The 121896-nt window shown below is 40.0% G+C and overlaps 1 protein-coding gene across 6 annotated transcripts; it reads right to left on the bottom strand.

Annotated features, from left to right (window-relative positions):
* Window positions 1–2583: 2583 nt before the first annotated feature.
* PNPT1 (polyribonucleotide nucleotidyltransferase 1) lies at window positions 2584–59074 on the bottom strand. Of its 6 annotated transcripts, none has more exons than XM_009442488.5 (28): window positions 58677–59074; window positions 52693–52753; window positions 51414–51488; window positions 49985–50090; window positions 48826–48875; window positions 45893–45956; window positions 45752–45799; window positions 44723–44836; window positions 37922–38108; window positions 37023–37074; window positions 36349–36406; window positions 32880–32976; window positions 32009–32111; window positions 26969–27039; window positions 25172–25208; window positions 21328–21394; window positions 21154–21243; window positions 19923–19976; window positions 14283–14389; window positions 13355–13426; window positions 13199–13262; window positions 12288–12371; window positions 11581–11664; window positions 10263–10369; window positions 10102–10157; window positions 7586–7664; window positions 4509–4556; window positions 2584–3349 (listed from the first exon to the last, which is right to left on the bottom strand). In XM_009442488.5, exons 1-28 carry the CDS (start codon window positions 58835–58837, stop codon window positions 3194–3196), a joined length of 2352 nt encoding a protein of 783 aa, XP_009440763.1. In that variant the 5' UTR covers window positions 58838–59074; the 3' UTR covers window positions 2584–3193. The 6 variants fall into 6 exon arrangements, with proteins under 6 accessions (XP_009440763.1, XP_016804048.1, XP_024210126.1 ...); XM_016948559.4 differs by having other exon boundaries at window positions 51414–51484; window positions 58677–58900; XM_024354358.3 differs by lacking the exon at window positions 11581–11664.
* Window positions 59075–121896: the final 62822 nt, after the last annotated feature.

Genomic DNA, 121896 nt, shown 5'->3' with positions numbered 1-121896 from the left:
CACCAAAGATGGCATTCAATTTGATCTGAGTCACTATAAATTAGTGTTTCCAGCATATAATATAGCCGTCATAGAAAAACTTCATTGGGGCCAGGCGCAGCGGCTCATGCTTGTAATCCCAGCACTTTGGGAGGCCGAGGTGGGCAGATCACAAGGTCAGGAGATGAGACCATCCTAGCTAACATGGTGAATCCCCGTCTCTACTAAAAAATACAAAAAAAAAATTAGCCGGGCATATTGGCAGGTGCCTGTAGTCCCAGCTACTCGGGAGGCTGAGTCAGGAGAATGGTGTGAACCCGGGAGGCGGAGCTTGCAGTGAGCTGAGAATGCACCACTGCACCCCAGCCTGGGCGACAGAGCAAGATGCCATCTCAAAAAAATAAGAAAAAAAAATAATAAAAATACAAAAATTAGCCGGGTGTAGGGCACCTGTAATCCCAGCTACTAGGGAGGCTGAGGAAGGAGAGTTGCTTGAACCTGGGAAGTGGAGGTTGCAGTGAGCAAGCATTGCGCCGCTGCACTCCAGCCTGGCAACAGAGTGAGATTCTGTCTCAAAAAAAAAAAAGAAAAGAAAAGAAAAGAAAGAAAGAAGGAAAGAAAAAGAAAAACTTCATTGGAAAGTAGGGAAAACTACCAACATTTAAATGAAGACAAAAATAAGAAAAGTTCAGACATAAAGTGTAGGCTCTTGGTTTAAGCAGAAATGGTGTTCTTTTGGTGGTTTGCAGTTAGTAAGCTATATTTGTACTTTGTGTCAGTTCAGGTTTCTGGAGTTTGTTTAAGAACTGGCTTCATTTTCCATATTATTAGGAGTTGGGAGTTCCTTTGAAAAAGAAAACAGAAAATTTAAGAAAAACACAAATTGCAATTTTGAAATTCTACCATTAAGGATGATATCTTAAAATAAGAATTATGTCTTAAACAGAAAGCAGAAGTGAGAATAAAAACTTTTGTTACTGTTATTAAATAATAGTCGATATCAAGTGTAGAAAGCAAATAAATTTAATCTTTCATTTTCAATTAATCTTTAATATTTCAGAAGTATATCAACATTGCCTAACATGCTATTTTACACACAATAGATATATAATCAATGTTTATTGACTTAAAAATCTTTGGTTTAGCCAGATAAATTTGTAATATTTTATGAACTAGTTAACCCTGAGTCATGAATTTACCTTTTTTTTTTTTTTTCTGGAGACGGAGTCTTGCTCTGTCGCCCAGGCTGGAGTGCAATGGCGCAGTCTCGGCTCACTGCAACCTCCATTTCCCAGGCTCAAGTGATTCTCCTGCCTTAGCCTCCCGAGTAGCTAGGATTACAGGCGCCTGCCACCATGCCCAGCTAATTTTTGTATTTTTAGTAGAGATGGGGTTTTACCGTGTTGGCCAGGCGGGTCTTGAATTCCTGACCTCATGTAATCCACCCGCCTCGGCCTCCCAAAGTGCTGGAATTACAGGCATGAGCTTCTGTGCCCACCATTTTTTTTCTGAGATGGAGTTTTACTCTTTTTGCCCAGGCTGGAGTGCAGTGGTGCGATCTCAGCTCACTGCCACCTCTGCCTCCCAGGTTCAAGAGATTCTCCTGCCTCAGCCTCCTGAGTAGCTGGGATTACAGGCGCCCGCCACCACGCCCAGCTAATTTTTGTATTTTTAGTAGAGATGGGGTTTCACCATGTTGGCCAGGCTGGTCTCCAACTCCTGACCTCAGGTGATCTACTCGCCTTGACCTCCCAAAGTGTTGGGATTACAGGTGAGAGCCACCATGCCTGGCCAGATATACCTACATTTTTATAAGATTTAAAATTTTTTTTAGAGATAAGAGTCCTGCTATGTTGCCCAGTCTGGAGTACAGTAGCTATTCACAGGTATGATTGTTGCACACTACAGTGTCGTACTTCTGGGCTCTAGTGACCTTCCCACCTCAGCCTTCCAAGTAGCTGGGACTACAGGCATGTACCACTGAGTCCAGTGTATTTTTATAAGATTTTAAAAAAGATTACACATTCTAAATTATGACGTCCACATACCATTTAGTTTTCTGTGGAATTATAAGGTGATATTTTAAATGATGGGAATGAACAACTTGACATGTGTATCAGTAACCTCTAAACATCTATTTCAAACATCTATTAACCGAAAGTCATGATCCTTCAGCTCTTATACTAAGAACTTCCATACATTAGAGCAATATACATATTCAAATTGACCTAGTTCAATTTGACAAGTAAATAATTTTTTTTTTTTTTGAGATGGAGTTTTGCTCTTGTTGCCTGAGCTGGAGTGCAATGGCGCAATCTCGGCTCACTACAACCTCCACCTCCTGGGTTGAAGTGATTCTTCTCCCTCAGCCTCCTGAGTAGCTAGGATTACAGGCATGCGCCACCACGCCCGGCTAATTTTTGCACTTTTAGTAGAGACGGGGTTTCACCGTGTTAGCCAGGATGGTCTCGATCTCCTGATCTCATGATCCGCCTGCCTTAGCCTCCCAAAGTGCTGGGATTACAGGCATGAGCCACCACGCTCAGCCAATAATCTTTCTGTTTAGGTAAATTTGAAAAATATACATCATTACTACCACATTCATCCTAGTTAGAATCTCATTTATATTTATTCCACTCTGTTTATGATTTGGTAACTAATTTGAAAGGCATTATATTATCAAAAGTGTATCAGATTAGCTCCCTCAACTCACTATATCTGTTAACAGTTCTGAAGAAATAGGCACTGGCTTTGAATATGGCCTGTTCCAGTTTGTGAACCGTTGTAGGCAAGTAAAGTTGTTGGGCACAGAGGTGACCTGTAGGATGACTGAAGGTAAACTGTCACTGCTGTATACAAAGAAGAAAAATAAGATGTAGGAAGAGATCTGTTATAATAACATATGACATATTCTATCTAAGCTTTTCATATATTTCAGAATTGTAAAAAGTATGTAATTTTTTCTAAGATGTATAAATGACTTACTTTTAATAATAAATATTTCTTGATTTATAATGTAAATACAATTAAACGAATATGGGTTACTCGAATTAAAAAAATGGCACATGTAAATGAGCATTTTGGTACAAATAATTAAAATGTTATTTATATTATATATAAATCTACACAATGGAAGATACTACTAAAATGTTGCTCTACAGCACATCACCCTAGACAAAATAGAATTCTAGAATTCTCTTTAAAAAAAAAAAAATCACTGAGAATTAGATGATGACTGTGAAATAGGTTCTCCCATTACAATACTACTTCTGTCATTCAAAGTTCTGACCACGGTTGTAGCTGGCGACTGAAGCACTTTTCGAGAAAGCCTCATTCTTCCATCGGCTGGGTCACGTCCAAAGTATTTCACCTGTGTTAAAGAAACAGATCTTCCTTTAAAGTTACAGCACATTGAGTGACATCTAAACTAATAGACATTTAAATTTACATGGTCCAAATAAGGCAATGATTGTTTTTACTTGTTCACTGAAAGCATTGTTCAGTGCTAAGTGGACGTATACACTTAACATATATAAGTAGTCATTATAAAAAAGAAAAGAGACGGGGCAGTTAGTTGTTCAACTATAATCTGCCGCTGAACTCATCTGTGCCTTTTTATTCTCACCAGGCCAAGTCCTTATACTGGGGGAACAGTCACAGGCATAGTGAATGATCCTAGACAAGGGCTTTGAGAGCCTAATTGTGTTATATACTATAGAGGATTATGCTTAGGTCACTTGGATTTTCACTACTGCTCAAAGGACCAACACATTAGTGTTTATTTGGCTTCACCTTGGAAAATGAAAGGGGCAAATGCAAAGGTTTAAAGTTCCTTCTGATGTGAAAACAACAACAACAACAACAACAACAACAAATAAACCAAAAAATCAACCTTATACAGAGATACTATATCTTAGCACTCATATTCCCCCTGAGGCTACTTGGACAATAAGACTACACATTGGGAATAAACCAGAAGCCTTAGTTACTCAGGTCATGGGTATTAGCGTAAGTGAAAGACAATGTGGTGGAGCCCGAAAAAACAGACTGGCAATGACTTCTTTCATCCACTCATAAAGGACTACAAAGAAAGGGCCAATTTTGTTATATGAATTCTAGGCCTGAATAACATGGCTCTTACCAAGCTCAAAAACTTTAAGTAGTGGAGAAACAAAGTCTCACCTCCTCAAAGATGACATTCAAAGACTTCAACAAGTTACCTTATCACAGTTCTTACGTCAGTGTCCAAATCATGGAGTCTGCATAGCTAACACTAACATGCTCATGTATTTTTTAAATGAACTAAGGGTGACTACCATTTTGGCCAAGCTGCAAGCTCCTTGAGGGAAAGAATTGTGTCTTAAATCCTTAATGAGTCTGTTCAAGCAATTCTAAGATTAAAAATGAAGTACTGCATACAAATAAAAAACTTCATAGATGGTGACTCTTCTTTCAACTTTTTGAAAAAAAACAATGGAAGCTTCAAGAACAATTTACAACTTCAAGGCTAAAAGGTGGAATACAAGTACCTGAATTTCTTGGCCAACTTCTAATCCTAGGGCAGTAGGATGTTTAATCTGGAAAAAAAAATGTTAATCTATTAGTTGTTGTGCATAATTATGTAGTGTCCATGGAAGTACACATTTTTTCCTCAAGCTTTATCAGTTTTTCTGATTAAAAAAATCAGTTAGTGGCTGGGCGCAGTGGCTCAAGCCTGTAATTCCAGCACTTTGGGAGGCAGAAGCGGGCAGATCAGGAGGTCAGGAGATTGAGACCATCTCTGGAGGTCAGGAGAGTGAACCCCCATCTCTGCTAAAAATGCAAAAAATTAGCCGGGCATGGTGGCGGGCGCCTGTAGTCCCAGCTACTCAGGAGGCTGAGGCAGGAGAATGGCGTGAACCCAGGAGGCGGAGCTTGCAGTGAGCCGAGACCACGCCATTGCACTCCAGCCTGGGTGACAGAGAGAGAATCCGTCTCAAAAAAAAAAAAAAAATCAGTTAGCCGGGCATGGTGGCTCACGGCTGTAATCCCAGAACTTTGGGAGGCTGGGGCAGGCAGATCACTTGAGCTCCGGAGTTCGAAACCAGTCTGACCAACATGGTGAAACCCTATCTCTACTAAAAATACAAAAACTAGCTGGGTGTCGTGGCACACGCCTGTAGTCCCAGCTACTCGGGAGGCTGAGGCAGGAGAATTGCCTGAATCTGGGAGGCAGAGGTTGCAGTAAGCTGAGATTGTGCCACTGCATTCCAGCCTGGGCGACAGAGTCAGACTCTGTCTCAGAAAAAAAAAAAATCAGTTAATTATAAAGATTTAAAATACAGATGTATTAAGAACATAAAAATTATCCAAAACAGGCTGGGTACAGTGGCTCACACCTGTAGTCCCAGAACTTTGGGAGGCCGAGGTGGAAGGACTGCTTAAACCAGACTGGGCAACGTGAAGAAACCCCATCTCTACAAAAAATCCAAAAAAATTAGCCGGGTGTAGCGGTTTGTGCCTGGGGACCCAGCTTCTCCAGAGGCTAAGGTGGGAGAATCACTTGAGCCTGGGAGGCTGAGGCTGCAGTGAGCTGTGATCATGCCACTATACTCCAGCCTGGGTGACAGAGCAAGACCCTGTCTCAAAACCCTCTCAAGTTGTAGATAACTACTGCTAACATTCCAATGAGTATCCCTTCAGATGTCTACTTAGTGTATGTGTACGGCATTTATAAAAATGGACCCTCTGTGCTTACTGTATATCTTAAGGACATCTTTTTTTTTTTTGAGATGGAGTCTCGCTCTGTCATCCGGGCTGGAGTACAGTAGCATGATATCCGCTCACTGCAACCTCTTCCTCCCAGGTTCAAGAGATTCTCCTGCCTCAGCCTCCAGAGTAGCTGGGATTACAGGTGCACGCCATCATGCCCAGCTAATTTTTTATATGTTTAGTAGACACAGGGGTTTGCCATGTTGGCCATGCTGGTCTCAAACTCCTGACCTAAAGTGATCCGTCCACCTTGGCCTCCCAAAGTGCTGGGCTTACAGGCGTGAGCCACTGTACCTGGCCCAAGGACATCTTTTCATATCAATAAATTAAGACTTACCGTTAAGTTTCAAACTATATAGTTTATTTAAACAATCACCTAAAGACAATAAATTGTTTTAAATTCCAGTGTTGCTAATGTTAATGACTGATGAATATAGGAGAAAGATATATGAGGGTTTAGTGTATTATTCTTTCAACTTCTTTGTACATTAAAAACTTTTCAAAATAATAAGGTGAAAAAAAATAAGTTGCAGTGTAGCACAGATCATGAATTCATCTACTCTAATTATCCTCTCCAAATAAAATCCTACAATGTCTAGGTCCATAGACATTTACCAGACACCCTCTAAAAAGTTTGTCCCAATTCACACCCCCATCAACAGTGTATGAAAATGTCCATCTTTTCTCTTATACACACTGAGAATTTTAAACTATCTGAAAGTTAAAACTGATATCTTAATTTCATTTGCATTTCAAAAATTGCTGTTGATATTAAATATCTTGGTTGGCTTTTTATAAAAATAATTTGTTCATGTTCTTTACTTATTTTTCTATTGATATTCATCATTCTTACGGATTTATAAAAGCCCTCTTTGTAAATTAAGCTTCTGCATAAAAGCATTTTTACTTTAGGTTGCTGATTATCTCTTAACCTTATTGAAATTTTTGCCATATAATTAAAAAATTATGGGGTCAAATTTTATAAGTTTATTTACTTTTTTGGCTTTGATATCATGTTGAGGAGTTCTCCACTACTAATCTTATTAAAACATCCAATTTTCTTCTAGTAAACCCTCCTGCCCCAACAAGATTATCTTTTCCTACCACCTTTTTTAAAAAGCACATTTAGCTCTTTGATCCAGACAGGATTTAGGTATAAAAATGAGTAGAAATCCTGTTTTAAGATAACCAGCTGTACCAATATAATTTATTAAATAATCTTTATTTACTGACTATAATACAACTTCTAGCGTATATTATAATCCCATGTATATTATTTCTAGTTTTTGTTTTCTTGTTGCATGGATTATCTATTTCTGGGCCGGTAATATACTATTTTATTGTCTATGGCTCTATAATATATTTTAATATATGGTAAAACAGACACTCTTTTTTTTTTTTGAGACAAAGTCTCACTCTGTCGCCAGACTGGAGTGCAGTGGCACAATCTTGGCTCACCGCATCCTCCGCCTCCCGGGTTCAAGCGATTCTCCTTCCTCAGCCTCCCGAGTAGCTGAGACTACATGCGCACGCCACCACGCCCAGCTAATTTTTGTATTTTTAGTACACACTGGGTTTCATCATGTTGGTCAGGATGGTCTCCATCTCTTGACCTTGTGATCCACCCGCCTCGGACTTCCAGAGTGCTGGGATTACAGGCACGAGCCACCCTGCCCAGTCAATTTTTCTTTATGCTAAACAATGTAAAACTTTTTGCCAGCAGCATCTCTGCCACTTGTTTTCTCTGTTTAGGCTAGTAGTAGGCAAAGTGTATAATTCTTACCAACCTAGGTAATTTCAATACAGTGTTTCAAGGCAGTTATAAAAATAATAACAATAACATCTGTCTTTTTACCTTTCGTTGATCAAGTTGTGTGTTATGAAGCAGTACCGCAGTCATATTTGGATATAATTTTACCATTACACCAGTATCTCTACAAAAAAATAAATAATAAGCCTGGTTAAAATAATAAGTATCTGTATATCCATTGACAAATAAAACATTGTTTTCATATGAGGAAAAAGTAAAAAACGAAAAGAAACAATTCTAGCACGTTTTTAGAACTATAAAAAGTATACTTTTCAACTGAAAATATACCCTATAAATAAATATGTGTGAATCAAAGAATGAAGAAAAGATAAAGAAAAAACATGCAATAGAAAAGCTTTTAGAGCCAGGTGCGGTGGCTCACACCTGTAATCCCAGCACTTTGGGAGGCCAAGGTGAGCAGATCACGAGGTCAAGAGATCAACTCCATCCTGGCCAACATGGTGAAACCCCATCTCTACTAAAAATATAAAAATTAGCTGGGCGTGGTGGCGCGCACCTGTAATCCCAGCTACTCAGGAGGGTGAGGCAGGAGAATTGTTTGAACCCGAAAGGCGGAGGTGGCAGTGAGCCGAGATCGTGCCACTACACTCCAACCTGGCAACAGAGTGAGCCTCCGTCTCAACAAAAAAAACTTTTAGAATATATCTTCTTCTGTATTTCTCTTAACAATTTCCAAAAACATTTTTTTTTGTTTGCCACCCAGGCTGGAGTGCAGTGGTGCCATCTGGGCTCACTGCAACCTCCGCCTCCCAGGTTCAAGTCATTCTCATGCCTCAGTCTCCCAATCAGCTGGGATTACAGGCATGTGCCACCATGACCAGCTAATTTTTGTATTTTTAGTAGAGACGGGGTTTCACGAAGTTGGCCAGGCTGGTCTCGATTTTCCAAAAATTTTCGAAATGACATTAAATATTTTAAAAATAGTATAGAATCTCATATGATTAACCTGTAAGGTAAGGATTTAAGGAAGGTGGTCAGGTAAAATGGGATACTTATTTCATTAAAAAACTAATCTTCCCTTTTTTCTCTAATCTATGAAAATAAGCCATCCCATTTCTTATTTTTCACCTGCAATATTAAACAAATTATCTCATTGCCTTTTATTTTATTTCAAATAGCTTTGAACATTTTTGCTACATTTGATAATTTCCTTTTTCTTAAAAGAGGGATTTTCTTATCCTAAAAAAACAAGCTCTTTTAGCTGGTCAAAAAAAATGCTTTGAGATTGAAATTGGCTTTTTTTTTTTTTGAGATGGAGTCTCGCTCTGTCGCCCAGGCTGGAGTGCAGTGGTGCGATCTCATCTCACTGCAACCTCTGCCTCCCGGGTTCAAGCGATTCTCCTGCCTCAGCCTCCTGAGTAGCTGGGATTACAGGCATGCACCACCATGCCTGGCTAACTTTTGTATTTTTAGTAGACATGGGGTTTCACCATGTTGGTCAGGCTGCTCTCGAACCCCCCACTTCGTGATCCACCTGCCTTGGCTTCCCAAAGTGCTGGGATTACAGGCGTGAGCCACCATGCCCAGCCGAAATTGGATTTAAAAATATGTGCCAATTAAGCATTCAGATATGTTTAAAATAAGCCATCAAAAGAAAAAAAAAGAAATAAAGAAATATTGCTAAGTCTATTTTGGGCCTATTTAATATTTACTGGGAAAATTAATTTGGGGTTTCACCAATTACTAGTAGAAAATTTGGTTAAAGTATTCAGTTGGCCGGGCGCGGTGGCTCAAGCCTGTAATCCCAGTACTTTGGGAGGCCGAGGGGGGCGGATCACAAGGTCAGGAGATCGAGACCATCCTGGCTAACAAGGTGAAACCCCGTCTCTACTAAAAATACAAAAAATAATTAGCTAGGCGTGGTGGCGGGCACCTGCAGTCCCAGCTACCGGGGAGGATGAGGCAGAATGGCGTGAACCCGGGAGGCGGAGCTTGCAGTGAGCCGAGATCGCACCACTGCACTCCAGCCTGGGTGACAGAGCGAGACTCCGTCCCAAAAAAAAAGAATTCAGTTAAGAGAACCTATCATAATTAGAACCACAGAACTGCTACTTTAATTTTATAAAATGATATAGAAAACAAAATATACTATACCTTAAAAAATAATGATTATATGGCAATTGGCATGTAATCTAAACACCTTATGATTTCAAAGTAAATGTAAAATTAAATTGGGATTATAATAGGAATCTGTTAAAAACCAAAACAGGGCTGGGCACGGTGGCTCATGCCTGTAATCCTGGCACTTTGGGAGGCTGAGGCAGGAGGATGGCTTGAGGCCAGGAGTTTAAGACCAAGCTGGGCAACATAGTGAGACCATGTCTTTACAAAAAAATTTAAAAATCAGCCACGTGTGGTGGTGTGTGCTTGTAGTCCTAAATACTCAGGAGGCTGAGGTGGGAGAACTGCCTGATCCCAGGAGTTCAAGGCAGCTGTGAGGTACAATGGCACCACTGCATCCCACTGTGGGTGGCAGGGTGAGACCCTGTCTCTAAAGAAATAAAGGAAAATGCTCAGCATAGTATATTACTTGATATTACCTGATTTCAGTTATTGTGGCGGTATACACTGCTCCAAATTCTAATTGCTGCTCCTGCTGTAAGTGCAAAATAAGCCATAAGATTCATAAAGAAAACATCAACAAAAAGTAGAAAAAACAAATATAGCTATATGATACGTAATTAATATGATCTATACTTACATCATCCTTGCAGATTTCAGTAATGAAGTCTCTTGCCTCATGCATAGCACTGGGTGTTGGTGCAAATACAGAAAACGTTTCTTCATCCACCTGACTAATAGTTACACCTTTTAAAAACAAAACGTAACATATTAAAGTTAACTTGGCTGGGCATAGTGAGTCACATCTGTAATCCCAGCACTCTGGGGGGCTGAGGTGGGAGGATCACTTGAGCTCAGGAGTTCAAGGCCAGCCTGGGCAACATAGGGAGAGCCTGTTACTACAAAAAATAAATTCAAAAATTAGCTGGACCTGGTAGCATGTGCCCACCTACTTGGGACTCACAGTCGGGAGGATCACTTGATCCCAGGGGTCAAGGCTGGAGTTAGCTGTGATTGTGTACTGCACTCCAGTCTGGGTGACAGAGCAAGGCCCCGTCTCAAAAAAAAAAAAAGTTAACTTGCTTATTCCAGTGGAAACTAGTCTTAAAAATAGATGTGAGAATAGGAGGGACCTATTAGTAGCTGGGTGGAGTTATGCTGTATTTAATCATTACTTTAGGAATGAAGGAATTCATTCATCAACAAATACACTCTGCATACTTGCTAGGTACCTGGCATTATACTAGGTAGGCCCTGGGGATACAATGGTGAGCCAATATGCTTGATTTCTTGAAATTCACCATCTAGTGAAATCAAATATATCTATACAAATTTTGGAGAGTCTGGTTCTGCTCTCTTAATTACGAGTAGAAACTATAATAGAACCCTTTCCTTACTTTTTTTCTTTCTCCCGCTTACTCTTACGAGGGGTGAATAAACGAATAAGGGACAAAATCACATCAGTTTCTCAATGTTAGCAAATGGCTAAGGTGACACTGCTTCTCACTCTCTTGCAGTAACCTCAAACCTTGAAGTACGAGGTAATTCAAACATTGCTTCAGGAAAAATAAATTAAAGCTTTTTTTTATATACTCTTTAAATAAAAGAGTTAAAATAAAACTAAGTGAAAGTAGCTGAATAAAAAGAAATAACTAAGTAATAATTCCTCTAAAGTTAAAAACTAAAAATTATTCTAGATGTTCAACTATAAAATGTTGCAAAAAAGTCCTGATGAATTCTTTGTAATCCTTCTTGAATATAGTTAAGAATGACCATTTGCTAATTTATTAATAGGCACACAGAAAACTCACAGTCAAGACACGTCATATCCTTTTCTCCTGGTCTTTCTCTCATTTCTCAAATAAATATATATTTAAAGCAACATACTAGAGATGAAATAGCAAACTTTTATGGTCTAGCATTTAATTAAAAAACCCCAAACTTCATACAACTCTTACCTGTTTCAGCCTGAAGTTTTTTTAAGTTATAGCCACCAGGTCCAACAAATTTTGCTCGTTTTGATAATGGAACCTGAACAGTTTCTGGAACGTAATACAGACAAATATATAAACAATTCAACTACGTACATGAACCTAAAACATGCCATGGTCACTTGAGATTTTTTTTTTTTGACCTAGACACATGTAAAAATATTTTACTATAAAACAGAAAAGTAGATGATTAAAATTACTGAAAACTGTTAAAGAATATTCCCTAAAATTTAAAGCATTTTAACTACAAAAATATTTAAAATATTTTCGTTTTGTGCACTGGGTAAAAACAATTTAAAAGCAGTAATATTCATTCATATATTAATGTTTATCTTACCATGATCACTAAAATTTTTTTTTTTTTTTTGAGATGGAGTCTCACTTTGTCCCCCAGGCTGGAGTGCAGTGGCGCGATCTCGGCTCACTGCAAGCTCCGCCTCCCGGGTTCACGCCATTCTCTTGCCTCAGCCTCCCGAGTAGCTGGGACTACAGGCGCCCGCCACCACGCCCGGCTAATTTTTTGTATTTTTTAGTAGAGACAGGGTTTCACCGTGTTAGCCAGGATGGTCTCGATCTCCTGACCTTGTGATCCGCTCACCTCGGCCTCCCAAAGTGCTGGGATTACAGGCGTGAGCCACCGCGCCCAGCCGATCACTAAAATTTTAATGTATTACCTACAACAGGTCCATTTTCTTTTCTAGATGCTCGAGGTTTTGAAATAGTTTTGTTCATGATCTGTAATATCTCCTTTTTTGCCACTAGAAGAGAAAAACACAAAAATTATAACTACATAAAACAAATATGATCTGAAATACTGCACTCTTAGTTTTCACGGTATACAATCTAAACCCTGCAGCTTAATAATTGAAGCTTTCCACATCCCTATTACCTTGAAAATTCACTCATATTCTCCTCTCCAAAAATCCCATCTTAAATAGAGTTGTTTAATTTGTAAAAATTGAAATTTCACTGGTAACCCACTTTGGCGTTTATTCATGTGTCCCAAAAACTTAGTTGTGCTTCTTCTTTTTTAAAAATAGATATGGGATCTCACTACGTTGCCCAGGCTGGTCTTGAACTCCTGAGGCTCAAGCAATCTTCCTGCTTTGGCCTCCCAAAGTGCTAGGATGAGCCACCATGCCATGCCTGGCTACTTAGTACTTCTTTTTTTTTTGAGACATTTTCCCTCTGTCACCCAGGCTGGCGCGCAATGGCGTGATCTCGGCTCACTGTAACCTCTGCCTCCTGGGCTCAAGCGATTCTCTTGTCTCAGCCTCCTGAGTAGCTGGGACTACAGGTATGCACCACCATGCCCGGCTAATTTTTGTACTTTTAGTAGAGACAGGGTTTCACCATGTTGGCCAGGCTGGTCTCGAACTCCTGACCTGAAGTGATCTGCCTGCCTCGGCCTCTCAAAGTGCTGGGATTACAGACATGAGCCACCACACCTGGCCAGTACTTCTTGATCTAAGTTATATGAAATTCCACTTTTTAAAGCAATATTTTATAATAAGCCTAATGAGAACTGTAGTTCCCATTAGCAAAGTGGAAAAGAATGAAGGGAGAATCAAGCACACTAGCTCACCTGAAGCTTGTTGAATAGCCTCCATTACAATTTTTATTGGTATTCCAGGTAATTTAATATCAGCCTAATATGGAAAAGTCAAACAATTATATAAATATTGACTCATGGCATTATTTAAATGTTACAAAAATGAAACAAAATGGGTTTTAAAAATACCTGTAATGCAGTTATTCCTTTATTAGTGCCAGCTATTTTGAAGTCCATGTCACCATTGTAATCTTCAATTCCCTTCAGGAATTTAAAAAGTTATGACATAGTTTTAAACAAAAACAAAAGTCAACATATTCACTGTAGAAACATTTCAAAAAACAGCTTTAGAAGTAAACCATATCCTAAGTCCAAACACAAAGCAATGTTTTCTACAGTAACTACCACTTCCAATTTGTGACTTTTTAAGCTACAATTATTTTCACCAGAAACATCATTTTATTTTTAGATCATTCCTTTCCCTCATAAATGCCTGAGAATGAATTTATGCTCATTCTAAAGTGAGTCATTATGAATACTTACACTGTGCAAGTATTACTGCAATACTTAAGGGTAAGTATTACTATTTTTTTAAAGTAATCATTTTATTTAATTTTATTTTACTTATTTTGAGACACAGTCTTGCTCTGTTGCCCAGGATGGAGTGCAGTGGCACGATCTTGGCTCACTGCAACCTCTGCCTCCCGGGTTCAAGCAATTCTGCCTCAGCCTGCCAAGTAGATGGGATTACAGGTGTGTGCCACCATGCCCAGGCTAATTTTTGTATTTTTAGTAGAGATGGAGTTTTGCCACATTAGCCAGACTGGTCTGGAACTCCTGACTTCCCAAAGTGCTGGGATTACAGGCATGAGTCACTGTGCCTGGCCTATTACTATTAATATAATATCTATTTTAAATTCATATCCTATAAGATACAAGGTGAACATGCAGAGGAGGAAGGGAAGAACAAGTACCTGTTCTTCAAATACTAGCATTCTTCTAAGCATACGCTACGTGCAAAGTACATATAGTCTTCACCATTATTTGTTTTTATCTTTTAATTTTTATTTATTTTTAGTCTTCATTATTAAATATTTGAAACCGAGAATATACTTGCCAAAATATCTGTCAGCAAACGATAATCTTCTATTTCACCCTTCTCAGGATCGGTTTTGGTGACCAATCCTATTGCTACGCCTGCAACAGCAGATGAAATTGGAACCCCTATAATTGGGAAAAAGAACAACTGTGGGTAATGTGTACATGAGCCTAAAACAAATATTTATCTATCAATTTTTTTTTTTTTTTGAGAGGGAGTCTCGGTCTGTTGCCCAGACTGCAGTGCAGTGGCATGATCTTGGCTCACTGCAGCCTCTGCCTCCTGGGTTCAAGCAGTCCTCCCACCTCTGCCTCCCCTATAGCTGGGATTATAGGCACCCGCCAACACGCCTAGCTAATTTGCTTGTATTTTTAGTGGAGATGGGGTTTCAACCATGTTGGCCCTGTTGGTCTTGAACTCCTGACCTCAGGTGATCTGCTAGCCTCAGCCTCCCAAAGCGCTGGGATTATAAGCGTGAGCCACCGCACCCAGCAGACATTTATTTTTAATGTAAGTGGATATTGTTGCCTAAATTGACAATCACCGAAGCTGAGTTGGAAGTCTTAAGAGGTCATCTGACTACTTCGTTTGTTTTTGAACATATAATAAAGTTCCCTAAAACAATGTAAACAAGTACTATATCCAGCAAAAACTTCCCTAACAATAGCAAACTTTATAACTTTTAAATTATCCGTTGTTTTGCTTTTTTGCTTCAGGTGTCTTATTTTCTTTTTGTTGGAAAGTAAGCATCTATTTGGTAAATTCTTCCAGCCTGAACTCCTCAGTTTACCTCCCCATGGCAGCTAACATTAGTGTATCCTCCTAGAAAATTTCTGTGCACAAGTACAAATATAAACATAATCTTTTGTTTTCTTTACTCGTGGCGGCAGACTGTATGCATTTACTGTTCTGCACCTTGCATTTTTCACTTAATAACATGTCTTGGATATTGACACATACCACCACACAAAGCTCTACTTTATTCCTTTGAATAGTTTTAGTACTCCCTGTATGTTTTACAAGTCACACACAGAAGTGCGATTGCTGAGTCAAAAGGTATGTGCATTTACGTTTGTTAGACTGTCAAACTGCCTTCTAAAGACATAGCATTTTAAACTTTTACCAGTGGTGTAAGAAGGTACATGCTACTCTATATTCTTATTAATTCTTGTCAAATCTTTTGATTTTTCTCAATTTAAAGTGTAAAAAATGGTTATTTTAAATCTGACTTGTTTTTTATGACTGAGGTTGAAAACTATTTCATGTTCATAAACCTATTTATATGTCTTATTTTGAGAACTCCCTGTTCACGGCCTTCAACACTTTTCTACTTGGTTGGCAGTCGTTTTATTACTGATTTTCTTTCAATATGGACAGAGCTTTATTAAAATGTAAAGATAAAATATTATGTTTAATAACATATAAATAAAATATTTTATTTCCTAGTTCGTTGACTTTGCTTATGGTCATTAGTTTTCTGTGTAGGATTTTTAGTTTATGTAATCATGGTTTCTGGGTTTTGCTTAGCAGAGCTTTTCTTCTCCAAGATTTTGATAAAACCTACCATCTTTCATTTGTTTAAAAATGTTTAAGTTTTGATCACTTGGAATTTACTTTGGTATAAAGGAGTGTGGATCTCATTTCATTTTCTCTAAGCAACCTCATCTATACTTATGATTTTAACCACCATCTATAATGTTGATGACTTAAAAATCTATCCCTCCTGTCCAGCTATCTGTGCCAAACCCTGGACCTGTATTATTAGTAAACTCCCTGTCAGACATCTCCAGCTAAATGTCCCCAAAGCACCTTAAATATATATTCAAAATTGAGCCAGGCCCAGTGGCTCATGCTTGTAATCCCAACGCTTTGGCAGGCCAAGATGGGAGGATCACTTGAACTCAGGAATTTGAGACCAGCCTGGGCAATAAATTGAGACCTCATCTCTATAAATAATAATAATGATGATGATGAAAGAAATACATATATGTTCAAAATTGAATCACTATCAAAAAATCCTTTTCCTCCTGCATTCTTTGGTTGAAAGCAACTAAGACACTCATGCCAGAATCAACATTTCTTTCCTCATTTCCTATATCCCATCAAGTCACAAAGATCTGTTTATTTTTTAGAAAGCTGTCCTTTACCCTAAATATTAAAATACCTATTGTTACTTTTTAGTCTGAGTCCATATCATTTCTTGCCCTGGCAACAATCTCCCTGTCTGGCTTCCCAGATTTTACTTTCTCTATTTGCTTCTTAGTCTCTCCCATCTCATTCCCCAGGGCTATTCATCACTTAAGCTGGGAAAAACTGTTTGGAAAAAACAAAAGCAGATTCAAATCATGCCACTGTTTTCCATAAAATCCTTCAAGTTCCCCACTGCCTACTTTCAGGAAATTTTTGTACATATTCTGTGGTCAAATAAATTTGGAAAAATATTACATGTCCTATTCCTAGAGAGTCAGTATTCGGATTAGCTTATTAAAGTCTATTTAATCCATATTAAATAAACCTGCTTAACCCTGCTGAAACTTAACTTTAGAACAGAATAAACTTTTTCATGGTATACAATAATCAATGTCCTGTGGAACACTATTCCATGGAATACTGAATTGGAAAAATGCTGGCTTTAAGTCCAAACTCCTTAGCGTAACAATAACCTTCAACATATGGTTCTACTTTATTACCTTAACACCTCTTTCGAGTAGATTCCTGAAACACACTACACTGTAACTTCTTAACTTTGCACATGCTGGTCCTTTCATGTGAAATACAGGCCCTGCTCCTAATATGCCCAGTCAACAATTACTCAGCCTTTAAAATCAGATGAAATGTAGCAGTCTCTCTCAGCCAATTATGCTCAGCCTAGTTCAACAATCACCCTTACACATATTTGTATTATTACCTCTTCAATCTATTAGTATCTTTTTGTTTTCAAACCTTTAAGCTTTTTGAAAAACTGGGTACAATTTGTATCCCTGGGGCATAGGACAGTGCCTGACTTAGGGCAGGGCAAGCCCTACTCTAGCAATTCAAATTCATGTTTGAATTGAACTGCATACCTTGTATCGGCCCACCCCACAGGACTTGACATTCATTCTTATCAAATTTAATTTTTTTGAGGTTTTTGGCTTTAACGCTTCAAATTTAATTTTTAAACTATTAAGCTCCATATTTTTTTATCCTGCTCAATTTTGTCAGTCATCCATTCCTTTTAATCAGTATTTTTATTGGCAGTATTTTTAGTGGCAGGCCAGTGTTCTCAGTCAAGTCAACACTGAAAGAGACAGGGCTGAAATAAGCATCCTCAAGTCTTCAACTTAAGATCCTTCTCTGACCTGTTGATCAGATTAAGCAGTCCCTTTGCTCATCCCTTAACCAGTATGAATGGTGCACCTATTATTTAGTCTAAATTTCTGCATCATTTACACAAGATATCATAAAGATATCATAAACCGTAAAGCTGAATTATAGATATATCACACCAACAGCAATACCCTCTACTGCAAATGCAGTAATTTCTTCAAAACAGAAAGTGAATTAACTATGGCATGACTTATTTTAGAGAAGTCCCTTCTGGCTTCTTTCTGTAGTCCCTTTCCTTTTTTTTTTTTGTTTTCTTGAGACAGAGTCACTCTGTTACCCAGGCTGGAGTGTAGTGGCACGATCTTGGCTCACTGCAGCCTCCGCCTCCTGGGTTCAAGTGATTCTCTTGACTCAGCCTCCCAAGTAGCTGGGATTACAGGCGTGGGCCACCACACCCGGCTAATTTTTGTATTTTTAGTAGAGACGGGGTTTCACTATGTTGGCCAGGCAGGCCTCAAACTCCTGACCTCAAGTGATCCACCCACCTCAGGCTCCCAAAGTGCTGCAATTACAGGAATGAGCCACTGTGCCTGGCCCCTTTCCTTTCTAAACTACTTATAAACCATTCTTTTTATAAGTTCTTAAGAGTCTTGTTGAGGGTCACGATCAAGTTCATTGGGTTATACTTTATAGAAAATACTTTTCTTCTCTTCCAATAATAAGAACGTTTTCTGTCCTTGGGATACTAGTCTCCACGATTTCTCAATGACTGCCATCATACTTCAGTAATCTAATCCTGAAGTTCTCATTATAGTCAAGGATGAGTTTTTGTCTAGACCAAAAGATCTGAATTCATTTAAAAATGGCAGGTAAAGACTCTCCTATGATGTCATCTTTTATTTTTCAGTTTACTTTTTTCAAGATTTGTTCAGTGTTTTCCAGTATGAGATTTGGAAGACTGAGAAACACAAGTGCCATGAAGTCTAAGACTGTTTTGTTCATCACCATGTCCTAACAACTTAGATCAGTGCTTGGCACATAGGTGCCACAAAGTAAAGATTTGTAGAGTGAAAGAATGAAGATGAAAATAGTAGCAGCAGTATTTTACCAGCTACCTTAAATATCAGATTATGTTTTCCTTTATTGAATAAATTACAAAAGTACCTTTTGCATTTTTTGCTTTGGCCTGTTTTTAGTTTTAATTTTTCTAGATAATATTATTATATATTCAAACCATGTTTTCATTTAATCCTTTGTTATTCACGGCCCTCTTTTCTATCTTTCATGCCAGTACTGTAAATGTGTTAAGTTATCAGAGAAATCCTTCTGTGGCCTCTTTAGTGTCTTTAGGTTCCTTCTCTCTTTCTTCTCGAATAGCAGCATTCATGACAGTTTGGCACGAATTGGTTTTAAGAATCTCCTAGCGGCCAGGCGTGGTGGCTCATGCCTGTAATCCCAGCACTTTGGGAGGGCAAGGTGGGTGGATCACGAGGTCAGGAGTTCGAGGTCAGCCTGGCCAATATGGTGAAACCCCGTCTCAACTAAAAATACAAAAATTAGCCAGGCGTGGTAGCACGCACCTGTAATTCCAGCTACTCAGGAGGCTGAGGCACAAGAATCACTTGAACCTGGGAGGCGGAGGTTGCAGTGAGCCGAGACTGCACCACTGCACTTCAGGCTGGACAACAGAGCGAGACTCTGTCTCAAAAAAAAAACAAAAAAAAAATCTCCTAGCATAATGCTTTCGTTTTTGGCGTTTCAGACCTGGGGATTATAATGAAACATTTGTAGTCCGCCTTCCTAAAATTGTGTGTACATGCCTGAGTGGCATTGTTCTCTTGGCTTGTATAAATAGACTGAAAGATTACAGTTGCTTTCTCTTATGATTCCTAATAGTACTTACTAATCAAAACTTCCTTGGTGATTGGAATCAATTCTGGAGCTCTCTACCTTTTGGAAGGAAATAAAGTTTACTGGGTCACCAATGCAAATAAAAATCTTTCAGTGTACTGCTTTTAGCTAAAAATAAGAATTCCAGCAGATATCTGGATATCTGAAGCTCTACTTTTCACCCATCTTGCCTCTGGCTTGATTTGGCCATCTGTAATCTGACTTTGAGTTTTACTAAAATCCAAATTTAAAGAAATCTTATATTTTATACTAACAGGTGTGTATAAAAGGTTAGCATTTTTTTTTAATCTTCTTTGTAGAGATGAGGTCTTGCTATGTTGCCCAGGCTGGTCTTGAACTCCCAGCCTCAAGTGAGCCTCCTGCCTTGGCCTCCCAAGGCTCATGCCTGGGATTACAGGCATGAGCAATATCAGCAGTTTTGAGACATAATTCTTTTACCTGAATCCATTAATGCTAAACTTCCGCCACATGCAGATGCCATAGAAGATGACCCTATAGAAAGAAAAATAACTGCTTTATATTAAACTGATTTTTTTAATGTAGAAAAGTGTTACTATTGGTTATTTCCTTATAAATATTCAATTACAATACAAATATTCAATAGTCTCTTCTTTTTAAAAGCAACTAAGGCAAGGTCTTTTAAGCTATAAACTATGGGGCTGCAAGGTCCAATATGGTAGACATTAGCCATAAGTGGTGACTTAAAGTTAAATCAATTAAAATAAATTTAATTCTTCAACTAGATAGGACAGATAAAGAGGATTTCTATCATCACAAAAAGTTTTATTTTACTATTATTTTTTGAGATGGAGTCTCAGCCTGCCACCACGCCCAGCTAATTTTTTGTATTTTTAGTACAGACAGAGTTTCACCATGTTAGACCCTTTGGACCTTGTGATCCACCCGCCTTGGCCTCCCAAAGTGCTGGGATTACAGGTGTGAGCCACCAAGCCCAGCCTATCACAAAAAGTTCTATTGCACAGTATTGCTACAGATATTCTAATAGACTTCCTAGGGCATATCTTTTGTCTTGCTTAACAGAAGTAGTTAAAGATATAGGGCTTTGGCTCTCTCACTCTCATAAGCCCATTAATTTAGTCACACCCAGTAGAGAACCACAAAGTCTTTAGTTTAAATTCTGAGTTTACCTTGGTATTTTTCCCTCAAAATCTGTGACTATCTGATTTACGTCTGTTACACCTTTAAGAACTCCATGACCTTTCTGCCTTTAATGACTGCACCGTACCTTGACCCATGGACAAATTTTTTATTTAAATGTGACCTCTTGGCCTAGACTCCCTCTGTGATGTACACTTATTATTCATGTGGATATGTGACGGGTATCCCCTGCCTAATGATCACTCTATTTTGGCCCTTCCTCTCTCTGTTAACCTTGTTCTGTGATTTGTTTGTAAAAATAAAGAAACAAGCCAAACTGGATCTACTATAACAGATAAAGAAAAACATTTGTTTTATATTGCTTTCAAAACAACTCATTAGCTAAGAACAGAGATTAAGACAAGTATTTGATTAACTCAATACATTTTTCTCTTGCAACAAACTTGGGTTCTGTAGCAATAAACAAAATGTAACATTACATTTGAAAACTTAATAATAGAATAGGGAATATGGTCTTTTCTACTATGAAAGAAGTATTTCAATACCATACCATTTGACTCTAGGACTTCAGATGTAACTCTTATGGTGAAAGGAAAATCTCTGGGAATAACAGGATACAAAGCTTTCTCAGCAAGAGCACCTAAATTAGAATAGAAAACAATAAGTAAAAAATGTATTAAGTCTCTGTAAGAATACCGTATTAAGTTTACAGACCTGTACTTACCATGCCCAAGTTCTCTTCTATTTAAACCAGTGACTTTGCCAATTTCATTAGTTGCATAAGGAGGAAACTTAAAAAAAAAAAAACACAAACACACATATACAATTGACATAGAAAGATGTCCAAGTTATATTACCAAAATAATAAAACAACTTATAGAACAGTAGAATCTCATTTTTGTTTTTTAAAAAAGTACATTCATAAATATACAGAAAACGTATGATATAAATTTAACATATATACCAAATGGTTAAAAGTAGCTATTTCAAGTGTGTAAATGGATTAGGATGTGGGAACTGGATGGGTATGGGGATTTACACCATAAATTTCCATTACATTTAAATTATTAACAATAACGTTATATTTTTGTAATAAGTAAAAATATGTACATATTTAAAAAGTACACATTGAAGAATCACAGATTTTTTTCCATAGCAAAGCCCACATTTATTTCACTAAATTGAAATTTAATTTACACTGATACTTTTTAGAGTTATCTCTCTCCACTAACTTTTTCAGATATGAAACAAAATACATGAATGGGAAAGTTGCATATTTTGAAGTATTTCTCAAGCAAAACACAATGACAAAAATGTATGGAGGAAACAGCTCTTTTCCATAAGGGTTTTATTTTAGCCAGTGGTTGCAAACTGTTTTATTTGGTGGATATGTTACCTTGAAGGAATATGAATTAGTTGTGATCATTTGACAATAGGAACACTTCCCATAAAAATCTGTAATTTCAGGCCAGGCGCAGTGGCTCATGCCTGTAATCCCAGCACTTTGGGAGGCCAAGGCAGGCAGCTCACTTGAGCTCAGGAGTTTGAAACTAGCCTGGCCAACATGGTGAGACCCTGTATCTACTAAAAATAGAAAAATCAGCAGGGCATGGTGGCGCATGCCTGTAATCCCAGCTACTCATGAGGCTGAGGCACAAGAATTGCTTGAACCCAGGAGGTGGAGGTTGCAGTAAGCCGAGACTGCACCACTGCACTTCAGCCTGTGGAACAGAGACCCTTTTTTTAAAAAAAAAAAGAAAGAAAAAAAAATTCCCCCAAATATCCGTAATTCCAGATTAACAAGAATTTTTCTTTTGTTTTTTCTTTTTTTTTAAGACAGAGTTCTGCTCTTGTTGCCCAGGCTGGCTTGCAATGGTGCAATCTCGGCTCACTGCAACCTCCGCTTCTGGGTTCAAGCGATTCTCCTGCCTCAGCCTCCCAAGTAGCTGGGATTACAGGCATGCACCACCATGCCCAGCTAATTTTGTACTTTTAGTAGGACAGAGTTTCACCATGTTGGTCAGGCTGGTCTTGAACTCCTGACCTCAGGTGATCTGCCCGCCTCGGCCTCCCAAAGTGCTGGGATTACAGGCATAAGCCACCGCTCTTAAATGCAGTGGATGGAGCAGGAATCTGATTAAACCTCTGGATCTAGCGGTCAATTTGCAGGAAATAGAGAGGGGGGAGGAACATGTTGAATTGCACCATGAGTGTGCAATCAGCAACACCCAGACTGTGGGAGACTATAAGTCAAATGGCTATGGGGCTTCAATAGATAGACTGCAAAAAAAAAAAAAAAAAAAAAAAAAAAAAAGAATGTAATGGAGGAGAAATGTATAGATTTAAAAAGACTTAAAGAAATATCAGGCCGGGCATAGTGGCTTATGTCTGTAATCCCAGCACTTTGGGAGGCTGAGGCAGGCAGACTGCTTGAGCCCAGGAGTTTGAGACCAGCCTGGACAACATGGCAAAACCCCATTTTGTAAAAAATCTAAAAATTAGCGGGGTGTGGTGGTGCCTGTAGTCCCAGCTACTTGGGGAACTGAGGCAGGAGGATCACTTAAGCCTGGGAGATGGAGGTTGCAGTGAGCCAAGATGGTGCCACTGCACTCCAGCCTGAGTGACAGAGTGAGACTCTGTCTCAAATAAACTAAAACAAAAAAGGAAATACCAAATGTTTTAAAGAAAAAAACAAAACTAAACTATAGTATCTAAAAATGGAGCCAGGAAATCCAAGATGATTACCGTAAAACTTAGGAGAGTAGTTACCTACTTTTAAGAGACGATGGGTATTGAGATTGGGATGAAAAACATGGAGGGGCTTTTGAGGTGGCTGGCAATGTTAAATTTCCTGACTTGGGTGGTGGTTACAAGGATATTTGCCTTATAAAAACGTATTAAGCTATCCTTTGTTTTATACAGTTTTCAGTACCTATGCTTTATTTTATAATAAAGAGATTTACAAAAATAAAATATGGCAATAATGGCCCATATCCTTCTCCAGCTCCCTCCCCAACCCCCTTACCCAATAATCAGCTAGACCTCCATTTTGCACAGCTGCCCTTTTAAGACTGCCATGTGCTCTCCAGCTCATGACAAAGAACCTGCTTTACTCAATTATAATTCCTTTCTGGCTTCTGTAGCACCAGGCTATATCCAGAACAGGATATTTATAAGGGATTCAAGACCTGTATGAATCTCGATGTTTATGGATATTCTGTAGCATATAATTTCTACAAAAAAATGTTCTCTATTGATTACAGCAGATTCTGCAAGAGTGAAATGCTGAGATTCTGGGCAGCCAACAAGGGTTACACAAAAACGAAATGACTTGCTACTTTACATAAGTCTCTCATGTTGTATTCTTTTTCTTTTTATTTTTTGAGACAGGGTCTCACTCTGTTGCCCAGGCTGAAGTGCGGCAGAGTGATAATATCTTGCTGCATTCTCAGCCTCCTGGGCTCAAGCAATCCTCCCATCTCAGCCTCCCGAGTAGCTGGGACTATAGGCACATGCCACCATGCTTGGCTCATTTTTAGATCTTCTTGTAGAGACAGGATCTCACTATGTTGCCCAAGCTGGTCTTGAATTTCTTGGCTCAGCAATCCTCCCTCCTCAGCCTCCCAAAGTGCTGGGATTACAGGTATGAGCTACCATGACCTGCTCTCCATGTACATTCTTCAAATAATAAAATTAAAAGTACTTTATATTAGGTCTGGTCCCTTAGGATTTGTTGTGAATAAAGTCAATCACAAACTCAATTATCTATAATCATCTCATATAAAGTAACTTAATACTAAACGTCTCATCTTTTACTACTAATCAATTGAGTATAAATATGAACATTTCAATGAGCGAACAGAAGGTGATTTGTGAGTTGAGGTATTTAAAAAACTCTACTTTTGTTTGACACACGTGTATACAGGCATGACTTTTTTTTTTTTTAACCTAAAACGATATTGTCTGCTATACTTTAACTTTTACGTATGACTTAGAACAGGAAGTTGTTGATCAGAAAAATACCACTTATCTCTCTAAAGTACTTATCTCTTATCTCTCTAAAGTAGTACTTTAGAGAGTGCTAAATACTCTCTAAAAATACTACTTACATCTCTCTCTACTTATCATTCTACACAAAGCTTGCCATGCCTTCTGTAAGCAATAAAATAGTAGCCCCAAATTGACCTTAATAGATATATGATAAAACTAGAAAAGTAAAATATTATTGGTAAAACCCAGGTAGTGGATATATGGATAGTCACTGTAAAGTTCTTTCAACTTTACTGTATCCTGGAAGTTTTTAAAAATAAAATGTTTCAGCCTGAGCAACATGGCAAAACCCCATCTCTAGAAAAAAATAGAAAAATTAGCCAATTGTGGTTGCACAAGCCTGTAATCCCAGCTACTTGGGAGGCTGAGGCGGGAGGATGTCTTGAGCCTGGGAGGGAGAGGTTGCAGTGAGCTGAGACTGCACCACTCCACTCCAGCCTGGACAACAGGGTGAGACCTCGTCTCACAAAAATTTATTAATTTATTAATAAAATTTTGAGGAAAAAAATTCACCTTACCTCGTAGTGCAGCATGAAATTTTTATCTTTTATCCCACTAAAAATAAAAGGCATAATATTAAAAACATCATAGAGAAAAAACATATTTATTTCAAAACACAACTAAAACAGATTTAAGGGGATTTTACAAAAGAACTAGGTGTTAATGAAAAATCAGACTGAAACTGAAAACCAAAGAATTAATTAGAAGGATGATTGTGAGATGATATTTTCTTCTGGGGCTTATGAATGAATTGTACAGATTTAGGAAACCAATTTTACTTTAAATATAAGTCCTTAAATATCCAGATTTGAATACTAAGACAAGACAATAGATGTATTTTTAAGCATTAATGACTACTGAGAGAATCCTAAATGCTATACCCACCTTAGTTAAATCTCAGAGCTACAATGCTTCTCCCAGTCAATATGTGAAATGAAGAAAAAGTCCTGGGATGGGGCAGAATCTGCATGATCATAAACTGTAGCTTTGGAAAAAGAAATCTAAAAACCAAACTCCTTCAGAGGACTAAAGGAATCACAGATTTGGTGAGCCAGAGAGGATTATAGCAGGTCACTGGCCCAGTTCATTTGATAAGAAATAGAAACCAAAGGCCAGTGTGGCTGAGTGATGATGTGTGCCCCTTTATTTACACAGGTTATAGACCTAAGACTAGAATATATGGAGGTACCCTGACCAAGCCCAGTGTTCTGCATTCCACCTTCACACACACAGCTGCAGTGTCGATTCTATCAGATACATGGAAAACAATTACAGCGGCTACTGGGAATTATCCTCATCAGTTGGGCATCAGGAAAAGGAGGGCCGAGCCTTGTGGTCTTCTGAGACCCTTAACCAGGAACAGGAAAAGTAGCCCTACTAGCCACTGAGGAAAATAAAGAACTGGCTATGAGAGTCAAGACTCTATGCAATAATGCTGGTGAGGACTGCAATAGAGATTTTTTTTTTTTTTTTTTTTTGAGACAGAGTCTCGCTCTGTCGTCCAGGCTGGAGCGCAGTGGTGTGATCTCACTGCAACCTCCACCTCCTGGGTTCACGCCATTCTCCTGCCTTAGCTTCCCGAGTAGCTGGGACTACAGGTGCCCACCATCACGCCCAGCTAATTTTTGCATTTTTAGTAGAGACGGAATTTCACCGTTTTAGCCAGGATAGTCTTGATCTCATGACTTCAGGATCCACCCACCTCGGCCTCCCAAGTGCTGGGATTACAGGCGTGAGCCACCACGCCCGGCCTGCAATAAAGATTCTTATCATCAGAATTGATTTGGCCTGCAATAAAGATTCTTATCATCGGAATTGATTAGCATGATTTTACTGTTGACTTTTTAGGGGCAGAGGAGGACAGCCAAGTATTTCTGAACACAAAATCACAATGTGGCTTGGGATTCGACAAGGTTTTTCATTAACAAGGTTTTTCATTAACAGCCTCCAGATTATTTTCAGCAATGGGAGCTTTCGTGTATTCATTTGCTCTCTTGTTTCTAACAGAAAAACCAATCCATTCAAGATTACCAAGGAAGCCTGTCCTAAGAAATCATTCTAGAGACAGAGAACAAACTAAATATACCCACATTAAAGAATTAAATGCTTTACTAATATTTGTTCCAAATCAGTGATTTAGAAGACAATCTAGCACACACACAAAATCCTTTGAAATCATGATGATGTAAACAGAAAAATGAAGTACAAAAACACAGGTTAAAAAAAGTAACAACAATTAATAATATACCACATAAGCTTTAATTATATAATAGAACATCATAAAACATAACAAACATCTTAAAAACATAACTTACTTTATAGCTGTTATAACTTGATCTGACTTAATACCAGATTCTAATGAATCAAATGTAACGGTACAAAGCACCTAAAAAAGAAAAAGAATTCCTCAGGCTTTAATATACTAACCACAAAGATGAAAACTAAAAATACTTGAAGAATCCAACTAACTCTTAAAAAAATGAGATAAGTACATCCTACACAAAGTTTGCCATGCTACTAACTGCAGTAAACACTTATTTATTCTATAAATATTCATACTATGTGTAAACCTCAATAATCCAAAGTTCTAACATCACATAGACTACGTATGTAAAGCACTGCTCTAGGAGTGCTGGGGAAGGAAGGCAGGAAGAGAAAGCAATATTTTTAAGAACTATGTAGGAGAGTACGCTGAGGAAGCCTTAATACAGGTTCAGCCAATACAACTGCCTGCTTAAAATTAAAAAAAAATCAGGCCAGGCGTGGTGGCCCACACCTGTAATCCCAGCACTTTGGGAGGCTGAGGCGGGCAGATCACAAGGTCAGGAATTCGAGATCAGCCTGGCTGATACGGTGAAACCTGTCTCTACTAAAAATACAAAAATTAGCTGGGCATGGTGGCGTGTGCCTGTAGTCCCAGCTGCTTGGGAGGCTGAGGCAGAAGAATAGCTTGAACCCAAGAGGCGAGGTTGCAGTGAGCCAAGATCACACCACTGCACTCCAGCCTGGGCAACAGAGCAAGACTCTGTCTCAGAAAAAGAAGAAAAGAAAAATAAATTAAGAAAATCAGTCTTCTTTGTAGAGACATAACATAATCCAGACACTCTACAATGTATCATTCACAACATCCAGAAAACAACCTACAATGAAACAGGAAACAGGGCCCATTCTCAAGAATAAAGACCAGGAATGGAGGCTGATTCTGAGTTGATTAAGATGGTGGATTAGCAGACAAAAGATTTTTTTTTTTTTTTTTTTTTTTTTTGAGACGGAATCTCACTCTGTCACCCAGGCTGGAGTACAGTGGCACGATCTCGGCTCACTGCAACCTCCATCTCCTGGGTTCAGACGATTCTCCTACCTCAGCCTCCTGAGTAAGTAGCTGGGACTACAGGTGCGTGCCACCACGCCCAGCTAATTTTTTGTATTTTTAGTAGAGATGGGGTTTCACTGTGTTAGCCAGGATGGTCTCGATCTCCTGACCTCGTGATCCATCCGCCTTGGCCTCCCAAAGTGCTGGGATTACAGGCGTGAGCCACCGTGCCCGGCGACAAAAGATTTTTAACAGCTATTATAACTATACTCAAAGGACATAAAAAAGAATAAGTGGAAATTCTAGAATTGAAAACTTTAATATCTCATAATGGAAAGGAGATGGCAAGAGTCAGTGAGCATGAAGATGAATGAACAGAAATTGCCCAATTTGCAGAAGAGAGGAAAGAGAACATAGTTGCAGTGACCTATGGGACAGTATCAAAAGGATAACATACGTGCAGTTGCAATTCTAGAAGAAGAGAGAGAATGAGGCATGAAAAAATATTTGAAGAAATAATCGATGAAAATTCTCAAGTTTGGTGAAAGACATCAATGTACAGATTTAGGCTCAGGACACTTTTAGCAGGATAAATTCAAAGGAAACACACCTTTCAATCATAATGCTGAAAACCAAAGATGAGGTGCAAATCTTGAAAGCACCCACATGAAAAAAATAATAGATAAGGAACAATGATTTGAACGGGTCCTTTTCATCAGAAAAACATGGAGAACAAAACCACTGAAACGGCTGGGTGCGGTGGCTCATGCCTGTAATCCCAGCACTTTAGGAGGCTGAGGCAGGTGAATCACGAGGTCAGGAGATCGAGACCATCCTGGCTAACATGGTGAAACCCCGTCTCTACTAAAAAATACAAAAAAAAAATTAGCCGGGCGTGGTGGCAGCCGCCTATAGTCCCAGCTACTTGGGAGGCTGAGGCAGGAGAATGGCAGGGGCATGAACCCAGGAGGCGGAGCTTGCCGTGAGCCGAGATCACACCACTGCACTCCAGCCTGGGCGACAGAAGGAGACTCCATCCCAAAAAAAGAAAACTCATAGGGTGATATTAAAGGAAGTCTTGTCAGAATGAAGGGAAATGATACTGGATCCATACTTGGATCTTCAGAAAGGAATAAAAAGCACCAGAAATGGTAAATATGTGGGCCAATATAAAAGCCTATCTTTTTCTTATTACTTCTTTAAAATACATGATTGTATGAAAGTTATAACACCGCCTTGTGGGGGTTTATGACACATGTAGATGTAACTGATAAGACAACTGCAATATAAAGGATAGAAGGGGCAGGAAATGCACCTAAATGGTTGCGAAGTTTCTTCATTTTATGTTAAGTGGTACAAAATTAATTCTAAAAAGACTGTGAGGGTCTTATGCCTGTAATACCAGCACCTTGGGAGGCAAAGGTAGGAGGACTGCGGGAGCCCGGGAATTCAAGACTAGCCTGGGCAATATGGCGAAACCCTGACTCTACAAAAATTTTTTACAATATATAAATAAAAAGTTGTGAGAAGTTATGGATGTATACTGTTATTTCTATAGTAATCACTGGAAAATAATTCAGAGGTACAGCTAAAAAATAAATAGGCAAATTAAAATAAAATTCTAAAAACTATTCAATTCATTCAAAAAGAAGGCTGAAAGTAAAAAATAGAGAAACAAAAAAAAGGGCAAAAGAAAACGAAATAATAAAATGACGGTAAATTCAATCACATCAATGATTAAATTTAACATGAATGGACTAAGTACTACAGTTACAAAGCCAGAGATTGTCACAATGGATAACAAAAGTATGCAGAACATCTTAATAAAGGCATTTTAAAAACTTGACTAAAGAGCATAAAAGAAAACCTGAATCAAAGGTGATACTGACTCTCTTCATTGTAGACTATAACTTAAATTGTAAAAGTATGATACTTCTCTCAGATTAATATAAAAATTTAGTATAATTATAATTATAAATCCTAGAAGGATACTTTGAGAACTTGATATAATACTAAAATTCAAATAAAGGAACAAATGTATCTAACTTTTTAGGATAATTTTGAGGGGATTAAACAAACAGGGAAGATGACTTGCTTCTCAGATATTAAAATATACCCCTAAATCATAATAATTAAAATAGTTTGACAGTGGCCCAGAAAATTCACGTAACAATGAAAAAGGATATAGTTTAACATGCACTTATAAACTTTGACTATCATATGGTGACATCACAAGTCATTGAGAAAAATAAAGTATTAGTAAATAATGTATAATTGGCTCACTATGGAGGTTTTCATTTCATACAACGTGTAGGAATAAATTCAAAGATCGACTAATGGTCTACATTCGACAGCTAAAACTAGAAAGCTAATAGAAAAAGTAGGTGAGTAACTTTGTGACTTTGAGGTACAGAAGAATTTATATCAGAACTAAGTTTTCAGGTTTACTCTAAACATAGCAGACTACCACAGGCAAAGTTAAAAGGCAATAAATAAAGAAGGAGACATATATATATAAAGTTTGTTACCAAAAGGAATTAATATTTAAAACACTTTAGAAATTACTACAAAATAGCAGGTAAAACACAGTAAACCATATTAAAAAAAGAAAAACTGGCCAAAGGATATGGACAGAAAATTCATAAAAGGGCAAACCTGAGGCAAGGCCACCACACTGCACAACTCTAGGGGACAACATCCATGTGAAAATAGTGCCCTGGAGGTGTGCAGTTCCCCAGGGCATGGTTTATGCAGTGACCATGTTGACTGGCTGTTATATAAATAATGCTGAGCCTCACTAGTAATCAGGAAAATAAAATTAAAGCAAAAAGTTACTACTTGGTGCCTATCAGATTGATAGAATTAAAGAAACAATTAATGTGGGAAAGGAGTATAAAGCATAATATGGTACACAGAACAATGAATACAGATGTAGGTAAATATTAATAAACGAAAAGAAGGAGAACCAGAAGGCTACCTGTTAAATACAAGAGTGGGTGCCTATGTAAAGAATAAAGAATAGAAAAAGAATAGAACTGTACAGGCTAAATGGAGAAAACAAATGAGGGCCTTGAACAGGTCAACAATCACAATATGCCATAAACTAGAGTCTGAGTTACTCAATTTTGTATACCCAATATTAAAAGAAAGATACAACAGAAATACCAGATAATTCTAGAAAATGCAAACTAATTTATAGTGACAAAAGCAGATCAGTAGTCTCCTGAGGAGGTTGGGGGCAGGAAGAAGGAATTACAAAAAGGCATGAGGAAACTCTTGGAGGTAACTGATATGTTCATTATCTTTTTCATTTTTAAATTTTTTAAGAGACAGGGTCTGGCTTGGTAGTCCAGGCTGGAGAGCAATGGCATGACCATAGATTATTGCAACCTCGAACTCCTGGCCTCAAGCAATCCTCCCTCCTGGGCCTCCCAAAGTGCTGGAATTACAAGAGTGAGCTACCATGCCTGGCCTGTTCATTATCTTGCTGGTTTCTCAGTTGCATACTTGTGAAAAGTTACCAAATCATACATTTTAAACAGCATAGTTTATTGAACAGCAATTATACCTCAAAAAAAACTGTTTAAATTACATAAAAAACACACCAAAGGCCAGGCATGGTGGCTCATGCCTGTATCCCAGAACACTGGGAGGCTGTGGTAGGAGGATTGCTTGAGGCCAAGAGTTTGAGACCAGCTTGGGCAACATAGTAAGACCTTGTCTCTACAAAAAAAAGTTTTTAATTAACCGGGCATAGTGGCACACGCCTGTAGTCCCAGCTACTCAGGAAGCCGAGGTGGGAGGATAGCCTGAGTCCAGGAGTTAGAGGTTTCAATGAGCTATGATTGTGCCACTGCACTGGAGCCTGAGTGACAAAGCAAGAACCTATCTCAAACAAAACAAACAAGAACCACCAGATATTAATTTAAATAAATAATATACACCATATGACAAAACCTACAGCATCTACTAATGTACTTCTATTAGATCTAATTAAACAATCTTAATTTAGCAAATAATTAGAGCTTTTTATATAAATTACCTGTGTTTGTCCTCTTTGAAATAATGCTGATCCATGAAGGGTTTTAAACATATCTACCTCACAACTTACATTCCTAAGTGAAGTCAAATCCCGACCATCGCACCTATAGTGATATAGGAAATAAGTACATTAAGTAACGCTGGAAACAGAAAAATCACATGTCTTTATCTCTCCCAGGAAGTTCTCAACCTCAGTTGTGTATCATAATCCCCTGTGGAACTTTAAAAAATAATAGATACTTGAGCACTATCCTGAATATCACTGAATCAGAATGTCTGAAGTTGAACCTATATTCCTGTGTTGTTAAAAAGCTCTACAGGTAGGCCGGGCGCGGTGGCTCATGCCTATAATTCCAGCACTTTTGGAGTCCGAGGCAGGCGGATCACGAGGTCAGGAGATCGAGACCATCCTGGCTAACACGGTGAAACCCCGTCTCTACTAAAAATACAAAAAATTAGCTGGGCATGGTGGTGGGCACCTGTAGTCCCAGCTACTTGGGAGGCTGAGGCAGGAGAATGACGTGAACCCGGAAGGCAGAGCTTGCAGTGAGCCGAGATTGCACTCCAGCCTGGGTGACAGAGCGAGACTCTGTCTCAAAACAAAAAAACAAAAAACAAACAAACAAAAAACTCTACAGGTAATCCTGAAGTGCAGTCAGGGCTGGCAGGCACTGCTTTATACACCAGGCCCAAGGCAGATGGTCACATATCATGTACTTTTTCTTCAACAGGTGTCCATTTATATAGCAAATATTATAATTCTTTACTGTTCACTCGAAAAAAAACAAACTTTCTTTGATCAAGTTTCCATTTTCAAGGCAACTTGCAGAGACAGTGCATACTTGAATTTCAACAAAAAAGGGTATGTTTACCTTTTGTATTCATTCAAAACAATACTTCTAAAAACTTCCTTTGCAACAACATTGAAGGATTCTATTATTTCATATGGATCGGCTTCTGGAAATTTTTCTATAGAAAAAAGACAAACCAAAACAAAGATTTTTACTTTTTTAGGAGATAGGATTTCTCTAAAGTTCATAGCATAATATCAACTAACTACGGGAATCAACCAAGGGAGATGACTCTGAACATTTAGTCCTCAGGCAAACAAAGTAGATAAATTAAATGTTCTCAACCAAATGTGACACATCAAGTACCAAGTACTACAACTGTGTTGTTATTGTGAACTTAGTTTGCTTTCTACCTAAATGACTGAATGACAGTGCTTTGAAATCAGTTCCCTTTTCTTTCTTTCTTTTCTTTTTTTTTTTTTTTTTTTTTTTGGAGACAAAGTCTCACTCTGTTGTCCAGGCTGGAGTGCAACGCGGCAATCTTGGCTCACTGCAACCTCTGTCTCCTGGGTTCAAGCAATTCTCCTGCCTTAGCATTCTGAGTAGCTGGGACTACAGGCGTGTACCACCATGCCTGGCTAATTTTTTTGTATTTTAGTGGAGACGGGGTTTTACCATGTGGCCCAGGCTGCTCTTGAACTCCTGAAGTCAGGCAATCTGTCTGCCTTGGCCTCGCAAAGTGCTAAGATTACAGGCGTGAGCCAATGCGCCCGGCCCATCAGTTCCCTTTTCTATTATGTTACCAGAAGAATCCAGTCAGCCTTTACGGAAAAGGTCTGACAGTCTTTTTTTTTTGAGACGGAGTTTTGCTCTTGTTGCCCAGGCTAGAGTGCAATGGCATGATCTCAGCTCACCGCAACCATCGCCTCCTGGGTTCAAGCAATTCTCCTGCCTCAGCCTCCCTAGTAGCTGGGATTATAGGCATGTGCCAACACACCTGGCTAATTTGTGTATCTTTAGTAGAGACGGGCTTTCTCCACGTTGGTCAGGCTGGGCTCGAACTCCTGACCTCAGGTGATCTGCCTGCCTTGGCCTCCCAAAGTGCTGGGATTACAGGCGTGAGCCACTGTGCCCGGCCTAACTGACAGTTTTAAGAGTAGACACCCTCACTCTTTTGCCTTTAATCTAAATCTGCAAATTGGGGAAAAATTTTAAAAATATATTAGAAATCCCTACAAACTGTTTTCTATCTAATATTTGTCAAATGCTTTCATGAGCCAGGCACTTTATTGGTTTTTTAATGCTTTTAACTTTCATAATAACTTATGAACTAAATTTTATGATTCCCATTCTACAGAAGAAAAAACTGAGGCTTAAAGGGGTGAAGTACTGTGTAAGAGATAACCACTGAGTTTAAAAAAAAACATAAATAAAAAATAAAGAGGTGGAGTAAACTGCCTGAGACCACACAGGTAGTAACTGATACAGCTGTGACCTGAATAAAGATCTGTCAGCCTCAAAGGCTTATGGTTTTATTTTATTTTATTTTTAGCTTAGGGTTTAGATGTTAAGCTATTCTACCCTATCAATTAATTTATGCCAAGTTTTAAGTACTATTCTCTCATGTGTATGGTTTATTAAACATAACTTCAAAGTAACCAAAACACAAGAAATGGTCACAGAAAGATATATTAGATTGTATCTTCCTCAGAAAAGAATAATTTTTAATATTAGACTTTAATATCTTTTCTGCTTTAACTGAGTTGTACTTGGAAAGGAAAACAATCAGTACCAAAATCTTTAAAATATCCTATCAACCCAGAGGGTCGTGAAGATATTCTACTATGTATAATACAAACAAAAAGTCACTATTCTTTTAAAATAAGACAATATTCGCTATAAAATTTCTTTCTTACCAAATAGGATGAAATGTAGTGAGAAAGGACTAAACTTATTCAATGACAGTTACAATTAATGGCCTTAATATCAATGCTAACAGCATTTTTTTTTTTTTTTGAGATGGAGTCTTGCTCTATTGCCCAGGCTGGAGTGCAGTGGCGATCTCAGCTCACTACAACCTCTGCCTAACAGGTTCAAGTGATTCTCATGCCTCAGCCTCCCGAGTAGCTGGGATTACAGGAGCCTGCCACCATGCCCGCCTAATTTTTGTATTTTTGGTACAGATGGGGTTTCACCATATTGGCCAGGCTGGTCTTGAACTCCTGACCTCAAGTGATCCACCCACTTTGGCTTCCCAAAGTGCTGGGATTACAGGCATGAGCCACCACGCCTGGCCAGTTTTTTATCTTAAAATAAATATTCATGTGAGAGTATATTTGTCTATTAGAAAAATTAACAAAAACTATGTCATACTTCATTTATATTCAGTTTGTGTGAGGTTGGTATTATTATTATTTTATTTATTTATTTTTTTTTTTTTTTGAGACAGAGTCTTGCTCCGTTGCCCAGGCTGGAGTGCAGTGGCGCGATCTCGACTCGCTGCAAGCTCCACCTCCTGGGTTCACGCCATTCTCCTGCCTCAGCCTCCTGGGTAGCTGGGACCACAGGTGCCCGCCACCACGCCCGGCTACCTTTTTGTATTTTTAGTAGAGACAGGGTTTCACCGTATTAGCCAGGATGGTCTCGATCTCTTGACCTTGTGATCTGCCTGCCTCGGCCGCCCAAAGTGCTGGGATTACAGGCGTGAGCCACCGCGCGCCTGGCCAGAGGTTGATATTATACAGTAAGATCCTTTGCTTAATAATTTCTGGAGAGCTAAATTACCTAAGTTCTGTATCTTATGATTCCACTAGGTATTAAGAATAGCATCAGTTAACATTTATTGAACACTTACTGTGTGGCAGGCACAGATGTAAATGATTCACTCATTTAATCCCCATAAACCAGGTATTATTAACACTGCAATTTCACAGATCAAGAACTCAAGAATTTTAAAGAATATATTTGGGTTTTCAAATGATAAGATACCAGGTTACATTTCTTGTATGGTAGGAGTTTGATTCAGAAAAGATCAGGAACATTCACATTCAACATTTACTAGGTACCTACTCTGCATCAAATGTAGTGCTAGCTACATTCACAGAAGTTAATTTAGCAGTAACCTTGTGAGCTATCATTATTACAAGTTTATTGAAAATAAAGCTGAGAAGCAATGAGAGTAACGTTTATTTGAGATCTTCAACTAAAGTTAAAAAAAAAAGTCTATTATTTCTTTTAACGCTTTTAAAATTAAAAAATACATAGTAATAGCGGTTCTGTGCAAAGGGGACTTTCTCTTTCTCCGAAACAGTTCGGGGAGGCTTTGGAGAAGAGGTGGCATTTGAACCTTGGGTTAGAAGAAGACCACCTGCTATGAGAGAGCATTCTAGGTCTAGGGAACAGCAGCTGTAAAGTTGAAAGTCCTTTGAATTCTTCTTTTCCTACAGATGTGATGCCTTTCCTCTTTGACCTTTAATCCCAAGAAGCAAGAGTCAGGCCATGCCTTATTAAAGCTGCCCTCAGCAAAAAAATAAAATAAAATAAAATTTACCTTTTAGTTGTTCCTCTGTATCTAATCTTATTTTGTTAACAGCTTCATCTCTGGAAACCTAAAAGAAAGTTGAGGTTCAGTTATTACATATACATGACAACATTTAATATTTGTTTTCTAATTATTATACAATGAACACATTGTGAATTACTCAGATTTCTTTAATATTCTTTAAAATATTGGAATTGGTTCTTGATTTATGACAAACACTACATGTTAATTCATTCAAATACATTTGTACACTCCCCTAAAACTTATATTAAAAAGAAAAGAACTTTGGGTGGCCAAGGTGGGCAGATCACTTGAGGCCAGGAGTTTGAGACCAGCCTGGCCAACATGGCCGTCTCTACTAAAAATACAAAAGATAGCTGGGTGTGGTGGCGTGCACCTGTAATCCCAGCTACTTGGGAGGCTGAGGCATGAGAATCGCTGGAAGGCGAAAGTTGCAGTGAGCTGAGATCATGCCACTGCACTCCAGCCTGGGCGACAGAGAGAGACTCTGTCTCAAAAACAAAACAAAACAAAAGAATGGAGAAACAATTAGGCTTTTGTTAGTTTTTCATTTAGAGATTTTTAATAAAAATAGGACTAGCATTCATAAAGAAAATTACATGAGTTATGACAAAAATGTACTCCTAGGGCAATTATAGAAGACAAAACTCAGGTATACCTACTTTGTCATGCTCGTAATCTGTAAAAACTGCATAGAGTCTCTCCATAGCAAGTCTATTTAAGCACAAAATAAATGTTAGCATAATAATATCTGGAAACATGAGGCAGTTTCTATTATAAACAAAACTGAAATATTTAATAATAATCAGCTAAAACTTTAATAAATACTTCAGAAAGAATTGAAAATTTATATTGCTATTTATCATTGATAATCTGTTTACTGTTTATGGTATAGAACACAAATTTCTTTCTCCCACCCTCCCAGGGGAAACTACATGTGGTATCCTGTTCTTTTCTTCTTAATTGTTCAATTAATTTCACCTTTCATATATTCTTTTTAACCTCTTCCTTTCTTCATTCTACCCATTTTGGCTCCATTATCACATGAAACTCTTTTGCTAGGAAGAGTTAATTTAATTTCCAACTCATGGCTGTGCAACTGACATTAAGGGAAAGTATTAACCTTTTCAATTTTTTCAAATAAAATAATTTTCCAGTGATTCATTTACATTTACTGAGTGTCTGCCTAACATTCTAAGCACTGGGCATGTAACAGTGATTACATCTGATTTCTTTTTGAGAATTCCAACAGTTTCCTTAGATATTCAAATATCTTACGTTTTATTCTCTTTTTCCTAGACGTGGAGAGATGTGGTGATTACCTGAATCTTGACCAATAAACACACTCTTTCATTTGAGATTCAAAGTTAGGTCTTACAAGAGTGATGTGGGCTTATCCTTTTTAAGGGAGTAAGCAGATATTTATGGGAATGACTCTTAAAACAGAAAAGTGCTATTTATGAAGTAATGCATGGGCAGTGCTTCCATGGGAAGTTTCTCTCCCACGAGGAAATTAAATCTGACGACAGTTTCATATTTTCATTTGCACAGATGTTCTTACTTATGAGTATGTTTCACAATCTCTGGCGAAGGGGTAAATAACTTCTGAGGTGTCCTCTTGGTAACACCAGTTTCTTTTACCAACTGCTGAATGCCCTGAATTATTTGTTGGGTATATTTCACTCCCACTTTGATAGCATGGCAAAAGTCCTGCTGTAAAATGTTCTCTGCAGAGGCTTCCAACATGACTATTTAAAGGAAAAAGAAAAAAAAAATGACTGCCATCGAAGCTCTTAGTAATATAACATTTTCAAATACCATGACATGACATAAATATTATGGATCAATTTTACTTCTTAGTGATAGATCCACCTTGATTTCTTTCCTTAGAATCAACATACTTCCAAAACGTAAGCAGGGGTAAATGAATAAAGACACCTTGATATCTGTATTTAGGTTTACATTCTCCTTAAGTTTAAGGAGGGATTTCCCATAAAAAATGAAACAGAAAAAAAAAAAAGAAATCATGCACATATTTTAAAAATAAGTTTTATTGAGCTATAAGTCACATAAAATAAAAATTAAATATTTTAAAGTATACAAGTGCATTTGTTTTTAATACTTTTTTTTTTTTTTTTGAGACGGAGTCTCACTCTGTTGACCACGCTGGAGTGCAGTGGCGCAATCTCGGCTCACTGCCAGCTCTGCCTCCCAGGTTCACACCATTGTCCTGCCTCAGCCTCCCGAGTAGCTGGGACTACAGGCGCCCGCCACCATGCCCAGCTAATTTTTTGTATTTTTAGTAGACACGGGGTTTCACTGTGTTAGCCAGGATGGTCTCAATCTCCTGACCTTGTGATCTGCCTGCCTCAGCCTCCCAAAGTGCTGGGATTAGACGTGAGCCACTGTGCCTGGCATCTTTTTATATTTTTAAAAGGCCATATGTATGTCCTTTTCTGTGAACTGTTTATATTCTTTGCCAAAGTGACTTTAGGTGATCTGCCTGCCTTGGCCTTCCAAAGTGCTGGGGATTACAGGCGTGAGCCACTACATCCAGCTAATTTTTGTAGTTTTAGTAGGGACGGGGTTTTGCCATGTTGCCCAGGCTGCTCTCGAACTCCTAACCTCAGGTGATTCACCCGCCTCAGCCTCCTACCTCCTAAAGTGCTGGGATTACAGGCGTGAGCCACCGCTCCTGGCAATACATATTTTAAATAAAATGTAAAAATATGTAACACAATAGGAATCTAATAAATATTTCCTGTTTAACAATTAATTCTCACATTGTCTAATTCTTGCACAGATGGGGAAATCTCTGCAGTGATCCTGTTTCAAGTAAGCCAACTAAAGGACTGAATAATAGAATTTTTTCTATTGCATTAGAAATAGCTAAAGGAAGTTTTCTAAACAGAAATGAAAAAATAAGAGAAGACATCGTGAACTGTTAGAAAGGAAGGAAAATCAGTATGCAAACTAAGAATAAATATAGAGGCTGGGTGTGGTGGCTCACACCTGTAATCCCAGCACTTTGGGAGGCTAAAGTGGGCAGATCACCTGAAGTCAGAGTTCAAGACCAGCCTGGGCAACATAGCGAGGTCCTGTCTCTATAAAAAATGAAAGAATTAGCCAGGCATAGTGGCGTGCACCTGTAGTCCCAGCTACTCAGGAGGCTGAGGCATGAGAATCACTTGAACCCAGGAGGTGGAGGTTGCAGTGAGCTGAGATCACGCCACTGCACTCTAGCCTGGGCGACAGAATGAGGCTCCATCTCAAAAAAATAAATAAATAAAGAGAGAAAAAGAGTAAATACAGAGCAATAAGCTTTTCTTTCCCTCTTGAGTTTTCTAAATTATGTTTGACAGTTGAAGCAAAAGCAAAAATTGTAACACTGCCTGATATGGTTCTAACTGTAGAAGAAAATGATAACAATTGCATTCCAAATGGGAGAGGGTAAAGAGAAATAAGGTTTCCATATTTTGCACCAGGCCTGAAGAAATTTCTTCTGATACCATGATACTGAGATGGCTATATTCTTTTTCTCATCTGTATTTCCAGGATATCCTCTCACTTTGACAGGATTAATGCGGATATTTTTAAAAATTCATTTAATGGGTGTAAATTATATCTCAATAAATTGCTTTTAAAAATAAAATATGTGGCCAGGTGTGATGGCTCATGCCTATTGTCCCAGTACTTTGGGAGGCCAAGGTGGGAGGATTATTTGAGGCCAGGAGTCTGGGACCAGGCTGAGCAACACAGCAAGGTCCTGTCCCTAAAAAGATAACAACTAGAAGATAAAAAACTCAGCTGTGGTGGTGTGCCTGTAATCCTAGCTATTCTAGAGGCTGAGGCAGGATGATCACTTGAGGCCAGCAGTTTCAGGCTAGGCTACAGTGAGCCATGATCACGCCACTATACTCATACTCTAGTCTGGACAACAGAGTTGAGGAGAGTTGAGAACCAGATTTAAAAAAAAAAAAATATGGCTGGGCATGGGGCTCATGCTTGTAATTCCAGTGCTATGGGAGGCCAGGACAGGAGGATTGCTTGAGGCCAGGAGATTAGCCTGGGCAATATAATGAGATGCTATATCTAATAAAAATAATGGTAAAATTTAAAAAATAGAATGTGACAAAGAAAAATGGATACCCCCCAAATAAACTTTGTTTTCACTCATTAAACTTTAATGCAATTCCTTTTAAAAAATACTTTCTAAGAAAATTTCTTTAGCCAGGTGTGGTGACATGTGCCTGGATTCCCAGCTACTCAGGAGGCTGAGGACATAGGATCGTTTGAACCCCACAGTTTGAGGCTGTAGTGATGTATAATCACACCATTACATTCCAGCTTGGCAACAGAGTAAGACTGTCTTAAAAAAAGAAAGAAAGAAAGAACACTCCTTACAGTTGAGTCTACACAGCTGTGCTGTCCAATATGTTAACTACTAGCCACATATGGCTACTTGCATTTAAATTATTTAAAATTAGACAAAATTAAAATTTTGGTTCCTCAGTTACTCTAGCCACATCTGAAGTGCTAAGTAGCCACATGATCAGATATAAAACATTCCCTTCACTGCAGAGTTCTACTGGACAACACTGCTATCGATGCTAAAAATTTAAACATAAAAGCTTGTCAAAATGATTGCTATAGGCCCAGCGTGGTGGCTCACGCTTGTAATCCCAGCACTTTGGGAAGCTGAGGCAGGTGGATCACCTGAGTTCAGGAGTTTGAGACCAGCCTGGCCAACATGTTGAAACCCCATCTCTACTAAAAATAAAAAATTAGCCAGGTGTGGTGGTGCACGCCTGTAGTCCCAGCTACTTGGGAGGCCGAGGCAAGAGAATCGCTTGAACCTGGAGATGGAGGTTGCAGTGAGCTGAGATTGCGCCACTGCACTCCAGCCTGGGCGACAGAGTAAGACTCCATCTCAAGCAAAAAAAAAAAAAAAAAAAGATTGCTATAAACTGTCAACCATTTTAGCAGTTGAAGATGAAGGAGTTTTGAGATTAGCTGAAGCTATAAATTCTAGACCCAAAATATCTTCTAAAAACATGTTACTGGTATACTTTTTCCTGACTGATATCTTCTCACACACAGAAATATTAGTGATATTAAATATACCAGTTGAAAACAAGCATCTAAATGGTACTGTTCAGAATGTTGGTGTTGAAGTAACCCAGCAGCTGACAGCATGGAGTAATTATTCTTGCCCTATAAGATTATACTCTAAAGATCTGGATGACTGCCCGGGAGTGGTGGCCCATGCCTGCAATCCCAGCACTTCGGGAGGCCGAGGCAGGTGGATCACCTGAGGTCAGGAGTTTGAGACCAGCCTGACCAACATGGTGAAACCCTGTCTCTACTAAAAACACAAAAATTAGCCAGGTGTGGTGGTGCACGCCTGTAATCCCAGCTACTCAGGAGGCTGAGTCAAGAGAATCACTTGAACCTGGGAGGCGGAAGTTGCACTGAGCCAAGATCATGCCACTGTACTCCAGCCTGGGCAACTGAGAGAGACCTGGTCTCAAAAAAAAAAAAAAAAAAAAAAAAAAAAAAAAAGATTTGGATGACTAAATGACTAAATATTTTAATAATGAAATAGTAGCAATTACTTTTTTGTATTTTTGTATCACAGAAGTTCCATGATGGTGGTATTTCACTTGGACCCGATGTTAACTTTAACAGGTAAACAAGGGGTTAAAATGCATATTTGATGCATCTTTATGAAAGCAGAGAGAGCTGGCTGAATAGCTGCATGGAAATAGTGATGCAAAAGTCATAAAATGGAGGCTGGTAATTCCTAAAAACCATCCCCTTACAGGTTGGTTCTGAATCACTCTCAGCCTCCCTCTACCCAAGACTACTCTCTGAAATTTATGCGCTCTAGAGTCTCATTCTTCCCTCCTGTGAGCAACAGGTGAGAAGAGCCAGCTGGAAGTTGGCCTGTGGGGTTTCTGTGGCATGCCACATGTGCAGCAAAGATTCCTTGGTTCTGCTGGGTGCGGTGGCTCACGCCTATAATCCCAGCACTTTTGGTGGCCGAAGCGGGCAGATCACTTGAGGCCAGGAATTCGAGACCAGCCTAGCCAACATGGCAAAACCCCGTCTCTACTAAAAATACAAAAATTAGCTGGGCATGGCGGTGCACGCCTATAATCCCAGCTACTTGGGAGACTGAGGCAGGAGAATCACTTGAACCTGGGAGGCGGAGGTTGCAGTGAGCTGAGATCGCACTGCTGCACTCCTCCACCCTGGGCAACAGAGCGAGACTATGTCTCAAAAAAAAAAAAAAAAAAAAGATTATTAGTTCATTCCTCTAATGTCTACTTAACAATTAGAAGGGTTCAAACTCTAAGGTAGATAGTGGCTATATGACCAATTAGCAGCAGGTTTATTTCTGTGTCTTTTTTGTTTGTTTGCTTGTTTGTTTTTTGAGACAGAGTCTCGCTCTGTTGCCCAGGCTCGAGTTCAGTGGTGTGATCTCGGCTCACTGCAAGCTCTGCCTCCCGGGTTCACGCCATTATCCTGCCTCAGCCTCCCAGTAGCTGGGACTACAGGCGCCCGCCACCACGCCCGGCTAATTTTTTTGTATTTTTAGTAGAGACAGGGTTTCACTGTGTTAGCCAGGATGGTCTCGATCTCCTGACCTCGTGATCTGCCTGCCTCGGCCTCCCAAAGTGCTGGGATTACAGGCATGAGCCACTACACCCGGCCATTTCTGTGTCTTAATGATAATAGCAGGTATTAACTGTATGCTTATTAGGTAACATGCTGGGCACTTTGCAAATCTTGACTCTTATCTTCATAACTACCCTGTAAAGTAATGAGACTAGTTTACTAACAGCGAATAAACGAACGCTGTAACTTTCAGCAAAAATTCCAATGCAGATGAACAGGAAACCAATACTTTGCTCAAGGCTCCGAGATGCTCAGACATGAGGTAGACATCATCTATTATTCATGGCTTCCCCATTCTTTGGAATATCCTCTCTACATTTTGATAGTTACTCACAGTACGAATCCCACCTTCTGCAGGCAGAATACAAAAATCATTTCCTTGCCTCACTTGCAGTCGAGGCTATAGTCATGTGCCACAGTTCTGCTCAATGAGATGTAAATAGAAACTACTGTGTGGGGATTTCTGGGAAAGGTGCTTAAAACGCAGGTTGACTTACTCAACTGCCACACACCTTTTTTGCTGTTCCCTTCTTTTTTCTTCCTCCTGCCTGTAAGTCAGATAAGTTGGCCAGAGCTCTTCATGCCAGTTCATAAGCATGAAGATGAGGCCACATCTTGAGGATAGCAGAGGAGAAAGCTAAAAGGAATCTAGATTTCTTAAGATGTCATGTAACCACTATCACTGTCCTAGATTTACCACCTCTAAATTTCTTTTACCTGAGAGAAAAATAAAGTTTCCATCTTGTTTAAGTCTTGTTTATTTGGTTCGACAACACAACCCCCAACTAATATGTGGGGATTTTTCTAACTTATAGAACCTAATTTTAACTTCATCACTGGCTAACAAACCAGAAGAAGAAGCTGGAAATGAGATGTTTCACATATTACTTGTACAAAAAAGCAGTAAAAGTTGAATAGTTTGTTTCATCAAAATGTTCCCACATCAGAAGACCCTATGTCAAAAAGTCACACACATCAAACATCACATAGTAGGATAAACCAACAATAAAAGCCCTTAAATAATCTGTCCAAGATCACATGATTATAGTGGCAGAGACAGGTTTCAAATCCAGGTCATTCTGACTGCTAAAGCCCATTTTCCTTCCACAGAACAAGGACCTGATTTTCGTTCATGCAAATATGACATTTCTGTCACAAGGAGTAAGTGAAAATGGCCCATGGTCAATGCATTTCTTCTATTTTATTACCAGTTTTCCACCTAGTAGAAATGGGTCACTTCTCAAGAGGATACCAAGCAGACTTAGAATGAAATAGCTAAATTATAATATTTAAACTAATAAAATGGTTACTACCAGACTTAGAACTTCTATTTTTAAACTAAGTTATTTAGACTAATAACTTATTAGTCTAAACATAATTATTGAAATTATTTTTAGACTAAAAATTAGTCATAATTTTAATAATTAAAATTTAGTCTAAAAATAATTACTGAAATGATCTTGGTAAATATTTTTGTATATTTTAAATAAAATTGAATAAAATCCTGTAATTTTAGGAATCATTTGATATGAAGCAAGAGCACAAAAATAGGACAGAGATAAAACATGACAAAAATTTTTATGGCTACCGACAAAACATACACACAGAGTTTAAATTCAGTTTAAGAAGTCAGAACTTGTAAGTAAAATCCAGAACAAATGTGGTATTTAAAACAACTTACCAATCTGACTTTTAGGTGCTCCAGCAACCACTAAATTTAAAGTACTAGAAGACATTTCTTTTCTTGTTGGGTTAACAACATATTCTCCATCAATTATTCCTATTCGTACTGCCCCTAAAATGTATTAGAATATTGGCAACTGTTTAATGGAAATTCCCAGTTTTCAAGACATTATTCCAGTCATGGCTTCAACCCCATCTTTGACTGTGACCACAGAATAAAATCCATGTTTCTACACGGTATTTAAGACCCACAGAACATCCTACCCCACCCTACCTTCTGTCCTCACTGGATCACTCTGAACTGCTGAAATATACCACTTCTTCCACACCTCTGGGATTATGCTCATGTTTGTCCCCTGGTCTAGCCAGTATTCTCTCTAACGCAAATACTTAACACTAGATCCTACTAAGGTTCAGCTTACACAAATGACTACTCTGAGGAGCCCTCCTTGACAACCTGACCACACAAAATCAAATCTGCTCTTCTCTATCATATTCTTAGCACTTTGACTATGTCTTTATAATAACACTGATTATAAGTAATTATCTGTCTCCTTTATGCAGAAATCAAGAACTGCATCTTTCATTGTTGTATTGCTAGGGCCTGCTCTGCCTAGGACACTTGATAATTATTTACTCAATGAGCCATTTTTATATTGCATGATTATGAACTTATAACAGCCGTAAGTTACATTAATTTCATCCTGAAGGAGCATATACTCTGATAATTTCCCAGTTAAAAAAAAAAAAAAAAAAAAAGAAGTCCTCTAACAGAAAGAGACAATTATGAAGTCAAAATATCTAGGGACATAAAATCTGTAATACCGTAACATATGCTATTAGAAACAGAACCCAAGACAAGGATGAAAATGTCTGAAAGACCTGAAAGGAGACTTAGAACATCATCTAGTTCAATTCATGAAGAGGTAATAAATCAGAGCCATATGCCATTGCTGTAACATGGTCACTACTACTTACTGAAAAAAAAAATACACATATGATTTCTTAATTTTAAATCCTAACTTACCAACAGGTCCATTCCAAGGAATATCTGATAATGAGAGGGCTACGGAAGCTTAAAAAAGGAGAAAAATCAGGGCCGAAATTAAAATTTCATTGCTTTAAAAAAATCAACACTGATAATTTTAATCTCTACTTTTATACTTACCGCCATTAATTGCTAGGACATCAGGCTCATTTACACCATCTACTGCTAACAGATTACACAGAACCTGGTAAAAGGGAAAAAATTTGATTTGGAAGGGTTATCATTTAGGTTAACATCCTGGCCTAAAATACAAGAGCACTATATGGCTAAAAGCAGGGGCTTTGTAGCCAAACGTCTTAATTTTGGCTGTCATTAAACGAAATGCTTGACATTGGATAAATTACTTAAATTAAACCTCAAAAGCTTCCTCATCTTTAAAAGGGAAAAACAGGCCAGGCGTGGTGGCTCACGCCTGTAATCTCAGCACTTTGGGAGGCTGAGGAGGGCGGATCAACTGAGGTCAAGAGTTTGAGACTAGTCTGATCAACATGGTGAAACTCTGTCGCTACTAAAAAGACAAAAATTAGACAGGTGTAGTGGCCGGTGCCTGTAGTCCCAGCTAATCAGGAGGGTGAGGCAGAAGAATCTCTTCAACCCAGGAGGCAGAGGTTGCAGTGAGCTGAGATCGCGCCATTGCACTCCAGCCTGGGTGCCAGAGTGAGAATCTGTCTCTAAATAAATAAATAAACGGGAAAAATAATGGCCTCTTCCCAAAGGGTTCCTATGAGAATTAGATAAATACTGTAGGTAAAGCACTTATCACAGTCCTCGCATGTTGCAAGTATTCAGTAAATGTTAGCTATTTCTATCATATAAAAATATTTTCTAGGCCAGGCATGGTGGCTCACGCCTGTAATCTCAACATTTTGGGAGGCTGAGGCAGGTGGATCACTTGAGGTCGGGAGTTCAAGACCAGCCTGGCCAACATGGCAAAATCCTGTCTCTACTAAAAATACAAAAATTAGCCGTGCGTGGTAGTGCACGCCTATAATCCCAGCTACTAGGGAGGCTGAGGCAGGAGAATCACTTGAACCCGGAGGCAGAGGTTTCAGTGAGCTGAGATCGCGCCATTGGTCTCCAGCCTGGGCAACAAGAGCGAAACTCCATTTCAAAAAAAAAAAAAAGGCTGGGAGCGGTGGCTCACGCCTGTAATCCCAGCATGTTGGGAGGCTGAGGCGGGCAGATCACGGGGTCAGGAGATCAAGACCATCCTGCCTAACACGGTGAAACCCCGTCTCTACTAAAAAAATACAAAAAATTAGCCAGGCATGTTGGCAGGCGCCTGTAGTCCCAGCTACTCAGGTGGCTGAGGCAGGAGAATGGTGTGAACCTGGGAGGCAGAGCTTGCAGTGAGCCAAGATCGCACCACTGTACTCCAGCCTGGTCGACAGAGCGAGATTCCATCTCAAAAAACAAACAAACAAACAAATAAAAAATTTCTGTTGGCCAGGTGCGGTGGCTCAGGCCTATACCAGCACTTTGAGAGGCTGAGGCAGGGGATCACTTGAGGTCAGGAGTTCAAGACCAGTCTGGCCAACATGGCAAAACCCCATCTCTATTAAAAACAGAAAAAAATTAGCCAGGTGTGGTGGCAGACACCTGTAATCCCAGCTACTCAGGAGGCTGAGGCAGGGAGAATGGTTTGAACCTGGGAGGCAGAGATTGCAGTGAGCCGAGATCGCGCCATTGCACTCCAGCCTGGGTGACAGAGGGAGACTCCGTCTCAAAAAAAAATAATTTCTGTTTATAAGCATAGATGAAAGAAACTTTATACTGCAATAACGTGCCCATGTCATGCACTTAAAAAAAAAAAGTTCTTTTTATAAGCATAGATTAAACAAACTTTATACTGCAATAATGTGCCTATGTCATGCACTTCAGAAAAAAACTTCAGTGACTGGGTGTGGTGGCTCATGTCTGTAATACCAGCAGTTTGGGAGGCTGAGGCAGGAGGATCGCTTGAGAGCAGGAGTTCGAGACCAGCCTGGCTTACATAGTGAAACCCCCTCTCTACAAAAAACAAAAAAACTTAGCTGGGTATGGTGGTTTGTGCCTGTAGTCCCAGCTACTTAGGAGGCTAAATTGGGAGGATCACTTGGGCTCAGGAGTTTGAGGCTGCAGTGAGCCATAATCATGCCAACTGTACTCCAGCCTGGGCAACAGAGGTCCTGACTCAAAACAAAACAAGACACAAAAAAAACTTCCTGAGGCTAAGGCTGTGATATTCTTGCAAAGGCATATTTGCAAGGTGTATTTATTTATTTCAAATGAATGAAATGGTTACTTAAGTATATGTGTCATTATCCTGAAAGAAAGTATTATTCAGGAAGTATTAAAATATAATAAAGTAGAGGTTCAGAGGATCCAGCAATAAAATTAGGTAATAAAAATTAGTTACGTTAGTTGTCCTATTCCCAGCCTGATCTGGTCTCCACTCACTGTAGTCACGCTGATCTTTTTAAACTCATTAATTTCTTTCCTGCCTCTGGGCTTTCAATGCTTCCCTGACACACCTTGGTTGGCTAACTCCTACTGAAATTCAGGTGTCAACTCAAACAGACACTGAATAAATGTTAGCTTTTTAAAAGCACTATCTTTTGGCCGGGCACAGTGGCTCATGCCTGTAATCCTAGCACTTTGGGAGGCCGAGGGGGGCAGATCACAAGGTCAGGAGTTCAAGACCAGCCTGACCAACATGGTGAAAACCGGTCTCTATTAAAAATACAAAAATTAGTCGGGCATGGTGGTGCGTGCCTGTAATCCCAGCTACTCAGGAGGCTGAGGCAGGAGAATCACTTGAACCTGGGAGGTTGAGGTTGCAGTGAGCTGAGATCGTGCCATTGCACTCCAGCCTGGGCGACAAAGTGAGACTCCGTCTCAAAAAAAAAAAAAAAAAAAAAGTACTATCTTTTTTCAAAAACTTAATGTAAAATATAACAGTATCATAAAAAATTCTTATGTTCTTTATAATGTTTACTCTAGGAAATATTACAGAGATTCATTAAGTAATTTTTGATTGATCTGGCAACTAAAAAACCTAAAGCAGAATCTACCTGTGTATCATAGAAGTAGCCAGCTGGAAAGAGCGGTCTAATTGAACGATCTGCCAAAAGAAAAAAAAAGACATTAAACCGTACTGACAGAGTTGCTTTACAGTTCAAAACGTTTGAACTAATATAGATAGCCATTCAATATGTTTTCAAGAAAAATCCCCTTGGACTGATTTACTAAGAGGGACACAGATAAATGTCAGTGCTTCCATTATTACATACCATGCCCTAACAACAAAAAACAAACACAGAAGAAGCACATTAACAATAAAGATTGGGGAGCAATTTTTCATTCTGGTTCCACAGGCAACAGTTACATATATAAGCAGAGCAAAGAGACTTAAGACCAATAGCAGACCAAAAGAAAATGCTTCCTTGCTACTTTGTGTCTGAAGACTGTATATAAATATACATAAAATAGCAATTTCTGGCCGAGCGCAGTGGTTCACGCCTGCAATCCCAGCACTTGGGAGGCTGAGGCGGGTGGATCACGAGGTCAGGAGTTCAAGACCAGCCTGACCAACATGGAGAAACCCCATCTTGACTAAAAATACAAAAATCAGCCAGGCATGGTGGTGGGCACCTGTAATCCCAATCACTTGAACCCGGGAGGTAGAGGTTGCAGTGAGCCGAGATCGTGCCACTGCACTCCAGCCTGGGTGACAGAGCAAGACTCTGTCTCAAAAAAAAGCAATTTCTGGGTAGAAGAGCTATAAATTACATATGATCCCACAATATGTAGGGATGTTAAAGATTTGAAAGATTATAGACATATTTCAGTAGCTGATGAACATAATGTTTAGGAATTACTATTCTGAACATGAAAAAATGTACTAGGAATAGATTCAACAAAGTAGAGGCATGGGCCAAAAAATTCATATGCTCAATAGAGATTTACTCATTTACTCAACAAATATTTATTGAATGCCTATTCTGTGCTAAGCAGTATAACAGGTACTAGGGATTCAACACTGAAGAAATAAAAGTTTTTTTCTTTCATAGTGCCCACATTTGAGTGAGGGAAGAGAAGGAGTGAATAATCTTAGGTGGTGTTAATGCTATGCAGGAAAACTTAAGACTTATTGTAGAACACAGATGCAAGAGAAGAGATGCTAACATAGGCATATCAGAGAAGATGAATGCCTCTATGTTAATATCTTACCGATTATTCGACTTGTAAGAATTTCTTTATCAGAAGTACCAATCTCTCTTCTCAGATAGTTTGTGGGAATTCTACCTGCTGCAGCAGCTTTTTGTCTGTAGTCAACCTGAAGCAGCAATAAAAAAAAGTTCATATAATTCTTTTTGCAGAAACAAACTATACTGTATGAATGCTAATTCTCCTGAGGTTGCTAACAACACAGTCTAGACACTGAGTAGAAAATGTTATTTACTTAGCATTTTGTATCTTTTGGGGAGAGGAAAGTTGATAGAAATGTTTCTGCAAAGTGATTTTAAAAAACGTTCAGGTGCAGTGGCTCACGCCTGTAATCCCAGCACTTTGGGAGGCCAAAGCAGGAGGACCACTTGAGGCCGGGGTTTTAGAACTGCCTGGGTAACATAGAAAGACCTTGTCTCTACCCCCAATAAAAAAAAAATTAGTTGGGCACAATGGCCTGCGCCCATAGTCCTAGCCACTCAGAAGGCTGAGGTGGGAGGATTGCTTAAGCCCAGGAGTTTGAGGCTGCAGTGAACTATGATCACACCACTGAACAACTCTAGCCTGGGCTAGACAGAGCAAGACCCTGTCTCTTAAAAAAAAAAAAGTCTTCTACTCAACAGTAAAAGTGGAAGAAGACTCACTATTTGCCACAGATGCTCATTCTGATCAAGTCAAACATTGCTTTTTTTTGGTATCAACTCTGTTAAATATAATTGTACCCCCCTTTTCATAATAGAAGGGAGCTATAAAATTCTAATGAGCTCATTACTAAATATACACAGTTGTCTCTTGGTATCCCTGGGGGATTGGTTCTAGGACCTCTTGCAGATATCAAAATCCATGGATGCTCAAATCCTTGATGTAAAACACCATAGTATTTGTTTATAACTTATGTATATCCTCTCATATACTTTAAATCATCTCCAGATTACATATAATCCTTAATACAATGTAAATTCTACATAAATAGTTTTTATACCGTATTGCGTAGGGAATGACAAGAAAAAAAGTCTGTACATATTCAGTACAGATGCAATTTTTCCCCCAATATTTTCGATCCATGGTTGGTTGAATCCATGGATGCAAAACCCAAAGACATGCAGGGCTGACTGTACTTGCAGAGTCATACTGAAGGGAAACTATGAGGGCAATGAATTCATTGCTTATTCAATGTCAAAGTACTCATGCACTTCCAATCTTCTTGTCAACTTACGCACCTGGACGTTCCAAATTCTAAAGTATGCTTAATCCTAGTATTTGTTTATGAAGCAGTTTATACTCTTTTAATGAATCAGTATCAAAAAATTAGGAAAAATTCTTTGTTGTGCAAGTTTGTATTTTCCACTCACTAGACACTGGACAAAAATATTATACATTCTACACTTTACTCAGACCATATTACAGTTCAGATAAATCAGCAAATACTTACCACCAAAGGCATAAACTGGGAAGGGGAAGGTTTTGTTTTACTGACCGCTGTGACCATTACTGCAGTGTCACCTGACTTAAACATAAAGAACAACGCTGGTAAGTTCCTTTGAAATCAGATATTAGCATCTAAGTAGCAACTGAATAAATCCTTACTCCAATTAAACTCAAGAAAAGATATCTAATTCTACGACATGATTATGAAATAAAAAATATTCACAAGTAGTCCAATCTTGATCTCTGAGCTTTTCAAAAGCTATGGAATCAAAATAAGGAAAGATTAACAGGTAATTTAGTCATATTCAATGAATTGAATAGTATTCTCTACTTCTTATGTGGCTATACATAAGGAAAAATTCCCCAATTATTACTATAGAAGAAAATACCAAAATCACTTTCTCTAGAAAAGCACAACAGAATTTATTAACGCATAAAACAGAAGCCCAAGTTGGGAAAGGATGTTAAAGGTCACTTAATACGGCTGGGCACAGTCGCTCACACTTGTAATTGCAGCACTTTGCGGGGGCAAGGCAGGTGGATCACGAGGTCAAGAGATTGAGACCAGGCCAGGCGCGGTGGCTCACGCCTGTAATCCCAGCACTTTGGGAGGCTGAGGCAGGCGGATCATGAGGTCAGGAGATCAACACCATCCTGGCTAACACGGTGAAACCTCGACTCTACTAAAAATACAAAAAATTAGCTGGGCGTGGTGGCAGGTGCCTGTGGTCCCAGCTACTAAGGAGGCTGAGGCAGGAGAATGGCGTGAACCCGGGAGGCGGAGGTTGCAGTGAACCGAGATCGCGCCGCTGCACTCCAGCCTGGGCAACAGAGTGAGACTCCATCTCAAAAAAAAAAAAAAAAAAAAAAGAGATCGAGACCATCCTGGCCAACATGGTGAAACCCCGTCTCTACTAAAAATACAAAAATTAGCTGGGTGTGGTGGTGCACGCCTGTAGTCCCAGCTACTCGGGAGGCTGAGGCAAAAGAATCGCTTGAACCCAGGAGGCAGAGGTTGCAGTGAGCCAAAATCGCACCACTGCACTCCGGCCTGGAGATGGAGCAAGAGTCCACCTCAAAAAAAAAAATAGGTCACTTAATACATGCAGCGCTCTGGACTCTGGTTGTCTGGAATGACTCTTGCAGTAGAAATTATCTTAGTAGTATATGATTTAATTTCCAGTACCAAAATTCTAAGTAGTTCCACGATATTGTAGTTACACATTTAGTATGAGTCTCTGTAACCATTTTTAAGATGAATTTTTAAAATCTGGACTTTTTACCTGTACTACAGCAGAGCCATCTGCAAATCTGGCCAGCTTTCCAGAAGATATTTCTAATTTCCTGTTTAAAAATAAAAATGCAATACAAGAAGACTTAGGTCATCTGTACAATTCCTGCTTAGTATAAAATAATAAAAGATTCTAAGGGAAGATTCTAACCCCCAACCCACCCACTCCACCAACAAAAAGGGGCAGAATCCATGATCATTATCAAAAGTAAAAGTGGAATTTAAGAGTGGCTTAAAGAAGAATACGGAAACCAAGGCACAGGATTGATCTGAACAGGAAAGTCTTTTGGAGGTTCAGAAGTTAACTGTTTCCCTAAATGTTAATTCCCATGTACCATCTATTTTTTTTTTTTTTTGAGGTGGGGGGTGGTCATTGTGCCTTGTATCTTCTTTTTCTTTTCTTTTTTTTTTTTGAGACAGGGTCTTGCTCTGTTGCCCAGGCTGGAATGCAGTGGCACAATTACAGCTCACTGCAACCTAGAACACCTAGGCTCAAGTGATCCTCCAACTCAGCTTCCTGAGTAGTTGGGACTACAGGTGCACGCCACTACACTTGGCTAATTTTAGTTTTTGTATGGATGAGATCTTACTATATTGTTTAGGCTGGTCTTGAACTCCTGGCCTCAAGCAATTCTCCTGCCTTGGCCTCCCAAAGTGCTGGGATTACAGGTATGAGCCACTGTGCCTGGCTCCATTTACCATCTTAGTACAGTCTCTTATCATCTCTCACCTTGTTGACTACAGTAATGTTTTAACATACAAACAGGATTGTTTCCCTACTTAAAAATCCTTTAGCCAGGCGTGGTGTCTCCCACCTGTAATCCCAGGACTTTGAAAGGCTGAGGCAGGCCTGATCACCCGAGGTCAGGAGTTCAAGACCAGCCTGGCCAACATGGTGAAATCCCATCTCTACAAAAAATATCAAAATTAGCTGGGCATGGTGGTGCGTGTCTATAATCCCAGCTACCAAGGAGGCCGAGGCAAGAGAACTGCTTGAACCCAGGAGGGGGAGGTTACAGTGAGCCGAGATTGTGCCAATGCACTCCAGCCTGGGTGACAGAGTGAGACTCTGTAACAAAAACAAAACAAAACAAAACAAAACAACAACAAAACAACAAAAAACTTTAGAATTTCTCCCAATGCTTTTAGGACAAAATATAAACTCCTAAATATTGCCTATAAGGACCTTCATGTTCAACAGAAGGGGAAAGAACAATCTTCAATTCAATGAGGAAAGAGTAGCCTTTTGAGGCAATAGTGGACAACTGGAGGCAAAAAAGAATGAATCTTCATAAATTAAGTCAAAATGGATCCTAGACCCAAACGTAAGAGCTAAAACAATAAAAGTTTTAGAAACAAAACACAGGAGTAAATCTTCAGAGACTTGGGCCACACAGTCTCAAATATGACATCAAAAGCATAAATGACAAAACAAAAAAATAGGTAAGCTGATTTCATCAAAATTTAAAACTTTAATTAAGAAAGTAAAAGAAACACCATAGATTAAGAGAAAAATATTTGCAAACCATGTATCTGATAAGGGACTTGTGTTAATATCTAGAATATTTAAAGAATGCTTACAATTCAACAATAAAGACAACTGAATTTTAAAACTTGGCAAAGGATTTGAATAGCCATGTCTCCAAAAAAGACATACAAATGGCCAGTAAGTACATAAAAATATGCTCAATATCATTAACTATCAGGGAAATCCAAATCCAAATCACAATGAATACCACTTGACAGCTGTTATGAATGTTCCTTGTAGCATTATTCATAATAGTTCCCAAATGGAAACAACCCAAATGTCCATCAACTGATGAATGGATAAGCTAAATGTGGTATAATCCATACAACTGATTATTATTCAGCAATAAAAAGGAACAAAGTACTAATACATGTCACAACATGGATAAACCCTGACAACATTATGTTAAGTGAAAGAAGACAGTCACCAAAGACTATGTTTCCATGTAAGAAATGTTCATAATAGGCAAATCCACAGCGATGGAAAGTAGATTAGTGGTTGCCTGGGGCTGGGGAGAAACGCTAAGTGACTACTACTAATGAATTTCTTTTTAGGGTGATAGAAGTGTTCTAAAATTGATGGTGGTAATGGCTGCAAAACTTTGAATATACTAATATCCATTGAACTGTACACTTTATTTATCTGTATTTACTTATTTTGAGATAGGGTCTTGCTCTGTTGCCCAGGCTGGAGTGCCGTGGTGCCATCTCAGCTCATCTCAGCCTTGACCTCCCAGGCTCAAGTGATCCTCCCATCTCAGCCTCCCGAGTAGCTCGAAATACAGGTGTGCACCACCACGCTGGGCTAATTTTTAAATTTTTTGTAGAGATGAGGTCTCACTATGTTACCCAGGCTGGTCTCAAACTCCTGGACTCAAGCAATCCTCCTGCCTTGGCCTCTCAAAGTGCTAGGATTACAAATATAAGCCACTGCTCCCAGACGAGTTGTACACTTTAAATGAACTGTATGGTATGTGAATTATATCTTAATAAAGGTGTCTTATATACATGAAACATGCAGCACTATTAGCCTTATTCCCTAGTTTCAGCAGAGAATGCAAAAAGAGATTACTGATGTCTTGAAACAGACCAGCAAAACTTGTCAAAGAGCTCAAGATTCATCAAAAGGTGTTTTGAGATGAAACCAAGTCAGTGACCCCTGAAGATACAGAGAAAGATGTTGTGTCACATGAACTCAGCTTCGGCAACATTCTATCATAGTCTGGTGCTGAAAATGCACAAACCAAACACAAGCATGTAGACAGGCCCAATGCCCTACCCCAAGTAAGATTATTCTGTCTTTCACATACCAAAGAGATGAAGGAACAACCCTTAATATTTTCACCTGTTAAATACCTTTGCCAGAAGCCTGAGTTAATGAAAAGCATATTTATCTATTCAGTTAGACTCATTTTGTTAAGTTTGAAAGTCAGAACAAAGTATGTACATTTAATATATGTTAATAAATACAATGATTTTGTAGTATCAAATTCTTGACTCTGAAATATTAGTTTTTTTTTTAAATCAGGGAATATTTGAGAAATTCTAGTTGGGTTTCTATTTATTCAACACAGATGTTATAATGATGAAAGCCTACAATAAAATGGGTCTCCTGTGACTAATGGGAATGAGGCACAGAGAGGAGGCTGATGCTGGATTAATATGTTGAGTAGATGGAAGGAACGAGATACTCAAAACCAGTCACACTGTGTAGTATCACAGACCTGCAACAACCTATAGCTGAAATCAGTATTAAGTAATGGTTTCATGAAGCAAATGTAAATTTGACATCTTGAAATTTTGTTTAACCCTGAGTAACATGCCACCAGTACTTCTCAAAACTTACCAGGAACTGGCATTCTGTCTACCAACGTAAATTCTGAATACCTAAGTGATCTCTGTGAAGGGGAGTGGAGGATCTTTAACTAGACAGAAGTGAGCCCAAAACACAGGGAAGAAAAACTGTGAAAGCTACAGTTCTACTCTACTAATGGGGCTACTGCCTTAGCATTTTGCCCACTGTGGTATATTCTGTTGAATATCCTCAGTGATTTAATACATAGTAGATGCTCAATAAAAGCTTGCTGAAATGAAAATTAAACACCTGCCTCCAAGGTTACTGTGAGCATTAAATATACTATCTGAAAAACACCTACAATAATTATATAATCTTCCAGAATGCAGTAAAGAATATATATGATAACAAATATAATGTGCCTGGTACATAGTAGTCACTCAATAAATGTTGCCAATGGCAAACAAGACAAAAATGAAAGAATTTATCCAGCAGGTATGATATTTTATGAGTCTAGTTATTTCAACACATGACACGAGTTTAAAAAGAACTACCTACAAAAGAGGAACAGGTTGATTAATAAATGAAAGAGTCAAAGTAGATTATTTATGGAAAATATGGAGGGCAGCAGCTGCATTTTGTTTTCAGTATCTAATGTCTATCTCACAGTACGTGTCTGTTGAATGAAATGTTCTGGGCATTTCTTTGAAGCATGTGTAGTCCTTGAAGAATGGAAGAGATGTCCTCTTCCCTCAAAAATCAGAATTAATGAATGCTGGGAGTGGAATAAGCCTTAGAGAAAACCTAGTCTAGGGGCGACCAAACTACAGCTCGTGGCCTATTTCTATATTACTCTTCAATTAAAAATGTTTATATATATATATATTTTTTTTTTGAGACAAGAGTTTCACTCTTGTCACCCAGGCTGGAGTGCAATGGCACGATCTCTGCCACTGCAACCTCTGCCTCCTGGATTCAACCGATTCTCCTGCCTCAGCCTCGCAGGTAAATGGAATTACAGGTGCTTGCCACCACGCCCAGCTAATTTTGTATTTTTAGTAAAGACGGGGTTTCACCATTGTAGCCAGGCTGGTCTCGAACTCCTGACCTCAGGAGATCCACCCACCTCAGCCTCCCAAAGTGCTCGGATTACAGGTGTTAGCCACTGTGCTCGGCCGTTTTTTAAAATATTTCTAAAGGGTTTGTAAACACATACACACAGTGTGTACCCCAAAAAGCCTAATATATATATTATCTGGTCCTTTATAGAAAAGTTTGCAGACCCTTGATGGAATCCACTCACCACACTTCGCACAAGGAAATGGTGAATTAACCTGTTCAATGTCAATTACTTATCAAAGTTAGAGTGCGAGACCTGGATTCAAAATGATTTTTTTGCTTTTTGTATGAACTGGGGTCCAAATTTTTTCAAAGTACACGTAAAAAATTTAGATATATGAAGTTTGCATTAGCAATTCCATTTATTCTAAGAACGATTAAAGCAAACTTTTTTTTTAAAAAAGGTCCCCTAAAAAAAAGTATGGGCTTTGTAAGCAAAAAACAGAAATTCAAAAACCACCTAGTCCCATAATACTAACTTTTTTATAGACTCTTAGAAAGTTATCTAACCTTTTTTGAGCCTCTGTAGTCTTAACTATAAAATGAGGGTAATAGTGCCTTTACGACAGGTTTAAAAAGATTGCGAGGATCATATAACTGGCGTTCAAAAAACTGACTTTTCCTTTTCCTCCTAACCCAGGGTCATAGTGGTGACACTTTAGGCAATCAATTAGATTGGATGACATGATATCTTGTACTCCTAACTTCAAGTCATCCTTCCGTCTTAGCCTCCCAAAGTGCTGGGATTACAGGTGTGAGCGCCTGACCTTTTGCCATCTCTTTGCACTCATCTTTGCTTTTGTTTCTCTCTGTGTGTCTCCTTGCCTCTCTCCCTGTCACTGTCTCTCTCTCTCCCCTGCCTCCCTCTTGGTCTCTTTTTTTTGCTGTCTCTTTCTGATGACCTTGTTCCCATCTCTGTGCGTGTGTGGCTCTCTCCCTGCCCATCTCTTACCATCTCTGCCTTCCTCTCCCAGGTCTTAAACGAATATTTCCACAATGTCTGTGAACTGGACCTGGTGTTCAACTTCTACAAGGTAGGCTCCTGGTGAAGAGGAGGCTGAAGGAGCCCGAGGAGTGGGACGTGGGGGACCCGTGGTGCACTAGCCACCCGAAGCCTCTGCTGAGGTCTGTGTCCCAGCTCGAGGGGCATCAGAGCCCCAGCTTCCAGGGTCCAGGCCAGCATCCCGGGGGGCCTCGTCTCACCCACGTCAACTAGTTATTCCTAGGTGGAATGTTTCCCACTTAAGAGCCCAGTGGTCCCGGAAAGTAAAGAGATCGGAAGTCAGGTGGACGGACAGAGTCGGATGGAGCAAAGAAGCCCGGCACACACCAACAGAGGGAACGACATAGCGCGGGAAGGAGGGTCCGAGGAGACACATTCCAAACCCGGAAAGGGAAATTTGGAATTTAGGTTTAGGGTAAGGAGAGATTAAATAGACCTGGGATACCGGGTTTCTACCCTGGGAGATGAATACGCTCAAGCTGGCTGGACAAGACACCTTATGACAATACAGTGAACGCACGTCACTCCTTACCTGTTGCCTAAGTCCACGGCCACAGCTCGAGACCCTGCGCTACTCCATAGTGCTCGCACTTGCAACTGGGTGAGTGCCCGATCCCGCCCTGGCAGAAGGAAAGGACCATCGCTCAGGGGCCGGAGCCGGAGGCACGAGCAGCAGTACCTGCAGGCCGCCATGACACCCGGCACGCGGTCAACGCAGGCTGTGCCCTGATTGGCTCACTCCGCAGACCGTGGGGCGGAGCTTGATGGAGTTTCGTTTCCGCCGTGCCCGAGGGACGCCGGGGTAACGGAAACCTTGGCCACCTTCTACGAAGACTAGAGAGGGTCAAACCTATCAGAATGCGATTATGTTGCAAACGATCTTTGTCTTTATGTGCCAACGAAAGGCAATTAGATAAATAAGGTTTTTGTGCGTGTACTATCGTAATTTAAAGGAGAAGTCCTAGAATAATGTAAATGTTTAATATGCAGAGTAAATTTATATTTACTTTTAATACTAGAAGTCATAGAACAACACATTATTATTATTTGGCTCTGTGAACTAAGAATTAGAATTTGGGTGGTGGGCCTTGGAAAGAGATCTCCTTCTCCCCTTCTCCACCCTGGTTTTTATTTTAAAAATTTCACATAGCAGATATGTTACTACAGCGATTTGTGTTAACCAATTTACAGTAAATTCATTTTTCATCGACTTGTAATTTTAGAAATCTTTATTGTCACTTCTGATTCATTTTCATTTCCATTGCTAATAATTAGCTATTTATATTTCTGTCCCTTTTGGTCGAACTCTTAAAGGCAAAATGCCAGCTACTGTTTGAAGTAAATATTTTGTAAAATGAAAAAAAAAAGTTTTTGGGATTTGAAAAATTTTTAGAGAGTGGATAAATTTCTTCCACCCCATTAATCCATTCTGTTAGAAATTCTTTATATTTTTCCTTGAATGAGCCAATGGGCATTTTCATATTATGATGTAAATTTTTTGTGTAAGGTGATAACCGCCTTACCCCAAAGAAAACCAAACAACAAAAACCCAACACTCATTCAAACACAGTTTTAAGAATTAAAAACGTTGGCTGGACGCGGTGGCTCACGCCTGTAATCCCAGCACTTTGGGAGGCCGAGGCGGGCGGATCACCTGAGTTCGAGACCAGCCTGACCAACACGGAGAAACCCCGTCTCTACTAAAAATACAAAATTAGCCGGGCATGGTGGCTTATGCCTGTAATCCCAGCTACTCGGGAGGCTGAGGCAGGGGAATCGCTTGAACCCGGGAGGCGGAGGTTGCAGTGAGCCGAGATCGCGTCATTGCAACAAGAGTGAAACTCGGTCTCAAAAAAAAAAAAAAAAAAAAAGTCCGGGCGCAGTGGCTCATGCCTGTAATCCCAGCACGCTGGGAGGCAGAGGCGGGTGGATCACGAGGTCAGGAGACCCAGGGCATCCTGGCCAACATGCTGAAACCGCGTCTCTACTAAAAATACAAAAATTAGCTCGGTGTGGTGGCGCGTGCCTGTAATCCCAGCTACTCCAGAGGCTGAGGCATGAGAATCGCTTGAATCCAGGAGGCGGAGGTTGCAGTGAGCCGAGATCGCGCCACTGCACTCCAGACCGAGACTCCATCTAAAAAAATAAAAAAATATAAAAGAATTAAAAATGTTGATCCGTGATGATTTAAAAAAGAAAAAAGAATGATGAGCTCTAAACAGACAAATGATTTGCTGGCAAAGCAGTTTTCTGACACGTTGCTTTCATGAGCTATTATTACTGATTTGGGATTTCCATTCCAATAGAGGGATTACCATTAACTTTGTTTACAGATTTTTAGTGTTAAAGCAGTTTTTGCGTCTCCTCCCTTTTACTTTACCTTGAGTTGCCACAGAGTTTTCAAGACCAATCAATCTATTGAAATCTCTGATGAAGATAAATGTCTCAGAAAACCTACTTGCCACAATTGAACATGACTTTTGATTTATAGAGTAAGAATACAAAATCATCTTTTTGGTAATATACTTAAGTACTGTGTAATCATTTTCATTTGGGCAGTATTGCCTAATAGTTTAGAGCATAGACTTGGAGTTAGTCCCAGCTGGTTCCAATCTTGTCTCTGTTAATTACCAGTTGTGTGACTCTAGCTCTCTGAGCCTCAGTTTCCCCATAAAAACAGATAGTAATATGAATCTAATAGGGTTTTTGTAAGGATTAAAAGTGTCAGATGATATAATAGTACCTAGCACATTGTCAACACTCAATAAATGGTAAATTTAGCTTTCATCCAGCCTTTTCGTTTTTTTCAAGACAGAGTTTTGCTCTTGTTGCCCAGGCTAGAGTGCAGTGGCGTGATCTCAGCTCACTGCAACCTCCGCCTCCGGGGTTCAAGTGATTCCCCTTCCTCAGCCCTCCCAAATAGCTGGGATTACAGGTGCCTGCCACCATGCCTGGCTAATTTTTTGGATTTTTAGTAGAGATGGGGTTTCATCATGTTGGCCAGGTTGGTCTTGAACTCCTGACCTCAGGCAATCCACCCGCCACGGCCTCCCAAAGTGCTGGGATTACAGGCATGAGCCACCGCGCCCAGGCTTATCCAGACTTTTCTTAATTCTTCCTCCAGTTTCCAGGTATTCTGAACATTTTTCTCTTCTTCAGAACTCCTTGAACTCCTTGAATCGGTCAGCTTTCATCCAGCCAGAAGTGATGGAAAGCAGCATTTACCTATTAAGAATCCTCCACCCCCATTTCCTCACACAAATCTGATATAATTCAAATAGTAGTAATTGGGTAGTAAACTCAAAAGCAAATGTAGGCACTAAAATCTTGTAGCAGAGCTTTGTTATGAAGATATAGATGATACAGAATACGTTTAAATGTTTATATTAAGCATTTTTAAATTAGCGTAGAAAGAAAAATATAAAAAGTTTAAATTCTTGTAGTTGTTACTACTGAAGCTATAATCCATGAGGTTCAGTCTGAGATGTTATTCTGGAAGTAGAGTTATGACAAGTGTAGTTCAACAGCCAAAATATAATTTAAAAGGGATTTATTTACCTATGACTGCTGAAGGACATGAAAAATGATCCAACTTAAATCCACCAGCAACTTCTCAGATCTCCTTTTCCCTTTTCTTCAAACTCTGATGAACCTGCATCAAAACAGTTAATACCACTGCATGTTCTGAATAAGCAACTACGTTAAGTAAAACACCATTGCATTAAATTATGCTTAACTACTTTTTTTTTTTTTTTGAGATGGAGTCTTGCTCTGTTGCCCAAGCTGGAGTGCAGTGGCACAATCTTGGCTCACTGCAACCTCCACCTCCTGGGTTCAAGCAATTCTCCTGCCTCAGCCTCCCAAGTAGCTGGGACTACAGACACGCGCCACCGCGCCCAGCTAATTTTTGTACTTTTAATAGAGACGGGGTTTCACCATGTTGGCCAGGCTGATCTCCAACTCCCAACCTCAGGTGATCTGCCTGCCTTGGCCTCACAAAATGCTGGGATTACAGGCGTGAGCCACAGAGCCCGGCCCTTTAACTATATTTTAATTTAGTTTGTAGTTTAGTTTAGACAGGGTATACATTTATATTGCTTTTATGACTAAAAGCTGTAACAATATGGAAGTTATATTTTGTTATATAGTAACATTATAATTAAAAGTATCAGCAGACCCTGAAGTGTTCAGGAAAAAATTCTTCTCTTGAAAGAATGTAGCCTACTCAACTTTAAGAAAGTCTGTGCTACACCACTACCAGAAGGATCTTCTTTCTCAATCACAAATAGAATTGTGTCTCCATCCTGATTAAATTTTTTCAGTGGCTTCCTAAATCTTTAAGGATAAAATTTAAACTGCTTTGTATAGACTATAAGCTTTTCCTTTCCTATTGGCCTCATCAACTTTTTCTTACTACCCTATTTCCTTCCCTTCCTCTTTTCACTTTATACTCCAAGTAAACTGAACTGCTTGTTCCCTTGCAATACTTCTCCTGTGTCTGTGGCTTTACAGGTATGATTCTCTGTGCTTGGCACACACTCCTCACATGCATCAATCAAACAAACTTAGTCTTCAGTACTATCCTCTTTACTTCCCTAGGCAGACTTATGCATACAATCTATGTCTGTCCTTCCACTTTATTAATGTATTTATGTAGTTATTAATTCATCTGTGCAAGTGAATGTGGGAATAGGTATTGCATAGTGGTTAAAAGTGCTGGCTCTGGCATCAGATTGCCTGGGTTTGAATCTTACCTCTTTCCCCTCCTAAACATGTGACTCTTGATAAGATACTTACCCTTTCTATGCCTCAGTTTCCTCTTTTGTAAATGGGAATGATAGTAAATACCTACCTCCCAGGGTTGTTATGCAGACTTAAGGCAGTCTTATTTTTATGAAACTAAGGATAGTCCCTGGCACATGGAAAGCATGATAAGGTGCTCTAATATTTATTGAATACTTACATTATGCCAGGGTCTGTGCTAGGCTTGAGACCATAGAGATGTCAAGAGAGCCATAGGGCATAATCCTTGCTTTATGGAGCTTGCATTCTAGCGAGAGACTGACAAAAACCCAATCAAACATATAAACAGATAAATTAGAATGTGGTTTATGGAGCTTGCATTCTAACGAGAGACTGACAAAAACACAATCAAACATAAACAGATAAATTGTAATGTGGTTAATACTAAGAAGGAAATAAACTAGGTAAAAAGAGAATAATGGGATGGAGAGAGAACAAACTTCAAAAACAGTGGCCAGGGAATGCATTCCTGAGGAGATATTTTAGCCAATCCGAAGGACGAGAAGAAGACACCTTCTGAAACACGGGGGCCAGGTGGGAGCAGTGACTTGTAGCAGGAGGGGTGCCCTGAGTCAGGAGAGAATTTGGCTTCTCTGAGGATGTGGAAAAGCCAGTGTCACTAGACAGTAGTAAGCAGGAGAGTAGTAAGCAGGTGGGTACGAAGTAGAAGAGGAAGGCAGAGCATAGCACGGGGTTTGGGAAAACAGCGGAAAGTTTAAACAGGGAAGTAGCAGGATCTAGTGTACATTTTAAGTTGGTCCCCTCTGGCTGCCAGGTCTAGAATGGATCAGAGGAGGACAAGAGAGAAATGTTGTGATTTGGACTAATGTGGTGGCATGGACTGATGTGGTGGCAGGGGTGACAAGAAGAAAGGATGGGCAGATTGTAATATATTTTAGAGGTGGAATTGATCAGACTTGCTGATGAATTGGATACAGAGAGAGAAGAATTAAGACCATTAATAGGCTCAGATGGGTCAGAAATGCAATGTCTGAGACACCAGAGCATAGCTGTCAGCAGATATTTGGATCTGAGTGCAGGACGCAGAGGAGAGGACTAGGCTAATGTAAATATAAAAGTAATCACTGTGGGAGTAGAGATTAGAGAGAGAGTGAGTAGAGAGAAAAGAGAAGAGGGCCTGGTCTGAACCCTGAGGAGGGAGAGGCTGCATGGCTATGAAGTTGGAGCCAGTGTTGTGTTGACGCAGGAGGAGCGTGAGAATGTATTATGCTAGTATTTTCCATTTGCTCCCATCCATCCGTTCTCTAACTTCCTTGGCTTTGCTCTGTGCCCCAGGGAACTGATCATTATGGATTGCAACACCCCAACTCCCTGGCCCTCTGGCTATTGGTTGGATCAGCCAATGGGAAGTACCAGCAGGAGATACAAGAGGAGAGATACACTAAAAATTAGGAAGCCATAATTCATTATGGCAAGGCAGTGGCTGTATTTCTCTGCCACTGTGGCTCCTACTGGGCAGGCCCTCCTTGCCCACTTCCAGCTCTCACTCCAATTCTACTGCTTCTCCTCCTTGCTGCTCCGGCATTAACACTTCCCCATGGGTGCTAATGCCTCAGTGCTGCAGCACTCTTCTTAGTCCTGGAATCTGCCTGCCACTCTGTAACTAATACTTTCCTAAAATTCTCTTCAGAATTTACATGAGTATGCAATCTGTTTCCTGCTTCCCTTGCCACCTCAGAGACACCTCGGAGACGCCTCTCCATACTCTCTCCTAGCAGGAAGTCATTGTTAGTTGTCACTAGCAGCTTGTTAGCCTGGAGGTGGGAAGTCAGGGGCTTGTGCTGTCTGTTGTTCTGATTAACCCTCAGTATCAGGCAGGCACTATGTCTCAGGGTCTTGGGTGCTGGTGGCGTTCTCTGTGTTCATACCCCCATCCCAGATGTCATTCTGAGCCCAGCATTCCCTCTGTCCCTTCCCCAGGGGTAGAGAGTCTTGTTTTGTTTCTTCCCTGAGCTGCAATCAGTTTGCACAGCTTTTTCTTTTTTTCCCCTCCGCTCCCCTCCCGTCCCCTCCCCCTCCCCTCCCCCTCCCCTCCCCCTCCCCTCAGCCTTCCCCCTCCTATCCCCTCCCCCTCCCCTCCCCTCTCTCCCCTCCCCTTCCCTCACCTTTCTCCTTTCTTTTCCCTCTTCTCTGCCACCCTCCCACCTTCCCTTTCTTCCTTCTTTTTCTCTCTCTTTTGGGGGAGGGGGGTCTCACTATGTTGCCCAGGCTGGATTCAAATTCCTGGGCTCAAGGGGTGCTCCCACCTCAGCCTCTGGTGTAGCTGGTACTACAGGCATGCTCCAGTGTGCCTGGCTGCTTTTCACAATGTCTTAGGCTAATGGTGTTTGTTGCCTTCCCACAGCACCTAAGGCTTCTATTCCTTTGGAGAGACGGGGAAGAAGCATCCAGTGAGGGTTCTGCCTTTCTCACAGTGACTGTGTCCCCCTTCCCCAGGCCTACACCATGAGGGACACTCTCGGGATTCTTGCTCTTACCTGAGTCTTTTTTGTAAGGCCCAGTGAGGTCCATGGAGACAAGCTTTTGAGTGATTGCAAATTCCTCTTGTGTCTATGGTCCCCAGGGGTTCTATATTCTCTGGGCAGCTGTCTTAGTCAGCTTGAGCCAGAAGGCCATAGACTGTTTGGCTTAAACAACAGAAATGTATTTCTTTCTTTCTCTTTTTGAGACAGAGTCTTGCTCTGTTGCCCAGGCTGGAGTGCAGTGGAGTGATCTCGGCTCACTGCAACCTCTGCCTCCCGGGTTCAAGTGGTTCTCCTGCCTCAGCCTCTTGAGTAAGCTGGGATTACAGGTGCACGCCACCACGCTGGGCTAATTTTTGTATTTTAGTAGAGATGGGGTTTTACCATGTTGGTCAGGGTGGTCTCGAACTCTTGACCTTGTGATCCGCACGCCTCGGACTTCCAAAGTGCTGGGATTACAGGCGTGAGCCACCGCGCCTGGCCCAGAAATGTATTTCTTATACTTCTGGAGGCTGGGAAGTCTAAGATCAAGGGGCTGGCCAATCCAGTTCCTGATAGGGGTCCTCTTCTGGCTTATAGTTAGTCACTTTCTCTGTGTCCTTACAAGGAAAGAGAGAGTAGGGTTATAGGGGAGAGAGAGAGGCAGAGAGGGAGGGGGAAAGAGAGAGCAGGGAAGAAGGAGAGAGAGGGAAGGAGGGAGGAAGGAAGGAAGGGGAAGGAAGGGAGAGAGAGAAAACGTGAGCAAGTTCCCCGGTCTCTTCTTATAAGGGTATTAATCCCTGTATGAAGATACCCTCACACCTTCATCTAAACCTAATTACCTCCCAAAGGCTCCATCTCCAAACATTATCATATTGGGGATTAGGGCTTCAAAATATGAATTGTGGAGAGACACAATTCAGTGCACAGTAATAACCCATACTCAGGTTTTAGCAATTAAAGTATTTGGTTGAATTATTCTTCTTGCCAGTGTTTGGTGGTGACTGCTCCAGGTGGCAAGAGCTCATGCCCCAGCTCTCTTTGCAGGTGCCCGTCTTTCCTAAGATTTCCGGTTAGTAGGTTGTTCTGTCTCTTCAGCTCTCTGATGCGCTCAAGAAGAGTTGTGAATTTTCCGATGGTCTGGCTTTGTTGTTGTTACTGTTGTGATTGTTTTTGTTGCTCTAAGAGTGGGGTGCTCTTTCCAGATTTCTACAGCTTAAGCAGAAGCCACAGGCCTCTCAAAGCTTAAGCAGAAGCACAGGCCTCTCTCTCCTCTCTACTACTCAGGGAGGTGAAGAAAGAGTCTAATTTGTTCATTCCCAAGTTTTTGGTTTTTTTTTCTTCCTCCTGCTTCCATAATTCTTATGCCTCTTCCAGGATTGGGACATAGGATAATAGAATAGAGGAAGGAATGAAATAATTCAATTTCTGGAGCCGATGGAATTCTTCTTTGACCAACACTGGATGTTTTTCATTTCTACCATTACTACAGACATCTAAAATCTGGCCATGATATGGGTTATAGGTATGGGTTACATGGGTGACCTCTGCTAGGACTGCCAAACTAACGCCGTTTCCCAGTGTGAGCACTCTCTGGGTCATCTTTTGTGACTCTCCCAGCCTCTGCTCCTGGTAGTCTACTGTACTTGTACAGCTTTTTTTTTTGAGATGGAGTTTTGCTCTTGTTGCCCAGGCTGGAGTGCAGTGGTGCGATCTTGGCTCACAGTAACCTCTGCCTCCTGGGTTCAAGTGATTCTCCTGCCTCAGCCTCCCCAGTAGCTGGGATTACAGGTGCATGCCACCACTCCTGGCTAATTTTGTATTTTTAGTAGAGATGGGGTTTCTCCATGTTGGTCAGGCTGGTCTTGGAACTCCTGACCTTAGGTGATCCACCCACCTTGGCCTCCCAAAGTGCTGGGATTACAGGCAGGAGCCACTGCGCCTGGCCCTATTGCACAGCTTCTTACTGCTGAGATCCTCTTGTCTTGGCTCTTAGCTCTCTTAGGTGAAGTACCTTCAAAATGGATTTCTTGGGTTCTTTTGGACCACAAACTCATACATCCTTGTCCCCCAGATAGGTAAAATTATAGCTTGTTTGAACTATTGATCTCTATTCTTGCTCTGCCATTTCTGGTGGCTTCAGGTAGCCTCTGTCTTCCAAATTCTCTGTGGGAAGCAGGCACTAGTGTCCATATTCTTAAATGTTCCTGGTATGGCCACTTTGCAATAGCAGGATAGACCCTCACCCAACATTCTAATTCGATGTCAAGACTGATGATGTCATACACACACATCAAAAGGGTGTGAAAAGGTGTATTCTTTTTTTTTTTTGAGACGGAGTCTGGCTCTGTCACCCAGGCTGGAGTGTAGTGGCATTATCTCAGCTCACTGCAACCTCTGCCTCTTGGGTTCAAGCAATTCTTCTGCCTCAGCCTCCCGAGTAGCTGGGACTACAGGCGCATGCCACCACGCCTGGCTAATTCTTTGTATTTTATTAGAGACGGGGTTTCACCATGTAGCCCAGGATGGTCTTGAACTCCTGAGCTCAAGCAATCTGCCTGCCTTGGCCTCCCAAAGTGTTAGGATTACAGGCGTGAGCCACTGCGCCCGGCCAGGTGTATTTCTTTCATAATGAGGCTTTTTGGGGAGAGCAGGACAGGCTTCACAAGCTGGTCTAAAGGTGACTTGAGAGAGTAGGAAAAGGAGATTGGCTTGGAGTTTTTCTTCTCGTAATTGGGTGGGGTGGGGTGACGGTCCCTGCGTATGGGTAGGCAGAGGCTTCTGTGGTTAGAATCTCCCATGAGTGCCAAAGGAGGGAGCACCTGAGCTTTCTTATCAGCTTGCCCAGATGTGGGCCACAAGGGGAAGAGAAAGTGGTGAGCGTTAAAAATGATCAGGAATCAAACATCAAAAAATGGATTTAAACTCTATTAAGGCTTAGTCTAGCTCTAGGGGGCATATGGCAAGACTTCCTGATAACTCTCTTCCTGGGCCTGGGCTTGGCTTCTAACTCATGATAGCACAGGACTATTGTACAGCTTAATAAATGTCTAGTTGGAGAGGGAGATGCCAATCTTTTCCTCATTCTCTACTGTGGTTCTCTTGGGCTCCCATTGCTTAGTTTGGAGGGTAAGATAGGGAAGAGGGACTCTGACTTCCTCCACAGAGAGGGGAGAAAAATGTCACATCATTTCTAACTAGGCTGGCAACTCTCTACCTCAATGCCTCTCATCAATCTGTGTTCCAAATTTCTACTATTCTGCTTTTTGGCTGGAATGAGTGATAGGAGTTAATAATTATGGACTAATTCTGCTATCTTAGATTTTATAGAGTGTTGGGGCAATTATTACTCATTGTTTTCAGTTTTAGAGCCTTAACTCAAATTCTGAAACCACGGGAAAAGCGCTCATTCAACATCCGGTTATACACAGAGGAGGAGGAAAATTTCTTTCATTGGGATGGCAGAGAGTGTAAGGCTGAGAACGGATGCAGGTGAATTAGTTTCCTTCCCTCTCTCCCTCCCTTCTTTCCTTTCTTTCTTCCTTCCTTCCTTTCTTTTTTTTTTGACAGAGTGTCATTCTGTTGCGCAGGCTGGAGTGCAGTGACACGATCTCGGCTCACTGCAACCTCCACCTCCTGGATTCAAGCTAGTCTCCTGCCTCAGTCTCTCTAGTAGTTGGGATTACAGGTGTGTGCCACCACACCCAGCTAATTTTTTTTTTTTTTTTTTTGTATTTTTAGTAAAGATGGGGTTTCACCATGTTGGCCAGGCTGTTCTCGAACTCCCGACCTTAGGTGATGCACCTGCCTCTCAAAGTAGTGGGATTACAGGCATGAGCCACTGTGCCCAGCCAGATGCAGGTGAATTAGAAGATTTGCTTAAGGGAGGATGGGAAAAATTTATTTGGCTTCAGTCTCTAGTGAATTTTGAGGCAAGGGGAGCAGCTGAGAGTAAGGGGGGAAAGAAGGTATGTGAAGTTAAGGGAGGAAGTGATTTTGGGGGATGCAAGAGTAAGTCTATTCAAGAAACACAGTGGGATTGCTGGACAGTGGTGCCTTGCTACATGGCCTTTGAAGTTTGTGATCATGAATTTCAAGAGAAACCAGTCTGTTCAGTTGGGTGACTTTTTTTTCTAGCAAATTGTACCTGTTTGGTGCAGGCATGGAAAAAGCAAATGGTAGGATTCATCTGGGGTTGGGGTTTTCTAGGTGCTATGAACTAATTGTGTCCCTCCACCCTTCAAATTCATATGCTGAAGCTCAGCCAGCACGGTGGCTCACGCCTGTAATCCCAGCACTTTGGGAGGCTGAGGCAGGAGGATCACTTGAGGCCAGGAGTTTGAGACCAGCCTGGCCAACATGGCGAAACCCTGTCTCTATTAAAAATACAAAAAAGTTAGCTGGCTGAGGTGGCGTATGCCTGTAATCCCAGCTACACAGGAGGCTGAGGCCAGGAGGTGGAGTTTGCAGTGAGCCAAGATTGAGTGACTGTACTCCAGCCTGGGTGACAGAGCGAAACTTTGTCTAAAAAAAAAAAAAAACAAAAAAAAAAATTTGTATGTTGAAGCTCTAACCCCCAATGTTGCTGCGTTTGGAGTAAGGCAGTAATTAAGTTTAATGAAATCTTGAGGGAGGAGCTCTGATAGGATTAGTTTCCTTATAAGAGACACCGGAGAGCTTTCGGGCTTTCCCTCTCTCCTCATCACGTGAGGACTGTGAAAAGGCAGCCATCTACAAGCCAGGAAGAGAGCCTCTTCCAAGGACAGACTCTGCCAGACCTTGATCTGGGACTGCTAGTTTCCAGAACTGTGAGAAAATACATTTCTGTTGTTTAAGTCACCCAGTTTATGGTATTTTGTTATGGCAGCCCAAGCTGACTATTACACTAGGCAAGGATGACTGAGGGAGAGAGGGGCAAAGGAGTTGTGGATGTTTGCAGAAGAGTGATTATAAGGAGGGGACCCCGTCTGAGAAGTGAGGAGCCCCTCCGCCCGGCAGCCGCCCCGTCTGGGAAGTGAGGAGCGTCTCCGCCTGGCAGCCACCCCGTCCGGGAGGGAGGTAGGGGGGGTCAGCCCCCCGCCTGGCCAGCCACCCCGTCCGGGAGGTGAGGGGCGCCTCTGCCCGGCCGCCCCTACTGGGAAGTGAGGAGCTCCTCTGCCCGGCCAGCACCCCGTCTGGGTGGTGTACCCAACAGCTCATTGAGAACGGGCCATGAAGACAATGGCGGTTTTGTAGAATAGAAAAGGGGGAAAGGTGGGGAAAAGACTGAGAAATCGGATGGTTGCCGTGTCTGTGTAGAAAGAGGTAGACATGGGAGACTTTTCATTTTGTTCTGTACTCAGAAAAATTCTTCTGCCTTGGGATCCTGTTGATCTATGGCCTTACCCCCAACCCTGTGCTCTCTGAAACATGTGCTGTGTCCACTCAGGGTTAAATGGATTAAGGGCGGTGCAAGATGTGCTTTGTTAAACAGATGCTTGAAGGCAGCAGGCTCGTTAAGAGTCATCACCACTCCCTAATCTCAAGTACCCAGGGACACAAACACTGCGGAAGGCCGCAGGGTCCTCTGCCTAGGAAAACCAGAGACCTTTGTTCACTTGTTTATCTGCTGACCTTCCCTCCACTATTGTCCTATGACCCTGCCAAATCCCCCTCTGCGAGAAACACCCAAGAATGATCAATAAAAATAATAATAATAATAAATAAATAAAATAAAATAAAAATAAAAAATAAAAAAATAAAAAATAAAAAATAAAAAATAAGGAGGGGACCATGAAATCTAGGCTAGACAAGGCGCTGTGGACATGAAGCCAAGAGAAAGTTGATGAATAGTGAGAAATGGTGGGACCAATGGATCAAATGTTGAATTATAGCAATGAGGATAAAAAGGTGGTGGTTGTTTGCAAGGTTCATTCGTGTTATAGTATATATCACTACATTCTTCCTTTTTGTGGCTGAATAATATTTCATTGGATGGATATACTATGTTTTCTTTATCCACTTATCAGTTGATGGACATTTGGTTTGTTTGCAGAAATGTGAATTACTGGATTTTTTTTTTTCCCAGTTAATTTTTACTGGGATTCTGACATTTGCAGTTAAAAAAGTTTCACATACTGGTGAGTGTGAATGTCATAACAATGTCAATTGCACAGAGTTTTTATAGGGATTATATATGTAATGGACACTGCTGCACTATCCAGAATACAGACTGTGTACTTGGGAAAATCAAGGAAGAGTACATTCACACATTTAGTTATCCAATTGGTCCAGAGCCCCAGAACTGCTCAGTTTGTTTGTCCCTAGGGAAGATACAGAAAATGTATCTGCTACTGCTCTTTTCATTGTCTGTGAAAAGTAAGCATTTATCTAAAAATTATGCTTTCTTACTTAATTTTTGTGTTTTACTTTTTAATATATATTTTTTAAGAAACAAACACACCTATTCCTCATTGTCATGGGTTCAGTAAGAAAGCTGTTGACTAGATAGCACTGCTGGCCCACAGTTTCTGCTCTGAGGAAAGCAGTAACAGAGGTTAGAACATTTCCCTCCTTTGGAATGGTCACCCAGCTCTGCTGGTGCAGGTAGCAGATATCTCTTCTGTATCTTCCCTAAGAACGAACAAACTGCACAGTTCTGGGGTTCTGGGCCAATTGGATAACTAAAAACTCCCACTTTAAGGCAGAAGGTAGCAGCAGGTTAGATATGCCTGGATGATATTTGCTGCTGCAGTTTTTTTGTTTTTAATTGACAATAAGGGATAGTAAAAACCTTTTTCAGCCTGTTTTTGTCTCTTGGTATACTGAACTTTTCCTTCATTCCAACACAAGACAATCAGAAAGGGTCTGCCTCCAAAAAGGATCACCCCTAATTTTTTTCAGATCTTAAAACAGCAAGGTTCAATGTCTAGACCCTCAGTGTCATGAGTGTTGCTCTGTGTCATGCCACCGCCAATGACCATTTTGGTTATTTGCTACTTCTACCACCACCCATCATTGTCATTATTCCTAGGGAATAGATTTTTCTTGTGCTGACCACACTCCTGATGCTTTCGTACATGCAACTCAGTCACAAACTGCTACAGAGAAAGTTTTACTGGTTTGTGATAAACAGAATCAATTCACAAGTAGTCTTTGGTGTTTACTTGTGTGTTCTTAGATTTTAACTAAATGCAGTGCCCCCCTCCACAGCCCATACCACTGGATTGTTGTCTAACTTTTCACATTGGTTAATTGTTCTTAGGATAGTGGGGTCATTGTTCCTTCTCACAAAACAAAACAGTTTCTTTAAAATCAGGATGAATGAGCAGTAATTGAGCATAAAAGCCTGACCTTGCCAACAGTGCATTGCATGCTGAGTCAAATTAGTTTAGACCATTACAGTTTATATTAATTGTGTTTGTCATTTGTAATTAATGTGAATTAAAATTTGGGGAATTTTAGAATTGTTTTGGTCAATTATGCTAGTGGGAATTTCAGAACATATTAACGTGTTCTCTTGCTCCTTAAAATTGTTCTGTGTTTCTGTGTTTTGTTAACAGAATAATTATGTCTTTGACCTGATTTTGGAATAGGCTATCTTTTGTTTTTTATTTTTTATTTTTTTTGAGACGGAGTCTCGCTGTCGCCCAGGCTGGAGTGCAGTGGCTTGATCTCGGCTCACTGCAGGCTCCGCCCCGCTGGGTTCACGCCATTCTCCTGCCTCAGCCTCCCGAGTAGCTGGCACTACAGGCGCCCGCCACCTCGCCCAGCTAATTTTTTGTATTTTTAGTAGAGACGGGGTTTCACCATGTTAGCCAGGATGGTTTCAATCTCCTGACCTCGTGATCTGCCCGCCTCGGCCTCCCAAATTGCTGGGATTACAGGCGTGAGCCACCGCGCCCAGCTGGAATAGGCTATCTTTAATGTTAGCTCCGGGATAATGTGGAAACCATTCTTCACCCAATTTTCTCTGGTTTCCTTTGACAGTTGGCGTAAGTCTGATCGGGAGAGAAGCGATCCATACATTTGAATTTTGGCTCATTGTGTAAGATGATAACACTGAGCCAAATTTAGAATGTCTTAGAGTAACTTGAGACTTTCTACTGAAATATGCTTACTGTGTCTTGGATATGAAACAGGTGGCTCAGCAGACAAGCATGAGCTGTTGTAATAAATGGACTATTATATGCGAAGAACCTTTACATTATCATCGTTAACCCTCATTAAAATCACAAGCTTTTAGCTTCTCACAGCTTGTTTTCTTTTAAAGAGATGATGTTCAAGGTCATGCTGTAGTCTTTGAAATGTTTACATTTAAAATAAAACCTCGAGGGCCGGGCCGGGTGGCTCACGCCTGTAATCCCCTCACTTTGGGAGGCTGAGACGGGTGGATCACGAGGTCAGGAGTTCAAGACAAGCCTGGCCAAGATGGTGAAACCCCCGCCTCCACTAAAAATACAAAGATTAGCTGGGCCTGGTGGCAGGTGCCTGTAATCCCAGCTACTTGGGAGGCTGAGGCAGGAGAATCGCTTGAACCTGTGGGGCGTAGGTTGCAGTGACCCCAATGCACTCCAGCTGGGTAACAGAGTGAGCCTCCATCTCAATAAATAAATAAATAAATAAAGCCTCTGCTTATTCTTGTGAATCAATCTTATGAGAGAGATGGATTTGAAGTTGAGCAGTAATATCAACTTTAATTTTTTTTTTTTTTTTTTTTTTTTTTTGAGATGGAGTCTCCCTCTGTTGCTCAGGCTGGAGTGCAGTGGTGCAATCTTCACTCACTACAACCTCCACCTCCAGGGTTCAAGCAATTCCCCTGCCTCAGCCTCTCCGGGTAGCTGGGACTGCAGGCACGCGCCACCCTCCCAGCTAATTTTTTTTTGTATTTTTAGTAGAGATGAAGTTTCACCATGTTGGCCAGGCTGGTCTCCAACTCTTGACGTCAGGTGATCTGCACGCCTCAGCCTCCCAAAGTGCTGAGATTACAGATGTGAGCCACCGTGCCTGGTCAACTTTAATATTTTATTGTCCTTTTCAGTCTCTCATATAGCTTTCAAAAATTATTGAGTTCACAGAAATCCACTCACATTTGCAGTTTCTCTTTCTTTTAGCAATCCTTATCTCTTTTTTTCCTGGTTCTCATACGCATCATTCTCAATATCACTAACCATGCATGGAGCCTATATCATTACGTGAGAAAGCACAGCAATTTCTTTAGTAAATGTGTTCACATTTCATCCCTTTCAGTACAGACTCTGATGGACTCTAAGCAAAGAAATGCCAGGGTGAAAAGGGTGTACGAGATTTCTCTTAGGCTTCTGCCTGGTTCTCATTAGGCCATGTTTAATTTGGTTTTGGCTCTAGCTACATAGCCCAGTTTAATTTACCTCCCCTGCCCCAATATTTTCTTGTGGAAAATTTCAGTTTTAGTTTTTAACTTTTGTAAAATTTCGTTGCTTTTGTTGAAAGATAAACTTAGGCACATTAAAATTTGGAAGAATTTATTTGTGCAGGCAGAGATTCATGAATTGGGAAGCACCAGACCTTAAGCAGTCCAGGACTCCATCAAGGAGGTTTGATGGGAAAACTTTTATAAGGTGTTTGTGGAAGCAAGTCAAAGAAAATATTTGATTGGTTAAAGTGGAAAGTTCCTAGTTAGAGGTTAGTTGGTGGTTTCCGATGGATTAAGCTTAAGTTTCATTTTACTGTTGACAATGAGTTAGGTTTTGGTTTACTAGTAGGGGACCCAAGGTGCCGGAGTTGTTTCAGCCTAATGACCTCCTAATTAAATTTTTTTAATACTCTGAATGTTAAGAAAGTATACTTCACTCAAGACTTGAGCTCTAGCCGGGTGTGGTGGCTCATGCCTGTAATCCCAGCACTTTGGGAGGCCGAGGAGGGTGGATCGCCTGAGGTCAGGAGTTTTAGACCAGCCTAACCAACAAGGTGAAACCCTGTCTCTACTAAAAATACAAAAATTAGCCAGGTGTGGTGGCCGGCGCCTGTAATCCCAGCTACTGGGGAGGCTGAGACAGGAGAATTGCTTGAACCTGGGAGGCAGATGTTGCCGTGAGGCGAGATCACACCACTGCACTCCAGCCTGGGTGACAGCGCGAGACTCCGTCTCAAAAAAAAAAAAAAAAAAAAAGACTTGAGGTCTATACACACTGAAATTGTTATCCCTTTTGATGAAGAGGTAAATTTGGAAATGATGCTTAAAATTTTGGGGCTTGGTTTCAATAATGATTTATTGAATATGTTGAATGTAGGCAGTATGTTGTTTTCACATTTATCATTTAAAAATTAATTTTAACTTTAATTTTAAGTTCTGGGGTACATGTGCAGGATGTGCAGGTTTGTTACACAGGTGAACGTGTGCCATGGTGGCTTGCTGTGCCTATCAATCCATCACCTAGTTATTAAGCCCAGCATGCATTAGCTATTTTTCCTAATGCTCTCCCTTCCCCCACCCCACACCCTGACAGGCCCCAGTGTGTGTTGTTTCCCTCCTTTGTCCATGTGTTCTCATTGTTCAGCTCTCACTTATAAGTGAGAACATGCAGTGTTTGGTTTTCTGTTCCTGCGTTAGTTTGCTGAAGATAATGGCTTCCAGCTCCATCCATGTCCCTGCAAAGGACATGATCTTGTTCCTTTTTGTAACTGCATTGTATTCCATGGTGTATATGTACCACATTTTCTTTATCTAGTCGATTATTGATGGGCATTTGGGTTGATTCCGTGTCTCAAGATCTAGAACCAGAAATACCATTTGACTCAGCAATACCATTGCTGGGTATATACCCAAAGGAATATAAATCATTCTATTACAAAGATACATGCACATGTATGTTCATTGCAGCACTATTCACATTTATCATTTTATTTAATTGTAGAGCATGGCCATGCAGACTTGGCCTAATATAAATTCATGAGCAATGTGCAACTGGGAATTCAAGTGATATATAAGACATTGTTTTCTTTCTTTCTCTTTCTTCCTTTCTTTCTTTCTCTCTTTCTTTTTTCTTTTTTTTTTTTTTGCAGAGTTTTGTTCTTGTTGCCCAGGCTGGAGTGCAGTGGTGTGGTCTCGGCTCACTGCAACCGCTATTTCTCAGGTTCAAGCGATTCTCCTGCCTCAGCCTCCCAAGTAGCTGGGATTACAGATGCCCACCACCACACCCGGCTAATTTTTTTGCATTTTTGGTAGAGAGGGGGTTTCACCATGTTGACCAGGCTGGTCTAAAACTCCTGACATCAGGTGATCCACCCGCCTCGGCCTCCCGAAGTGCTGGGATTATAGGTGTGAGCCGCCGCGCCTGGCGAGACTCTGTTTTCTCTTGAGAAATTTGCAAGGAGACATATGAGTATAATGAGACTATATTTTGAGATATAAACTTATTCCTCTCTCCTAATATTTTATGCTATCCTACCATTGTCCCCAACCTAGGAAGTAACTAGGGTACTTTAAGTGCCCCTAGGAGAGATTGTTAAAAAGAATAAAGAAAATAATAAATACTTTTTGAGTTTCAAAATACATACAGACCATATTTTGAAAGAAATGCTTTGTGAGAAAAGGGGCATAAAGTTCTGCATGCCATAAAAAGTAGATTAAGAAGAATATGGAATGATGTGAGGAGCATTTTTCCAGTATTTTGAAAAGACAGCCTAGAGAGAAGATAAATGCAGGTTGGAGAGGGGTGGTCATAGGGACTTAAAACTTGAGGATCTGTAATAGAGGAGACTTGAGCTGAATGAGTTTTCAGTCCCCCAAAGAGCCATATTCACTTGTGCCTCAGTGATTTTGCTCATGCTGCTTCTACGTTTGTATGCGGCTCAGCTGATGTTTCTGTTGGGAGGCCTGCTTTAGCCTACCCGAGTCTACCGAGTTTCTGTAATAAGTAAAGGGTTAACTCAGTAGGCCTGGGTTCCTCAAATTCTGCACATTCCAAAGGTCTTCAGGAAGGGTCCTTGAATGGTTCCTGGGAGGTAACCTCTGAGCCCTTAAAATATCCTTTCTGATAAGACTGTCTTTGTGTACCTGAGACTTTGGTTTACGTGGATAGTTTATGCTAACAATGTGATTTATGATAAATGCCTGTTTTTGTGTGACTGAGGCCCTGGGCCACACTCTATCAGTTTGACCTCTGGATGGAGGCTGGAGATAGAGTAAGTAGAGTTGGTCATGCAGGTATCCCACACCTATGTGACTGACCCCAATAAAAACCTCTGAACAAAGGCTTTGTGGGGTTCCCTGGTTGGCAACACTTTGTGCTTGTTATCACGAATTGTTTAACTGGGGGAATTAAGTGCTGTCTGTGAGATTCCTCTGAGAGATGACAACTGGAAGCTTGTTCTTGGTTTCTCATGGACTCTGCCCTATATACCTTTTTTTTTGCTGATTTAAGTCTGCATTCTTTTGCTGTAGTAAACCATAATTGTGAGTGTAATAGCTTTTCTGAATCCTGTGAGTCCTTTCAGTGAATCATCAAACCTGAAGGTGATCTTGACACTTTTTGATAATTTTTTTCTGTAACAATTATCACACTGTTCATTCATTCATTCATTCATCCATCCATCCATCCATTTAACCAATGAACTGTTGAAGCCTGCCATGTCCCAGGGATTGTGTTAAGCCTAGAGGTATAGGAGTAAACATAATAGGCACAATCCTTACCATCAGCGAGTTTATAGTCTGGTGGTGAAGGAGAGAAGTAAACAGATAAATACAATTCAGCGTAGTAGCAGCTATGATGGGCATAGTGCAGGGTGCCATAGGGAGCAGAGAGATAAGAGGCCAGCACAAACTAGTGAGGAGGGTGTCAGTTCAAGCTTCCTAGAGTAGGTGAAGAGCTGCTTGCTAAGTAGGCAAGTGATAAAGGGGTAGAAAAGAGTGATTAAAGCAGAGGCAACACATATATAAAAACCAGGAAGTGAGAAAAGTGAAGTGATTTTATTGTATCTGGAAAGGAATTTTTGTGGTTGTTGTTGTTTTGAGACGGAATCTTGCTCTATCACCCAGGCTGGAGTGCAGTGGCGCGATCTCACTGCCACCTCAGCCTCCTGGGTTTGAGTGATTCTTGTGCCTCAGCCTCCAGAGTAGCTGGGATTACAGGCACCTGCCACCACGCCTGGCTAATTTTTGTATTTTTAGTAGAGATGGGGTTTCACCATGTTGGCCAGGCTGGTCTCAAACTCCTGACCTCAGGTAATCCACCTGCCTCATCTTCCCAAAGTGCTGGGATTACAGGCGTGAGCCATGGCGCGTGGCCTGGAAAGGAATGTTTGAGGGAAAAAGTGGCAAGAGATGAGGCTGGAGAAATATGTAGTGGCCAGAGTCAAGTAAGACATGGTATGCTTCTCTTAAACGGATGTGAAGAAGTCTGGATTTGGGAGAAAAAAGGTGAGTTCAGGTTTGGTCATGTTGATGTTGTTTAATGGTTTCTTCTTCCCTTCATCTGTAAGTTCCATAAGGTCAGGCAATACTATTTATTAAATATAACTTATTCTGTTGTAAGCCAATAGTATCATTCCTAAGATGCTTATCACTACGAAAAGTATATTATCAAAACCATTATTTCTGGAGATTAAGGAAATTAGGAGTTAGAGAATTTTTAGAGGGGCAGTATCAAAGTTATTTTTGCTGCAGGGATTTCAATAATAAAGGAATTTTGAATATAAATATATTTAGTTATTAGATGCTAAAAATAATAAATTATATTAAAACTGACAAAATAAACTTCTTCACTTTCATTACATTCCACTCCCTCCACTTATTCTTTTCTTTAATCTTTGGCCTTAACCTGGCAATTTTACTTGCAGCATACCTCGTAAACACCAAAGGTAAACGTAAGAGCAAACGCATTGCCCAGGTGAATAAATACCTTAGAGTAGCCACTCATTCCAGCAAAGTGGCTTTGTGTCCTATGCTTTTATACATGTAGTCAGCATCAGTTCTCTATCATGATCAAATTATTAAAGTATTGATCACATTATGGCCTAGGGAAATTATGAAAATTAGCACTATTGGAGAAATGGTTGCTATCCATTCCCCCATGATATGAAATGGCATCTTTGTAATACACTCAATTCCTATATATATTTTGTTTGTTTGTTTGTTTTGTTTTGTTTTGTTTTTTGACAGTCTTGTTCTGTCACTCAGGCTGGAGTGCAACGGCATGATCTCAGCTCACTGCAACTTCTGCCTCCCAGGTTGAAGCGATTCTCCTGCCTCAGCCTCCTGAGTAGCTGGGACTACAGGTGTGTGCCACCACACCTGGCTAATTTTTTTGTATTTTTAGTAGAGACAGGGTTTCACCATGTCAGTCACTTTGGTCTCGAACTCCTGACCTCAAATGATCTGCCTGCCTCGACCTCCCACAGTGCTGGGATTTCAGGTGTGAACCACCGTGCCTGGCCCAGGAAGCTATATTTAAAATAAAACAAAACAAAAAAACTCTTCAGGAGATTCTGATATTTAGCCAGCTTTGTGTATGATGACTATAGATGATGTAAAGATATGTACTATAAGTCAGAATTACTTTCTAGCAAATCAGTCCTGAAAGTGAGATGGCATGAACACAACATTTCAGTTTAACCAACATTTATTGAATGTATGAGACACTGGGCTAGGAGATGGAGCTATAAAGATTAGTAAGTCATGGACTTTGCCCTTAACTCTGTTAATGAAAGAAACAAACACACAGCCAGGTAGCTTCAGAAGAAACCATGGCGGCCCGGCATGGTGGCCCATTCCTATAATCCCAGCACTTTGGGAGGCGGAGGTGGGCAGATTACTTGAGGTCAGGAGTTTGAGAGCAGCCTGGCCAACATGGTGAAACCCCATCTCTATTAAAAATACAAAAATTAGCTGGGCGTGGGGGTGGGTGCCTATAATCCCAGCTACTTGGAGGCTGAGGCAGGAGACTCGCTTGAGCCCAGGAGGCAGAGTTTTTAGTGAGCCAAGATCACGCCATTGCACTCCAGCCTGGGCGACAGGGCTAGACTGTCTCAAAACAAACAAACAAACAAACATGGCAAGGTGCTATGATAGAAGCCCTGTGCACAGACTTCTGCTTGCTGAAGAATTCCAGGAAAGCTTCCTGAGAAAGATGAATTTTGAACTCAACCAGAATGACATCACCAGGTACAGAAGTGGAGCTGAGGATGCCAGAGACCACTCCTGGCCCGACTCATTGTATCCTGTGTGACTAGCATTCCTGGGGTAATGCAGTGGGGGTAGTTCTGGAAGAGGGGTCTTGAAGGGAAGATCAGCCCAGGCAGAACAGAGGTGGAGAACTGTAAAACAGCAGAGTGTGTTTAGGGAACTGGAATCAGTTTGCTATTACTGTATTGTAAACTGTAGATGGAAAGTGGTAAGATGCAAAACTAGAGGATGGGTGATTCTGTGCTGTGGATCCGGGACTGCACTCTGTAGGCAGTGGAGAACTATAGGTGGGTTTAAGTAGGAGAGAGATGTAAAGGTCTGAATTTCCAAGATGTCTCCTGTGGTAGTGTGGAGGGTGAACTTGAGGGGGTAAGATCAGAAGACAAGAAAGAGACTAGTTGCTGTAGTTCCGTGAGTGATGAGGATGCCAAGAACTAGGGCATTGCAAGAAGGCAGAATGGGTGTGAATGTTAGAGATGTTCAGGGCATCCAGAATTTGGTTTATGATTACAGTAAAGGCTGAGGGGAAGGGGGGACTCCAGGATGACTCCCAGGTTTCTGAGAGATTTAGAGTGTGAGAGAAGATGATGTCATTTTTTTTTTCTTTTTTTTTAGACAGTTTTGCTCTTGTTGCCCAGGCTGGAGTGCAGTGGCATGATTTCGGCTCACTGCCAGCTCCGCCTCCCGGGTTCAAGCGATTCTCCTGCCTCAGCCTCCCAAGTAGCTGGGATTACAGGCACCTGCCACCATGCCTGGCTAATTTTTGTATTTTTAGTAGAGACAGGATTTCATCATGTTGGCCAGGCTGGTCTCAAACTTCTGACCTCAGGTGATCCACCTGCCTTGGCCTCCCAAAGTGCTGGGATTACAGGCGTGAGCCACCGCACCCGGCCATGATGTCAGTTTTTGGTCATGCCAAGTCTGAGGTACTTGTTAACCACCTTGTTCTGTAATACAAGGTTGAAAGTAATAAATGACACAGAGGAAACAGAAATAGAACTCAGAGGAATAAAATAAAAAAAGACTCAGAAGAGGATAAATAATTTCTGGTTTGCAGAATTAGGAAAGATAGAATCATAGAGAAGGATTGGTCTAGGCCTTGAAGGATTGGTAAGATTTGGATATGGGGATATGATGGGAGGGAATTGTCCAAGTGAAGGCACAGTCACCCTCAGGATATTGTTTGGGAACAACTGAGACTTCCTGTTTGTGTGACTATAGAGAAAGCTAAAGCCAGATGAGGAGGATGTGGCTACCATGGTAAGTCGGAGCCAAGTCCTGAAAGGCACTGGGGTTCTGTCTCTAATGAGCATTGGGCTTCGCATTGGGCTTCGCATTGGGCTTCGCATTAGGCAATACTTTGAATGGGACTATGCTTTAGGAAAAATAATCTCAGGTATTATATAAGATACATTAGAAGTAGAAAAATTAAAGGCAGAGAGGAGTCAGGACACTACACCAGGATGCCAGAAACAGGAATGGAGAGGAGGGACCAGTGACTAAGAAGAGCGGGAAATTATTGCATTTGAGAGTGTGGCTCAGGTCAAAGGTTAAAGATGGTTGGATTACAAGGGATTGAGAAGATGGTACTGCCTCTATAGAAATAAAGGCATCTAATAGAAAAACAGGTTTGTACTGAACCCCTAGATCTGGCTCTGAACATTTAGGTACGTGCTGTACTAATTTGAATCCAGAGAGATCCATGTAGTGGGTCAAGACACTTTACAAAGTGCAAAAGTTAGCTTTACGAAATGTCAAGTAAATGGAAACAAGGCCAGTTATTTCTTTTTCTTTCTTTCTTTTCTTTTCTTTCTTTTTTTTTTTTTGAGATGGAGTTTTGCTCTTGTTGCCCAGGCTGGCGTGCAATGGCACGATCTTGGTTCACTGCAACCTCCGCCTTCCAAGTTCAAGTGATTCTCCTGCTTCAGTCTCCTGAGTAGCTGCGATTACAGGTGCCCGCCACCACACTGGCTACCTTTTTGTATTTTAGTAGAGACAGAGTTTCGCTATGTTGGCCAGGCTGGTCTCGAACTCCTGACCTCAGGTGATCCACCCTCTTTGGCCTCCCAAAGTGCTGGAATTACAGGCATGAGCCACCGTGCCCAGCCACAAGACCAGTGATTTCTACAAAAGTCTTACGTGTTTTCAAACGAGACCAGCATAATATTTACAACTTGAGGTAATCTCAAGAGTTCACTAGAATTCTATATTAATAAATTAATATATTGTTAAAGTGCTTTGGATTCTATAATGTAAGTAAAGATACTTTCTGCCATCGTAAATAATTGATTGAGGCAAGCAAGAATCATCAATGGATGCTTAAACTGGTAGGTGAAAATTTGAAGAGTAACAGATATTTACACGATCTAAAATTTAGCTTTCTTCCATTTTTCTTCATATTTGTTTTTAATGCACAAACCATTCGCCAGCTTCAAAGAGTTAAAAGAAAATAATGGAATCTCATTTATTGTTCAGCATACTGGCAGCCTTTGGACACTAGGAGAATTCATTTCCCACTAGAGGGCGCTCAGGTGTTGCTTAATTCACCTCTTCAGGTTTTTGGGACCTCCTTTGTAACTCAAACTGTAAAATGGAATTTTAAGTTTTATATTTGTGGGTGAACTTAACTAACATTTTAGGATTAATGTAGCAACAACATTTTAAAGCTTTGGGGTTCATATTAAAAATAATTACCCAAATGACAGCAATCAAAACTCCCTCCAAAAATAAAAAATAAAAAATAAACTTCCACCATCCCCCAAATCAATTGTTTTTGTTTTCCAGCAAACATTTCTGGTCCTGGTTCATCGCAGGTTTGAGAGGCACGGTTTCTTCTCCATTATTTACCTACTCTAGAACCACTTTATAGAAGGTGGAGGTGGGGTGGGTTGGCCAGGGTGAGATAAACTCTCAGTTTCAGAATGTGGTGCAAGGCGCTGACACTCTTGTGAGTCCTGCCTTACATTAGACTATGCTAATGGTTCTCAAAGTGGCAGTCCCCCCACCAAGCAACGTCAGCATCACCTGGGAACTTGTTAGAATGCAAATTCTTGGGCCCCACCCCAGACCTATTGAATTGGAACTTCTGAGGGTGGACCTATTGGTCTGTATTTGAACAATTTCTCTGAGTGATTCTGATGAATGCTACCGTTTGAGACCCACTAAGCTAGATACTTGGTTTTTACAGGGCAAACTGCTTTTGGGCAATCAGAGCTCAGGTTTTATCGGTTGGTGCCCTCTCTAAGAATCAGGAACAGACTCCCTCCAGGCTAGGTCTCAGACCCTTAGGCAAATGGCAGTCAGGGTCAAGGTGGTTTTCTACCTGCTTCAAGTTTCTAAAGAGAACTTGTCTTTCACCAGTCTCAGCAGGCATGATGGCAAGTGCTTGTAATCCCAGCTACTTGGGAGGCTGAGGCAGGAGAATCGCTTGAACCTGTTGGGGTAGGGGGTGGAGGTTGCAGTGAGCCGAGATTGCGCCATTGCACCCTAGCCTGGGATTTTCTTTTAATCCCAGCTCTCCCACCTAATAGGACTGACTGTGAGCAAGTTACTTAACCTCTCTTTAAATTTCACTTTCTTTCTCATTTGTAAAATATGGGTGATAATAATCATCTAACAGAGTTAGTGTGAGAGAAAGGAATACAATCAGAAGGTAAATTGTGGAAATAAGGCACCATTATCTGTATATTACTGTTCCAGGAAATGCTGTAGTTATAGGGTAGTTCTAGCCACATGATAGGGCTAGATACACATTAGTTCCCTTTCTTGCAAAGCTTTGTACCTTTTGAGTATTCAGGACCCTTTTAAATTGTCAAAGTGGGCTGGGACTGGTGGCTTATGCCTGTAATCCCAGGACTTTGGGAGGTCAAGGTGGGAGCATTGCTTGGGCCCCGGTTTTCAAGGCTGCAGTGAGCTATGATTGTTGCCACTGTGCTCCAGCCTAAGCAAAAAATAAATAAATAAATAAATAAATAAATAAATAAATAAATAAATAAATAAAATGAAATAATAAAAATAAAATAAAATAAAAATAAAAAATAAAAAATAATCACAGTGAATTATGTTCTTGTACTGTTTACTTCCAGCTTCACACTCCAGCTCCTGGATATCTGGAGTGGCTGGGAGAGGGTTCTATTTTCCCTCCTTTTCTCACACAGGGGTCTTTTGAGCCAGATTTTTTATTCTTTTCCCCTCCAGATCACAAAGCTTATACTTTTATTGCAGAAAATTTGCAATATTCAATAAAGCATAAACAAGGAAATGAACATCACCAGTCCTTCCCCAGAAGAAAGCATCATTAATGTTTTGGAGTATTTCCTGCTAGACTTTTCCCCCTCTGCTTATATAAAATTGCTATCATAACTCACGTTCAATTTTCCTTCCTGCCTCAGGGCTTCTTTAGATGCGATTCTCTTGGCCGGGCACGGCTTTCTCTGGCTTTGGTTGCTCCTTCTTTCCCTACCCTTTCCTCCCATCCCAGCCCACCCTGATGCTTCAGATAAGGTGAGGTCTCCCTGCTAGACGCTTTCAAAGCGTGCTGTGCTCACTCTGGACAGCGTTCCTCATGGTCTGCAATTATACATTTACCTATGTGATGGTGTGAGTTGTCTCTGTCCGTGGCTGAACTGCAAGCTCTGGGAGAGTAGGAGCTGTGTCTGATTTACTCACAACCGGATGCCAAGTGCCAGCACAATGCTGGACACATAGTGTGCCCGCAACAAATCATTTTTGAATGAGTGAATAAGTAAATGAAGAATTTTGTAAGCATTTTTTCCGCACTGGACATGATTTTATTTTATTATTTATTTTGGGCGTGATTTTAACTGGTCGATGTCCGGGGATAGATGAGGTGTTCTGTCAGGATTTCAGATAACTCCATGGATGTCTGAAGCAGCCTGTTATGGCGGAAGGATTCCTGTTCTGGGGCTAAAGAAAACCGGGTCCTGCTTTTTGCTTTGCCAGTTCCTCTGATCTCGAGCAAGTCACTGAGCCTCATTTTCCTTAGTTACTCTGCTTCTCTCCCAAAGAATCTCACACATTAAATAAAAAAGTGCATGACAAAGCCCTTCTCAACTGCAAAGGTCCATAAAAATATGTAGAGAAGGTTGTTCAAAAGATATTTTGCTTTATGGATAAATGGAGCCACTTGCTAATTAAATTTGCACTGAGGCACTAACTTTGAAACTTAAAATTTATTGTTTCCAAGACAATCTCCCGTTTCAAAGCTTAATAATTAGAAATAATTGTGAGTCTAAATGTCTTTACTAGCCAAAATACATCAACTACTACTTTATTTCTTAAGGGTAGACATTGTAGAGTTTGTTTCAATTTTGTAAAGATTGCAATAAATAATTATGATATGTTGTGACAATAGAAACTTAGATTTATGTTTCTTTCAAATTTCATTGTGCTGAGGTAGTCAAGATATTTTTTTGACAGACTAGCCAATGAATGTAAATTACATAGATTATTTTAAGAACAAACCTTAGTTTTAAATTTTTTCTTTTTTTAATAAAATAAGCTTTTTACTGATGTATAGTGTACATACAAAAGAGTGCTTAAATCATCAGCATTTTGAGGGATGTTCACAAATGAAATAGGCCTAATGTAATCAACAGTAAGATAAAAAAATAGAACATGCCCAGTATTTAGAAGCCCCTCCCCCTATGCCTTTCCAGATATCACCCCAGGAAGAAAACCTTTATTCTGACTTCTGTCGTCAGAGACTCGTTTTTCTGGTTTTAAAACCTTTACAAATGAAGCCATACACTGTGTTGTAACCGTTTATGCTTGGCTTCTTTTACTCAAAGTTATTCATCCATTTTGTTGCCTGTAACAGTAGTGTGTTATTCTTTTTTTTTTTTTTTTTTTACACTGCAGGAATATGTTTATTTTTGAGATCTATTGCACATCATGATGAATATAATTAATAATAGAACATTGTACATTTCAAAATTGCTAACAGTGTACATTGCAAATGATCTCACCCCAAGAAATGTTAAATATGTGGGGTGATGTATATGTTAGCTGGGTTGACTCAATTATTTCACATTGTATTCAAAGACCATAATAGCACTTGGTATCACATTACATATATAGAATTATAAATGGTCAACTTTTAAATTTTTCTTATTTATATTTATTTATTTATTAATAAAGGCCGGATCTTGCTATGTTACCCAGGCTTGTCTTGAACTCCTGGGATCAAGTGATCCTCCAGTCTTGGCCTCCCAAAATGTTGGGATTACAAGCCTGGGCCACTGAACCCACCCAAACCCTAGTTTTTGAATATACTCTATACCTTATTCAACAAGAAAGGAATATGGTAAAATTTGGAATTTCCAAAATGGAGCTAGTATCTTTGTGATATGATTAATAGTCATATTTAAAGGTTGGATGAAAGAAAGTTTTCCACCAAGGTCTTGGATGCCAAGAATTAGAATAAGTAACCCCTATAACTAAGTTTTATTGATTGATTCTGTAGTTTTCCATTGTATCTTAAATAATTTCCTTTCTGTTTTAGGTTATATGATGGTGCTTGAAATGTATATACATTGAGGACATAAAACATCTTGGAGAACAGATAAGAATTGAAAGTATGGTAGAAAGAAAGACCAGTCTCTTACTATCTGTGAAAATTTGTGAGTTCATGGATAAAATGAGGCAGTGTTTGCTGATTTTATTTTTTAATAACTCCAACACACTCTACTGAAAAAGAAACATTTTTCTTTTCTTTCTTTGTAACATCAATTAGTAAACACATAGCATTTTAGAAGAGGAAAATACTTTAAAAGTTCATTGTCCTTGTTTCATAGATAATATCTAACATTTACAAAGAAATTTACAATTGCTTCCAGATAACATGATTTCATAGAATCCTGAGAACTCTATTATTACCCTCAATTTAAAATGAGGAAATGGAGACTCAGAGGACTTAAATGACTTATCTAAGGTCACAGAGATAAACGTAATAATGATGGATAATATTAATTGAGCACTTACTCGGTGCCAAGCCTTCCTCATGCATGATCACATTTAATCCGCAGAATAGTCTTATTACCTCTTACATAATATGTGACAAGCTAGCATTATAAATCTGTGCTAAGAAACTGGCATAACTGACTTTTTTTCCTGGGTACTATTCTGTAGACACAACCTAAATATTAAATAAAATCAATATGATTTTATGTATTTAGGATAGTATCACATTGTGTATGTATGACGTTGATTGGTTAAGTAAATAGTATTATAGTATTCTCATTTTACAGATGAGATATTATGGACATGGAGAATTAAAGACTCCCATAGTAGTACTGTGCTAGCTGACACTGATGAGCAGAGGCAAGAATCCAGTTCTTTTCACCACACTAGCTTCCTTTTCTCTGAGATGTGTCTCAGAATGTGGAGTGGGCAATTGGTGACTTGGATCCAAAGCTAAGGACAAAGAGGCACCAAGAATCTCATATTCTGAGTATTGCAGGCCAAGTACCTCCTCCAGGTTTAGTAAGAGTCAGGCAAACTGACTGGGCATTCCCCTAATCATCGTCTGAGACTCAACCACTTCTTATGCCCAATCCATCTACACTTTTGACTAGACAGGGAAGACAGGCATTTGATGAGAGTGTCAAGTCTTTGGTGAAAAGTACAGTGGCTCCTGCTTTGAAGCCAAAGACTGGGTGCCCTGAGGACCATCTACAGAGAGTGGGATTAAATGAGAAGAATGACATCTTATTTCTTAGCTCACACCAGCTGATCTGACCTCAGTGCCTGTGAGAGTAAGGGAATGGAGAATTGAGATAATGAAGCAGAGAGAAGTGAGGCAGTGGAGCAGGTTGCACCCATCTGGTGCTATGACAGTGCTGTATGGGTATTCCAGGGGTCAAGAAGCCACCATGGAAGTAGCTGGACTTGATTTGACCTGCCAGTACTCTACTCAAAAGGAGTTGGGGGGAATGCCAGGGGAAGCAACTGAGGGGGTAGTAGAGGAGCTGGGTGGAGGGTGCTCCCACAGCAGGAAACTCTGCCCTGGGGAGACTCCTGCAAGTCCCCAATGTAGCCCATGGAAGAGCCAGTGTTGGGACACCCACCACACAGAGACTAATCGACAGCACCAGCCAAGAGAAGACCACAGCTGCAGCACTGAATGAGACACTGTTCCTTTCTGTTCCTTTCTGTCTCTGCATCTACTACAAGCCACCACCCCCAAAGCCCACAACTCAAGAGGGAATGAAGGTGGAGACTGTACTCCTTTTCCATTTCAGGTCCTGGCCACGAATGCCTGAGCTATCTACAGGAAGGGAGGATTGGACTTCTTCATTTCAAAGCTGTGAGAGAGCTGCGCAGAATGTTGTTAAGCGGTGAGAAAGGGAGGTTCAGTGGAGCATGGTTAAGGTAGTAATTGGGGGAAAAAAGGATACTTTATACTTGTACTCTACTGAATTCAGGTTGTGTAGAATAGACATTACATATGCCTCTCTCTCTGTATATAAATATAATAACCAATATTAATGTATAGCTTTGCATCCTTTTCAAATATGCAGAAAGTCTTATGGGATGATATTATCAGGAACCAAGTAGCATTTTAAAAATTATTGCATATCCAAGTGATGAAATTAAGGAAACATGGGCCAAAAAAAAAAAAAAAAAAGGTAACCTCCTCTTTTCTTCTGAGTTTTCTTTTTGTCCCAGCAGATGTGTTGGCATCTGACCTGCTGGGATGCTAAGACATCCTGACTGATAGACCAATAGATTCAATCAAACAGTCAGTATTCAATTAGTACCTTCCATGGCAAATACCATAGGAATGAAAGAGTATATAAAAAATGGTCCTGGCCAGGTACAGTGGCGCACACCTGTAATCCTAACACTTAGGGAGGCTGAGGCAGCTGGATCACTTGAGTCTAGGAATTCGAGACCAGCCTGGACAACAGGGTAAAACCCTGTCTGTACAAAATATACAAAAAATTAGCTGGGCTTGGTGGTATATACCTGTAGTCTTGGCTACTCAGGAGGCTGAGGTGGGAGGATCGCTTGAACCCAAGAGGTCGAGGCTGCAGTGAGCCATGATCATGCCACTGCACTCCAGCCTGGATGATGGAGTATGATCCTATCTCTCTCACACACACACACACACACACACACACACACACACACAAAGTTCCCTGCTTTCAAGGTGGTGACACTCTAGATAAATGTACACTCATTAAAGATAGGGCAGCATATGACAAGTGCCACGTGAATCAAAGTGACAGTAAAGGTAATGTATGACTTTAGATTACCTAGAGACCCTCTTGCACTGGTTGCCTGACTGGAAAAGGTGAGGCTCTAATGGTGCCATGAAGGATGGGTGAGAATAAGAGTGCAAGGCTAAAGGGCTGCTACATGAGCAAATGAGCAGAGACCAGCGTAGCTGGGAAGTCACATTTGGGGACACTGAGTCCCCCTCAAAGAAATTCTGTAACAGCATCCTTTGCAAGTCCTGGAAAACCCAACTAAAACTGGCTTGTATTAGGGCATTTATTAGTTCATATAACTAAAGAGAACTAGAGGTAGAGTGTGCAGGAGTGTGTTAATTTGGGTTGTAGCTCTGTTTCTATGTGAGCCTCACTGCCCTCTCTACCTTCAGCCTGGTATTCTTGGTTGTTAGATGGCTCCCTGGGTGTATTGGTTATCTATTGCTGCATAACAAAAAACCCTCAAATTTAGCAGATTAAGCAGTAAACTTTTTTTTTTTTTGAGACAGAGTTTCACTCTGTCAACCAGGCTGGAGAGCAATGGTGACATCTTAGCTCACTGCAACCTCTGCTTTGTGGTTTCAAGTGATTCTCATGTCTCAGCCTCTCGAGTAGCTGGGATTACAGGCACGCACCACCACGTCCAGCTAATTTTTGTATTTTTAGTAGAGATGGGGTTTTACCATGTTGGCCAGACTGGTCTTGAACTCCTGACCTCAGGTAATCCACCCACCTCGGGCTCCCAGAGTGCTAGGATTACAGGCGTGAGCCACTGTGCCCGGCCAAGCAGTAAACTTTATTTTTATTTATTTATTTATTTATTTATTTATTTATTTATTTATTTTTGAGACAGAGTCTCAGTCTGTCGCCCAGGTTGGAGTGCAGTGGCACCATCTCGGCTCACTACAACCTCCATCTCCTGGGTTCAAGCCATTCTCCTGCTTCAGCCTCCTGAGTAGCTAAGATTACAGGCACCCACCACCACACCCAGCTAATTTTTGTATTTTAGTACAGACAGGGTTTCACCATGTCGATCAGGCTGGTCTCGAACTCCTGACCTCAAATGATCTTCCTGCCTTGGCCTCCCAAGGTGCTGGGATTACAGGCATGAGCCACCGCACCCGGCCAGTAAACTTTTTTTGTTGTTGTTACAGTGTCTCACTCTCTCACCCAGGCTGGAGTGCAGTGGTGTGAACAGGTTCACTGCAGCCTCTAACTCCTGGGCTCAAGTGATCATCCTGCCTCGGCCTCCCAAAGTGCTGGGATTAAGGGTGTGAGCCACCACACCTGGCCACAATAAGCATTATCAGGCCTGGCACAGTGGCTCACACCTGTAATCGCAGCACTTTGGGAGGCTGAGGTGGGTGGATCACTTGAGGTCAGGAGTTCAAGACCAGCCTGGGCAACATGGCAAAACCTCATCTCTACAAAAAAATGCAAAAATTAGCCAGGTGTGGTGCCACGTGCCTGAGGTCCCAGTTACTCAGGAGACAAAGGTGGGAGGATCACCTGAGCCCAGGAGGTTGAGGTTGCAGTGAGCAGAGATTCTGCCACTGCACTCCAGTCTGGGTGACAGAGTGGCAGAGTGAGACCCTGTCTAAAACAACAACAACAACAACAACAACCAAATAAAACATTTATTCTCTGGAATAAATGTCAGGAACCTAGGTGCAGCTTAGTAGGTGGCTCTGTCTCAGGGTTTCTCGTGAGGCTGCAATCAAGATATCAGTCAGGCTGACCATCTGAAACTTTATGGGGGCTGGAGGATCAGCTTCCAAGCTAACTCATCCTGTTGTAATGGAGACTTCAGTTCCTTGTTATATGGGCCTCTCTATACAGTCTCTCATGACATGGTAGCTAGCCTCTCTCAGAGCAAATGATGAGGGAGAGGGGTGTGTATTATAACACAATCTCAGAAGTGATATACCATCACTTCTTCCCTACTCTATTGATTATGCAGACCAGTCTTGCCAACCCTGATATATTGTGAGGCGGGATTATTCAAAGCTGCAAATATCAGGAGGCTGGAATCATTGGGGCCATCTTGGAGGCTGGCTACTACATCTGTCCTATAGGATTCCTTATTTATATCCAGAATAAAGTTGCTTCTTTTTAGCCATTGAACAAAAGTTCTCAGATTTTCTCTGATTGTGCCATCTTTAAACACAGGGGCTGGGAGAATAACAGCTACTATGTGGCTTAGGTCTAGGTTACTGAGCCAATGTCTGTTTCAAGGGGAATAGGATGATGATGACTGGCTTAGACAAATTAGGATACACCTAGAGCTAGAGTCGCGGTTGCTGCATGGTTCAAACAGCTTGGTTGATTTGTAGAAAGGAGTGGTTAATATGTTGGGAGGCAACTACAAAGTCCTCAGCATCCATCTATGTGAACATCGTCATGCTTCTCAGGATCCATCTATATTATTCTCCTCCTTACCCAAAGACTCACATGGTCATGTGTGTTACAACCCTTCTCTAATGAGTCAATCCAAAGTCTAATTCAAGTTCCAAGTCCAGGCTCTCTGGGTGTTGTTCTTTCTTCTTCATCAGGTCTGGATACAACTCTTCACAGTCTAATGATTTCAAGAGTCCACTTCTTTCTTTTTTTTTTTTTTGAGATGGAGTCTCACTCTGTCACCCAGGCTGGAGTGCAGTGGTGCTATCTTGGCTCACTGCAACCTCCACCTCCTGGGTTCAAGCGATTCTTCTGCCTCAGCCTCCTGAGTAGCTGGGACTACAGGTGCGCAGCACCATGCTCGGCTAATTTTTGTATTTTTAGTAGAGATGGGGTTTCACCAAATTGATCAGCCTGGTCTCGAACTCCTGACCTTGTGATTCGCCCTCCTCGGCCTCCCAAAGTGCTGGGATTACAAGCATGAGCCACTGCGCCCGGCCTCCACTTCTAACATAACTAATATGGAATTGTGAATAAAGAACTGGATAACTTCAATAAAACACTCATTAGGAAGAGTGGATGGACGACAATACACAGTTTCCCTGGTCCACAGCACATATTACATCCTGCTGGAAACGAATTTTAAGTTCTCCCTACCCTGGTTGTAAGAGAGAGTCTGGGTAGCAAGAGTAAAGTAGGGTCCCCATCATTAATTGGTGCCAGATTGTGGAGGGCCTTTTGGAATGGTAGCCTGTAGGCAATGGAGGAAGAAAGAAGATCATTCAAGGTTTTTGCATAGAGTAGTGACGTGATTTTGGTTAACTTAATTTTGGAGGCATTATCCAGTATAAATTAATAAATCCCCTTGAAATAATGCCCTGGGGACACAGAAATGTTAACTGATTCCACAGTAAAAGCCCATGTATAATCTAGGTTTGTCTCTTTCCAAATAGAAATTATAAGTTGTTTCCAGGAACCTACGTGGAACAAGCAGGGTGGTTCACATTGTGTCACTTCCTTGGTATTAATTCCAAACTAGAATGAAAAAGCTTTAAGCCTCTTTTGAAAAGATTTGTAATAGAAGTAGACTTGGTAGGTGGAGAGCGACTGGGACTAAGTTTAAATAGAAAAAATGAGAAAAAAATTACTAGAGAAAGCACTTTTGGATAGCTATAATCCTTCACTTACTTATGCATAGTGAAGGAAATAAGAAAAAATTGTTTAAATTATTTTACTATTGTAAGTCCTGCATAAGTTAGCTAGCTACAAGGTTGTATGGGCTGCAAAACACTTGTACTTTAAACAGGATCGAGTTGTGGGATAGGTAAAGCTGTGAGCCATTGCACTACCTGCTATTGTGAGGGGCTTTTCTTAGTTTAGGATATGAGGAATAAAGCCTATGAGATTTCTTCTCAGATGGCCTGGAAGAAATCCAAAATGGAAAATGGTAGAAAAACAGAGTATTCCTATTTGAAATTTCAGATATTATGATTTAATTTGCATTTGACTTATTTCTGAAAAACATGATAGAAACACCCCCATAATAAAGTTATGTTATTCCTCTAGTCTACAGACTTGAGTATGGGTGAGTGAAATGTATAAAAGAAAACATTTTTTGAGGTAGGAATAGATTCATCATTGAGTTCCTCTGCCAAATTCAGAATTAGATAGTGGAAAAATTCTATTTATTTTGAGTTTGTTAATCTGCCAGCAAACTGTTGGGAAAAATAAAGACAAGCCAGATGAGGACTTGGGTTATGGAATGAACCATAGATGACATATGAGTGAACTTTTTAAGAGAATATAGTTGTTCCTACTTTTATTTCCTGTTTGTAGTTTAGAGTGTTTAATAACTTTGATTTGCAGTGTGCATTTCTACTGTACTAAACTATAGAAGCAAAATGGATAACACAGCATATTGCTGTGTTGAAATTAACCTTAAGGGTCAGGAAATTGAAAATATCACGTTTCCATAGTAACACTAATTTAGTCAGATCACACATGTTGTTTATGAGCCATTAGTTTACTCTTATGATATTCTGGATGGGAACACAATATTTACTCTGGAATGTGATTAAGTTCATGTTACAATGCAAAGCAATTTCATATTTTCTTTATGTCCATTTTAAATCCTTTATTATGGTTGGTTTGATATCTGATTCCTTGTGCTATTTGCAAAATGCAAAAATGTAACAGTTTTTTAAAAAGTTTCTGAAGATAATTAAATAGGAAATCATGAATATATCATATTTATATAACAACTATGGAAAAATTGTAAGAAAGAGGAACTGGATTTTGAAAGTTTGCGTCAGAATTTTTGGGTAATTGTTAGATAATTTATTTGGTCTTCCAACTGGGTGGCTCTGACTTGATCTGATTTTAGTTTTCATGGTTATCAAATTCCATATGATATCTAGTAGGGATTTTCCCCATCTTTTGAATTCCAAATTCATGAATACTGCTATAGCTCTGTCTTTGGCTGACATTTCAGGCCCACTTTTCCATAAAGAAGCCTCTCGCCCCACAACTTCATAGGAACTATTACCAAGATAATGACCTATAGAAAAGGGCAAATCTGCCTTCCAAGTGGGCCCTTTCTCAGTGCACACACCAAGCACATTCCTATGCCTGCCTGTACACGAGTCTTGTGTGTGATTCAAATCTGCTTCTTAGTAAAATGACAAAATGCTGCATGTCATATCTTTGAGGCTATTCATGATTATCACATCGATTTTCAGCTGTGCATTTCTGGGATAAGTCTCACTTGATCATAGTATATAATTCTTTCTATATGTTGCTGGATTTGGTTTGCTAGTATTTTGTTGATGATTTTTATTTCCATTTCCATAATCAATATTGGTCTGTAGTTTTCTTTTCCTTTTTTTTTTTTTTTTTTTTTTTGAGATGAAGTGTCACTCTATCCCCCAGGCTGGAGTGCAGTGGCATGATCTTGGCTCACTGCAACCTCCGCATCCTGGGTTGAAGCAATTCTCCTGCCTCAGCCTCCTCGGTAGCTTGGATTAGAGGCACTTGTCACCACACCCAGGTAATTTTTGTATTTTTAGTAGAGATGGGGTTTCACCACGTTGGCCAGGCTGGTTTCGAACTCTTGACCTCAAATGATCTGACTGCCTTGGTCTCCCAAAGTGCTAGGATTACAGCCGTGAGCCACTGCGCCTTGCAAGGTCTATAGTTTTCTTGTAACATTCATGAACATTAGAGTGTACTGTATTACCCAAACTCTCATTCAGTTCACTTAAGAAAAACAAAAGCAGGCTGGGCGCGGTGGCTCACGCCTGTAATCCCAGCACTTTGGGAGGCCGAGGTGGGCGGATCACGAGGTCAGGAGATCGAGACCATCCTGGCTAACACGGTGAAACCCCATCTCTACTAAAAATACAAAAAATTAGCCGGGCGTGGTGGCAGGCGCCTGTAGTCCCAGCTACTCAAAAGGCTGAGGCAGGAGAATGGCGTGAACCCGGGAGGCGGAGCCTGCAGTGAGCCGAGATCGCGCCGCTGCACTCCAACCTGGGCGACAGCGAGACTCCGTCTCAAAAAAAAGAAAAAAAAAAAGAAAAAAGCAATGAAGAAAATGACAATCATGCCTTTTGGTATTGTAAATATGAATACAATTTATTTGGTTGATTGGACAGTTTCTTTCTTTCTTTCTTTCTTTCTTTCTTTCTTTCTCTCTCTCTCTCTCTCTCTCTCTCTCTCTCTCTCTCTTTCTTCTTTCTTTCTTTCTGACACGGTCTTGCTCTGTCACCCAGGTGGGAGTGTAGTGGCATGATCACGGCTTGTTGCAGCCTCCACCTGTTGGGCTCAAGTGATCCTCCCGCCTCATTTTTTGATTTTTTGTAGAGACAAGGTCTCACTGTGTTGCCCAGGCTGGTCTTGAACTCCTAGGCTCAAGCGATCGTCCTGCTTTGGCCTCCCAAAGTGTTGGGATTATGGGTGTGAACCACTGCTCCTGGCCTGGACAGTTCACTTGCTTGCCAGTCTCAGTGCTAAGTAATATGGAGAGATTAAATTCAATACAAGACATTATTTATTGAATGCCTAATATGCTAGGCTTGTGCTTGGTACTGGGGGTATTGATGAGTACTGAAAGGTAGTAGTTACATAGTGGATAAGAGTAGTTGGATTTGGGTCCTACCTTTACTACTTCCTAACTGATGGACCACAGACAAATTACTTAAACCTCAGTTTCCTCATCTGTGAAATGTGGCTACTAATAGCATGTAATATAGGATTGCTGTGAAGTTTAAATTAAGAATACGGGTAAACAGTGCCTGATACTTAGCTATCACTAGATACAGTTTAGCTTTATTATTTTTTGTTTTTCTTGTACCAGAACTTACATACATCATTTCATTTAATTCTCATAACAGCCCTGCTGAGGAGCTTAGTATTAGCTCCATTTTCATAGCTGAGAAACCTTTGCTTCTAGAGGCTAACCAACTTACCTGAGATCACAGATATGGCTACTGGTAGAAGCATAACTCACATCCAGAATATTCTTGACTGCCAAGCTAGTGTTAAAAAACATATAGTCTTTCCCTGGCTTAAAGGAGCACTCACCTAGATTTTCCAGGTAGCCCTGTCCAATTATTAGTTTAGATTCTTTAAGTTTCCAGGGAAGATGTTTTGGTGCCATATTCCAGTGACTTGTTCCCCTAAAGTCAGTTAAAAAAAAAAAAGTCTAATACCAATGTCATCTATTGTATTAGAACTCTATTTCTTTTCTTTCTTTTTTTTTTTTTTTTTTTGAGATGGAGTTTCACTCTTGTTGCCCAGGCTGGAGTGCAATGGTGCGATCTCAGCTCACCGCAACCACCGCCTCCCAGGTTCAAGCAATTATCCTGCCTCAGCATCCCAAGTAGCTGGGATTACAGGCATGCACCACCACGCCCGGCTAATTTTGTATTTTTAGTAGAGACAGGATTTCCCCATGTTGGTCAGGCTGGTCTCGAACTCCCAACCTCAGGTGATCCACCCACCTCGGCCTCCCAAAGTGCTGGGATTACAGGCGTGAGCCACCACACCTGGCCTAGAGCTCTATTTCTTCCTTAGTATACAGAAGAAATGTGTCTATGTGGCAACCTAAAGTGAAGGTATTCTGGTAGTTTCTCTGACATTTACCTAGAGAATTCATTGTTAAATGCGGGAAAAGCACATACTATATAGAAAGCTTGGTTTTTCTGGATTTCTCTTCAAGGTTAGAAAGCTCAATTAAGGATCTTTTATTATCTTTCTAGACCCTCTCTCTGCCCTTGATTTTGATCCGTGTTTGACCAAGGATTTTTTTCCAGGGTCTCTGACTACCTGTTCATGGGTTTGGTTCCCACCTTGCTATACTTTCTAAGTGCTCCGTTTTCACATCACTTGAAGGGCCTCAGAGGTCCCCTCAAAATAAAGCCTTATAAGCAATATATACTTAGAACTGAAGTTTCTAGGAAAGATGGGTGAATACCTAAAAATGAGAAAACTTTCTGAAAGGAAAAAAATCTTTATTGTAAAGGAAAAAAAATTCCAGTGCATACCAAATATGACACAAAGCTGATACCCACCCAGTGGCCAGATATGTTTTCCTGAGGGATTTCCTTGTGTTTATTCCTCTAGCATTTTTTCATTCCTGACTTTTGGGGTGGCCCTTCTGTGAAGAGTTTCCTCATCCCAGCTGTTATGATGTTTAATCTAGAGTTGCCAACTTCTGATCCGGCGGTTCCAAGACACAGGGTGAGGAAAACAAAGCTTTCCAGTATTTCTGAATCTGATCCCCCACCCACATTGGAATTACTGCTTTAATCTCTGGTCAATCCTGAATTGTTTTGAACCCTAGCTTTATCTCTCCTCTCCCCCGGAATAGCGGAAGAATTACTAATGGTAAAGATCTATGCCCATGTCCAGGGTTCTAATTACTTATGCTCCGCACAAACCTCAATTTATGTCTCTTTTCATTTTCTTTCCCTCCCCTCCCTTCCACCCATGTAAACTATGGTGTCTTTGGGTCTGTGTGTGTGAAATAATTTACTTTCAAGAGCTTTTTATTTTTTTAAGATAAAAATTAGATTATAGTTTTTTAAGCTAACTGGGGTTATTTTTTCTTAGGAAAAACAGGGTAATCTTTAAACAGGCTAACCATCTGGTTTTGATCCTAATGTTAGTCCATGAGATGGCTTGACACTTTAAATAAGCAAAGTCATGGCTTTTCGTTTAGAAATATGCAAGGATGGCTACTCCTGGCTCCATCCTGCCCTTGGCCTGATTGTTTAATGTTAAGGTGGAATGATCCTGACTGGTCCTGTGTTTTATGCCTGACCTGCTGCAGCACTAGTCAGATAAGGAATTAGGGAAAAGCAGAATTATTACTCAAAGGCAGAAAACAAGGCACAGATTTATATGAAGAAACAGCTCCTTTTCCCAAATATGGAGAAACACAAAACTTACAGTACGATAACATGTTGCTTTTTTCTGGTACATTCAACTAGTACTGTGAATGAAGCTACCTCTGGCAATGAAAAGTATTTAGGAAATCAAATGGTAAAGTAGGAAAATGGTGTTTTTTAGTTCTCTTACTGTCCCCAAGTTTCTGGTATAACATGACTATTCCCACATGGCTTTGTTTAAGGACACCCCCCTCAAAGCCCCCACAAATTTGCCCCTAGACCATACCCCTTGCTCTGGATCTTTTCCTCACCCTACTGTCCTTGGTAAGGATGGATAGCCACTGACCTGAAACAGTCTATTTATTTATTTATTTATTTTTGAGGCAGAGTATCGCTCTGTCACCCAGGCTGGAGTGCAGTGGCGCAATCTCTGTTCATTGCAAACTCTGCCTCCTGGGTTTGAGCGAGTCTGCTGCCTCAGCCTCCTGAGTAGCTGGGATTACAGGCACCTGCCACCACGCCCAGCTAATTTTTGTATTTTCAATAGAGATGGGGTTTCACCATGTTGGCCAGGCTGGTCTTGAACTCCTGACCTCAGCGGATCAGCTCACCTTGGCCTCCCAAAGTGCTAGGATTACAGGTGTGAGCCACCGTGCCCGGCCACTGACCTGAAATAGTTGAGTGTCCCCTTCCCTTATGTATCTGCTCCTAGCTAGGCATAGCCAGCTAGCTTGCTGGAAAGATAAATAGCAGGAATATACCACTTTGCACTTTAATAACAGGAATATTTTAGAATTAATTTCTGATCCCCAAAGAAATTCTGTAAATATAACAAATTAGTGGAAATTTTAGGTGATGTCAGGCTAATTGAACCTGCCTGTCTGGGAGCAGGCAGGTTTTCTAGTGTCCCATAGTATATTATATATAAGGTTAGAGCTGCCTTTGAATGTTCACTTCTTTTCTCTTGAGAAAAATCCCTATTCCTTCTATTGAAAGGTCTTAATGAAAGCTTCAAAGAAACATGCAGGTTTCTAATGAAAGAAGGGTGGGTCCTTATTAGAAAGATGTTTTAACCAAAAAATACAAAATGTTTAAATGGTGTTCCAAATACTTCATAGCAGTCTAGATAAGAAAAACCCAGATTCCTGTATTGTTTCTGCAGTATTACTCTAGCTCTTTTATATGATTGACAACTAATTCTCTTGTTTATGTTTCCCTTCTTTTTGCCTTGTCCTTATTATTTATATGTTTGTTTTGATATATGAAAGAGCATTCCTTCCAAACAGAAAGTCAGAAAGTTGAAGTTTTCCTACTATAAAACAGGTTAGTTGTTTGTTTTTGTTGTTTTTCTTAAGAATTAGGGTAGAAATCTACCTTTGGCAGAATGGAAAATATTTAGGAGGGTTGAGTCACATTTATACTATTATTGTATTGACATTCTATTTTGACTTATCTTTCAAATAACAAACATTGTGGAAACCTTTTATGAACTTGTGTTGAGTGAATTTGAATATCTGACTTAGAGACTGGACATGACTTCTTTGGAATGTTTGTGTTTATGAAGATATACTTTGTCTGCCTAAATTTGTTTACCTCAATTTGTATAAAAATGAATTTCTGAGAATTTAGGAAAATAATTCCTTTCTATTTAAACATTAACATGTGTTTCTTTAATTGTACATTAATATAAAGCATAATTATTTTGCTTAGTATTAAGAAGCTACATTGATTAAATATTAAACTATTTTTGGTTTGTTTACTCATTTTCAGTTGTCAAAATAAGTATAATTGGAAACAGCTGCCTTCATATTATTTTTGACAATTCTTCACAATTGAATCTAAAATGGGTAACTAAGAAAATGGGCCTTTTCTAATTACAATTTTTCCTAAAATATACATTCAGATTGCTCTTCTGTAAATGAGAAGCAGACAGATATTTTCTGTGGCTTCCTCATTTTTATGAATTGATTAGCCTCATTTGGCTATTTTACACATATTAGCAGATTTCACTATTCTCTGGCATGATTAAAATGTGGTAGAAGACTAGTGAAGTGTTTCTTTATCCTTTTAGTCTTGTCTTCAAGCTGCACTTAAACTTCTTTTCATTATCAAAACAACTTAATAATGTGATTTGATATTAGCAAGAGATTTGAAATTTTTCCATATCCTAATAGTATCTTAATAACTTCTGTGATTAAATAAGTACGTTTATTTTAGCCGTTCTTAGGATTAATTTATCTAATGCAAAGTGAGCTCTTGATTAATTTAGAAATTAGGAAGCTAGAAATATTTTTTAAAATACCAGTTTAATATAAAATGCTATACTATTAGGCAATTTTTTCTTCTAAATTTATCCCTACAACACTTCTAACTTTTAAAATGAATTTAAAAAGAAATACTGTGTTCCTCTCCCCAACCCCCCACACCAGAAAGTCTGGCCAAGACCAAAATAAATATAATCCAAGGTACCTCACTTGCATTTGAAAGCATGGGAAATGCTTGTTTTACTGCTCATGCTAGGATTCCATTCCTACGCATGCATTACATAACTCACAAAGAAGGAATTGGGCTCCAAAGGACTTTGATTTTTTTTTTTCACTTTGATTCTTTTTTATTTATTTATTTATTTATTTATTTATTATTATACTTTAAGTTTTAGGGTACATGTGCACATTGTGCAGGTTAGTTACATACGTATACATGTGCCATGCTGGTGTGCTGCACCCACTAACTCGTCATCTAGCATTAGGTATATCTCCCAATGCTATCCCTCCCCCTCCCCCCACCCCACAACAGTCCCCAGAGTGTGATGTTCCCCTTCCTGTGTCCATGTGATCTCATTGTTCAATTCCCACCTATGAGTGAGAATATGCAGTGTTTGGTTTTTTGTTCTTGCGATAGTTTACTGAGAATGATGGTTTCCAATTTCATCCATGTCTCTACAAAGGACATGAACTCATCATTTTTTATGGCTGCATAGTATTCCATGGTGTATATGTGCCACATTTTCTTAATCCAGTCTATCATTGTTGGACATTTGGGTTGGTTCCAAGTCTTTGCTATTGTGAATAATGCCGCAATAAACATACGTGTGCATGTGTCTTTATAGCAGCATGATTTATAGTCCTTTGGGTATATACCCAGTAATGGGATGGCTGGGTCAAATGGTATTTCTAGTTCTAGATCCCTGAGGAATCGCCACACTGTCTTCCACAATGGTTGAACTAGTTTACGTCCCACCAACAGTGTAACAGTGTTCCTATTTCTCCACATCCTCTCCAGCACCTGTTGTTTCCTGACTTTTTAATGATTGCCATTCTAACTGCTGTGAGATGGTATCTCATTGTGGTTTTGATTTGCATTACTCTGATGGCCAGTGATGGTGAGCATTTTTTCATGTGTTTTTTGGCTGCATAAATATCTTCTTTTGAGAAGTGTCTGTTCATGTCCTTCACCCACTCTTTGATGGGGTTGTTTGTTTTTTTCTTGCAAATTTGTTTGAGTTCATTGTAGATTCTGGATATTAGCCCTTTGTCAGATGAGTAGGTTGCGAAAATGTTCTCCCATTTTGTAGGTTGCCTGTTCACTCTGATGGTAGTTTCTTTTGCTGTGCAGAAGCTCTTTAGTTTAATTAGATCCCATTTGTCAATTTTGGCTTTTGTTGCCATTGCTTTTGGTGTTTTAGACATGAAGTCCTTGTCCATGCCTATGTCCTGAATGGTAATGCCTAGGTTTTCTCCTAGGGTTTTTATGGTTTTAGGTCTAATGTTTAAGTCTTTAATCCATCTTGAATTGATTTTTGTATAAGGTGTAAGGAAGGGATCCAGTTTCAGCTTTCTACATATGGCTAGCCAGTTTTCCCAGCACCATTTATTAAATAGGGAATCCTTTCCCCATTGCTTGTTTTTCTCAGGTTTGTCAAAGATCAGATAGTTGTAGATATGTGGCGTTATTTCTGAGGGCTCTGTTCTGTTCCATTGATCTATATCTCTGTTTTGGTACCAGTACCATGCTGTTTTGGTTACTGTAGCCTTGTAGTATAGTTTGAAGTCAGGTAGTGTGATGCCTTCAGCTTTGTTCTTTTGGCTTAGGATTGACTTGGCGATGCGGGCTCTTTTTTGGTTCCATATGAACTTTAAAGTAGTTTTTTCCAATTCTGTGAAGAAAGTCATTGGTAGCTTGATGGGGATGGCATTGAATCTGTAAATTACCTTGGGCAGTATGGCCATTTTCACGAAATTGATTCTTCCTACCCATGAGCATGGAATGTTCTTCCATTTGTTTGTATCCTCTTTTATTTCCTTGAGCAGTGGTTTGTAGTTCTCCTTGAAGAGGTCCTTCACATCCCTTGTAAGTTGGATTCCTAGGTATTTCATTCTCTTTGAAGCAATTGTGAATGGGAGTTCACTCATGATTTGGCTCTCTGTTTCTCCGTTGTTGGTGTATAGGAATGCTTGTGATTTTTGCACATTGATTTTGTATCCTGAGACTTTGCTGAAGTTGCTTATCAGCTTAAGGAGATTTTGGGCTGAGACAATGGGGTTTTCTAGATATACAATCATGTCATCTGCAAACAGGGACAATTTGACTTCCTCTTTTCCTAATTGAATACCCTTTATTTCCTTCTCCTGCCTAATTGCCCTGGCCAGAACTTCCAACATTCTGTTGAATAGGAGTGGTGAGAGAGGGCATCCCTGTCTTGTGCCAGTTTTCAAAGGGAATGCTTCCAGTTTTTGCCCATTCAGTATGGTATTGTCTGTGGGTTTGTCATAGATAGCTCTTATTATTTTGAAATATGTCCCATCAATACCTAATTTATTGAGAGTTTTTAGCATGAAAGGTTGTTGAATTTTGTCAAAGGCGTTTTCTGCATCTATTGAGATAATCATGTGGTTTTTGTCTTTGGTTCTGTTTAAATGCTGGATTACATTTATTGATTTGCGTATGTTGAACCAGCCTTGCATCCCAGGGATGAAGCCCACTTGATCATGGTGGATAAGCTTTTTGATGTGCTGCTGGATTCGGTTTGCCAGTATTTTATTGAGGATTTTTGCATCAATGTTCATCAAGGATATTGGTCTAAAATTCTCTTTTTTTGTTGTGTCTCTGCCCGGCTTTGGTATCAGAATGATGCTGGCCTCATAAAATGAGTTAGGGAGGATTCCCTCTTTTTCTATTGATTGGAATAGTTTCAGAAGGAATGGTACCAGTTCCTCCTTGTACCTCTGGTAGAATTCGGCTGTGAATCCATCTGGTCCTGGACTCTTTTTGGTTGGTAAGCTATTGATTATTGCCACAATTTCAGACCCTGTTATTGGTCTATTCAGAGATTCAACTTCTTCCTGGTTTAGTCTTGGGAGAGTGTATGTGTCAAGGAATTTATCCATTTCTCCTAGATTTTCTAGTTTATTTGCGTAGAAGTGTTTGTAGTATTCTCTGATGGTAGTTTGTATTTCTGTGGGATCAGTGGTGATATCCCCTTTATCATTTTTTATTGTGTCTATTTGAATCTTCTCTCTTTTTTTCTTTATTAGTCTTGCTAGCGGTCTATCAATTTTGTTGATCCTTTCAAAAAACCAGCTCCTGGATTCATTAATTTTTTGAAGGGTTTTTCGTGTCTCTATTTCCTTCAGTTCTGCTCTGATTTTAGTTATTTCTTGCCTTCTGCTAGCTTTTGAATGTGTTTGCTCTTGCTTTTCTAGTTCTTTTAATTGTGATGTTAGGGTGTCAATTTTGGATCTTTCCTGCTTTCTCTTGTGGGCATTTAGTGCTATAAATTTCCCTCTACACACTGCTTTGAATGCGTCCCAGAGATTCTGGTATGTTGTGTCTTTGTTCTCATTGGTTTCAAAGAACATCTTTATTTCTGCCTTCATTTCGTTATGTACCCAGTAGTCATTCAGGAGCAGGTTGTTCAGTTTCCATGTAGTTGTGCGGTTTTGAGTGAGATTCTTAATCCTGAGTTCTAGTTTGATTGCACCGTGGTCTGAGAAATAGTTTGTTATAATTTCTGTTCTTTTACATTTGCTGAGGAGTGCTTTACTTCCAACTATGTGGTCAATTTTGGAATAGGTGTGGTGTGGTGCTGAAAAAAATGTATATTCTGTTGATTTGGGGTGGAGAGTTCTGTAGATGTCTATTAGGTCTGCTTGGTACAGAGCTGAGTTCAATTCCTGGGTATCCTTGTTAACTTTCTGTCTCATTGATCTGTCTAATGTTGACAGTGGGGTGTTAAAGTCTCCCATTATTAATGTGTGGGAGTCTAAGTCTCTTTGTAGGTCACTCAGGACTTGCTTTATGAATCTGGGTGCTCCTGTATTGGGTGCATATATATTTAGGATAGTTAGCTCTTCTTTTTGAATTGATCCCTTTACCATTATGTAATGGCCTTCTTTGTCTCTTTTGATCTTTGTTGGTTTAAAGTCTGTTTTATCAGAGACTAGGATTGCAACCCCTGCCTTTTTTTGTTTTCCATTTGCTTGGTAGATGTTCCTCCATCCTTTTATTTTGAGCCTATGTGTGTCTCTGCACGTGAGATGGGTTTCCTGAATACAGCACACTGATGGGTCTTGACTCTTTATCCAATTTGCCAGTCTGTGTCTTTTAATTGGAGCATTTAGTCCATTTACATTTAAAGTTAATATTGTTATGTGTGAATTTGATCCTGTCATTATGATGTTAGCTGGTTATTTTGCTGGTTAGTTGATGCAGTTTCTTCCTAGTCTTGATGGTCTTTACATTTTGGCATGATTTTGCAGTGGCTGGTACCGGTTGATCCTTTCCATGTTTAGTGCTTCCTTCAGGAGCTCTTTTAGGGCAGGCCTGGTGGTGACAAAATCTCTCAGCATTTGCTTGTCTGTAAAGTATTTTATTTCTCCTTCACTTATGAAGCTTAGTTTGGCTGGATATGAAATTCTGTGTTGAAAATTCTTTTCTTTAAGAATGTTGAATATTGGCCCCCACTCTCTTCTGGCCTATAGAATTTCTGCCAAGAGATCCGCTGTTAGTCTGATGGGCTTCCCTTTGAGGGTAACCCGACCTTTCTCTCTGGCTGCCCTTAACATGTTTTCCTTCATTTCAACTTTGGTGAATCTGACAATTATGTGTCTTGGAGTTGCTCTTCTCAAGGAGTATCTTTGTGGCATTCTCTGTATTTCCTGAATCTGAACGTTGGCCTGCCTTGCTAGATTGGGGAAATTCTCCTGGATAATATCCTGCAGAGTGTTTTCCAACTTGGTTCCATTCTCCCCATCACTTTCAGGTACACCAATCAGACGTAGATTTCGTCTTTTCACATAGTCCCATATTTCTTGGAGGCTTTGCTCGTTTCTTTTTATTCTTTTTTCTCTAAACTTTCCTTCTTGCTTCATTTCATTCATTTCATCTTCCACTGCTGATACCCTTTCTTCCAGTTGATCACATCGGCTTCTGAGGCTTCTGCATTCTTCACGTAGTTCTTGAGCCTTGGTTTTCAGCTCCATGAGCTCCTTTAAGCACTTCTCTGTATTGGTTATTCTAGTTATACATTCTTCTAAATTTTTTTCAAAGTTTTCAACTTCTTTGCCTTTGGTTTGAATGTCCTCCCTTAGCTCAGAGTAATTTGATTGTCTGAAGCCTTCTTCTCTCAGCTGGTCAAAGTCATTCTCCATCCAGCTTTGTTCCGTTGCTGGTGAGGAGCTGTGTTCCTTTGGAGGAGGAGAGGCACTCTGATTTTTAGAGTTTCCAGTTTTTCTGTTCTGTTTTTTCCCCATCTTTGTGGTTTTATCTACTTTTTGTCTTTGATGATGGTGATGTACAGATGGGTTTTTGGTGTGGATGTCCTTTCTCTTTGTTAGTTTTCCTTCTAACAGACAGGACCCTCAGCTGCAGGTCTGTTGGAGTACCCTGCAGTGTGAGGTGTCAGTGTGCCCCTGCTGGAGGGTGCCTCCCAGTTAGGCTGCTTGGGGGTCAGGGGTCAGGGACCCACTTGAGGAGGCAGTCTGCCTGTTCTCAGATCTCCAGCTGCGTGCTGGGGAACCACTGCTCTCTTCAAAGCTGTCAGACAGGGACATTTAAATCTGCAGAGGTTACTCCTGTCTTTTTGTTTGTCTGTGCCCTGCCCCCAGAGGTGGAGCCTACGGAGGCAGGCAGGCCTCCTTGAGCTGTGGTGGGCTCCACCCAGTTCGAGCTTCCAGGCTGCTTTGTTTACCTAAGCAAGCCTGGGCAATGGTGGGCGCCCCTCCCCCAGCCTCGCTGCCGCCTTGCAGTTTGATCTCAGACTGCTGTGCTAGCAATCAGTGAGACTCCGTGGGCGTAGGACCCTCCGAGCCAGGTGGGGGATATAATCTCGTGGTGCACCGTTTTTTAAGCCCGTCGGAAAAGCGCAGTATTCGGGTGGGAGTGACCCGATTTTCCCGATTTTCCAGGTGCTGTCCGTCACCCCTTTCTTTGATTAGGAAAGGGAACTCCCTGACCCCTTGTGCTTCCCGAGTGAGGCAATGCCTCGCCCTGCTTCGGCTCGTGCACGGTGCGCGCACCCACTGACCTGCGCCCACTGTCTGGCACTCCCTAGTGAGATGAACCCGGTACCTCAGATGGAAATGCAGAAATCACCCGTCTTCTGTGTCGCTCAGGCTGAGAGCTGTAGACCGGAGCTGTTCCTATTCGGCCTTCTTGGCTCCTCCCTCAGGACTTTGATTTTACATGGCAATATGGTAAGCCTTAAAGAACACTGTCCTATGTGTTGATAGCCCTGTAGTTCAAACTTTGCTTTTTGGTAAGTCATTTCTGTAGGCCTCATTTTCCCCAAACATATATCTATAAGGATGGATTGGATGCCTTCCCTGTTTCACCATCTGTGATATTTTATTTTATGTTTTATTTTTTTTGAGATGGAATCTCACTCTGTTGCCCAGGCTGGAGTGCAGTGGTGCGATCTTGGCTCACTATAACCTCTGCCTCCTGGGTTCAAGCAATTCTCCTGCCTCAGCTTCCCAAGTAGCTGGGATTACAGGTACCCACCACCACGCCTGGCTAATTTTTTTGTATTTTTAGTAGAGACGAGGTTTCACCATGTCGGCCAGGCTGGTTTTGAACTCCTGGCCTCAAGTGATCCACCTGCCTTGGCCTCCCAAAGTGCTAGAATTACAAGCCATCTCTGATATTTTAGAATCTTTGAAATCTGTAATTACTCTCTCTCATATTTCTCACACTGGCCTTCTCAAGCATTTTGTGTTTTCCTCAACACTTTTTCAATGTGATACTTACTGCAGATGACTTCAACTCTGAGAGCAACATGAACACTACATCTTGAACCACAAAAAAGACAAACCGAAACAAAACAAAAAGCAAGAACACTTTGTCTAACATAAGCCCTGAAACAGTGAAGCCTTGTTTGAGTCCTTTCTGTAAAGTTCCTATTTGGAAGCAATTTTACCTCGACTTCTGCCATCTACAGATAGGTGGCAATCCTTGCTGATATGCTAACCATGTGAGAAAATGGCTGCTTTTGCCATAAATAGGCATACTGTTATCTTGGTAACTTTGCATCTCTCCCCTTAATATCTGCTGTTTGCTTTGTTTATGGAGCCAATTCTTTTAGACTAGACTAGACTTCATTACAAGACATTAGGCGTAAAAATACTTTTCTATTACTAACACTTTGGTCTCTGACTTTTCCTTTCACACTGAACATTTTAATATCCAAGGTCTTCTGCTTCAGACAAGGGTGTGTTCTTCCTCCTTTCAAAGACTAATTCCTGTACTTGTGTTCTTCCAGCTCCCAGAATATTGTTTCTTCACATATCTACTCTGATCACATCTTCCTTCTTTAATATTTCTTTGTGGTAGCTTTCCTATCTGCCTAAAACCACAAATGTCTTTCTTTTGATTTTATTCATCTCTCATGTTACTTTGCTTTAGTTCACCTTTTCATTAACAAAAGTCTTGAAAGAATCCTCTATTTTAACCCAGAAGAATTCCGAAATTCCATAACCATTTGTAGCCTGGCTTTTGCCCCCAAACATCTACTGAAACCACTCTTATAAAGTTGACTAAGAATTGGTCAGTGACTAAGTACAATGAACTTTCAGTTCTCTTCCCTGCTGTTGTCTAAATCTGGAAACTCATTGTATTAGTTCATTCTCATGCTGCTATGAAGAAATAGCCAAGACTGGGTAATTTAAAAAGAAAAGAGGGTTAATTGACTCACAGTTCCACATGGATGGGGAGGCCTCAGGAAACTTACACTCATGGCAGAAAACACCTCTTCACAGGGTGGCAGGAGAGAAAATGAGTGCTGAGCAAAGGGAGACCCCCCGCTATAAAACCATCAGATCTTATGAGAACTCACTCACTATCATGAGAACAGTATGGGGGAAACTTCCCCCATGATTAAATTATCTTTACCTGGTCCCACTCTTGGCATGTGGGGATTAGTACAATTCAAGGTGAGAGTTGGGTGGGGATGCAGAGCCAAACTATATCAGTAGTTTTCTCTTTTGGCTTCTTTACATTTTCCTGGTTTTCCCATCTCTCTGCTAGCCCCTTTTCTGTTTCATCTTTCTTCTATAAATTTACTTGTTTCTCAAGGATCTGATCTTGGCATTGTTTTCTTCTTATTCCCTGTTTTAATCCAATTTCAGACTTATCTGGTCTATGGGGATCAATTTTTAGCTGTCTGTGGTTGGCTCCTGAATCTGTATATACAGCCCAGCCTTCTCTACTAATTGAATCTCTCTCCCTGTTTTTCTTCCATATTTATCCAGTATCTAACAGGTTTGTGATTTTAATGGTCAGCAAACTATCAGCAGTGGGATATTTTCTAGTAGCTCTCCATCATTATGTATAAAATGTAACTTGTCATCTATATGCTTAAATCTGCCCTTCCTTACATGACCCCCTTTTGAGTTAATGATAGAACCATCCATGAAAGTCACCCAGGATTGGGATCTCGAGCCATATTTAATTTTTCTCTGCCTTATTCTTTGCTCTGCTGACCAGTTGCTAAGCTGTATATAGTTTATCTCCCTAAAAGCTCTCATACCTACCCAATTCTAACAGATGCAATCCATTTCTGAGCCCCCATCTCTCTACAGTTTTCTTGCCTTCAGACTGTTTACCATCCTGTTTCTAGCTTCCTGAAGCCCAAGTCCAATATTATTATCCCCTGCTCAGAAAATTGTCAATGATATGTCCACTTATGGCACTTAGAGGGGTCTGTTTTCAAAATCACAGGCTTCTCTCTTGACTAAAAGATTGACTTGTTTATTCTCTTCCAGACAATTTGGGCTTAAAATTTTTTTAAACAATTTAAATATTGTGAAACATAGGATACAAAAAGTGCATACAACTCATATGTATAGTTTAACAAATATCTGTAAAGTGAACATCCATGAAAACTACCACCCAGGTGAGGAAATAGAGCATTATTGACACATAGGAAGCTTCCTGTGTCTGTCTTCCCAATTGTCCTCTCAATCCCAAGCTCCTTTTCTTTCTCCAGGGAAAATCACTCTCCTGACTTTTATAGAAGTACTTTTCTTGTTTTTCATTATAATCTGACTACTTGGGTATATACTCCTGAGTAATATAGTTTGTGTTTCCCTGTTTTTGATGTTTATATAGATGGAGTCATTATTGTATGCATTCTCTGTGTGACTTTTCTTCTATTGACTTTATTTTAAGAATTATTCCTGGTCGGATGGGTGACTCACGCCTGTAATCCCAGAACTTTGGTAGGCTGAGGCGGGCGGATTACCTCAGGAGTTCGAGACCAGCCTGGCCAACATGGTGAAATGCTGTCTCTACTAAAAATACAAAAATTAGCTGGGCGTGGTGGCAGGCACCTATAATCCCAGCTACTCGGGAAGCTGAGGCAGGAGAATCGCTTGAACCCAGGAGGTGGAGGTTTCTGTGAGCCGAGATCGTGCCACTGCACTTCAGCCTGGGCAACAACAGCAAAACTCCATCTCAAGAAAAAAATTATTCCTATTATTAGTTATAGTTATGGATTGTTCCTTCTCTTTGCTGATTAAGGCCACACTTGCTGGGTGGAGTGGTGCCCACTTGCTGGGTGGAGAGGAGCTTCCTGTAATCACAGCTCCTCAGGAAGCTGAGGCAAGAGAATCACTTGAGTTCAGGAATTTGAGGCCAGAGAGAGGCAACATAGTGAGACCCTGTTTCTAAAAAAAAGATCATACTTTATTTATCCATTCTTTTGCTAATGGACATTTGAATTGTTTCCAGTTTTGGGTGATGATAAACAATGCTTCTGTGGATATTCTTGTACATATACCCTGGTACATTTAAACATACAATCTCTAAGATAAAGATTTGGGGGTAGAATTTCAAGGTCATAAGGTAAGCATATCTTCAACTTGATTAGATAATGCAACACATTTTCAAATAATTTGTAGCAATTTACACCATTCACATTCTGTAAGTTCCTGATGCTCTGTATTTTGGATAACTCAACACAGTTATTACAGTTAATACAGTTAATTCCATCTGTATAATGTAGTCTGTATTATTAGACTTTTATATTTTTGCTCATCTGATGGATGAGTAGTGGTATTTCGTTGTGGTTTTAAAATACATTTCCCTGAAAAATAATGACATTGAAGATTTAAAAATATGGTATTGGTTGTTGGGATTTTCTCTTTTGAGAAGTGTTTGTTCAAGTCTTTTCACCAGTTTTACTCCTGGTTTTCCTTGTTATTTGGAGGCGTTTCTTCATATTCTGGATACTATTCTTTGTCAGTTACAGGCATTTTTTTTTATTGTAGCTTTGCTTTATTGTGCTTCACAGATATTGCTTTTTTTTTTTTTTTTTTTTTTTTTACAAATTGAAGGTTTGTGGCAACTCCATATTGAGCAAGTGTTTCAACAACATGGACTCGCTTTGTGTCTCTGTGTCACATTTGGTAATTCTTGCAATATTTCAAACTTTTAAATTATTATTATATTTGCCTTGGTGATCTGTGATCAGTGATCTTTGATGGTACATTGTAGTTGTTGTGGGACACCATAAATCATGCCCATGTAAGATAGAGAACTTAATTGATAAATAAGTTAGATATAAGATAAGTTAAATGGTGTGTTCTGACTGCTCCACTGACTGGCTGTTCCCCTATCTGTCTCTCTCTCTGTCTTTGGGCCTCCCTATTCCCTGAGACACAATAATATTGAAATTAGGTGAATTAATAACCCTATAGTGACCTCTAAGTGTTCATATGAAAGGAAAAGTCATACATCTCTTACTTTAAATCAAAAACTGAAAATGATTGAGCTTAGTGAGGAAAGCATGCTTAAAGCCAAGATAAACCAACCTCTTGTGCCAAACAGTTCATTGTGCATTGAAGGAAAGTTCTTGAAGAAAACTAAAGTACTCCTATGGTGAACACATGAATGATAAGGAAGTGAAACAACCTTATTGCTGATATTGAGAAAGTGTGAGTGGCCTGGATAGAAGATCAAACCAATCACAGCATTCCTTTAAGCCAAAGCCTAATCCAGATCAAGGACCTAATTCTCTTCAAATCTGAGAAGGCTGAGAGAGGTGAGGAAGCTGCAGGAGAAAGGTTGTAAGCCAGCCAAAGTTCGTTCATGAGGTTTAAGGAAAGAAGCCATCTCCTTAACATATAAAGTGCAAGATGACGCAGCAAGTGTTGATAGAGAAGCTGCAGCAAGGTATCCAGAAGATCTAGCTAAGATAATTAATGCAAGTGGCCATATAAACAAGAAATTTTCCATGTAGACAAAACACCCTTCTATTGGAAGAAGATGCCATGAGGACTTGCACAGTTAGAGAGAAGAAGTTAATGCCTGGCTTCAAAGCTTCAAAGAACAGGCTGACTCACTTGTTAAAGGCTGATGCAGCTGGTGACTTTAAGGTAAGTTGAAGCCAGTGCTCATTTACCATTCCCTAAATCCTAGAGCCCTTAAAAATTATGAAGTCCCATTCACGATTGCTACAAAAAGAATAAAATACCTAAGAATACAGTTAACAAGGGAAGCGAAGGACTTCTTCAAAGAGAACTACAAACCACTGCTCAAAGAAATCAGAGAGGACACAAACAAATGGAGAAACATTCCACACTCATTGGATAGGAAGAATCAATATCATGAAAATGGCCATACTGCCTAATGTAGTTTATAGATTAAATGCTATTCCCATAAAACTACCACTGACATTCTTCACAGAATTAGATAAAACTATTTTAAAATTCATATGAAACCACAAAGAGCCTGAATAGCCAAGATAATCCTAAACAAAAAGAACAAAGCTGGAGGCATCATGCTCCCTGGCTTCAAACTATACTACGAGGCTGTAGTAACCAGAACAGTATGATACTGGTACAAGAACAGACACGTAGACCAATGGAACAGAATACAGAACTCAGAAACAAGACTGCACACCTACAGCATTTGATCTTCAACAAACTTGACAAAAACAAGCAATGGTGAAAGGACTTCCTATTTAATAAATGGCGCTGGGAGTGCTGGCTAGCCATATTTAGAAAAGTGAAACTGGACACCTTCTTTACACCACATAGAAAAATTAACTCAAGATGGATTAAAGCCTTAAATGTTAAACCCAAAACTATAAAAACTCTAGAAGAGGCCAGGCGCAGTGGCTTACACCTGTAATCCCAGCACTTTGGGAGGCCGAGGCGGTCGGATCACAAGGTCAGGAGATCGAGACCATCCTGGCTAACATGGTGAAACCCTGTTTCTACTAAAAATACAAAAAAAATTAGCCGGGCGTGATGGCAGGCACCTGTAGTCCCAGCTGCTCGGGAGGCTGAGGCAGGAGAATGGCGTGAACCCAGGAGGCAGAGTTTGCAGTGAGCCGAGATCGCGCCACTGCACTCTAGCCTGGGCGACAGAGGGAGACTCCGTCTAAAACAAAAAACAAGAAACAAAAAACACCTCTAGAAGAAAATCTAGGCAGTATCATTCAGGACATAGGCACAGGCAAAAATTTCATGACAAAAATGCCGAAAGCACATGCAACAAAAACAAAAATTGACAAATGGGATCTAATTAAACTAAAGAGCTTCTGCACAGCAAAATAAACTATTAGAGTGAACAGACAATCTACAGAATGGGAGAACATTTTTGCAATATATCCATTTGACAAAGGTCTAATATCCACTCTACAAGAAACTTAAATTTACAAGATAAAAACAAGGCCAGGCATGGTGGCTCATGCTTGTAATCCCAGCACTTTAGGATGCCAAGGCAGGAGGATTACTTGAGGTCAGGGGTTTGAGACCAGCCTGGCCAACATAGTGAAATCCTGTCTCTATTAAATACACAAAAATTAGCTGGGCGTGGTGGCACACGCCTGTAATCCCAGCTACTTGGGAGGCTGAGGCAAGAGAATCACTTGAACCTGGGAGGCGGAGGTTACAGTGAGCCAAGATCTCGCCACTGCACTCCAGCCTGGGGAATAGAGTGAGACTCCATCTCAAAAAACAAACAAACAAACAAACAAGAAAACCCCATTAAAAATTGGTCAAAGGACGTGAACAGACATATGAAAAAGAGCTCAACATCACTAATCTTGAGAGAAATGCCAATCAAAACCACAATGAGATACCATCTAATGCCAGTTAAAATGGCTATTATTAAAAAGTCAAGAAACAACAGATGCTGGCAAGGTTGCACACAAAAAGGAACACTTACACTGTTGCTGGGAGTGTAAATTAGTTCAACTGTTATGGAAGATGGTGTGGCAACCTCTTAAAGATCTAGAGGCAGAAATACCATTTGACTCAGCAATCCCATTACTAAGTGTACACCCCCAAATATATAAATTATTCTATTATAAAGATATATGCATGCGTATGTTTATTGCAGCACTATTCACAATAGCAAAGACATGGAATCAACCCAAATGCCCATCAATGATAGACTGGATAAAGAAAATGTGGTACATATACACCATGGAATACTATGCAGTCATAAAAAGGAATGAGATTATGTCCTTTGCAGGGACATGGATGGAGCTGGAAGCCATCATCCTCAGCAAACTAACACAGGAACAGAAAACCAAACACTGCATGTCCTCACTTATATATAAGTGGGAACTGAATGATGAGAACACATGGACACATGGTAGGGAACAGCATACACTAAGGCTTGTTGTGGGGGTTGGGGGAGGAAGAGCATCAGGAAGAATAATGGATGGGCTTAATACCTAGGTGATGGGATGATCTGTGCAGCAAACCACCATGGCACACGTTTACCTATTTAACAAACGTGCACATCCTTCACATGTATTCCTGAACTTAAAATACAAGTTGAAGAGAAAAAAAAAAAAAAGAGAGAAAACACTCATGGTGATGGTACTAGGAGGTAGGGCCTTTGGGAGGTGATTAGATCAGAGGGGTGGAGCCCTCACAAATGAGATTAGCGCCTTTGTAAAAGAGGCTATAGGGAGACTGCTTTCCCCTTCTGCCATGTGAGGATACAACAGGAAGGTGCCACCTTTAAAGCAGAAAGTAGCCCTCATCAGACACTGGAAAAAAAAAAAAAAAGAAAAAAAGAAAAGAAAACCTTCTGGAAAGGATTCACCACTCTAGAGGCCATTAAGAGCATTTGTGATTCATGAGACAAGGTCAAAATATCAATATTAACAGAAATTTGGAAGAAGTTGATTCCAACCCTCATAGTTGACTTTGAGGGGTTCAAGACTTCAGTGAATGAAGTATCTGCAGATATGGTGGAGATAGCAAGAGAACTAGAGTGGAGCCTGAAGATGTGACCAAATTGCTGGACTCTCATGATAAAACTTAAATGCAGAGTTGCTTCTTATGAATGAGCAAAGAAAGTGTTTTCTTGATATGGAATCTACTCCTGGTAAAGATGTTGTAAACAATTGTTTAAATGACCACAAAGGATTTAGAATATTACATAAACTTACTTGATAAAGCAGTGGCAGGGTTTGAGAAGATTGACTCCAATTTTGAAAGAAGTTCTTCTGTGGGTGAAATGCTATCAAACAGCAATGCATAAATTTTTTTTTGTGTGTGTGAATGGAAGAACTAATCAATGCAGCAAAGCAAATTTGATTGTTGTCTTTTTGTTGTTGTTGTTGTTATTGAGACAGGGTCTTGCTGTCTGTCACCCAGGCTGTAATGCAGTGGTGCGATCATCGCTCACTGTAATCTCAAACTCCTGGACTCAAGCAATCCTCCTGCCTCAGCCTCCCAAGTAGCTAGGACTACAGGCATGCACCACCAAACCCAGCTATTTAATTTTTTTTTTTAAATAGAGATATGGTCTCACTATGTTGCTTAGGCAGGTCTCAAACTCCTAGTCTCAAATAATCCTCCTGCCTTGGCCTCCCAAAGCTCTGGTATTACAGGCATGAGCCACTATGCCTGGCTCATTGTTGTCTTGTTTTATGAAATTGCCACAGCCACCCAACCTTCAGCAACCACCACCCTGATCAGTCAGCAGCCATCAACATTGAGGCAAAACTCTCCACCAGCAAAAAGATTATTACTTGCTGAAGTCCTAGATGATCATTAGCACTTTTTAGCAATAAAGCATTTTTAAAAATAGAAGTATGTACATTGTTTTTTTCAGACATAATGCTACATACACTCAATAGACTATGTATAATATAAATACAACTTCATATACCCTGGGAAACTAAAAGAATTGTGTGGCTCATATTATTGCAATATCAGTTTTATTGAGGTGGTCTGTAACTGAACTGGCAGTATCTCCAAAGTTATGCCTGTATATATGTTGCAAATATCTTTTCTCACTCTGAGGGTTGACCTTTTGCTCTTTCTGTATTGCCTTTTATAAGTAGAAGTTCTAAAATTAATTTTATCAGTCTTTTTCTTCATTATGAGTGCTTTTTGTATTCATTTAGGAAATCCTTCCCTAGTCCAAGGTCAAGAAGAAACAGTCCTGTATGTATTCTGTTCTCAAATCCATTGTGTTTTATTTTTGCATATGCTGTGAAAGAGGGGTCTAATTTCATTTTTTCATTGTGCAGTGTTATTTATTGGAAAGTCCATTCCGTCTCCACTGCTCTGCAATGCCATCTCTGTCATAAATCAAATTTCACACAAGTCTGTTTCTGAGCTGTTTGTGAGCTCTCTTTTTGTGTCTATTCATCTACTTCCCTATCCATGTGCCAATACCACATTGTCTTGCTCACTATAGCTTTATAATATATCTTGATGTCCAGTAATACACATCTTCCTCTTTGTTCTGTGTCTTCAAGTGTTTTGTTATAGTCTGAATTGTGTCTCCTCCAAAAAGATATGTTGAAGTTTTCATATCTCAGAATGTGACCTTATTTGGAAATAAAGGAATTGCAGATAATGTCCTCATTAGTTAAGATGAGGACATATTGGAGTAGGGTGGGCCCCTAATCCAGCACAAATGATGTCCTTGTAAGATGAGGGCTATGTGATGACAGAAGCACACAGGGAGAATACTACGTGATGATGAGGGCAGGTTGGAGTTATGCAGCTGCAAGCCAAGAAAAATTAAAGACTGCCAGGGAACCACCAGAAGCTGGGAGAAAGCAAGGAAGGATTCTCTGTACAGGCTTCAGGGGAAGCATCAACCAGGAAATACAATTTTGGACTTGTAGCCATCAGAACTGTGAGACAATAAACTTCTTTTTGAAGCCAGTACCATCTGGTTGTGGTGTGCTTTGTTATAGCATCCCTAGAAAACTAATACAAGTGTCTTGATTGTCTTGGCTTTTTGCATTTCTATATTAATTTTAAAAGCAATTTATCAAATTCCATGAAAACTTATGATTTTGATAAGATTGCATTGAATTTATGCATAAATTGTGGAAGAAATGCCATATTTTTAATATTGACTGTTCCAATCCTTGGACAGTCTCCTCTATATTACTTTTCTTTAAGGTCTCTCAACAAGGTTTTATAATTTTCTCTATAAAGGCCTTAAACATCTTTATTAGATTTATTCCTAAGTGATAATTTTTTAGTGCTATATTGTAAATGGTATCTTTTATAAAATTAAAATTTCTATTTGTTGCTGGTATAAATAGATTTTTATATATTGATTTATTATCTAATACATTTGCTAAACTTTCTTGTTCTAAATGCCAACAACTTATTTATATATATTTTTAGATTTTTGTATATAATCATTATCAGCTGTAAATGATCATAATTATGTTTTTTCTTTTACTTTAGTTTCTTACCTTTAATTTCTTGCTGTTATTTCCCTCATGGCTGGGCCCTCCAGTGAAATGTTGACTAGAAACAGTGATAGGAGACTTTCTTGTCTTGGTCTTGATCTCAAATGAAAAACTTTCAGCATTTAAGTATGATATTTATTGTATGTTTTTACCAATATCCTTTATCAAATTAAAGACTATTTCTTCTGTTCTTAGTTTGCACAGAGCTTTATTTGATGAAATCATAAATAGATGTTAAAGTGTATTAAGTACTTTTATCTGCGTATATTGAGATGACCATATGACTTTTTTCTGCTTTAATCTGTTAACATAGTGAAATACATTAATTAATGTTTGAATATTAAACCAACCATACGTTTCTGGGATAAATGGGATAAATCCAACTTAATCAAGATCTATTTTTATAGGTTGCTAGATTGTATTTGCCAATCCAGTAGAGCAAACTATTAGCTCAGGATTTTTGCATCTATGCTCATATATTAGGGTTCTCTAGAGAAACAAAACAAATACATACACAAAAGGAGATTTATTATGTGGAATGGCTCATGCAATTATGGAGGCTGAGAAATCCCACAATATGCTGTCGGTAAGCTAGAGACACAGGAAAGCTGGTAGTGTAATTCAGTCTGAGTCTGAAGGCCTGATGAGATTAGATGAAATGAGAGGTGGCAGGCCGGGCGCGGTGGCTCACGTCTGTAATCCCAGCACTTTGGGAGGCCGAGGCGGGCGGATCACCAGGTCAGGAATCGAGACCATCCTGGCTAACATGGCGAAACTCCGTCTCTACTAAAAATACAAAAAATTAGCCAGGCGTGGTGGCCGGCGCCTGTAGTCCCAGCTACTCGGGAGGCTGAGGCAGGAGAATGGCGTGAACCCAGGAAGCGGAGCTTGCAGTGAGCCGAGATCGCACCACCGCACTCCAGCCTGGCAACAGAGTGAGACTCCGTCTCAAAAAAAAAAAAAAAAAAAAAAAAGAAAGAAATGAGATGTGGCAACTCAACCAGTAAGGCAGGAAAAAAGGGGTGAATTCCTCCTTCCTCCACCTTTTATTCTACTCAGGCCCTCAGTGGATTGGATGATACCCAACCATATTGGGGAGGACAATCTATTTTACTGAGTCCACTGGCTCAAACGCTTATCTCATCCAAAAACACATTTACAGACACACCTAGAGACAATGTTTAATCCAGGCACTCCATGACCCACTCAAATTAACACATAAAATTAACCATCATAGCTCATAAGTGAGGTTGGCCGATAATTTTCTTTTCTTTATAATATCATTGTTAGGTTTTGGTATCACAATTATGCTAGCCATAAGAGATGAGTTGGACAGTATTTTCTATTTTTCTATTCTCTGGAAGAGGTTGTATATAATGGGGATTATTAATTCTTTGTGCGTTTGTTAAAACTCACCAGTAAAATCATCTGGACCTGGAGTTTTCTTTGTGGGCACACTTTGACTACTGATTTAACTTCTTTAATGTTTGTAGGATTCAATATTTTCTATTTCTTCTGATATCAGTTTTATATATGATATTCCTCTAGGTTTTTATAAAATTTCATCCAAATTTTAAAATTTATTGACAAAATCTGTCAATAATATGCTCTTATTATTTGTTTAATGTGTGTAGCATCAATAGTGGTTCCCTTTTTTACCTCTGATATTTGTTATTCATTCCTTCTTTATTTTTTCCTGATCAGTTTCACCAAAGGTTTGTCAATTTTGTTAGTTTTTCTCAAAGAAAGACCTTTTGACTTTATTGGCTTTTCTCCATTTTTTAAATTTAATATCTATCTACTCTCTCATTATTTATTTCCTTCTACTTTCTTCAATTTTCTTTTTCTTTTTCTAATTTCTAGAGACAAATGCTTAGCTTACTAATTTTTAGTCCTTATAATTTCCTGACATATTCAGTTTAAGTTATATGTTTCCCTCTAAGTATTGTTTTAGTTGTATCTTAAAGTTCTGGTATTCAAGTTTGTACATTATCATTCAATTTAAATTATTTTCTAATTTCTCTCATTATTTGTTTTCTTTGGCCCCTTTCATAATTTCTCAAAAAATGGCAAATTTTGTAGTTATCTTTCCAAAATGTATAGTGGGCATAGAACAACATGCTTTGTATGATTTTAGTCCTTTGAAATGTGTTAAGATTTGCTTTATGGTCCAGTATATGGGCAATTTTTGTAAATATTTATTGTGTACATTCCACAGTTGGATTCAGTGTTCTGCGTATGTCTGGTACATCTAGTAAGTCAGTTTGTTAATTGTGTTGTTCAAATCATTTGTCCTTATTTTTCTATGTTTGTTTTACATAAATTGGGGAAGAAATGTCATCTTTTTAATGTTAATGTTAAATGTCTTTTTTTGTTGTTTTGAGATGGAGTCTTGCTCTGTCACCCAGGATGGAATGCAGTGTGGTGATCTCAGCTCACTGCAACCTCCGCCTCCCAGGTTCAAGCAATTCTCCTGCCTCAGTCTCCTGAGTAGCTGGGACTACAGGCATGCGCCACCATGCCTGGCTAATTTTTGTATTTTTAGTGGAGATGGGGTTTCACCATGTTAGCCAGGCTGGTCTTGAACTTCTGACCTTAAGTGACCCACCTGCCTTGGCCTCCCAAAGTGCTGGGATTATAGGTGTGAGCCACCATGCCCACAGCCAATGTTAAATGTCTTAATATTGATAGTAAATGTTCTATCATTTACTGAGAGAGGTATGCTAAATCTCCTAGTATGATTGTGAATTCCTTTATTTATCCTTGTAGATCAGTTTTTGCTTCACATATTTTGAGGCCATGTTAGGTATGTACAAATTTTAAATTTTGTCTTCTTGGTGAATTGAAATTTTATCATTAGGAAGCCTCTTTATTTAGAATACATTTATTTATTTATTTATTTATTTATTTATTTATTTATTTATTTATTTTAAGATGGAGTTTTGCCCTCGTCGCCCAGGCTGGAATGCAATGGCGTGATCTCTGCTCACTGTAACCTCTGCCTTTTGGGTTCAAGCGATTCTCCTGCCTTAGCCTCCCAAGTAGCTGGGATTACAGGCACCCACCACCACACCCAGCTAATGTTTTGTATTTTTAGTAGAGAGGGGGTTTTGCCATGTTGACCAGGCTGGTCTTGAACTCTTGACCTCAGGTGATCCACGTGCCTCGGCCTCCCAAAGTGCTGAGATTGCAGGCATGAGCCACAGTGCCAGACACTTTTTTCCCTTAAAGTTGATTTTGTGTGATATTAACATAAGTGCACACAGCTTTTTTATGGTTATTATTTGCATGGTTTATGATTTTTGCATCTTTTAACTTTCAATTTCTCAATGTCCTTTTAAAATCCAGGTTAAAAATCTTTGTTTCTAACACTGGAACATCTGGTCTATTTACATTGAAGGTAACCATTGATATATTTTTATTTAATTATGTTATTTTATTTTATTTATTTCTGTTTGACATACCTGGTCTACATTTTTTTCTCTCTTTGTTTGCTTTTTTTCCAGATTGACTGGCAATATTTTTAAAAATTATTAGCTTTGTAGTTATATACTCCAGTTTTATTCTATTAGTAATTACACTATACATTCTAACATGCCTAATTTACTTACCAAAATCTAAAGTTAATAGAAACTTTGCCCTTCTTCCAGATAATACAGGCAATTTATTAATAGTATTTCATTTCCCCTATGGCTGACTTTATTTTTTCCTCCATTTTAACTTTTTGAGTTACTTCAACATCATTACTCCACAGAATCATTGAAATGGATAGGCAATTTATTACTAGGAAGACAAGATAAATTTAACATTGTTAGATACAATTTCCAAACCAGTTTTAACTGGAAATTCAAAATTTACTTATGTGTGTCTTCCATTGAGTTTTGGAGCTGCTAAGGAACATGGAAATCCGTGTATAAGTTCTTATATTTAGACTTCTAAAGATTTTAAATATAAATATGTATTTTAAGAATAGATTTTTTACTTTAGCATAAATTTGGCCCACTTATTCTGTGTAGCACTTGGTGGGTGTTTTTAATCTGAAGGCTACTGTATTTCTTCTATTTTGGGAAAGTTTATGCCATTTCCTCAATGCTATTTATTGGTGCTCCCATTATATATATGTTGGAGATGCCCAATGGA

Source organism: Pan troglodytes, chromosome 12 (assembly GCF_028858775.2).
Source record: "Pan troglodytes isolate AG18354 chromosome 12, NHGRI_mPanTro3-v2.0_pri, whole genome shotgun sequence".
Lineage (NCBI taxonomy): Eukaryota > Metazoa > Chordata > Mammalia > Primates > Hominidae > Pan > Pan troglodytes.
Note: the sequence above shows the minus strand (reverse complement) of the source record. Positions and strands in the feature narration are given on the sequence as shown.

Bases quoted from the DNA above. Each gene is read 5' to 3' on its own strand.
- PNPT1 (XM_009442488.5), bottom strand. From the start codon at position 58,837: ATGGCGGCCTGCAGGTACTGCTGCTCGTGCCTCCGGCTCCGGCCCCTG. The intron at 45,957-48,825 runs GTAGATTCTGCT...CCCTTTTACCAG, and splicing joins GCTACTTCTATGATACACAG to GTTCTGTGTAATCTGTTAGC. The intron at 36,407-37,022 runs GTAGGTATACCT...ACTTTCTTTTAG, and splicing joins CAGATTACGAGCATGACAAA to GTTTCCAGAGATGAAGCTGT.